Source organism: Ceratosolen solmsi, unplaced genomic scaffold, assembly GCF_000503995.2.
Source record: "Ceratosolen solmsi marchali unplaced genomic scaffold, CerSol_1.0 scaffold10, whole genome shotgun sequence".
NCBI lineage: Eukaryota > Metazoa > Arthropoda > Insecta > Hymenoptera > Agaonidae > Ceratosolen > Ceratosolen solmsi.
This window is the reverse complement of record NW_011948412.1, coordinates 16,359,996-16,504,174: the sequence shown is the minus strand read 5'-3', so window position 1 is coordinate 16,504,174 and position 144,179 is coordinate 16,359,996. Positions and strand designations below refer to the sequence as shown.

The window sequence follows — 144,179 nt, the reverse complement described above, 5'->3', positions numbered from 1 at the left end:
ATTAATAGCTGACGCTTTTTTGTCCAATAAAAATTTTTTGTATTAAGATAAGTGAATATGAGTAATGTAATATGATTAATGCTATTTTTGACAGCTTATTAACTTAACAGTTATGTTTCATCTTTTTGACATCTTATTTATAAAATTTAAAGTACTTATAATGTTATAATTAATTTATATTATGAATATATTCAATAATATTTATATAATAAATCACGATATCTAATCATGTTTTTTTACAATAATAAAAAATATAAATCAAATAGAACAGTGAAAACTGATATTTAATATTAAATCGTAAAATCAAAATATTTCATTTGTTTTTAATAAAAATGTGTAATTGTAGATTTATAAAAATATCTTTGTACGCTATTGTTACTCAATGAGATAAAAATTTTAATGAATGCATTTTGGCTTCACGGTTTTAATTTCATAATTGACAATAGAAATAAGATACTTGATTACGTACATCAATTTTCTTTGAGAAATACATAAAATTATAAAAATCCCCTATATCGATATTATCGATTTGTATCTATATTATTATAATAAATCCCTATATCAGTATTATGAAAAGGTTCGCCAAACATCTATTATGTATAAGTATCGTTATAAGATATCGTTTTTCTTTATATGTGTGCAAATCACTGTTGCAACAAAGATGCATGGTTCATTATTCTGTACATAAATTTTATATAAAGCTCATGAATTACTTTCTTTTGACTTAAAATATATATGAAATATATTAATATTTAAGTAATATCAATTTGAATTTTTTATAGTAATTTTATTATTATTTATAAGAGTTAAATACTATTTAGATATTAAATATTTTAGAGATATCAAGTTGAATTTATGTATATAAATACAGTTCTTAAATAAAAATAATATGTAAGATCAAAAATATAAGTTATAGATATATTTTTATTAATAATAGAATTATTTTTTAATTTACTATAATATTTATATAAGTTGAATTATATAAATAATTTATATAGATAATATAGTTATAAATTTTTTATATTTTGAATGATCAAAGTGTAGCAGAACCGAAATACGCATTAAAATGAATGTTTAAATGTACCAGAATAAATATTATAAAGTATAATATAGCTATAATGTTTTCTCATAATGGCATCATAATTGATTCTTCTAGATTTTTGGTGCTTTACAATAATTGATGATCAATTGTGTTTCTTTCACTTCTAACGTTCATCTTAGTTTTATTTCCAATAAGGAATATACTTATTTATTTATACATAAGTAACAATCAGTAATCTTAAAAGCGAGCTCGAATATATATATATAGACAGATTTTTAAGTGTTTTCATATCCTGATTTCAAAGGATTGAGAGTTAGAAGAAAAAGTCGTTGCTTTGCAATCGGTCTTTCAAGCATCTATCGGGAAATAATTCTCTTTCAAGGATCTTTTAACCTCGTCCCACTTAAGCTGTTCGCTCATTCCCGAGTAAAGGTTTCGATGCCAGGCTTCTGTTTTTCCGCGGTCATGTCTTTCGTAAGCGCGGTGATGCAGTTGAATCGACAATTGAAATGCTTCTTGTACTACGCTCCTATTAATAAGAGCACGCGAATAATGAAAATTGAGTTTTACAGTTCTAATGAGCACATATATCGGTATTGGTGTCTGAGAATTTGGTATCAAGAGAGTTTTTCAATAAATTTAATGTTCTATTATTCTTACAATCCGAAAATGAGCAAAAAAAATTATACAAAATTTTTTATAATTAGCATATTATAAGCATTTAGTTTTATTTGCTAACTGTATTAACAGAATTGAGATACATAAACTGTTCATTTACTGTAAGAGTTTAAGTTTACAATTTGAAATTTTATAAAATTTTTTTTAAGATTTCAGAATTAGATTTCAGAATTAGACTTAAATTTAAAAGTATTTCACATTAATAATTCATTATGGTTCAAAAATACGAATACTTACTTTTGATACTTATTTTCGTTTTTTGTATATATTTTTCTTATTATAATATATTTTTGTATATATTTCTGTACATATTTTTCATTTCATTTTTTATATATATTTCTTTATATGGTATATTTATTATGCATATATTTACATAATAAATAAATTAATTAATATATATAAATATATACACACACATACACACACAGACACAGACACATACACACACACACACACACACACACACACACACACACATATATATATATATATATATATATAAATATGCATATATTACCAAGTAAATTAAAAATAATCATTGAGCAAATAAATGTTCACATGCAGTTGTATGCCTTGTAAAAATATTCACTACTCTTTTCAAGCATAAGAATAAACAAGTATATCGCATTCAATTTTATTGACAGACACAAACCCATTAATGTAATTACATTAAATAATTTCGTTGATGAAAGACTAATTGATATAGAGAGAGCCAGTGTTTGGCTAACCTATGCACTAGTGCATCTCCTTGACTTGTTTAGAAAACTGTGCTCGAACCATGCAAACCATTTTGGTTCCAAATCATCTTTATATTCATTTTTAATAGAAACAATTTTATTTCTTTTGTTTTGGTCAAACTACATGCTTTTTATTTTTTGTAATTTTTTTTCATAATATTTTGCTGGAAAAATTATGATTTCTGTTATAATCGATATACCTAAAAATAAATATTTATTTTTTTGAGCTAATATTCGATAATAATTATAAATTATAAAAATTTATTATATTCATTGCACTAAATTGAACTTCACAGTATTATTAATCTGTAGTAATATGCACGAGTCGGTAAACGCAACGTGTGTAAGAGATGTATCAAATAGAAAGTGGATAGTAATAAAATGATTTTTTTTATGAAAATTAGTTATCTTGTTTTAAAATAAGGAAAAAGAAGACTTTAGAATTGTTCAAATAAACTTAACGATATTTGTAGTATATTAATATTATTAATTGCAAATATATAATTGTGTATTTAGCATGCAATCAGTGTGAAGATTAAAATTATGATAAATAATACTTAAAACTTTTTAATCAATTTTTTACAAATATAAGTGTTATCACTTTAATGATAAACAAAAATAAGAAAATTATTCCTAATAGATGAATGTAATGTACATATTCATAAGTTAAATTTTTAATGTGCTACTTATTTATTATCTAATCCGAGGCTTTAATTGTGAAATTTTTAAAATTGGCTAACATTTCTAACGATACTATTAATTGAAAATTAAATTTTTTATAAATATTTTATCGAATCAATTTCTGTATATTTCTTTATATATAGATTTGAAGATTATTCCAAATGTAATCATTTTTGGAATTATATTTTTAGAGCAGCCATTGAAAATAATGAAATTTCTAATTTCATATTTTTACGAAATAAGTATCATTACATTAAAAAAAATTATTTTGCAAAGATATTTCGTTCTAGAAATAAGTTGTAAGAATAAAATTTTCAAATTAAAAAGGTTTATAATGTTTGTTTGTATATCAGCTAATAAGCACATATTAATATGTGCCTGCATCTGTGAGATTGAGAAAAAGAGAGAAATAATGCAGTCAAAAAGAAAATATGAAAAGTAGAGTAGTGATATGAAAGAAATAAGACACACAGATGTTTTGCTAATGTATATTATTGAAAAAAATCAATACGTGTGTTTTAACAAGAGTCGTATCAATTCATAAACTTTTCTTAATATGCAGATATATTTATATATTTACATACACGCATATATATATATATATATATATTAAAACGTGATGAACGTTTTCATTATGACTTTATTATTATTTATTTTGTTTTATTTATATTTTATTGTTTTATAACTTAAATATTAAATAATTAGTGAACCAGATATTCTTTTGAATATATATATACAAATTTAATCCTAGCGGCCTCGTTCTAATTTATATATGAATATGTATATATTATTAAGCAACTATTGCTAGAATTTCAACACCATTTTAATTTGAAAATTTTTTTGAATAGTTAATTAGATAGTTATAAATTACTTTCTCTTATTTTATTTCTCTATTTTAAAATGAAAATTCAAATATATATATTTCACATGATAGAGTAATGAAGATTTCAGAATAACATGCGATATAATAATCGCTTAGTTAAGTGTACATATTCAATGAAATTGGCAAAATACATGTGCAGCAGTGGGGAAACAAGTCAAAGCAATGAACACGCCCCTTCCTTTTACCGAATAATGCGAATGAACAGCTTAGGAAATATATTCTGTTCTACGACAATCGCATAAAATGAATGAAGAGGGCGAATCTTTTGTCATAGCCCAAGCAATTGTTTACGCTCCGTTCGAAATTTTCTCTTTCTCTTTTGCCCGTTGCTTCTCCTCATTTATCCTTTTCTTTACTTTCTGTACGTTTAAATTTCGTATATTCTTATCTTGTTTTTTTTTCTATCCGATCAAATAATCTGTGAGTCCACTTACATATGAAGTTATCGATTTTGTATCAATATAATATTTTAAAAGAAAATTTTACAGTTTTAGTTTGATTTTTAATATTATTCGATAATTTTCCTTCTATTATTGCTTTATTTCAATTACAGTTAATTGAATTTTGTATATATTAATACCTTAAGTCATTTATATATTAAATTTATTATAAATTTAATAATTTATACAAATATTAGTTCAAATATTAGTTCTAATGCAATTTTGTTATTGTTAACAAAATATATAAGCGCAGAAAGAACTTTATTTAAATTAGAAATTTCATTTGTAACTTTAAAATTCGCGTCACTCCAAAACTGAGTCAATAGTGCGAAAGACTGAACAGACAACGGGATTAAATCTTCATCCATGATGTACTAACTAAAGGAACAGAAATGTACTTTTGCGAAAATAGAAAGAATACACAAGAAAGAAATGTCGATCGTCGCTGTTGTATAAGTAATTTGCCATGAAAGACACGTGCGAAGGTAGTATCCAAATAAAAAAAAAATGAGAACTGAGAAAATTTATCATAATACATAGAAAATTAGATAAATTAAATGAGTAAGTGTAAATTTGCTATTTGTTGGAATGTAAAGAAGACAAATAAATAAAAATGAAAAGAATATACATGCAACTTAATCATCAAGTTTTTTGGTCAATCATACTATTTTTATGATAATAAGAAATGAGCCCATTTCATGTTGAAAATCATAAACGCAAAGTTTTTTTTAATAAATCCTGTTTTTATCTTTTCTTTGATTGAATAAAACATGTATAATATTTTTATAATTTTTAGAAGTAATTATGTTAAAATGCTTTATTTTAAATTGTTCTGTAGGATAAAAAGGATTTTATTTATTTACAGTTATAGTGTTTAATAGAAAATATATTCATTTAAAAAATGTGCTCTTTATCTCGGCACATTTTTTTGTTCACTAACTCTATTCGTTTTAATATAATAACGCATACCTCATTTTTTAATAATTCACGATCGATAAAGTATGAAAGCGAGTGTAATTGTTCATTTTTGCAGGTTCGCAATCACAACAAGCAAGCAATGCAAATTTAGATGCCTTAAAGAGTTGATTATACCGTACGAGAGAGAGAAAAAGAACAACGTAACCATTGTTAATATATAACCTCTCCGAGATTACAAGCGCGATTTTAAAAATTAGGGCATGGCGATTTAAATACATTTGTATTAATCGTTGCCAAATAATAATAATATTAAATCAAATGATCCTTCAATGTTATTATTTTATTCTTTGTACATAAATATACAATTAACAAATGAAACTATAAGTTAAGTATGAATTCGTTAACTCATTCATAACCCGTTCTGATTTATAATTTATCCGAATATGTAGCTTTACAATTATCATTAATTGATTTAATAAAAAAAGACGTATGTGTGTGTGTGTGTGTGTGTGTGTGTGTGTGTGTGTGTGTGTGTGTGTGTGTGTGTGTGTGTGTGTAATGTGCCTTGCAAATATGCTCTTCAAGCTGACGTGCGTTTTTACTGCTTAGCGTATACTCTACACAAATCTATATTTTGTCTTTCATCGTTTCATAGTCGCCTCTTGCTTTATTCTTATGGCTCTTGTTTCCAGCCTTTGACATCGTACCTTAGTTCCCCAGACTATGTTCTTCATCATATTCATCAGTTTGTATTTCTGACATTTTTTCTAACAATAGAATTATAGGAATCAAGATATTATAATTATTTGCTAAATTTCTGAAAATGTTTATTATTAGCCGTTTTATTTAAAATAAGATTGTACATATAAGATATATATGAGAACTTTCTATGTAATTATATGTAACATATAATATAAAATAAAAAATTTATTTTTTAAGATCTTATAAAATAATGGATTGTTTATATTTTTGAAATTATTGTTTATTTAAAGAGTGCTATTTTCTGTTAAAATCAATAATAGATGTGTAAAGCCGATGTAATTGAATTCGAAATGACGTAAAAAAGTCAATAGAATGTATTTTAAAATTTAAAATATATAATAGAAATAATTTTATTACTTTATATTTATACAACAATTCCCTTCACGTACATTCATTAATAACGAACGACTTATTGAATTAACTCGCTTGTTTCATCATAAATCATTCGTATTATGAATAATAAAAAGAAAAAATTTTACTTTTATTGTATAGATTATAAGCATAAAGGTTCTGATTACTCAATCAGTTTTTTAGAAAATCAGGAAAATTTTATTTTTTCTTACATCATTGCTTCTGAAGATAGTACATTCTGGATGCATGTAGGAAAAAATCTATGTGTTTTCTTTGATTAATTTCATTCTCATAGTTTAAACCTCTTAAATAACAAAATGTAACTCCTAATCGATATAAAAAAATTAAAACAAGTAATGATATTAAACACATAGAAAATGTAATAGTGATATACGTTCAACTTGTAATTTTATATTTGCTTACATAACAACTAAAATTCAAAAAATAATGATATACTCTCTACAGTAGCAAAATATTAGAAAAATAGGTAAACATAAACAGAGATAAAATATAGCAAATAATACTAAACTACATAATATATCTATGTAATATAACTATATAATGTCATTTAACATATATATCAACAATTTATAGCTCAGTTACAAATGCATATAACCCCACAATATGCAATGGTTCTTCAATTCAAAGTCTCTGTCGGAGCATTGAAATTGTCACTCTGTTTTCTATGAATACATAAACATGTACAATTCATAGGCACTATGCACTACATGTATTCATGCATATATAAATACACATGATATTAACTTCTTTTAATAAAAAAGATATCAAAGGTATATATATATATATATATATATATATATAAGTAATTTAAAGGAAAATTCTGGAGAAAAAAATTAACAAAATTTATAATTTCATTTAATTATAGGTTTAACGTAACTTTAGATAAAATTTTTCGAATACATATAATCATACCCCAAAAACAACATTCTATTTTTTCATATAAATAATAAATAGAATGTAAAGAATAATGTTGTATTCTATTTTTCACTTACGTTTTTCTTCCATCTTTCGTAAATTTAAATAAATATTCATTATAAAAAATACAATATTTTGTTTTAAGCGGATCTATAATTTATATGTACTAATTGTAATTGACAATAAATCATGATTAAAGATAGGAGATAAAGTTAATTATAAACATTCTTCGAGCTGTTTTAATAATATATCCTTGTATGTATAGGTATTTGTGTTAAAGTAATGATTATCCAATATTAATTGCTGCATATAAATCGTCCATGTAATTATTTGATTTTGAAAGTATTTAATTCAAAATATAAATTTTTTCTACTGTCATGTGAAATAATATTATCAATATTACTGTTTAGCTCATTTACTGTATAATAAAATAAAAAATTAAAAATTAACTTTTCTAAAGTAAAATAAAATAATCACGATATAATATTGTATACACTCCTAATTTATTGTTGTAATTCGAATTGCTATCTTATTATCATCAAATAAAAATCATTTAAATAAAACTTCATTTTCTTTAGTATTTAAAAATAATAATAATCCCTCTCTAAAATAACATTCAATTTAATAAAAAAATTACTTTTTAGTAAATTATATAAATTATATAATTATATTTTGAAATAATTTTTCATATTAAAAAAATGTTATTCTTTTGATTTATTATAGATTTTTTATCATAGAAACACATCTGAAATTATAATGTATGTTCAATACTCATCTAATAACTCATTGGCGATTAAACAAGTCTTCAAGAAAATTTTAATTTTTTCAGGTAACAATCACTCTTTATTAAAAACAAAATCTTGAATTTAAAACTAGTAGAAAGCCTTATATTCTTATAATATATTATATTTATAATATACACTTGTTTCCTTGCAATTTATGTTCAATGTAGTTTTTATATTTGTTGTATTTCATATATTTTTCAATTTTACGTTTTATATGTATGCATAATTTTTAGTAGTAAGTTAAAGCAAAAAATTTCGAAAGACTCCATATACTAATTGTATTATTCGAAATAACAAGAAATTACTATTCTCCATTGTCAAGTTTATTAATAAAAGAAAAAAAAGAATTTGTGAAAACAATCAGAGCATTAAATACTTATTATATATATATATATATATGTTGTAACTAAATACATAACATTTATAATTAATAAATATAAATATGTTTAAGTATTGCAATTAATTTTTTAATTGCAAGTACATTGTAAATTAGCTCCAAACTTTCTTAAAAGAAAATTCTTTTTTAAAACTAAGTTATAAATAGTACATTTCCATTCTGTTTCTAAGATCATAGTATTATAATTATAATAATAATACATATTACTTGATATTATATGTACATATAAATAATCATTTTAAACTAATAAAATTTAATAAAAAATAACTATTAATACCTAAGTAATGAATTTATTATCTATTTAAATGACTTTAATGTTCTAAATTGTTTTAGCTTGTTCCTTCAAAGACATTGCAAAATAATTGCTTTAATACTACTTATTAGTGGTTATGTGCTTTTTGGAAGTAAATATTTCAAATGCCTTTAAGTTATTTTTGTATACACATTATCTGATATATATTTTTTGTATATACTTTTGTGACCAAACTTTATCAAAGAATATTAAATTTCATAATACATAATTTTATTATTGATTGGGAACTTTTCATTTTTTTATATTTCTATCGTTATCATTGATACTAAGTTAAATATATTCCTGAAGCTATTTTTTTTTTTTAATATTTTTATATTGATATTAAAACTTGAATGATTCAAAGAATGTTGTTTAATAATTATTCATTGAGTATGTTTTGCTTAATTTTAATATAGAAATTAATTTAGTTAAATATTTATCTTAACTATAAATTTTGTTAAATGTATTAAAAATACTACACTTTTACATTATTAAAATTAGTTTAAGATTAATTAATTAGTTTAATTAATCAAACTATATATAAATAATGTAGAAAATTTAGCTAAATATACCTAAACATTATATTACATAATAAAGCTTACCCGTTTAAATTAATTCAATTTATATTACTATCAGTAAAATTAATAAATCAAAATTTTACTAAATTAATTTAAAAGTTAAAAGTTTGAATTTTATTCTATGCAACTATTCTACAAACCACAAATAATGAAAGGAAGATAAAATATATTGTAAGAATCAAAATGAACTCTTTTGTTAATGAAACACTTCCGCACTTTTCATTTATATGTCAAGAAAAATACCTTGTTATATGTCATCAAATACAGTTATATTGGCTGCTTCTCTAGTTAATCACGATTTTCGCAATTAAGGTATCGTGACTCGCCTTGCACCGTATAGAGTATATATGGTATATATAGTGTATACAGCGAGTCCCCGCTAACCTTGCTCAAGTATATTATTCTTTTATTACATTTTTATACCACAAGAGTTCACTCATTTATTCGTTAATATAAGCATATGGATAATGATTTGTTTTCTCACTCGTGTTACTCGTATATTCCTTGACACGTATCACACTTATTAAAACAAGTAATAATTAAATTATCGTTTCATTATTTTTATTAAGAATTTGCCACGCATGAAAAACAATAACAAATTAATAGCTTCAATTCATATGTTTTACTATTATCAGTAGGAAAAGTCAGAATGGTAAATAAGAATTTAAAAAAAAAAAAAATTAAAATCCAAAACACTTTCTTGATAATAGAATGCGAAAGTAAAATAAATGAAGAGTAAAATAAAGAGTGAATTATTCAAAATTATTAGATCTAATAACAATTACGATCAATACATTGAAATCAATATGGCATCTAAAAAATATTTTATATTTTAGTTATAATACAAGTGATGTAATTTATTATGATTAATAAATCTTAATTAAAAAAAAAATTAATTTTGTTATTCAATAATTAATATTCTGTTATTTATATAAATATTTATTCAATTAAATATATTGTCTTTATATATTTAGTAGTTTATTAATAGGATGAATTCTGTTTTAAATTATTTAAAAAAAATTCTTTCCGTTGTATTTCGAAAATTGTAGATCGTATATCATAATTCATAGATATAGTAACATATATATGTGATAAAATAGAATTGTCAATATATTGAACAAATATAAACAAATATAAAAAAATCATTAAATGAATCTTTATGTCTTGGGACGAATAAGAACATGGTTAAATTAAGAAAATATTTTTTTAACTAATATAGAGAAAGTTAAGAAACACAAGACCATGATACAGATTTTCATATTTTCAACGACCATAAACATGATGTATGTCATATGTATTATCTTTTATGAAATAAAACTGTATTATTGTTAGTCTTTTAATGAGGAATACACTTTGTACTTGGGCTTACAATTAAATTTCACTACAAGCAAAAAAATACTTTTAATATGATCAACAAATTGTATTCTACTTCAAAATATCGCTATACTTTCTAAATTGAGGCTCAATCTTTATATAAATTTTCTAAAACAGAAAAAGTTTAGATTTTATATTAATCAAAGATTTTATATTACTTCAGATGAAATTTAAATATGTAAATTATACTTTTTAGTATTAGTTATGAGATTGTTGTTTGTTGGCTTTAGTTAATCAGATAAGTTCGCCACTAACACAAAAACTTATTGTCAAATGATAAAAATACCTGAAATTAATTAATAAAGTATAAAGAAATAGAAATAATATAACTTTAGAAAGAATATTTGCATAGTAATTTAATGCTTATTATTGAATCACCATTTTGTTCGCGTGTTTTCGTCAATTATGATTTTGTTAAACAATGCCTATATTAAGCGGTTCAATAACTCATCATTTTTTAAATTAAAATATGAAATCGTATAATAAATTAAAAATCGTAATAATTAAGAGTATTCAAATATTATCCATACTTTTTATAATACTTTGGATAATATACTTTCATTAAAAATGCATAAAACAATGCAGCCTACAACAAAAAAGCATTCCAATTTAAATGAATAAAACATAATCGAAATATTTTACGGACTCCCATCTCATCTGAAAAGAAAATCCATATAATAGAAGGGGAAATCTTAACAAAAGAGAAAGATGCATCGATCCTGGTGCATAAGCTCCGTAAACTTCCCAGCCGATTTGCCTGGAGTTGGCGCTCGCGCGAACCAACACGCGCGCGCGTATGCATGCTCAAACCGCCGCCACATGGTCCATACAAACTCACGCATACATAAACACATGCAAAGAGAAAATCTGGGATATAGTGCGGCTTTGGCGCAGATAGTGTTGAAATGGCTCACCAGCAAATGGCAGAAGGATCCCACTCGCACTCGCAACGATGAGTATCGATTGCACGACCTTCATCTTCTTTCCTGCCTTCTTGCTTTGGTTTTTGTCTTCTGGCCACTGTATCTGCGGTTACGCTCAGCGTAAACGAGTTAAAGGGAACTACACCAACCAGGACTAATGATGTTCCTGAAGTCGAGGGAGTTTAAACACCAGATTAGATAAGAGCTGGTCGAAATTGAATCTTAAGGATAATAATGTTGAAAAGAATTTATAATTGTTATAAAATTTACAGCATCGAGTGGCGAATCTGACAGTGGAGTACAGTACAATCATCAACTATGTGTGAGCGTGTGTATGCGTGCGTACTCGTGCGTTTGCATATGTGCGAGAGAAGTTAAAGATAAGCTAATGTATTATTGTAGGTTAAAATTGTAAGTCAAATATGAATAGCTAACAGAAATGATATTTCTCAATTATACAAGCGCTGAGTAATAGTATTTATCCTTTTCTCAGTAATAAATAAGATCGAAAAGACGAAAAATTTCTTTTTAAATAGAGAAGTATAAGCTAAGAGGTACCACAGATAATAAGTAAATAAAAAGGGCAGAAATGAAAGTAGGCATAAGGTGTGGGGAGTTCAAACGTATGAGCGATTCTCGTGGTCGGAGACGCTGGAGCGTTGGTACCTCGTGATCATCGTCTATTAGTTGGGAGTACGCGCGAAACTCTCACGCGCACTCTCGCATTAAAAGGAAAACAAGGCGTAGTCACACGTGTTGTTCACTGGGAGAATGGATGGTGATAGGAACGCGAGAGCACGGCAAAACTTGCGGACGTCTACGCGAATCGTTACCAAGTGAAAGACTGCAGGGGCCCCGGCGCTCCTGCAGTCCAGACCCAAACTTCGACCAGTGAGAGGGAGATCGAAGAGGAGGTAGAGAGCAACGGTGATTCGTTCTTCTGCGCGAGTTTTCAGTCCCAGTAAATGAGTTAACGTGGCGCTGCTGCTTTCAGCAAAAACATTTTGGATGGTTAAAGATTCAATTGTTTGCTTGGTAATTTTTTACGATCGATCCTCATAGTTCTTCATAAATTTAAACTAACTTCGTTTTGATAATTCGTCATTGGGTTGTAATGTTATCTTTACACTTTAATAAGTTGTTCACTTAATATAACAAACGCTATGAGTATTTATTACAGTTATAGTATCTGTAGTTGTATAATTATCGATAATAACTCTTATAATAAGTCGTTATGTCACGTACATATTTTTAAGAAGATTTTATAATTTTTATTCACATTTCATTTAAACGAATTACAAGTAATAGATACTGTTCTTTTTATTTAAGAAATATAGATAACTATTATAGATTATCCTGAAATATACTTTCCAAGCTTTATTATTAGCTTTTATATTACCTGATTCGAAATGTATCTTTACATGTAATTGATTTATTTCATATCTTAAAACTGACTTTATATAATAATTTATAATAGTTTATGTATTATCAATATCACTTTTTAATTAGATCATTGTTCAATCCCTCATCTTTCTACAATGGTGAAATATATTGCATTTGCATATTTATTGGGATTGTTCAGTCAGAAGAATACGAGATCGTAGAATTGTGAGATGCGATTAAAAACTAACAATGATTTTTTAATTAAATTACATACTTCATCGAACGTTTTTACAAAAGTTGAAAAATAAATACTATATGATTAATTAAAAATTATGAATAAAAAATTCTATTATAACTGTGTAGTCTAAAGGAAAATATACATACTATTTTTGCAACTATAAATTTATTTTAAATTCATAAATATATATCAAAATATTATATTTATCATGTACTATGTTTTTTTTTGTTTTTTAAACAATTTGAATTTAAGAGAAATTCTTTTATCTAGCTCCTTATGCATCTTCGTAGTATTTTGCAAAGTGTTGAACAATAGCTTTAAATAGCTTTAACAGGAAGAATAAGTTATAGAAAAAAAAATATAATTTTAAGAAAATGTTTACAAAACGAATGATATACGCTCAATTCAAGCAAAAAAATTATTTAATGTACTTTTTCAAATTTTATTAAATTATAATTATTAAATTAAAAATTCAAATAAATGTATATGTATTAAATAAAATATAGGTTAACTTATTTTAAATTATTCATTTTATATAATTTTAAAATAATTTTTATTTTAGCTTTCATAAGATTTATATAAGAGCACAAAAGAAATAAAATTATAATTATTACAAGAAATAAAAGAAATTTTATTTTAAATTATATTATTTTAATATTAATTTAAAATTGAATCAGAATTATAAACTGTTTTAATGAAATATATCAATGATACGACAAACCGATTAATTTAATAGTTAATAATATTAATATAAGTAAACAAGTGTTATATGTATATTTTAATATAACGTATACATCTTTTACTTGATATAAATTTAATGTATATATAGTATGATATTAAGGGTTACGAAATTATAGTAAAAATAAGTTGTGTCGGATTTAGTTGTTAGTTTGTGATGAACATTATAAAATGTAAAGATATTTGTATGGATTCAATTTTTTTTTAATTTACGTAATGTTGTGAAATGTGAGCATATTTATTGTATTGATATCATATTATATTATATTATACATAGTAACATTAAAGAAGCTTTCATTCCATTAAAAGCAAACTAAAATGTGAATATATATATATATATATATATATATATTTATACATATATGTGTATAATCATACAATATACAAGATTTTATAAGCAAACAAAAATACAAAGATAATAAATCTATAGTATTTTTATTGTATTTTTAGAAATATATAGTAGAATATTTAAAAAATATATAATACAAAAATTTGATGAAAAATTATCTATTATATATATATATATATATATATATATATATATATTATGATCTCTTAAAGATATATTACATTATTGAATTACGTCATTGAAATTTTATATAATTTTGCTGATTTTATTAAATATTCATCTCCATTAAAATTATTATTATAAATGACAAAATTACGTATACTTAAAATAATACTTATATACAATATTTATATTACTATCATTTATATTTGATTTTAGGATTGAGATATACTATATACGATATAACACTTTATAATATTTAAATCATTATTCATGAACCATTTTGAAATATTAAAAATTTAAACAAATGTGAATAAATGAATGTAGAAAAGTAAATAATTCATTTCATTAAATTTTTTTAATAATAATATTGTTCATAATTCTGAAATTCTTTTTTGTTAATTATGGTGTAGTAGAATGTGAAATAACTATTGGTCGAATTAAAAATACTCTACCTCAAATTATCTTGCTGGCAGGTATGATACACTTCGTAACAAACTGCATAGATCATGGCAACGTGCATAAAGATATTAATAAATTTAGAAATATTAATGAAAATTTTGGATTATCCATAACAGCATCGATATTATACGAAAACTTAATTTACTTTGTCCTATATAATAAGATGGAAACTTAGTTTATCTTCATCTACTGCTGAGTATTCTACTACTGTAATCAGACAAATTTTTTATAGAGGTATTGATCTTCAAATATTATTAATAATAATTTATCAAATTACACAAATAAATATTTAGTTTTATAAAGACTATGAATATAAATACAAATAATATATAAATACAACACACCGATTATTAATAATATATTAATAATATAATAATAGTATTACATATATTATAAGTATTATATATAATAATTATTGATCTAATCTATATTCATCATCATCATGATTATTACACTTTTCTTGATTATATCATATCCTAATATATATTGCTTTGAATTGTTGATTTTTAGCCAATTCAATTTTCTAATAAAATTCTTTAATGAATTTTTTTCTGATTTTTGACTATTTACTTCCAATCTACTTGTTTATTTTATGATTTAATTTAATACGTTTATGTATCTTATTAAAAATGAATCGATTTTTTTTGTCTCAGCCATGTATACTGTAAAACACATTATGTTATGTTGAAACACATGTACAATATTATGTTGCACAATTACAAAATTATATACAAAGTTATTATGAAGTATTTGATAAAAATCACTTTTCTTACGAATTCTTAAAAATTTTTCTGTTTATCTAAATCATTGAATACTTTTTTTAATTCAGAGAAAAGCCCTAGTTTTTCATATGCTTTCTCTATGATTGTTTTATAAACGTTAAACATTTATGTATTTATCACAAAAATGATTTAGTATTTATTAAAATATTTACAATATATTTTTTATCACAAATTTTATCGCAAAAGTAATAAAAACTATATAAAATTTATATATTTATATCAGTACACCATTTAAAAGAACTAACTTCAGAAGATATAAATTAAAAATAAACTTAATTTTAAGAAACTTGTTTAATGAAATAATCATTTGACTATAGAAAAATTTGTTTATAAAATATCTATCTAATTAAATTTATATACATAAAAATATTCTTTATTAAAATACAATATATCTTTAGGAAAATGCGTAAATTGTTATGTAGTTATTTTTCACTTTAAATAAAGTACAGACTTGCCGTTAAAAATAATAATACCAGAACGAATATATATTGTTTGATGTAGTAAAATTTCTCGTTTTCACTTACTGATCATAAAGTTATCAATTGTTCAAACTAATGTTTGATTTATTATACTGAAATTTTTATTACTATTTTTATTAATATGAATAATAATTATTATTAGCATTATTAAAAATATAAAAAATAATTTTCTTACATATTACATATAATATAGTAGGCTTCAGTTAATTCCAACGTAATTTATGTTTAGAGATGATGGTGGATATTTATGTAGACAAGTTCGATCTGAAGAAGTCCTTGTACCGCGAGTCGAGTCTATAGCAAAAGATAAGCCACGGATCCTTTGTGATTTACGATCTTCATACTGTAACCGATATTTATTATATCTTTACATGGTTTTTGATTATTTAACTTTCTTTTTTAATTGATAATTTTACTCTATATTTATGTGAAGCCACTCTATGAATCTATTTTAATTCATTTTAACTTATTTCTTTAATCTAGTTTTATCAAATTATGTAGAATAAATTATATTTACATTAGATTTTTTTACCACATGCGGTACAAATTTTTTTGAAATCGTAATCGTAAGTGAATGAGCTTTTTTACTCGTGAACCAAGAGAAATTATATATCCCACCTCTTATCTATTACTTTTATTGATTACAATATTTGTTAATGTTATAATAGAATAATTATTGTAAATATATAAATAAATTATTAAAATTTCATAATATTTATTATAAAAAACGAAGTTAAAATATTCAATTTAAATATTAATATTTATATATGGAGAAAATTATATTTATCTATATACTAGAATATGAATATATTATCTGTTCATCAATCGTATTATGAAAAGTTTCGTACACAAAAGATGCACCAGTTAAAATATTTGAATAGTATTAGGAAAATTCTATAAATCAAAAACTAATTTTTTTATTATAAATAGTATTTCAATAAAAATTCTATTAAATATTGAAATTAATGAAATTCTATCATGTATAACTATAGACTTTAAAGTAATAATATTATTTAGTTAATATTTACCTTATCACAAATTATTGATATAATTACATAATAATTTCACCTCCTTTAGTGAGTATATCGTAAGTTAATTTAATAATAATTAAAAGAGAGTTAAAATGTTTGAAAAAAAGGAAAGTTAAAAAGTTAAGAAAATATGAAATTTTTTAATATAAATTTGTTTGTAATAAAAGATTTATCTATAAAACAGAATTATTTATAACATTTTTCAAATTAATTTAATTATAAAATGAACTATCTAAAAAGAGATAGATTATACACAAATGTGGTTTATTGAAACTTTTACAAACATAATATTATAGCTTATAATATATATATATTCATGAGGTTTCGTTACAAAATCTTAATATATTTACTATTATCTATTTTATTATTTATTATATTCAGAATGCTCAAATAAAATATTTACGATGATTTTCAGATTCCGCATTGCACATCTACATAATTATCTTCCTAAAACTAATTTAAATTGTATTATTTTTATTTGAAATTATTTTATTTAATATATTATAAATTAATTCCATATTATGAATAAATTCAATTTACCTAACAACAAGTTCATACAATAATAGGAGTTACTAGTTTTTATAGTACTTTGCATTCATTTAAAAATAAAATATATATAACGTAAAATTAAAGATTAAAATTTTTAAGATAATTGAAATTTACTAATTACAATTCATTAATTCATTAAAATATAATTGTCAAATGTATGACTTTATTATGTAAAGATAGCAAACACTTTTCAATGTATACAATTTAAAATTTTTTAGATTATTACTATTTCATAAATAGACATTAATACATAAATGTAGAATGAAAAAGTTAGTGTCCAGAAGTTATTTAATATTTAAAAAACATTTGGATAATATATTTGTTAGTATTATTCTAATAAATGAACAAATCTAAAAACAAATTGAACTAGTTACATTTGTAATAATGCCAATATTATTGCTGTTAATGTAGTTTTTAATCAGAACTCTCAATATTCGCTGAAAGTAAAAAAAAAGTAAGTTCTTTTTATTAATTAGTCATAATACAATAAATATTAATAATAGTAATACATATTATATTGAATAATCAATGGATTAAATAATATTAAATAATAAACCTTATCCTATCTTTAAACATATGGGGTTTTATATTCATATTCTTAAATTAAAGATTATATTAAATATACATAGTTAACTTCACAGTAATTGAATTTCTGTAATTCCTAATGTCAGTAAGCCATTGTATTACTGTAGATGTTTTGTTACTCAACAAAATTAAATGTCTTAATATTCATATCTTTTCCATTTAGTATTAAGAATACATTCGATTAAATATGAAATTTGAAGTACAATTTCATTTCTCTCAATATAATATTATATAAATATTGCATGGGATCACTAATTATCAACAAAATTATGCTCTAAAATTACAAGAAATTAAAATTCTCGTTTCCGAAATAAAATATATTTATTACAATGTCAGAAAGAGGTTCAGTTTATTACAACACAAGTACTCATCAATATGGCTATTTTGCTCAATATCATATGTTCTTTTAAATCAGATAATATATTGCAGTATATAAAGGTATGAAGAATAAGATGCAGAAATTTCACATGTTCTATAATTAGGATTTAATATACGAATTAAAGACCAGTTTTCTTAATACGTGTAATACAAAGCGACGATATTATTTATTGATTGAACTGCAGGCGAAATATGGTTACTGAAAACATTCAACCACTTAATCCTAAATTTATAAAATTTCAAAGAACATATTTAAAGTTAAACTATGAAGTTTAATTCACTACAGAGGATTTTATATGTGATACTAAGGATACCAACTATTATACCACATTTTTTGTAAGTTACATTTTATAATAAATTTTGGCTTTATGGTTTTTAATTGCATGTATTACGTATAATGTAAATTTATTATGTAACTAGAAGATATGTCTTCAGTATCCATTTTAAATCTTTATTCAAAATTATATGTAATTGCTTAATAGTCCTTTCGTACTAATTATAAAGTAAATTTTATAATGATTCAATACTGAGAATTTTATAATCATAAAATCATCATAAAATTTATAGATATAGACACTTATGACATAATATTTTTTGAATTTAAATTATTTAACTGACTTTCAATTTTACTTTTAATTTGAATTAAATATTTATTTATTACTTTTGACTAAATAATATTTATGTACGATTTATTATTTTCGAATCCGAATGAAAATATTTCGTTTATAGAAATTTTATTGCTAATTACGTTTATTTTTATTATTGTACTAATGACATCAATATTATTTTAAAATAAGTCATGAACGCTATCACGTAATATATGATAAGGTAGTATATACTAAAGTTCTAAATGATAGCTCATTCTTAAATTTAATTTTGTAAATATAAAAGAATTGACACGAGAATATTTTGAATCAAAATATATAAAGTATTGCTTTATTTTACCTGTTTAATTACACATAATTTTTTATTATTAATATATTTACTTTAATATATTAAGTTCAATTAGGATAATTAATTTATTAATAATATTTTTATGATAAATAACGTTAATATTTATTTTTTATGGTAAAATCTAATAATTTAAGATTTATTCAATTGTTATATAATCTAAAAAACAAATATTAAACAACTACTGATTATTATTGTTAAATATGATAGAAAACGAATGTTATTTTAGTTATTAATTTTTAAATAAAATTCAATGTTTGAAATATTTTATTCGATCTAAATATTATTTAATTATAAATACTCTAAAATACATTGTTTTGTAAAAAAATAAATAAAAGAAAAAATTTGTATACGAATTATTTATTAAACAACAGAAATGTTGATGTTTGATTTCTTGAATCTAATCGAAAAGAATCTATTGTTCGTGTTTTGGTGAATGATACATTAGTGTTACCAATAAGAGGATGTGTTTTATATAATTGGAAATTAATTTTATCTATAATAATTAAATTAGTATGTATATTATAATTATATTAAGTAAAAGTGAAGTTATTATACAACTTTATTAAAAATGAAGTCCATGAATTATGTATTAAAATAATAAATTACAACTATAGTTTTTATTAGGAAAATAGTGAGCAATCTCGTAAAAATGTTATTTGACTTAATATGAAATTTCATTATGAGATCATATTTTGCATTATAAAAATATGAAATAATATAAAACCAAAAATATTACCACTTTTGAAAAAAAATATAATTTATATTGAAAAATCATTGAAATGTATGAAGTTATTTAAAATAATATTAAAATTATAAATTTACTTATGAAAAACTAAATATCAATTGGAAAATTTGACATATATATATAAGCACATCCAAATTTATTTCTTTATTTTATTCTCTTTCAATCTAAAATAAAATGTGAGGATAATTTTATTTTAAATGCAGTATTTTCAATAAGCAACAAATGAGATGATCGCCTTTTCATGTCATTTACCAATAAGAATTATAATAAAAAAAAATAAGATAGAAATAATTTTATACAAAAACCATTATGGGAAACTATAAGATATATATAGATAAAAGTATTATATTTTAATAAAATTATTGATAAAAAATTGAATAATAATGTAGATTATACGACAGAAATGATAGAATCAATTGCAGTTCTATTCATTGTTTTAAGAAACGTGAACTTTGAGCCATCAATGTCTTTGGATATATCATATAATTGTAAATTGAACAATGAAATTTTTCAGGATATTATGATGTGTTAAATTGAAACATTAAATCTGAGTATACATTTGTAGAATTCTAGACATATAATTTTAAAGAATGCCTTGTAATATTATTACTTGTCCTTAGGTTGTCCTTTTTATATGCACAGATTATGATACTTTGTTTATAGGAGAATTAATGATAAAAAAAGATGTTTAGCACAAATTGGTGTACTAAGAAATATATATATATATATATATTTTATGTATTATTTTAATTGTAGTACTTACTATTAAAAATTATTTTATTATGATACCTATTATGTTACTTTTTTATAAAGATATAATCTATATTAGACAAATACCATATAATTATACAGTTCCTATAGTACTAATTTAAATTATGATATATTAAACATAAAAATTTTAAATAAAAAAAGAATAATTTAAAAGATAATATAAAATATAAGTTATAAGAAATATGAAAATGTCTAAAATTTTAATAGAATAAATGTTTTGAATAATAAATTCATGTCCATTACTTTTATATTTTATATTTACTGATGTTTCTGTTTATTTATAAGATTAATTACTAGCTGGTAAACTAAATTAAATATATGTACATATAAAGTAAATAAAATTTTATATTTAAAATATAATTAATTTTTAAATTTTATTATTAATTTTTATTAATTTATTATATTCATTTAGGCAATAATAAATATAATTTCAATCGTATAAATTTTACTTTTATTATTTAATAAATCAATAAAATTACTTCAGGTTTCTTTTTCAATTAAATAGATTTAATAATTTTTAATTTTTTAATAATTTTTCATATTTTCAAAACTATAAATGAAAATGTATACATATTAAAAAAATATCTTAATTTATACAATTAATTTTTTTTCTCTTAGTTTGAAAATTTTTTTAAGCACTTGATGAAAAATGTAAAACAATAATTTTAATGCTAAACTTCTTATAATTTAGAAGAATTTTAAGTATTTAGAATCGTGTAACATGTTACTAATACAAAGTATAATCTCATATTGAAAATAATAGAACTCTCATAAGTGTTAAATATAGAATTAAATATAGAAAAATATTTGAATTTTATTTGATGTTTATTCCAGATTTTTTTATATTATTATCGTTCTCAATTAATATAAAAAAATTTTCATGGTTAAAAACATTTGAATTATAATTATAATATATAATGTTTTATAAAAATTGAACTGACCGTTCATATGTGTAAATATTTGTAGAAATTATAAACATTGGAAATACAGCTTTTAATAAAACCTAACCATTATATCAATATTGACAAAATTTATCAATCTATATAGTATTTTCATTTACCAGTCCAATATTTTCAGAATACGTAACCATGCGTGGTTGTATATAACCTGGATGAGTGTTAATTTTTGTTGTTTTTTTTTAATATAAATGTTGTTCCTGGACGACATAAGGAACTACATAATACATTCATCAATCAGTTCAAATCAGTAAAAATTTATGGTTATCATAAAGATGGTAGGTTTGAAACGATTTAAGGTTTAAAAAGTAATAAATATATAAATATTATATTTTAAGAAAAGTATACTGAGTAGTTGTTTGATAAATTATTAATATCATAATTCCCTTAAGAGTCAAATGTTTGCGTTATTCTTAATTTAAAAAGTTTCTTTATCATAAACTTTCTATATAATTTTAATACTATTTGTTAGAAGTTTCTATATATTGTATATATTGATTACAATTATATATTCTGTGAACTTAATTAGAATAGATTTTATTATAATATTCTCTATTATAATTTTTCAATAAACAAAATTTAAGCGAATAAAAATTCAATATTTCAAAAAATGCAAATTTTCAAAACAAGTTCCTCTGATAATTATTTTTCGTTAATGATCTATTTTAAAATTCATATAAAACAAACAAAATATGAATGAAAACAATTGACTTACACTTTCTTCTTATATGAAAATAGATATTATTAGAAATATTTTATTCATAATTGGAACAAGTATTTGCTTAAACCTAATTATTCAGTTGACAAATTAGTATGAATTTTAATTATTAACTCAATCACATGCTTTCAAGCAAAAAAAAAATTCGCATAAATAATATACGCGCATAAAGACAAATATAACTATGTTTTAATTCAATGACATATAATTGAATTAGTATTGAATTTTATTTTATAATATACATTATTTATATTCTATAATAATTTATTACTCGAACAAAGTTTCATTTGTACTTATGTCAATTATATGAAATGAATACTTATGTCAAAATATATGAACATATATCAATTTTCTTAATTTTTTCGATACTATTTAAAAATATTAAATACATGTACAATGTTTACGTATTTACTTACAGGTATAACGACGGATTTACTCACAAATATTTTCCCGAATATAAGTTTATGTAGCCAGTATTATCGCTGATATTGTTTATTTAGAAAAGAGAATAGTGGAATTGTTATTCATTGACTAGACATGAAATTCATTATTAAAAGATATATTTTCAATATTACATATACTGGATAAATATTTTCAGAGTATTTAATTTTTTTTTATTTTAATAAGAATAGCCTTATTATTAAATTAAAAAAAAAAAACTTTGTTTATTAACAGAATTAAAATTCCATATATGATTCCATTCTCGATATTTCCCACTGGAGTAGTACATATTATTGTTTTGCTGTAACTAAATCAAGTACTATAATTTCGAAACTACACAAATTCTTCCTATAATACGTTTATAAAATTTATTGTGTACAAACAGATTTCACAATATAATTCATATGTAAGTTTAATTTTGATTTCGTTTAATTTCAAAATGTTTGATTTGAAAAATAAATATAAATAATTAAATATATAATTAATTAATATTATCTTGTTATGATAATGCAGCTTTATAATTACAATAAGGTTTTATTAGATATATTAGATATACTGTCTGTAATAATAAATTAATTTAAAATTCTTTCAAGTCTTTTGCGATCAACAGTTCTGGAAATGCGACCTTTGTTGATTTTACTATAACATGACTTGTAATATTAAGGCACATCTATCCACATAAATCTAGTATATGTATTATTATTTGTTGTAATACATGTTAATAAAATATGCGGTTTATACAATAAATTTATTGAATTACAATTAATTTGAAAATAATTTAAAAATTACCTATAATATTACAAATATTTTAATAGATACTTCTTAGCTTTTAACCCGATGAAAGATTAAAATAGTAATAATTTGTTCTTAATTCAAGGTAGGTTAATTAAACTCAAGAATGTAAGAAAATTAAGGAAAAATTTTGTATACTAAAAAATTGCTAATATCACCATATAGAATGTTAAGTAAACAGTAGATGAGTAGTATTCTTTTTTTCTAGTGTGTATATAAGCGATGATACGCCTTTACGAAATAAGATGTAGTTTAACAAATTAAAACCTTTGTACAAATCGTACTATGCTTCATTACATACCACAGTAGCGATCAGTACAAAGATTCCATATTTGATAAAATTGTGTCATTTTCGGAACTTCATACTGTAATCCATTGTAAAATACATTCAAATAATTTATCTCTATTATTCTAATTTATAATATTTAAAATATATTATTAAGTAATATGAAGTGTATAATAAGTATTCATAGTAAAATATTATTTTGTAATAAACGTCATTTAATCGAAAAATATAAATATATATACTCTCATAAATTTATCACTTAAATATGTCACGAATGATAGATAAAAATATATCATTATAAAAGAACATTGAAATTCAGTTTTAAATATATTATTTTAAATATTTACATTATTTATAATATTATTATTATAATTAATACTGTGTTCAAGTCGTATTAATTTTAAACTTCGATATAATTAAGAATTAAAATAATTAATAAATAAAATTTAATTTAAATTATATTATATTACTTGCAAGATGTAAAAATATATTAAAATTTTGGATAGAAATCTATCAAATAATCCTTTAATGTGAAATGAGGTATAAAAATACTTATATATCAATGATTAAATTAATATATATATATATATATATTATATATATAAATATATATATATATATATATATATATATATATATATATATATATATACACATAAATATTTGTATATACTTACAAAAATACGTACCAAAGTAAGTTATCAAAATTTTAATTCTGCTGGTTGTCATCACATAAGTGTTAGAATTGAAACTGATAGTAAATGTTGTCGAAACGGCAGCTTTTATAATGCTTGAATCTCTGAAATTTCCTTGGAAAAGTAAAGTATATGTGTAAAGGTACTCTAGAAAAGTATTATTGATATCATTCTAAGAATAAACATTAGTCTGCATCACGCAAGCAAATTTTAATAATAGTATAACGGCAATATTTAAATTGAAAAATTTTAATTAAATTAATTTCAATGGTACAATAAAAAAACTGTGTAGATATAATATAATATTTTCAATGTTAATTAATATATTATGATACATTCCAATTAAATTATTAATTTCCGATTAAATTATTTTAGAAGTAATTTATAATAAAAGTATGTAAAAAATAGAATAATAATGAACTATCTAATATACTTTTGGTAATAATATATTTCATATTATAGTATGCATATTAAATATTATTATCTAATTTTTCTAAAAATATGATATCCAATTGAAATAGATAATTAAGTTCTCTAAATAATTATAGAATTTACTGTATACTATACTATATTAGACTATATAATTGGTAAAAATTCATTCAATTTGTAGTATAATATTTGGCATTCCAATAATTTCAAGAAAAATATCTAGATTGAAATTTAAATTCAATTAGATAAACAAGGGAATTATATTAAAAATTTCATTTGCATTATTTTAAAAACTATATTCTACTAAAACTTATATTATATACTATATGTCATGAAGTCCATTTTTCTACTTTTATAAATTCTGATATTGTTATTAATGAGAATTTCGTTGTATTAATTTTTCATTACGTTGTATTAAATTCAAAGTATAATTTAACTTTATGCAACAACTAGAGATTTATTAATAAATTTGCTTATGCTTATTTATCTTTTCTTTTTCTTTTATTTATATATAAATTTATAAAAATAGTATACCTTAAAGAAAGCTACCAAATTAAAAATCACATGATTAATATTAAATATATGGTTAAATTACATTATATTAAGTCAATTATATTAAATATTTCTTTATAATTGTCAAATTATATAAATTAATGTTCAATTACAATTAATTCTCTATTGATAAATTTGTTTTTATAAGGTCTTTATAATGCTATTACGTTGATCATTTCTTTCGATACCACCTGTAATCACTTAAGTAAATATTATGAATTTTCTTTTGTACAAACGTTACATTCAATAGTATTTTTCTGTTTTACTTAGGATTGTTTCCTCTTTTAACTTCTAATTACGAAGGTTTTCTTTAAAAAAAGTTTATAGATAGATATATTATTATCATGTTATTAATTATTATTAATTTAAATTAAAAAATAAATTTTAATTGTAATATCAGGTTTTTAGTCTTTAAATTTCGCAAATGTATTAATCTTAAAAATGTTTTTTTCTTTGCTGTTTCTATGCAAACATTGATATTACTAATAGTAACTAGCCTTATCCATATATAATATTTACATATTATAAAATACTTCCGTTCTAGTATGATTTTATTAATTTTGATTAATGATCCCAATTTAATAATCGATTATCAGTTCTGTTTGATTTATAATTTGAGTTATAATTTTTCGCTATTATAGTTTGCTTTCATAATAATATTTCTTTTCTAAATTGTTTATATTTGATCAGATACCATGTCTAATTTCTGAGATAAATAAATGATCGATTGATAATTTTAGATATTCAATACGTTCAAATTTTATTTGTTTTCGATATTACATCTATTAATAATTTAATAAGTATTAATTTACAGCATTAAGGAATGAGACTAATTTAAATTAATTGTATCGATTAAAATAATTCGAACAAAATAAGTTTATATTATGCATTTTTATTAAATTAACCTCTTTTTTCTTATTGTTTATTTAAAAATTTTATCAAACAACATAAAAACTCAAACATGAAACATTATAAATAATAATATCAAAAATTAATTTAATAAAATTATTAATTATAAATAAGTAATTATTATTTATAATTAATAGTAATTAATTATACTTAAGTAATTAATTATAAATAAGTAATTATTATTTATAATTAATAGTAATAAATAAATAATAAGTAATAACAAACAAATAAATAATAATTATAAAATTTATAACAATGTTATTATTATGATAATGATATATTTGATTCTTATATTTGATAATGATATAAGCTTTATTATGTTTCAAATCTAAATCTAAAAATATTTTTTAAAATATCCATAAATGTGTTCTAATTGTATTAGAACTTTGTGCTTAATAACTATGAATTTTATTTGGAGTTCTCTTTACAATTATTTAACTTATTTACAATTAATTATATAATTAGTCATATAAATGTAAAATTGTATAAAATATTTAAAATAATTTTGTAATATTATTGTAATCTATCTGTAGAATCATAAATTTATTTGACATTATAGCTATAAAAGGTTATTGTTACTGTAACCTTTAACCAAATGTTTTTTACATATCATTCAATTTCCATCAATATTCGGGCATCTTGAACATGGATTTCAAGAATATATGTTTTCTAATAATCATAAATATTTATTTAATTCTATTAATTATTAAAACTTTAATGTTAGCTTTATAATTGCCAAATTATTCAATATTCAGAATTTCTTATATATAATGATACAGTTGCATACTAAAATTATTTTTATTTATTTTTATTTATTTGTATAATTTAGGGAGCAATTACATTTTATAATTGTGGTTAGAATGATATATATATATATATATATATATATATATATATATATATAAATTTTCATTTAAATATAAAAATAGTAATATAATACTACAGTTTAAATATAAAATAAAATAATTTAGTAAATATTGAAATAAATATAAAGACAATAATCGAAATATATATTTAGTTTAAAATAGACTGTCAATATGAATACTCAGTATTCTTATTTACAAGCTGTATAGCTGAAAAATATCAATTTATATGTAATTTATCTAATATTTAATTAATTCGTGTTTAAAATCTTATTAAAAAATATATAAAAAGTTTAACGATATATTTATTTTTCAAATTCTTGTTGATAAATTAAGTTCTGGGGTATATATTCGATGTAAATCATAGAAAAATTATATTCAATTTATCAATTCATCAATGTTGCTAAACCTGTACAAATTTTATTTCGGTACTGGAAGTTAAATAGTATATGCATATAATTAATAACATATAAAATTTTAAAATACAATTTTGATTTTGTCTAATACATATGTCGCTAATTATGACAAAGAAATGATATTTTACATACTTTTTTTAAAACGATAACATAAATAATAAATTCTTATTTGAAGCATGTATAAAGACTTAAAGTAATAAACTATATTATAGCGCACTGATTAATTAAGATAAAGTAAAACGTCGATCAAATTAATCAAATTATCATTGCATTAACGTTGTGTACTTTTTGCAATTTGTTCTTTGAGTACTAGAATACTTTGTCGTTGCTCAGGTGGTAACATAGCTATTTGTTCATCAGACAGTTGTAACACTTGCATGATTAGAGCAGCCTAGAATAGAATTAGTGTAATATTAGAAAATATTTATTTGAGTGTAATTTATATGTATATTACATACAAACTGTCATTATAAAATATATTTTACAAAATTATTAAATTTCCTATTTACTTTGTAGTAACTAATTTTGTGTAATAATCGTATTATTTTATACGTTTTACAATTTCCAGATGATTATTATTTGACTATTAATAAAATATATATTACAGATAATTAAAGTTAGTTTTCCATACCTTCTCTTGATCAGTTGCCCCACTAGGAATATTTCCAGCTGGTGACATTCCAGCCATTAATCGTGCACTACTACTTGTTATTGAAGTTCCTGTAACTGTAGTTGTACCAATTGGGGGTGGTGGTACAGCTGGTGCGGTAGGTACTGTAAATAAGGGAATATTAAAAGAGTAGTGAATCAGTAATTAATATTTTATATAATCATATGTAGAATTCATTTACGACTATAAGATATAATTAAATTAGAAAAAAATTTAAATGGGTAACAATTTAATCAGTATTAAATATATTTTACAATGTATAATTTATAAAAATTAAATATTGATTTTATCAAATTGATTTTAAAAATGATAAAAGAAGTTTGATAATATGACCCATATATAATTATATTGTAAAATTACTCAATGTATAAGATGATTGAATATTTATATTTTAAGAATTTAATAAAATATTTTTCACGTCATGAGGTACACACCATTTGGTTTAGCAGCCATTCTAGGATCAACAGGCATTCTTGGATCACGTGGATCTCTTGGATCTCTTGAAAATCGATCAGCCCTTGGATCTCGCGCAAAACTGTAAAACAAAGTTATGTAATTAATTTCAATGACCATATTTTATAATGTATATTACATAATGCATATTTTAGACAAATAATTGCAACCTGTCAATTCCCTCCATGGGTAGAGCACTATGCATGAGAAAAATGTTAATATAAGGTTAGTTGATTATTGTGTTAGAAATAGAGTAAATCCAAATAAAGCTGATGTAATACACACGTTTCGCCTAAGTTGAAAGTTTGTGGAGCTCTTGGATCAGCTGGTGTAGGAAGAATTGCTGTAACTATCGGAGGAGGTGCTACAGTTGTTTGCGGCGGTGGACCTCTCAAATCCTGATCCATTCTTGCTATTCTGGGATCAATTTGCCTCTCTAAAGTCCTTAAATCTACATCTTGATCTAAAGAATGAGAATGCTTAAACTTATAAATATAAATTACAATAATACTAATGACAAGGAATATCGATACTTACTAGCAAAGATTGGAGCAGGTGGATTTACAGGTATGGGTGGAGGAGGCCGAGATGCAACCCAAGGTTCTTCGATACGAGGAGGAGGTGCTGTTATAACCGGTGGTTTTTCTGGAGGTACAAGTACACCCGGAATAGGATTAGCTTTATGTAACATATTAACGGCTGTATGTGGATCAACAATTCTCATTACAACTTGTGCCTGAAGTAATGCATATGCCAATTGAGGATTCTGTAAAAGCATTTGTCTTGCTTCGTTAGGATTATTCTGAACGCATAATTTCATTTGTTTCATGAGTTCAAACATTTGTTCAGGAGGTAGCGAAGCTACTGCTTTACTAATAGCTTCAGGCGCTTTGTCTGCTTGAACTGCTTCACCATATGGATTTTCCGTGTTTTGACCTTGTAAAAGACTTTGCATTTCCATACGACTTTTTTCTGTACAAGCATTATCAACACGTAATGTTCTGCCTCCAATTTCATAACCATTTAGGTTTCGCATAGCACTAAGTGCTGTTTCTTGATCTTTGTATTCGCAAAAACCATATCCTTTAGGTTTTCCAGTCTCTCGATCAAAAACTAACCTAGTATAAAATACACATAAACAACTATTTCGCCAATAACTACAAGTATAAAATCCTAATATTGCCAAAGGTAATTAATTAAATAACGACGAATATAAAGTAAAAAAAAAGTTTTTTTATTTCAGTATTGAAGTTATTTGAATAACACAATAAAATAAACAACTTAAACTTACTTAAATGACAATACTGGTCCAACCTCACTGAAAATATCTTTTAAATTTTCCTCGGTAGCTTCGTACGGGATATTCCCGACTAAAAAAAAAAAACGAATTCGAAAGTAATATCAGCAAATGGATTTAAATAGTATAAAATTATTTTACGTAATGTAATTAATTTCTCACCGAAGACACTTCGCATGGATTTATCCATGAGGGATTGGTCCGAAATAGTTGAATTAGTCATTTTTATTGTTTTCCGCCTTTGTTTTGTTTATTAGAAATTCTAAAATGAGTCGCACTTCACTTCGACTTTATTGCGTGAAACAAACCTCCGTATGATTGCACAATGTAATTAGCAATTATTAAAAAGGCCCACTGTTCCGCATGCAACCTGCATATGGTAACCGCTTACACTTATGACCAATTTCTACTAGTAAAGCGCCACTGCCTTTTACGGAAAGCCATGAAATTTTATTCAAATCAATCATCAGGTCAGGGTATCATTGAAAAAAAAGGGAACAAAAATAGTTTCAAGAGAAATTCAAGAAGAGTAAGAAAATTAAATTTTTATCATAACATCAAGTCATTATCAAATTGCAAGGGAAAAAAAGATATACAATGTATGTATTACTATTTATTTGTTACGTTGATTAATGATTCTCCTCTAATTATCTCTTCCTACTGATCAATCGAGAATAATGCATTTATAAAAAGTGTCAATATAATTCATATTTAAGCCCTCTATTTTTGGGGATGCAATCATTAAAAAAAATCATTTTAAAAAATCATGCAATTATGCGAAGTCCACGCTTCTCTTTTATCTATATGGATCTACATAGACGAATAGGAATATTTTTTATCCATTCTTTAATATTTTTAAAGTTCTATATTATTTACGAAGTATTTCCGATACCCATTTATTGTACATACTTAACTGTGAAATTATGTATCCTATAAATGGTCGATTACATATATAATATGTATTTTATTATTTTAAACAATGTTGAAAAATTTTAAAAAATCATGAATTATTAAAAGAATTTAAATATTTAATTAATTGTTTGTTATTCTCTTATATTGAAATGCTAGATGAAAGCTTATTATGCTCTAAATGTAAGTCGCGCAATCAATTTATTTTTTAAATTCAGAAAAGATGAAATATTTTAAAATGAACATAGACGTTGAAGAACATTTATTATTACATCAATATTTCATGAATATTCATGAATACAGTTAAATTTTATTTAAACATTAAAGTAAGCATATGCTATTTTAGACGAATTTACAATGTACTAATATCATCAACAAAACATTCGAATAAAATGCAACTGAATGATTAAGAAGACAAAATTATTTAAAATTCATTGATAATTAAATCGTAGCACATCAATTTCTAGCATTATATAACAATATAATTAATTCAACAGTAAAATATGAAGAACACATATTTTTATACAGAGATATTACAAAATTGAACTTTTTGTACGAAGCATTCATATCATTCAAATGGACCTCTATTTATAACATAAAATTAAATATTTAATTTTATTATCTGATTCATATAAACTATATTGAAATAATAATAATATTTTTATTATATATAGATAAAAAATTTATCAATATAGATTTAATTGCATTTCGATACATTTTGTTACTATTAATTCATTATTAATTTTGTAACAAAAACTTCCAATACAAAATTTTCAAATTGGATATTGCTATATAATAAGTAATTATATCTTAACAAAAAAATGAAAATCTTTACTCGTAATCCAAATAATCTTTTTTTATTCCCTTTCATAGTATAAAAAATTCAAACAGTAATATTACTTATAATTATTATATACAATCGCACATACACGTTACAAGTGTGAACTTATTTCTTATTATTACTTTATATTAACAAAAGAATACATTGGCATTTACAATATTTATTTATTATTTTTTTAATTTATTGTTTAAATCTATTGAAATTTTTAATCTATTGAATTTTGATTAAGCACGTGTGTAAATATTATCAGACTTACAAATTAAAAATTATTTGCATACTACACAGAAATATTAATTATATAAATCGAATTTCTTTAGAAAAAATAGATATTTATATATTTAAATTGAAGAAAATTTTTATAAAACTTAAATTATTTACTCAACACCACTCATTAATATATTATATAGGCATACATCGTGATAACACAAATATACTTTATAAATTTGTTGGCGAAATCACAAATCTATTTTCACCATTATGGTAATAAGATGTATGCGCAGCATTAATGAATTTAAAATTTTTATTTGTAATTTCACAACACTTTGATACGGGATTATACAATAACTAATTTAAAATATATAAATTTCATCAGATAAATATTATTTAATATGATACTTAATAAGACACATATAAAATTTTTTTTCAAAACTTAATAAAAAAAACAATGAAATTTATTAATTTATTCTATCAATAATGTCATTCTATAATTCAAATATTGTGTTTTTATATTTAAATCTTGCGAAGGATGAAAAATATTAGGATATAGTATAATACAATATATTAAATCTGTTATAAATATGTATATATGTATGTATATATATATATATATATATATATATATATATATATATATATATAGGATATATAATTAGGATAGCACATAAATTAGATGCAAGCCATAATCAAGAAGACAATTTTCTTTCATCGTTTAATGATAAAATTCCTATTTTCATATTTTCATTTGCTATTCTAAGGCCTACCGTATTTTAAATTAATATTAAATTAATTTTAGAAATAATATTAGTAGAAACACTATTAATTTAGAAAGCATTATTTTCAATATATATGAGATACTTAGAAAAATATTTTAAAATTCTGTATTTATAATGATCTTCCTAAATTGTTTATTAAATATTGTAGTTTTTAAACGATTGATACATTCATACTACATAAACTAATAAAAACTAATAAATAAATAAAACTACTAAAAAAAACTACTAAATAAACTAATAAAAAAATTTACTATTTTTAGAATGTAATTATTAAAATAGATTCAATTAACTTGAACTGGAATTTAACTTTTTAACTATTTTAGTGAATAAGATGACATTAAAATTAAGTTTTGTCTCGAAAAGTAATGTGCAATTCCATTAGCTTTTAACCGTTTGTTTAGACCGAAATGCGCGTATTTGCATGAGGAGTCAATAAACTAATACATTAAGTGCGCATGCCACAAATGGATGCCCTATCTACTCGGTCTATTATCTCTGCCTTTATTATTAGAAGTTGTTAATAAATATTACCATTTCTTAAGCGATTGATAATTCGTTGCACCGATGTATATAAATGGACATTTATACGAACGTACACTCTGATTCTATTATATTTTAAAATTATATTAATATTTAAGAGTTAAATCTATACATCATTAGCCGACTTTCAGTAATGTAAAGGTTATTCAGGTTAGTCAGACAAAATGCTGATTGATGTTTCGATTCTTTAAATTGGGCATCGAAGCTAATTCTAAAATAAATTATGAATATTTGAAAATTAAATACGTGATTTATCCTTTCAGAATTATCATCCATACTGACAACAATTATTTTATAATATATGAATATTTTGAGCAAAATTTTTTATAATTGCCGTCATTTAAAAAGAATATGTATATCTTTTGTATTTATACTTTCATAGAGATATTCTTTCTTTGTTAATGCTCGAATCAACCTTTAAGCAACTAATTAAGAAATGACCTCTAACACCTCAAAACAATTAACTTTATTCGAAAGTGTCATATGGGGTACATCGAAACAAGTACAACACATACTGGATCAACGTGATTTGACTTTTGATGATAGATGGACCGATTATGCACTTTTAATTACTGCACTACGGAAAAAGCGTAAAGAAATAGCAAAAATACTTCTAAAGAAAGGTTGCAGAATACAAAAAGTACCAAGAACTGATACCGCTGATACACCTCTTCATTATGCAGTAAAAATGGGTGATAATGAAATTGCTAATATTTTATTAAGCAAAGAAGCATCGATTAATGTCGTGGATCAAAATGGAGAGACACCACTCTGCCTTGCTATGAAACGGAAAAATTATGAAATGGTTGATTTAATTTTGTCTTCGAGTAATATTGGAGTTATTAATAGCACGGATACGGATGAATTTTCTCATTTTCATATCTCATGTATTCGAAATAATGTAAAAGTAGTTGAAAATTTTTTAAATCATGGAATTGATATGAATGGTCGTGTTAATTTTCTAGCAAAACAATGGCCTGGTTATACACCTTTACATTTTGCAGTTTATTATCACAACTTAAACGTACTCAAATTACTTTTAAAGTATAATGCAGACGTTACTATTAAGAATGCAGAAGGACTGACTCCTCTTCATTTAGCATTAAGGATGCATGATGATATAATTATAGATTTCATTTTATCTTCAGACAATCATAAAAATAGTAATCCCATTGATGAGAATGGACTTACACATTTTCATATTGCTTGTATGAAAAATCATTTGAAAGCAGTCGAAAACTTTTTAAAATATGATGTTGAAATTAATCAAGCTACCCTCTCATATTCAGCCTTATGGCCCAGATACACTCCATTGCACTTCGCAGTTAATGGTAAATTACAATCAGAATATTTAAAAATGTTTTGAAATATTTCTTTACTATTAATATTTAATATTGAATTGTTAATAACTTAGAGGATTTTCAACATTCTAAATATTTATTAAACCTGACATTATGAATTTATTATGAATAGCATCAATCAATAATTTATTTTTTATTTTTGTCTGCTTTCAGGTAATGGAACTTGTGAAATTAATGAATAAATAAAATATTAATATGCTCAGTTCGCAATATATAATAACTATATTATTTTTAGATTTCTCTCTAAGCAATAAGATGCAAATATCTGTGATTGAATTACTTCTACGCAATGGAGCAGATGTAAATATACGAAACTTACAAGGCGAAACACCTTTACATTTGGCGTGTCTACAAAACCAAAATAAAATTTCAAAATTATTAGAAGATATTTATTTGTTAGAGGATGATCTCAAAACAAATAAACTTCTTTTACGCGATAGGATATCTGAAATTATTAGCCAAATTGACCAAATTCAAATAATTCAAATGCTTTTGACTTATAAAAGTGATGTAAATGCAAAAAATATATGCAATGAAACACCTTTATTTTATTTGTTTAAAAATGATTTTGAAATTCGTACAAATAAAGTGAAAAGTGATGATATATTTAAAAACGTCATACAGCAATTTTATATGAAACGTAAAAAAATTTTAAATATTTTTCTTGACTTCAATGTTGACTTAACTGCTCGCAATCATATGGATGAAACAATATTGCATCTAATAGCGAATACTAATATGGAAGTTGACGATAACCAAAAGGAAGAAGTATCAGAATTAATTTTAAACAGGGGAGTCGATGTTAATGCTAGAAGTAAAAGTGGCTTATCACCACTACATCTGGCTGCTGAAAATGGACATGTAGATCTCATAAAAATTTTCTTAAAGTATAATGCAGATGTTAATGCTATTGAAACTTTACAAGAATGTACACCACTTCATTTTGCTACATCAAATCGAAATGTCAAAACTATAAATTTGCTTCTGGATAATGGAGCAGATGTAACTGCTGTAGAAAATAATAGAACAAACGTTCTTCATATTATGGCTCTTCTAAATCCTGAAAGTTCAAAGAAATCAGAGTTTGTAGATTCTTATGATCAAATGATTAAAAAATTTTTAAAATATGGTTGCGATATCAATGCTCAAGATATTAATGGAAAAACACCATTGCATTTAGCTGCTTTATATCGTAATACAGAAGCTACTTGGTGTTTTTTGCAACATTTTGCTGATATAAATATTTCAGACATCCATGGAGAAACTGCATTAAATTTTGCAATAAATAATACTGATTCTGTTGACATAGATAACATGTTTATGGATTATATAAATATGTTGCGAATGGCTGGATTGCACATTACCAAAAAGACAAATAGCGACTACTTAAAGTTATATGGAAGAAATCACCCTGATCCAAAAGATGATTTCCTAGTCCAATGTAAAGAAGAAATTGAGAAAATGAAAAGTCTAAAAATTAATAATTATTGCTCACTATACGATATCATATTTAAAAATTCTACTCAAATGGAATTATATGCTGGTCATAAATTGTTTCAAAATATTTTAAATTCAGATGATTTTGAAAAGAATTTTAATATTTATGGTAATTTATTAAAGTCACAATATCAAAAAGGCTTAAAACAGAAAATATTGTTAATAAATACGAAAAATTCATTAGAATTTATATTAGGTTTCAGACTTCCAGAGCCTTGTTTCAATTTGATATTTCAATATTTAAATAATAAGGATTTAAGTAATGTAATTAAAGCAAAAGCTTTAATAATGTCTGACAAAAAAAAATAAAAAAATAAAATTTTCGAAATTTGAATTATTGAACATCTATAGCATTTTTTTTTCAAATTTTCGTAGCCTTTGATATCAAAAATGGAGAACCCTATATGATTAAATAATATGTCACGATGATTAATGTTCTTAAATGATTAAATATTTAAATATACAACTGCATTATTCAATGAGCTGCAGACCCCAGATTCGTCATTGTGTTATAATCATTTAAAATGTTCCAGAATTTATTTTGAATAAATATAGTTTGTCGGAATACTGTAATAACAACAGAGTATACTATAATAAAGGAGCTCGTCTTTAATAGAATAATGTCATTTTTCATTTTGGTACGATGTATTTAGAATAATGAAAAATCTAAATAATCGATTCAACATATTCAATTTCTTAAAAATATAAATATTTGTTTGAATACCTGAATTCAACTACTTAATTGATGTATTTCAATACCTGATTTATTGTTTATGTTGTAAATGTAATAATTAAGCAAATTTAATGTGAAAACAAAAAGTAAACAATAGATCAGCAACTGCAACAAATGACCTCTGTTTCTTATACAATTGATCATTTAATAACTTTACATGATTTATTAATTTAAACTGAATTCTATTGTTAATTATTAAAATTATTTCTAAATAATGATTATGAAATTATTATTAATAATAACTTTATAATGAATTGATATTTCATTAAATATTTTGTATATAATTATTTATATAATTTACGTTTATATCTATTTTAAACAATAAACACACATGACACATTTATATTATTTTTATATTTGATTTCATACAGTACTATTAAAGTATTTTGATCTATGGAAATCCTTTTATATTAAATATCAGCGTTACGAAGAAGAGCAAAGAATGAGAAAGCGCTTTTAATCATCTGAAAAATATTGTTAATTTTAATTTTTTTGAAAATTATTTTAAAAAATACGTATTTAAATTATATACAACGCCAAATGTCTCCATAGAAAGTTTGACAAATCCTCCAGCGGTTAATTGCATTGGTTTTTGTGCTCTCATTATTAAGAAGTGCAGTATCTTATTTATACTTTTATGATTACCAACTTGTTTTAAACTAGTACTGTATGCTGCGTTTGCAATGGCATCACTCTTAGTAAGATATACAATTTTAATTAAGTATAATTCCAATTAAGTAATATGCATATTTAAATATTTACTTCTCTTAAGAGGCCATCAGGACTCCACTGATATGTGAAAAATTGAAATACATTCAATGTCATAAGTATCATATACTTAAAAAATTGTTCATCGTGCTATTCAAAGTATATTGTTTAGTTTTCTCGATTGAAAATGTAAATCTATTAAGTTCCTATTATTATAAATTACCTGAAACATTTTTATTCCAATCATAGATATGTTGTAAATTGTTGTAAATACTCCAACGAAGGAAATAATTCGCATAAATTGTTCGATTTCCTCACAATATCTAAATATTAAATCCAGTATTTTTATTCATATTGAATAATATATAAATGTAATTTATAACTTACACCATTATATTCTGATGAAACTTAGCACATTGAAGTACATCCTTATAAATTAATTCAGTTGTTTTATTTTGATTTTCTTTATCATTTGAATTTAGTTTATCCTGGCGTTCTGCTAATGATCTTAATCTTGTTCTAACAGATCTCAAGTATCCACATGCTAGTAAAATTACATAATATCCCGTGGCTTCGGCTGCTGTATTAATTACTACTATACTGTAAGTAACAATACCTTGAAATACATATACTATTGTGAATAATGGTTCTTCCTGAATATCTGCAAAATATCTGTATTTTGAAATCATTTAATTCGTTTACAATTTTCAAGATTACATAATCATTAGGATATATTAATTAAATTCTTATTTTGGTTATTTGAATTAATTACTATATATATATATATATAATATCAACGTCGACAAAGTATCAATATTGATTGTAAATGGAGTGATTATTGATTAATCCCATAGATTATGAAGGCTCTATTACTTTAAAAAGTGTGAATCATTCTCAATATATTAAACAAGTTCTTCATTTATTTTGAAACAATTACGTTTGTTAAATTTCTATACTGCAATTATACATGCGCAGAGACAATATATTGATCCAATGAATTTTATTATATTGAGTTAAATTAACAATTATAAGCATAAGATCTAAAGATATATGATGTAATTTTGAATACAAATTGTCAAATGTTACTAACTATAAAAATTAATTTTCTTGAGCATTACTATGCCAACGAGACTGATATTTGTGATTTATTATATTAAGCCAATTTGCAGAAGCCTAAATCAGTTCAATCAAATTAATATACTTCTTTAATAAATTATTGATATAGTTCGTTAACCAAACTGACCTTTTTTATTACGTTTGACGGTAATTTTGTTCATAACAAATAATATATGATTTCAAACATGAGCGGGTGGCTAACTTAGATACTAACCTGAATGGTAAAGTTCTTAATTGGGTTCCATTCACAGTTTCTGATGGTATTGATATAAAATGGGCAGTTAAAATAAATATTGTAACTACAAAAAATACATTGATCATGATGATATTCCAAAAGTAGTAAGCCTTTCTTTCGTATCTCCTAATGATGGTAGTTTCATCTGGAGTTACGTATGTCCAAAGTTGTTTGCACATCTTTATCAACTCTACAAATTTACGACGCTTATAAAAGAATAAAGCATAACGAACGCAAATATTCTCAACAATAATCTGTTCGCTGATGTAATCAATTTCGAAGCGCTTTAAACAATACATTTAAATAATATAAGTTTTGTCGAATTTCACATAAGTCTATAAATAGGTTAATGATAAGTTATTATTATAAATTTATATTTAATATGATATAAGTTCTAATATATGTTTATTTAACAAATCGATAATAATAAAAAATTATAATAAACATTCAGAACAGAAAAAATTTTATTATTGAAAATAAATAAATAGGATCATAAAGAGCATTCAAACAATTTTGAATTAAACATTGGAAAAAGTCTACAAAAATTATTATACCTTTCTTCTTAACATTTGTATTCCATATCCAACGAACATGCTTTTATAAGATAGGACCATAAGAGACCAAAACACATTCAATAATTTCGTGCCAATAAATTCTAATGTTTTACCCTCAAAAGGAATGAAGCCAACAAGTTGGAAAAGTCTTATATGAGGCCTCGATATTTCCTCGTATGTCCAGATTTTATTTTTATTCATTATTGAGAGGTCGGAACGGTTTTTTTTGCAATCGTAAATATTCAATCGATTATTATAAACAATAGGTATATATTTAATTTTTGAATATTCATTTAAATATTTCAAATTTTTTTAAGTACAGTTTATTTGATTTATATTTGTTTTAAATGATTTCAAGATGAATTAATCAGATCTATTTATGAATATAAATGATATAAATATTATTTTCATGTAGTTGAAGACAAATGTTTGAACTGTAAAGTTTTAAGTTCTGCTAATTCTGTAAATAATTTAATAAGTATAGTATATTATTACTATTTTTAAAATTAATTTTAACTTTTAATAAATTACGCGCGCCCGTGTATGCGAGGGGATATAAAATTTGTCAATAAAGTATACAATGTATGTACAGATTTTTTATTAATAGAATGTACATACATATTTAAGCAATACCGATATATATATATAGAAAAAAAGAAGCAAATTTTTTTTTATCTCTAAACCGAGATAAATAATTGAACAAAATGAATACACAAATACGATCTTATAAGATGAGATATAAAAATAGATTTAAATAAAAAGTAAAATAACTAAAGGAAGAATTGCTAGTAAAAAAAAAAATGATAAAATATATGACAATATTATTATGAATATCTAATTATATAAAAAATAATACCTTGATTCGAAAATCAATAATGAAATCATTGAATCAGATGCGAAGTAATTTTGAAATTAACAATAATAATTTAATAATGATAAACAATACTTGCAGAGTTTTAAAGACTTGCACGATACAGTTATTTGTTGTTTTCTAGTTGTATCTTAGATATTAAATTATTTCAATTACATGGCAAAAAATTATGAAGAAAATCTTTCATTTGTAGAAAGATTAAGAGGAAAAAAATTTGTTAATATTAAAGTAACATTAAAAACTATGAACATTTAATTAGAAATAATAAAATCCAAATTTAAAATCCTTATTTGTCTACATTTGTCCATAACATTCTTTATAATGTAAGATAAAAAATCATCAACAAAAATATATTTGTAATAATAGCAAAATACTATTGAAATTTTTTTGAGAGTAACAATTCATGTCGATACAATATAAAAATTTAAATATATCTAAAATGGTATTTACGGAAAATTCTAAATTCTGAATACGAAAATTATTTATAATAGTATATTACGAATTCCTTTACTATTATTTATAATGTGATGAAATGCTTATCAATTTTTACATTAATTATATATATATATATATATATATATATTTATAGTAAAATTTAAATATTAATCAAATATTTACGAACCATTGGATTTTGTTTGGCAGGTTTTGTAGCAGTCAAAGTCACTAAGCTTACACGAAATCCTAAATTCAGTTGCTGATTTAGCAGTCAAAATTATTGAATCTAAATGTTTTTTAAATAAAACATAAGATTTATAAATTTAATGTATAAAACTTATCTGCTCGCTATTCTATACATTGACAAATATAAAGTGAGTCCTCTAACCGATTTTGAAATGAAAAGCAAAGCAAGGGGCTATTTAAAAAAGAATAATGTCATTAGAGTAAATTTCAATCAATTAGTTGAATTGGTATTATTATGTATTCTAGTTACTATAAATAAAATTCAAATACCGTGAGATTATCAGATCTTCCTATGTACGATGCTACTTTGTCCTTTAATATGTGATGAATGTATAGCCTTCGTAATGATTCATCTACACTTTACTCCGATATTTTTTGTTACTTATTTATCAGCTATTTATTACGGCATTACACTCCTCTACACCGATGTTCTTTAGTGTAAATCCGTCGCTCGAGAAATCTTATATTTTTAATTTTCTTTATAATTAAATGTAAAAGATATTTTATATTTATTTTAATTCTGCTTTCAAGGTTCCAAACTTTATTCAATATGCAACGTAAATTTGTAGTATAGTATAATATTATGTTAATAAATGAAATTCATCATCGCATAGTTATTAGATATAAATATTTCATTATTGACATCAAGTAAGTAACAAATTGAGATAAAAATATAAAGTATTATGAGGTATTGCAAAATTTGGTGTAAATTTATATAACGATTTTGTGTTTTAAAGTTTATGATCACAAGTAAGTTTAGCTTCGGTTTTATTATGTCTTGCAATCGGAAATATTCGTTAGTAATGTTGTAAAGGTGTATAAGTATCGCATAATCTTATCATACGAGTTCTAATTTTTCATTATCCTTTTAATAATGGAGTATGCGTATTGCATTAGTCATATTTTTTGTTAGTATGATTCTTACCACTCACAGATATATTTTTATGTCACAACTATTTTATATATTTTATATATTTTACATAATTAATAGATCACATACAATAAATACAATACAATATATCATAATTAATTTTGTATTTTTTAAAACACAATAATTCTGAATTTTCTAATAAATACTTTATTCGCAATTATTTGTTACTAAACCGTATTTCTTTAATGTTAATTATAAATGTAAGAATAATATGCGCTTTGTTTCACTAGTTGCTTTGTATAACATTTTTAACAAATTTGCATAAGTTATTTGGATTTAAGTATAACCATTAATCTATGTGTTTAAAGTGTATTTGTTTTCACGTTATTCATAATATGAAAATATAACATTACATGTCTTTAGTTTACATAAAAAGATTTCAAAATAATTTGAAATATTTATTATTTTATCGAAGTTATTTTATCGAAGCGTAATGAAAATAAACGATGGAATTCTAAAATTAAAAGCTTGTGTTTTTATATTCATATATTACGAAGAGTCGTATATATTATAATATAAAATCCTTATTTTATTTGATTTTCTTTTATTGTATAATGAAAACATTTTTATTTTTATTTTATGATTTACTACTAGATAGCTTTACGTACTTTAGCATTAATATTGAATTCATTTTAGAAATGATATATTTCTGTGTAATAATTGAATTATTTCTTATTAAAATTCTATTTAATGTCCAATTATAAATATATGTATTATAGATGATACAAGATATTTAGAAAAGTATTAAAAAATTATGTATTTATTTTTCTTCATAAATTGTTTTTTAAACATTATTATTTTAAAAGATTTTTATATTGATACAAATTGAAAAATAAAAATTATTTTTTATTTTACAACTTCAAATATATTATTATATAAGTAGATAGTATTTGAAATATTATCTCAAATTTATACTTCGATCCTTTTCTGTGCCAAAAATGCAAGAAAAATTCAAAGACTATGGAGGATTTGATGATTTCTTTATTTAATATTTAATTTATCGATCTCTTATTGACCATTGTTTTCATGGCAGAGTTTTTCTGTTGATAGCGCTGGCTGATTGATATTGAATTAAGTTTTAATACCTATGTTGATTTTAATTGCATACATTTAATATTATGAAGAGCTTCCCTTTAATAATGATTTCATTTAATACATTCGTCTTCCTTCAATCTTCCTCGGTGAATCTACTACTCGGATTAAATGGTACTTATTGGTTTTTGTGAATAGAATAATCTGATAACAGAAAAAAGCTGACTGGAGGTTCGTCTAATTAAGTAGATTCAATGTAACATATAATAATTATTGGACCTTTTTCCTAATGTCTATGAGATATAATTGTGTTATAATACTTTACATCGATAATGATAACATCACTTGACAATAGCTTCATTTTAATTAAACTGATTAATAGCCCCAATAAATAATATCAACAATTATTTCAGATTCTGATTAAGAGTATAAAAGATATATAAAAGAAGTATAAAACATAGGTTTAAGAGAAAGATGCGTCGACGTTGTATCACTATTTTTTCCTCGTTACGGCTATACTTACGGCTTTTTTTATAAAATAAAATGAACAAATAAAAAGCTTTGATAGAATGATCTGCAATTCATTAATCCTATAAATAGTAAGAAATAATAATATTTTTATTTTATTAGAGAAAAAAAATATAATATATTTTTTTATAAAAAGGATTATGCTGTACAAGTACAAAAAAATAAGTAATAAATAAAATAAACAGCTCTAAAATTATAATTTAACAAATTTAAATAAAATAATTACCCACATACAGACATTGTATAAAATAATGTAACTTAAATTCGAACTATACGATAGAAGCTTTATCGATAATTAATTCATGGAAAATTATATTCATAAATTTAAATACATTTACTGGTTATACTCATCTAGTAATATATACCTGTCAGTCAAATTCCACTATATTTAATATTATTATTTATTATTAAATGATTATTATTCATAGTTTTCTATATTGTTATTTCTGCTATAAATCCAACATTAATAAAAGCAAATTATATCTAAATCGGAACGTTCCACGACTTTTCCTTCATTTTTATATACTATCATTCCATCGAATAAAATTTCATCTATGGCACTGCACATGCATCGAAAAGTGCACTGATAGATACCTTCTAAATTGAGTTAATAAATGCGCCAATAAATATTCAAACAACATATTTTTAATAATATCAATAAAAAATCGTAAAGTAAATATTTATAATATAATAATATTTACAATATAAATGTTAAACAATGAGTAAATTGATAATTAATGGAAAAAGGGAATAGAAAACTTCTTCTGTAAGTGTATTACAAACATAGTACATCAACAGATTTCGATTACAATATTTTTAGAATGTAATTATTAAAATAGATTCAATTAACTTGAACTGGAATTTAACCTTTTAACTATTTTAGTGAATAAGATGACATTAAAATTAAGTTTTGTCTCGAAAAGTAATGTGCAATTCCATTAGCTTTTAACCGTTTGTTTAGACCGAAATGCGCGTATTTGCATGAGGAGTCAATAAACTAATACATTAAGTGCGCATGCCACAAATGGATGCCCTATCTACTCGGTCTATTATCTCTGCCTTTATTATTAGAAGTTGTTAATAAATATTACCATTTCTTAAGCGATTGATAATTCGTTGCACCGATGTATATAAATGGACATTTATACGAACGTACACTCTGATTCTATTATATTTTAAAATTATATTAATATTTAAGAGTTAAATCTATACATCATTAGCCGACTTTCAGTAATGTAAAGGTTATTCAGGTTAGTCAGACAAAATGCTGATTGATGTTTCGATTCTTTAAATTGGGCATCGAAGCTAATTCTAAAATAAATTATGAATATTTGAAAATTAAATACGTGATTTATCCTTTCAGAATTATCATCCATACTGACAACAATTATTTTATAATATATGAATATTTTGAGCAAAATTTTTTATAATTGCCGTCATTTAAAAAGAATATGTATATCTTTTGTATTTATACTTTCATAGAGATATTCTTTCTTTGTTAATGCTCGAATCAACCTTTAAGCAACTAATTAAGAAATGACCTCTAACACCTCAAAACAATTAACTTTATTCGAAAGTGTCATATGGGGTACATCGAAACAAGTACAACACATACTGGATCAACGTGATTTGACTTTTGATGATAGATGGACCGATTATGCACTTTTAATTACTGCACTACGGAAAAAGCGTAAAGAAATAGCAAAAATACTTAGTATACTAAGTATTAGTTACTACTAACTATAAAATGTTCCAGAATTTATTTTGTATAAATATAGTTTGTCGGAATACTGTAATAACAACAGAGTATACTATAATAAAGGAGCTCGTCTTTAATAGAATAATGTCATTTTTCATTTTGGTACGATGTATTTAGAATAATGAAAAATCTAAATAATCGATTCAACATATTCAATTTCTTAAAAATATAAATATTTGTTTGAATACCTGAATTCAACTACTTAATTGATGTATTTCAATACCTGATTTATTGTTTATGTTGTAAATGTAATAATTAAGCAAATTTAATGTGAAAACAAAAAGTAAACAATAGATCAGCAACTGCAACAAATGACCTCTGTTTCTTATACAATTGATCATTTAATAACTTTACATGATTTATTAATTTAAACTGAATTCTATTGTTAATTATTAAAATTATTTCTAAATAATGATTATGAAATTATTATTAATAATAACTTTATAATGAATTGATATTTCATTAAATATTTTGTATATAATTATTTATATAATTTACGTTTATATCTATTTTAAACAATAAACACACATGACACATTTATATTATTTTTATATTTGATTTCATACAGTACTATTAAAGTATTTTGATCTATGGAAATCCTTTTATATTAAATATCAGCGTTACGAAGAAGAGCAAAGAATGAGAAAGCGCTTTTAATCATCTGAAAAATATTGTTAATTTTAATTTTTTTGAAAATTATTTTAAAAAATACGTATTTAAATTATATACAACGCCAAATGTCTCCATAGAAAGTTTGACAAATCCTCCAGCGGTTAATTGCATTGGTTTTTGTGCTCTCATTATTAAGAAGTGCAGTATCTTATTTATACTTTTATGATTACCAACTTGTTTTAAACTAGTACTGTATGCTGCGTTTGCAATGGCATCACTCTTAGTAAGATATACAATTTTAATTAAGTATAATTCCAATTAAGTAATATGCATATTTAAATATTTACTTCTCTTAAGAGGCCATCAGGACTCCACTGATATGTGAAAAATTGAAATACATTCATTATCATAATTATCATGTATTTCAAAAATTGCCCATCGTGCTATTAAAAGTATATTGTTTAGTTTTCTCGATTGAAAATGTAAATCTATTAAGTTCATATTATTATAAATTACCTGAAACATTTTTATTCCAATCATTGATATGTTGTAAATTGTTGTAAATACACCAACGAAGGAAATATTTCGCATAAATTGTTCGATTTCCTCACAATATCTAAATATTAAATCCAGTATTTTTATTCATATTGAATAATATATAAATGTAATTTATAACTTACACCATTATATTCTGATGAAACTTAGCACATTGAAGTACATCCTTATAAATTAATTCAGTTGTTTTATTTTGATTTTCTTTATCATTTGAATTTAGTTTATCCTGGCGTTCTGCTAATGATCTTAATCTTGTTCTAACAGATCTCAAGTATCCACATGCTAGTAAAATTACATAATATCCCGTGGCTTCGGCTGCTGTATTAATTACTACTATACTGTAAGTAACAATACCTTGATATACATATACTATTGTGAATAATGGATCTTCCTGAATATCTGCAAAAAATCTACATTTTGAAATCCTTTAATTCTTCTAGAGTTTTCAATATTATATAAACATTAGAAGATACTCATTAATTATTCTTATTGGTCATTTGAATTAATTAATATATATATATATATAATATGAACGTCAACAAAGTATCAATATTGATTGTAAATGGAATGATTATTGATTAATCCCATAGATTGTGAAGTTTCTATTACTTTAAAAAGTGTGAATCATTCTCAATATATTAATCAAGTTCTTCATTTATTTTGAAACAATTACGTTTGTTAAATTTCTATAATTCATTCGAGTACATGACAAATAATTTCAACGAGACATAATTAAATCGTACAACAACCTCCGAAATTATTTTTAAAAACCACTAAAAATAATTCTATAAGAAGAGTCATATAATTTTCAGTAAATTCTATATAAATAGAAATGATGTCCAAAAATTCCTAAATAAATAACACTTTTTTTCTTTTCTGCATTAATTTGGGAAAAGTTTTCTTATAAGTCTATAAAATTAATTGATAAAGTATACATAAAGTCAATAATTTATTAACAATGTTATAAATAATACAAAATGAAAATTCTGGAAGCAATTATACAAACGCCGATACATTACATTAGTCAAGTTGATATAACAATCATAGAAAGAAGTTTGTTAAGTTATTACATATTGTTCTTTTGATTACAGTATATTGAACATTTGCATTTGAAAAATTGATTTTATTGACAATTAGTATAACCACATAACTTTTATGGTTTTTCTATTAAGGCAATTTGACGAAAGCTAATTTAAAATTAATATAATTCGATAACAAATTCTAACAATATTTGTTATAATAGCTGTAAGAGCTTCAGACGCTAATTTTTTATGAACTTGAAGGTAAGAATTTTTTATAACAAATAATATATGATTTCAAACATGAGCGGATGGCTAACTTAGATACTAACCTGAAGGGTAAAGTCTTTAATTGGGTTCCATTCATAGTTTCTGATGGTATTGATATAAAATGGGCAGTTAAAATATATATTGTAACTGCAGAAAATACATTGATCATCATTATATTCCAAATATAATAAGCTTTTCTTTCGTATCTCCTAATGATCGTAGTTTCATCTGGAGTTAGGTATGTCCAAAGTTGTTTGCACATCTTTATCAACTCTACAAATTTACGACGCTTATAAAAGAATAAAGCATAACGAACGCAAATATTCTCAACAATAATCTGTTCGCTGATGTAATCAATTTCGAAGCGCTTTAAACAATACATTTAAATAATATAAGTTTTGTCGAATTTCACATAAGTCTATAAATAGGTTAATGATAAGTTATTATTATAAATTTATATTTAATATGATATAAGTTCTAATATATGTTTATTTAACAAATCGATAATAATAAAAAATTATAATAAACATTCAGAACAGAAAAAATTTTATTATTGAAAATAAATAAATAGGATCATAAAGAGCATTCAAACAATTTTGAATTAAACATTGGAAAAAGTCTACAAAAATTATTATACCTTTCTTCTTAACATTTGTATTCCATATCCAACGAACATGCTTTTATAAGATAGGACCATAAGAGACCAAAACACATTCAATAATTTCGTGCCAATAAATTCTAATGTTTTACCCTCAAAAGGAATGAAGCCAACAAGTTGGAAAAGTCTTATATGAGGCCTCGATATTTCCTCGTATGTCCAGATTTTATTTTTATTCATTATTGAGAGGTCGGAACGGTTTTTTTTGCAATCGTAAATATTCAATCGATTATTATAAACAATAGGTATATATTTAATTTTTGAATATTCATTTAAATATTTCAAATTTTTTTAAGTACAGTTTATTTGATTTATATTTGTTTTAAATGATTTCAAGATGAATTAATCAGATCTATTTATGAATATAAATGATATAAATATTATTTTCATGTAGTTGAAGACAAATGTTTGAACTGTAAAGTTTTAAGTTCTGCTAATTCTGTAAATAATTTAATAAGTATAGTATATTATTACTATTTTTAAAATTAATTTTAACTTTTAATAAATTACGCGCGCCCGTGTATGCGAGGGGATATAAAATTTGTCAATAAAGTATACAATGTATGTACAGATTTTTTATTAATAGAATGTACATACATATTTAAGCAATACCGATATATATATATAGAAAAAAAGAAGCAAATTTTTTTTTATCTCTAAACCGAGATAAATAATTGAACAAAATGAATACACAAATACGATCTTATAAGATGAGATATAAAAATAGATTTAAATAAAAAGTAAAATAACTAAAGGAAGAATTGCTAGTAAAAAAAAAAATGATAAAATATATGACAATATTATTATGAATATCTAATTATATAAAAAATAATACCTTGATTCGAAAATCAATAATGAAATCATTGAATCAGATGCGAAGTAATTTTGAAATTAACAATAATAATTTAATAATGATAAACAATACTTGCAGAGTTTTAAAGACTTGCACGATACAGTTATTTGTTGTTTTCTAGTTGTATCTTAGATATTAAATTATTTCAATTACATGGCAAAAAATTATGAAGAAAATCTTTCATTTGTAGAAAGATTAAGAGGAAAAAAATTTGTTAATATTAAAGTAACATTAAAAACTATGAACATTTAATTAGAAATAATAAAATCCAAATTTAAAATCCTTATTTGTCTACATTTGTCCATAACATTCTTTATAATGTAAGATAAAAAATCATCAACAAAAATATATTTGTAATAATAGCAAAATACTATTGAAATTTTTTTGAGAGTAACAATTCATGTCGATACAATATAAAAATTTAAATATATCTAAAATGGTATTTACGGAAAATTCTAAATTCTGAATACGAAAATTATTTATAATAGTATATTACGAATTCCTTTACTATTATTTATAATGTGATGAAATGCTTATCAATTTTTACATTAATTATATATATATATATATATATATATATTTATAGTAAAATTTAAATATTAATCAAATATTTACGAACCATTGGATTTTGTTTGGCAGGTTTTGTAGCAGTCAAAGTCACTAAGCTTACACGAAATCCTAAATTCAGTTGCTGATTTAGCAGTCAAAATTATTGAATCTAAATGTTTTGTAAATAAAACATAAGATTTATAAATTTAATGTATAAAACTTATCTGCTCGCTATTCTATACATTGACAAATATAAAGTGAGTTCTCTAACCGATTTTGAAATGAAAAGCAAAGCAAGGGGCTATTTAAAAAAGAATAATATTATTAGCATAAATTTTAATCAGCTAGTTAAATCGCTATATATATTTATTCTGGTTACTAAAAATAAAATTCAAATACCGTGAGATTATCAGATCTTCCTATGTGCGATGCTACTTTGTCCTTTAATATGTGATGAATGTATAGCCTTCGTAATGATTCATCTACACTTTACTCCGATATTTTTTGTTACTTATTTATCAGCTATTTATTACTGCATTACACTCCTCTATACCGATATTGTTTAGTGTAAATCCGTCGCTCGAGAAATATTATATTTTTAATTTTCTGTGTAATTAAATATAATAAGATATTTTAAGTTTATTTTAGTTCTGCTTTGAAGCTTTCAAACTTTATTCAATATGCAACGTAAATTTGTAGTATAGTATAATATTATGTTAATAAATGAAATTCATCATCGCATAGTTATTAGATATAAATATTTCATTATTAAAATTTAAGTAAGTAATAAGTATATCAATTAATTAATTCAGACAATGAATATATTGTATATTTAACTCTTACTTCATTATATATCTTGTGTTCTATAGTTGTAATGCATTATACGATGAATTGAATAATGCGTTCAAAAATATGTAATAAAAAAATTGTTAAAAAAAGTTGTTGAATTACAAATTAATGAATACATTTATCTAAATTCAATTTCAGAACAATAATATAGACTTTTAAACTCTAATGTAATTCATTTTAATTTAAATAAATAAAGTTCATTTAATGTATGATTGAAACATTATTCTTAAACTATTACTGAATTCTGATGTCAAATATAATTGGAGAGTTGGAGTAGAATTAATTAACATTTTTTATAATACAGTTTAATAAACTATAAATAAGTATTAATTATTATTATAAAATAACTTACATATATCAAGTAACTTATAAGAATAATTAGCTTTATAAATTAAATGTTCAAATATTTGTATTATTCTAAGTTGTTTAAAAAATATTTTAAAAAATCATTTAAAAATTTAATTTCTTTCATACACAAAAAACTTACATGTTTTTAGGAGTTACTGATGGTTCATAAAGGTTTAACTTTTCTTTTTAAATATTAGTTTTATAATTCGAATTCATTTGTGCTATTATTACTACGAATTTTACAAATATTGCAAAATTATAAAACAGTGTAATATATATAAGTTATATAAGAAGCAAAACACAAGTTCTTATAGTTTTCTATATACAATCCAAAAATATTTTTAAAGAACCTATCAATTATTGCATTTTTGTTGTTTTGAATAATTTTTTTCCAATTCTAACATTCCCTAGGTTACATATTTCTTTAGTATAAGTCTAAAAATTACATATTTATTAATTACGTGTTCACGCATAAAACGTGTTGAATTGCACTGGAAAATTTTCAAGTAGTCATTTAGATTATTGATACGCTACTAATTTTCTTAATTATAACAGATCATAATCCATTATCTAAAATAATTTAAGAGATTTGAGCGATATGAAATATTTTTAAAGCGAGTCTTGCGTTCTCTTGATATATTGTGATATTTTAGTTATTTTCCATATTTTTAGTTTTATCATTTCAAAGAGCAAATCTTTCGAAAAGTAATAAATTTCTATTTTCGATGAAACGCAATTGTAATATTTTTCTTATCTTTTTTGAGTTTAGAAATTTATTTAAAGCCAACCGATGCCTGATCGTACATTAAAAATATCACTGCGTATGACATTAGAAATAGAAATATTCGATAAATAAAAATGCACGTATGAAAATGTATGTAAATTTTCTTTTTATGATATTTTTCATTAAATTTTTCACTTTCTTATATCTTAATAACACATTATTTGTTTATATATCTGATAGTAGAATATGTTATACAATACACACTATTTATAAATTAGTTATTTATTTAAATTATAGATATTTCATAAACTGATTATATTTTCACTTACTCCGGTATCTCTTTATACACTATTTTTCATGCTTTTGTAATTAATCAGCGTAATCAATTTAAAAAAATTTTTTAATATCGATTTTATATGTTTTTTTGCGTTAATATTTTATTTAAAAAATTTTCTTATACAAATATAATAAATGAAAGTATTTGGTTAAAGTACTGAAAATAAACTTTCTTAATTTTTGTAAATACATTGGAAGTAAAAAGGAATAATGTCATTAGCGTAAATGTCAATCAATTCAACCGAAATAAAATTGATATATCGTGAGATTATCAGATCTTCCTATGTGCGATGCTACTTTGTCCTTTAATATGTGATGAATGTAAAGGCTTCGTAAACGATCCATCTACACTTTACTCCGATATTTTTTGTTACTTATTTAACAGCTATTTATTGCGGTATTGCACTCCTCTTCACCGATGTTCTTTAGTGTAAATCCGTCGCTCGAGAAATATTATATTTTTAATTTTCTTTGTAATTAAATGTAATAATATGTTTTACGTTTATTTTAATTCTGCTTTCAAGCTTCCAAACTTTATTCAATATGTCTAAGCCATGTAAATTTGAAGTGTAGTATAATTATATGATAATAACTGAAATACCTCGTATAGTTGTTAGATATAAATATTTAATTATTGACATCAAGTTAGTAATAAGTTGAGATAAAAATATAAAGTATTATGAGGTATTGTAAAATTTGGTGTAAATTTATAGAACGATTTTTCGTTTTAAAGTTTATGATCACAAGTAAGTTTAGTTTCGGTTTTATTATGTCTTGCAGTCCGAAATATTCGTTAGTAATGTTGTAAAGGTGTATAAGTATCGCATAATCTTATCATACGAGTTCTAATTTTTCAATATCTATTGAATAACGAAGTAAGCCTGTTGTATTAGGCATATTTTTTGTTGATTTATTCAGAATTTCGGAACTTATTCACTTAAATATAATATTTAATTCATATCGCATTATTATCAAAAAAGACAAAAAAATTTATACTTATCAGCAGGTTCACCGAATTGCTCATTTAGATTCAATTGTTTTTTTTTGACGAACTTATAGAATATAATTGCTCTTATATAGTAAATTTTGAATTTTGCATGTATTAATGATACTGATCGATAATACTAATCGATACTGCAAAGAAAAGTTAAGAATAAAAACACATTTTCAACTGTTTAAAAAATTATATATTTTACAATTTCATAAATATGAGTATAAATTTTTTAAAAAACATATCCAAGTCATAGGGAGATCCAAATATTTCTATTGAATGTTTTAGGTATCAGTAATTGATTCTATTTATTTCTGTACCGTTAGTATGAAATGCAGTTTGTTATTCAATTTTTCATGGAGACAAACTTTTTTGAACATATTAAAACATGCTGCTTTTGCAAATAGTCGGATAAGTACAATAGAATAAATATTATTATATTAATCGATTTTCATGCGTATTTGCATATTATAATAAATTAAGTGAACCGAATTTTCATTTTTTTTTTTTCAATTTGATTTTAAAATTATATATTTAAATGTAAGAAAATAAAATAAAATTTATATAAAATAAAAAAAATATATTAATTTTTATTAATATATGAAGAATGACGTAGAATAAAAATAATTTTTAGTTTTCCAAAATTTATTTCTAATTTTCTTATTATTTAAATTCCTTGTTTTATATGTGTTTGGCTAAAATATACGTACAATTATATTTATTACATAAAATTGTTGAGTTTAATTTTAAGCTGTTCATTATATTGGTATTTATTTTGTAGGATTATCAATATAACATTTAGTTGTTCACAGTACAATAATTTATTAGCTTTGTATACTTTATATACAAAATTATAATTTAGTATAAAAATAGATCTTTAAATGAGAAAAGAATTATTGAATTAATAATAATTAAATATGCAACAAGTTTTTGTAATAGCTAATAAAAGTTTTTATTAAGTACTATACTTACTAAAACATGACAAAATTAAACTAAATTTAAGTCTACGCTTGAAACTGAAGTAAATATTAATGAATTTATAATTACCAAAGTATTCATAATTTAAAAATAAACATTATAAATAATAGTAATGTCTGTACTAAAATAAATACTATTTTAACTAATATGGTTTTATATTTTTTGTCATGATTTATTTATCTTATTCGATCATTTAGAATATTAGCTTTTGATTAAAAGGTATACATAGCTGTATATTTTCGAGAATTAATCAATTCTCATAATTTTGTTTTTTACGCAGATTATCCACTTATTAAAGGACATAGCAAAAGCACGGCAATAAGAATCCTAAATCGTAATATAATGATATTCGATTTAAAAAAATTTTAAATTATGATTACTTTATTGATTGTAAATTCATACTTTGGATTGATAATTTATGATATGAGCAGATTAGGTATTTTAAAAATTTGTATACAAATCATTAAGGCTTTTATGATTTTTAAAGAAGTTTAAACGCTAATGAAACAAAACTTTATATTATTTTCTGGTATTTCTGACATATTTTATACAAGATACTTTCGATTCTACAGTGAATTTTATTTCAATTAACTAAAGCTTCAAATAATGGTAATTGCATATATAAAAGCAAGTAGTGAAATTATTGAAAGTTTTTAATATTCTTAATTTTACATAACTCGTCATTCAAGTTTTTTGGATATTACTTACATTTAGAAATGAGTTTTTGTTGATAACTGTAGATACATTGACGTACTTTATAATTACATATACTGTACATATCTTTAATTATTATGTTAATATAATTAATATGTTAATATATACATATTTTGCATCTAAATTATTTAAGAATATTAAATTATTATAAAATAATACATTATTAAGTATTTAGTTCTTCTTAATTATTTCGTTGTAGATTGAAAAATTCTAAAAGATCTTGATATCTTTTGGAATTGTAAATTAACAATTCTAAAAATTTATTCTGTCAAATAAAAACGAGTCGAATTGAAAGCTTATGAAATATTGCAAACTTACCATGTATGTTATACGCCTAGAGAATTTTTTTTACCTTGAAATAAAAACGATAATGTATTTAATTTATTAATTAATTTATTTAATTTATTACATAATGTATATAATGAATTTATAATTTATATAATGAAATTAGTAACATAAAATTTTAGAATAAACTTTTTCAATGTATTGCCTTTACAATTGCCTTTTTCTATTAGATAAAATAAATTTTTATTCTGATTCTCTATATTGTATTACTCATTTAAAAGTGTTGTAGTCATTTCACAAATAATAATTTACTAGGTTATCAATAAATAAATATTTTTTAATAATATTTAATTGTAAGCGGAAGGAAAAATTAAATTTTTAGAACATAGCAATAATTAATAAATTTATTTTCTTTAATAAATATATATATTTTATTTAACTTTTCAAATATTTCTTATATATAACACTATGGATTATAATATACTAGATGTCATAAATATTTTTTTAATTGTGTTGGAGTGAAAAGAATAAATATTTATAACATATGTGGAATTAATAAATTAATTTTATTTAACGAATATTTATTTTATTTAATTTTTCAAATATATCATAAATGTGAACTATGTATTTGAATATACTAGATGTCAAATGTGCGAAGAAGAGTAAATAATGAAATGGCACTTTTAATCATCTGAAAAAAAACATGAATTTTAAAACCAATGCTATCTTTAGCATATGTATAAATATATATTTTTTCATTTAATTATATACGTTGGTAAATGTTTCCAAGGAAAGTTTTATATATCCACCAGCAGTTAATTGAATTGGTTTTTGTGCTCTCATTATTAGGAAATGAAGAATTTTATCAGATTTTCGGTGCTGCCCAATCAGTTTTGATCGTAGATGATACGCTCCATATACTATAGCTTCACTCTTTTAGCAAAACGTTAAATACAATTATTAACAATAATAATACAATTGAATAATTTAAGTACTACATACTGACTTCCGTTAAAAGATATTCAGGACTCCATTGATATGTATAAAATTGAGCAATGTTCCATATAAGAAGTATAAACCATTTGACTGATTGTTCATCAGTTTCCTGTTAAAAATAGGCATTTAAAATATTATATACATAACGAGAGGTGTTAATGTTATTTGATTTACCTTCAGTAAAGATATACCAACAAAAGATATGTTATAAATATTAGTTGCAACGCAAACAAAATATATACTTCTCATAAAATCTTCCACTTCCTCACTATACCTAAAGTAAAATATCACGTGTTTTTATAATCTAGTTAAATTTACGTATTCAATTTAATTACTTACAACATGATACTTTGATGAAACTTAGCACATTTAACTATCTCATGGTACATTAATTCAATTGTATAGGGATTTTCTTTACTATTCGTGTTAATCTCATTCTGACCTTCTGACATTAAAATTAATCTAGTTTGAAGAGATCTTAAATAACCACATGCTGTTAAGATTAAATAGAATTCAATTGGTTCCATTCCTACAGTTAGTAATGATACGTGGGATTCAAGGATAATTTGATACAACACTGCTACTATGTACCATGATCGATCGTAAATATCCACGTAAAATCTGTATTTTAAATTATTTTTTCAGATTTTAGGAAGTTATTAAAATTGATTATTGAACTTCTATTAAATTTTACAGTGCTACATTTTTATTTATTATGAAATTATATTCGTATCAGTTATGTAGATCAATTTAAGAGAGTAATAGAGTAGGAATTAATATATAGTCATCTCATTTAAAGTTAAAGTTGAATGTAAATATTTATTTTAATGATAACTTAGTCTTTTATTTGCCTCTAAATATTTATAATCATACAATAATTCAATCATTTTAAATTGTTGAAATAATTTGAATGAAGGGCTGTTCATTCTTTTGTCACCAATGCGCTTCGCAAACTGTGTTTTGTTTGCCGAAGATTAAATTATTGAATCGTAAATTAAGTAAGCATTGAAACATAATTCACTATAAGACAATTCACTAAAAGAAATTCACTATATAATAAGTAAGTGGAAAGTGATGTAAGCAAATAATTTGTAAAATAATTCCTGATGATCATTTTTGGATTTTTCAAAGTATTTTAAGATGAATATTTGAGTATATTTCGGTACTGGTAATGTCAAGTTTTCCTAACCCCGTTTCTCTCATATATATTTAAGCATGTTAATATATACATAATATATATAATATATACGTGATTCTATTAAGAGACTCGTTATTTTATTGTCTTATGATTATTATAATACCGTATATAAGAATGAATGACGAAGTGATTCCAACAAATTTTTATTTATTTGTATATTGATTTGTTTGAATGTTGTATATATTCGAGTAGATAAACTATATATTTATTCTTAAAAAAAAATATATTCATATCAGATACTAACTTAAATGGCATTGTCCTTGGTTGTGTTTCATTCATAAATATTGGTTCGTATTTTAACATTACAGAACTTAGAGTAAAGGATGAGAAAATAATAAATATTACAACTGATATTGTAGCCCAGATGTAAAAAATTATCCTTTCGAAACTCCTCATGATTACAGTTTCTGATGGTAGTATATGTGGCCAAAGTTCTCTGCACATTGTAATTATTCTAAGGAATTGTTGTCGTTTGCAGTATATTAAGATGTAGCGAATCGTAGTACTACTACCAACGAGCAATTCGCTAATATAAGATATCTCGAACCTCTTAAAAATAATTGTCGGCGTCACTCAACAAAGCATTATTAGAAAATATAATTAACATTATAAATATTACAATTATTTACTAAAATTAATAAAATATAAATATATAATATAATTGATAAAAATTATTCAAAATTTTTTTAATATATATTAGATTAAGCGTAAATTTTACAGAAAACAAAGAAGAGAACTTTCAATTCATTTTAAGGTTTTGCAATAGTGAAATATTGTTGAAAAAATTAATTGTACATATTTTTATATAATTTCGTATAATTTATTCCAGAACAAATTTTTGAAGTAATATAATATTTAGAAATAATTTGATTTCTAAATAAGTTGTTTGCTTCAGTATAAATAATTATAAATATTTTTAAAAATTGCTTATTTAATTTGTTACTACAGATTATTGTTAATAATTTTACCTTTTTAATTAACATGTTTATCCCATATGTCATAGTCATAGTATTGTGTAGTATAGAAATAATGACCCAGTAAATACTGAGAAATTTGGCGTCGATGAAATTAAATAGTTTTTTTTCAAGCGGCACTAACCCAAATATTTTGAAAAACATAATATGAGGTGATGATATTTCTTCATAGGTCCATACTTTTTCCTTTTTTTGCGACATTGTTTCTCAATTAATATTATTTCTTAACTTATTGTTATAAAAATTTTATATTCTGTAAAATAAAAGTATATTCTAATGCAAGAAATTCTTTATCGATAATTTATTGATTGATGCATATAATTTCTATTTTGCTTTATTTTTCATTCCTGAGTAATACAATTAAAAAAAATTTTAAAAACGCTGAAATATTATACATATTATATAATATTTAATTTATTAAATATTATATTTATTATATAATATTTACATTTATTTTTATAGTTTCTATAACATTTCTTTGTTAAACAAGTTGGACTTGTTCGCACATTAAACTGAATTTAAACTAAAAATACTTTTCTGAAATTTTTATTATTTAAAAAAGCCTTTTTTATTATCTACAAAGACGTTTTTTTCATTCTTAATTAATATCTTTTTGGTCCTAGTTATATAAAGTGACTTAACCACTTCAAAAGAAATTTCATGGTGTATAGTTTAGCATATTTTAAATATTAACGGATTTACATATTTATGTATCATAATTTTATTCATTCTTAAACAGTTTTGACATCAAATTATGATACAAACTTCTATCTATATACTTTATATTAAACGTACTATTAACAAATATATTGATATTCAAAAATTTTCATATCTTATTTTCAATTACAATATTATCGTACTAATTCATATTTAAATTAGATTGATAAAGAAATGTATTGCTTATAACAACTATAAGGATTTTGATGTGATTCAGCAGCTTATATGAAAAGCAGTTGTGAGTAATACGAAAGCTTTAAAAGTCGATTTCCTGTAACTTGAAAACTACGCTAAATTGTGTATCCAAAGAGGGTGCATATGTTATATTGTCATTTTGCTTGTACATAGAAATATTTGATATATCACCTGGTTTATATTAAATATAAATGCTTGAAGCAAGAACCACGTCGAAGTAAAACAATACGCTATATTATCGCACAAAGTTTTATGAATTTTCAAAAAGGCAAAACTTTCTTTATCCGCATCTAGAAAACAAGAAATAAATATTACCGAATTATGCAAGTTATAACATTTCCTTTGTTTCCTCTTTCACAATTGTTAAATTTATTATGACTATAGAGATTTCGCAATAACACTTTTTGCACCTAACTTTCCTATCTCTTTAATTTTGTATAAGCTAATGGGTGACGTACTTTTCCTTGTCTATATTGTGTATTGTGGTTTCATTATCTAAGCAACACTCAGTTCTTTCACCGAATTCATATGGGTTGTATGAAATAATAAATTTTTTTTATTCTGATATAATATTCAATTTTACAAATATTTTAATATTTGTTGTTTGATATATAATTGATAATATAATTAGAGACTTATAGAAAAACATAGCATTTCATTTAAATATGAGAATTCATTTCATTTAAGCAGTTCATACACTCTTTTATAATACAAATTGTAAAAGTAATCTATCATAATACTAAACGTAAAAGAAAATTTATATTTACTAAAATAATTTTAATTCATATAAAAATAATTAATTGTTGTTTTAATTTTATGTATATCATAGTAATATACTGTTTATACAAATAAAAATATTCCACACATGTGCCCGGGCACACACTTACATTATATATTCATTCATTATATATAATATATGTATAGAATACAATAATAAAAAATTGTATAAGAAATAGACTATTAATATTTCTAAATTCTTTACTGGATTTATATCATTATTATTGTAATAAATATTTTCAATGTATATGTTTTGACAGGTTTCTGAAATGTTTTTATAGATTATAGATTTATACAAGAAAAATATCCATCAACGAATATTTTTTTAAATAGCTATTGAATGTACGTCTGTAATGAAAAAGCTTTCGACAATAATTCAAGATAAGTAATACACAATAATTCCTTTATTACGAATATAAGTAATTTTTAAATAGAAAAGAAACAAAATTCTATTACACATAGTATTCAGTTTATATTTAGTTTCTGATAAAATCTCTTCAATTGTAATATAATTTCCACGATTTTTTATTTCTTATGAATCTTTATATTTTGGGAAGTTGCAGATAAAAACCAACACTTTTTCAACATTCATATTTGGGGTTCTATATTCTTATTATTTAATAATCTTTTAGCATTATTTATTGTCTGTTTCAATATTATTCATTCATTTTCTAGGTGTATTTTAACATAGTACTAATTTTAAATTAGTTTAATATTTTTGAAAATAATTTAGGCGTTTCATATTAAATATGAAAATTTAATTTGTATTTTATTCCACTTATAAATCAATAAAATAAAAGTTTGACACAGCTTATGAATTTTATAATTTTAATTTTTAATTACATCTAATAATGATTAATAAAAATTTAATTTATATTATACCTATAATATAGTAGATACTCATTACAAAATAATAGTAAATTTGACGAATGAATGAAATTAAATTGACTTTAACATAACTCAGGAAATCCAAGAAAAATCGAATTTAATTGTAAATGTAATCTACTGATTTTATAATACAATTAATCAATATTTAAAATGTAAATAATATAAAAAATGTTATTTAAGGCAAAAAAGGTATCATTTTTAATTTCAAGACATTTAATTTGATCAGAGCAATGTTAAAAAATATATAATCTTGGACAGTACTATTTCCCTCACAGAATTCGTATGAAATTCAGACAAATTCGTAAACAGTACAAAATCAATAGATTGACTAAAAGTATTTGTATTTATGATTTTGAGTATCATTTGTGAAGAATTTAAGAAACTATATTGACTTATTTTATTACTTCATCTGGTGTTAGTTAAAAATTATTGAACATCTTCCATTCGATAAATTAGGAAACTGTCTGCGTGTAAAATGTGCATTATTTTATAGCCTCGTTACTTTTATCTATAACTATTACAAATATATTTAAAATAAATCACAATAAAAGCAGTTTTTATCGAATTTTCCACTATATTTTATCAATCATTGGTTACTGTATATGAAGGCTGTAGTTTAATAAATAACAGCACTTGAAGATGTAAATCGCTCTTTTAATGTTGTAAATTTATATTTTTGTCCTATTAAAGAACTTTTATTTGGATATATACTAGAGTACTGGGCAATTATTTATAAATTTATGTTTATAAGAATCATCTTTACATCGTTATGCCCGACTATATAATAAAATTAGAACTATCATTATTATTAGTATAATTATAGTTCAGATTGTAAATTTTAACTACTACTAAATTAATGTTACCAATTGCGCAAATGTTTAAACAAAGATAAAAATAAATTGGTATAATAATTGAAGACCCTTTCATGAAATGATTAAGTTTATTATTTTACATTAGTGTTTTAACTACATTTTACATTTCGCTCTTTAATATTCGATTAGTTAATTTATGTTTTGCACTAATCTATAGTTTTATCTAATATAAAATTCAAATGAGAACAAAAGCGGATAATACCGACCTCGCGAATATAATCTTCACGAAACTTTTATTATAAAAAAAATTTTCTAAAGAAAATCATAGTATTATTAAATTAGATAGAATTATGAAGATTTTAATAATGTATTTGACAATATTCTATTAGAATGAATAAAATATACTTTATTATATATTTTACGTAAAATCTTATACTTTTATATTTTCTCAACTTTTCTAGTCGAATTTCATTTTCTAATATATAAGAATATTATAATTCCAGGCAAGAAAATACAGCGCATACATGTATAATTACTGCTATATAAATACATTAATGGTATTGAATTTCATCAATTATTCCGAAAATAATTACCGTGTGTGAGTGAAATTAAAAAGCTCTATCAATTTTGGCATATTCATTTTATTCTATTTTCATGAGTAATAAGCTTTTCGTATTTATTGGGAAAATACATATCTACACCTGCAAATGATATTCATACAGAAAATTCTTTTTATTATTAATTTTAAATTTTAGTTCCTTGTTCAAATTTTATTAAGCCGCTCTGTTGATTATAAAAAGTTATAAAGCCGTTTATAAGTTCCCTATAAAATTCGCTTACTTATCAAAAGAACAATTATTGTAGAAGAAGATAGATAGCACTGAAATCTTTGACAGTCTTTTGTTTTGACATGAACCGCGTATTTTGTTCTATGAACCGCGAATATCATTTATTATTGTAAAAAAATTAAATTTATTATTGTAAAAGTAACTGTACATATTTTTAATTGTCCAATAAATTTGTTTAGTCATTTTTCAGTCTTATTGAAAAAAATATTAACAAAGCAGTGTAATATATATAATATATCAATGATCACTTTTAATATATATATTTCTTTCTATTGTATTAGTCTCATTTATATTTATTACGTTTATATATATATATATATATATATATATATATATTAATGAGTTGTAATTATATTTCTTTCACATAAAGTGCGACATACGTACGATTTTAAAGGTAAACATAAAAATAATACGCCCAATTACATTATAGTCACGTTAATATCCATGGATTTAAAACGCCGTATAACATTCTACAATACTGAAATACATATATAAAAATTGTTATAAATCGATTCTTTCTTCTCATTTTCTAGATTCTACTATAGATTTGAGAATTTTATACTGAAATTCTACGCACGCTATCGTTACATTTATATAAGATTTATATAACATGTATTCAATACTTATTTTTTGATACTTCACTTAAGTTATACATTCTTTACTTTTTTAATTTTGTTTCTATCTTTTTAAAAAAATGTTATCTTTTAATTATGAAAATTCTTAATCTCCGCATATCCACGGTATGCAGCGATTGCTTATACATAATTTGTTATATAAAATTACGTTGCGTTCATATTCTTGATTCTATTTGTGATCAATTTAAATTTCAATTCAATTTTTCTAAATGATCATACATTAATAATGATTAATAATAATAATAATATCATTATCTTCATCATTTTTATAATAATCATTCGAATGATCGAAAGCAAATTATTTTACACAAATATATATGATAATCAAAATACCATATTACTATAAAGACTTTCATTTCAAATTAATTTAGTAGTTATATCGAGGCAATTATATTTTAATATTCAGAAGAATACTGCATTATTAAATGAATAAATAATTAATTAATACACTTAATTTTTTTGCTATTTTTGTGCTTGACAAACTGGTAATTCGTTTAAACTTTATCTTTATTTATTACATAACAAACTTTTACAGATAAATAAATTTAAGATCAGTATCAAATAACCAAATTATATTGATTATATTATTATCAACTTCAATCGACACATTACTCTTTTTACGAATTAAAAAATGTATTTATTTTATGTAGGGTATTTATGCATTTTAAATCAGCGTTCGTCAATTGCTTTGCTAATTAATTGATATTAATTGCACTCTATAGATCAGTGGCTAAATATCGAACATTAATAATTTTACTAATGTCCACAAATTCTGATGATTCCTAATCATGAAGATCATACGAATGAGATGAATTTATTTTATATCACACAGCGCTCGAGAATTTTGCAATCGACAAGTTCACGCACACAGTACTTTGTGATGAAAAGTTCCATTATGGAAATTTTCATTAACACATAATTTTAGCACGAATAGGCACAATAATTTCGTAGTTCGTATTTTAACACTTGAGAGTCTGCTTCGCAGCTTGTTCATAAAGATTTATTCAAGCCATTGTAGCTATTCGCTAATCTCTACGTCTTCAAGTCGATATCTCACCGACTTATTCTTACATTGTCTCATTGAACTTTGTGTAGTTTTTTGTATTCGCTACGAATATCTCCCCGCTTGTTGAAGCTGGGGACGGCATTCGTGCTAGACCCAGTACTGATTTCTCCTTAGAAGAGGATTTGACGTCATTCTTTGCTGAGATGTCTGAGAGGGACAAGATATATCCGTTGTTTCGAAGCTGCTCAATTCATCAACGTCCGCTACTCCATATGGATATCTCGCTGATATATCTACCTCCGATTCAGCAATATTTTCCATGGCATTCAAAGGGATTATCTAAAAATTGAAATATTTTTATTTAATTCTTTTACTACAATTGACCATTCAAAGCCTACTTCCAATCATTTTTCATCAGATATGTAATACATATATCATAATATCTATTTTATTGTAAAACGTTTCTTTACCTTGCATTGCGGTAATGTCGAGGTTAGCGAAGGCATCATTGGAGGTAATGGTGTGCTCGAACTTAAAATATTATTATGATGTTCGTTGGTGTATCTTTTAAGATGCGGCGTTGCAGGCAGCAGATGATCGGGTGGTCTTGGAAGAGGCATCACCGAAGGTGACGAAGGCTCAATCTTGTTTTGATCGTCTTCCTCGTCTTCTTCTTCGGCATTCTTGTATCTAGATTGTCGGCATCTGATCGTCACAATCACGCAAATGCCTAGAAAAAGAACTCCTAGGAGCATGCCCAAAAGTACTGTATAGTCGTTACTCATATTAGGAGCGATGGTCATTTCTCCCTCGTGGCCTACTGGATCCATTGGTCCGTCTAGTGAGTTATTGTAATAGTCGCTAACAAGTTTTACGCGAAATTCAAAGACACCCATAGCCGGCTGAAATCGAGGCGCACTTTGAGGAACCGCTAAAATAAATTCAAAATTATCGATTACGCCTTGAATATCATCCGTGGGTACTTTCTTACACACTAGATATATTAATCCCGACAGTATTTGCGAGTGAGAGAATTTTGTGATCTCCTTCTCTTGCAAGCCTCTCTTTTCACCGGAAGACATAGTTCTGTTAATAATACGCATGACCTTAGCATATTTTGGTTTTCTAGTTATTTTGTAAGCAGGATCACTTTTTGCCAACTTGGCCAGAGGCATCGCATCAAAATACATTATGGAAAGCTTCGATCTATCACCAGCGTAGACTTCTAAATTTTGATTAATTATCATTAATGGCACTACCCGAATGGGGACACGTACATTACGAAACTCAAAGTTACTAACACGAGCTAATAGCTCAAAACTATCATTACTAACTGTCATATCTTGCTGTACGTAAACAACACTTTTTGAAAGTAAATCTGTGTGTTTAAAATTTAACATCTGTTCTCGAGCATGCAAACTTCCATACGTCGGTGGTTTTGTCACCTCATAACTAACCAAATCCCGTCGTACATTCGTGTCTAGTCTTAAGCTCTCCGTATCAATCGTTGTCGATGTTAGGCCTTGCTGAATATCAATTGGTTTAAGAATACTAATACTAAGTTTAATAGGATGTACATTAATATTAAAGATCTTATAGATGGGATTGAAACGACCATCAGATACACGAAAGTAAAAGGTTGATAATAATAAAGGTCCTTTGTGCTCATAAACCAATCGCGAAGAATCAATATCTTGCTGTGTAAATTTTTGAGCCTGGTGAATATCTGTATTAGAATTTTGATCCATAGATAAGAGAAGAAGTCTTCCGTAAGTCGGTGCATTTATTATTTCGTAAATGATATCGTTTGGATCGGTGTCTGGATCAGTTGTTAGAAGATTATCTCTGGTTATTGTCTGCGTCTGATTTTGCACAACATCAATGGCATTGACTATTTCTAATTTGAACGGCTCGTCATTTATGGGTGTTATATCGACTGGAATCGAAATATTACAGAGAATCACATGTCCAAGTGAAAAAAATATGGTAAAGTCTATTTGATCTTTCTTTGTGTCAGAGTGGTCATGGAAGTATGCTAGTTTGCCGCTTTCGATTTCATTTCGTGAGTAAGCCGTTAAATTTAAATCCGGCAGAAGCATTACATGACCATAATGTGGTTGCTTAATTAGTTTTAATGATACTTCTGGATTAGGAATGGAAACTTTTGTACGTAGAAAATTAACTATTCCACTAATATTCATTGAAAATGGTGCTGAACCACCTTCGTCGACTCTAACTGGAACTGTGGTTACGTAACGATGTAAGCCACCACTGGAGACAGATATATCTATTTTAAAAACCTAAATGGTTAAAAAATTGTGTTTATTAACTGATTGCAATTTAATTTATATGATTTAATCGTATATGTTTATAAAATAGATGAAACTTTTATTTCAATATTAATTTTAAAAAATTATTGAGCAATAAAAAAAGTGAATGAAAAATTAAACAAATTAAGAAAAAATTAAAGTTGACATACTATACCTGATTTTTTATTGGAACTGTAAAATGTGTTTCAATATCAAAGATGAAATTGTCATTTGCCGTTAGGTTATTGAATTGTTTATTATGCTCATAAGACACTTTACTATTATTAAGATCTTTCTGTGTAAATCGATCAACTTCGAGCCAAATCCCTTCACTCGTTTCCATTATAATTTTTCCCATAGTCGGTCCATTCCGTATAAAGTATTTAACGTCCCGATCGGCGTCACTGCATTTAGAAAGCAGTAATTCACCACTAATGATTTTTCTCGTTAATGGAAAAACATTTAAAGCGTAATTGCGTTTAATCATAATTTTCACAGGTTTTGTATTAAAGGAAACATGATGTGCTCCCGTAGTGTGCAAACCATCGTTTACTGTAAAATTGAATTCCGCCTCAGTTCCATCTGTCGACACCAAATACATGTTAAATTAAAAAAAAAATTATATTTTTCATTATTCAATTTAGGAAAAGAATTTATTTTATTTATCTTTAAGCTATTTCTTTTTAAATATTTAGGTTGCATTTATAAAAATTTGATTCATTTAATATGTACGTTTTGTTAATATTCATTATTATTTTTAAATAAAATATTAAAGAAATAGCTAATTTTTTTAAATCCCTAAATTGTCCTTACTTGTGTGTGTGAACATTATTTTAAATGCATTGATCATCTCTTGGGTAAAATTAGAAATTGCCATCCTTGGTGTACCAGATAAAGAAAAATATCCATTAATTACATTATTAATATTATAAACCAGGTCAGTTGCTAATGTATCGTTATCCATAGTTCCTAATTGCTGATTCGTAACAATTATTGAACCACCTTGCCAAATACGAAATTTCGTCATATTTAAGACAACTGGTATTTCATCATTAATAGGTAAAATGTTGATCCATACATAGAAAGGTTCGCTAATTTTTTCTCCAGCTATAGCAAGCATTCTGAAAGAGTCAGTAGGCAATTCATCCCCATTATTTTTGTAAATAATTTCTTTAGCGCCTAATTGCGTTTGAGAAAATTTTCTCGTAGGGTTATTTTTCATATCTATTATATTTCCATGCTCGGGCTTTTCGATCAGTCTGTAATCTGTGATCCTGCCAGCAAAATAGGGCGTTACTGTATAAAAATCCGAATCACGTAAAATCATACTTTTACCTTCAAGTACTGTTAAATTTTTGGCGCTAACATACATTTTATTGGGAATTATTACAATATTCACAGTTAAATTGCGAAGCCATGTAATACCATTTGTTACATCAACCACAAATTGATCATGAGTTTTATTTGGCGTTGTTTGTACGTAATATACACGCCCTTCTATTACCAGATTTTGTTCAAAATGCTTAACTAAATGTGTACCGAATTCGTCTTCCTCTTCATCTATGTTATCTTCATGTGACTGTACCTCCAAATATCCGTTTTTCGGCCATTCTTTCAGATGATAAGTTATTCTACTAGCAGGAATATCCGCATGACTAATCTCCAAACTCTTACGATTGATAATGACACTGGTAGCCTCTTCTACATAAACTGTATTATTATTTTGTACTGTTAATGGCTCCCAATAACTTTCTGGAAATACTTGGATTGGAAAAATGCCTGAATCTTCAGTTCCTCGCACTTTCACTTTCACTTTTAATTGTTCTTTCTTTAAAGTTATTCCAAAATGTTTATATATAATTGTTCTGCGCATTATATCATCTGCATTAAAAGTTGATGTTTCCTTATTGTATTTCAATAAAAATCCATACTTAGGTTTCTCTAAAATATTAAAATCAATTTCAGTAGAATTGAGGTACAAATTTGTTTCTATATCAATATCTTCCGAACTCAAAAAGATGGAACGATTGGTTTGAACAACGGCTCCATCTTGAAGTAATAATTTTACATAAGCTTGGCCAGCTTGTATTTCGAGCTCGCCGTTTGTAAATAATTCACCGTCGCTCACTGTAAAGTCAATTCTCTCGTATTTACCACCTCTATGTCTGTATACAATTTTATAAGAATCGATGTCTTGTTGCGTAAATCGTTTGATTTGATATTGTGGCTCGTTCAGCATAAATAGTTCGCCATTGCTTATCTGCTTTATCGTATAAACTAAATCACTACTCTTTGTATTTAAATCTTTATCTGTGTAAAGTAGATCAGCTTTGGTAATCAACTTTTCCGATCTCGAGACTACTTGCAATATTTTACGATTAGCTCGTGTAGGTCGATTATCATTGTTTAAATTAATTTCTACGTAAAACTTCCCAATGTACATGAAATCTACGTCGTCGGAAGATATAGCTAAGAACTCAAAGGAATCGTTTGTTGTTTCCGTATCATCGTGAGCATATAAAACAGATTGAGTTGTAAGTTCATCTGATGTAAAGTAGGTAGTTTTAATTCTAATTGGTAAAGTATCATTGTATATCATAATTGAACCATGTCGTGGTTTTTCCGTTATATTGAATGTTAATGATGTTACGCCAAAATCTCGATAGTTCGTCCGTGATATTTGTAAAGGAACTTGATGTCCTTCAATTACGTGAATGTTTCCTACAATGTCGGACAGGATAGAACTTTTTGATGGTAAATAATGAAAACTTAGCGATGCAGTTCTATCAGTGCATTGAGGAACAATAACTTTAAATACAATTGAATCATCAATGTTAGAAAAAGCATGCCTGAAATGTCTGTAACGAAGTTTGTTCCTGTCAATATCTTGTTGAGAGAAAGTTTGACCTTTTCTTAGTCTTTCATAATCTAAATAAATGTAACCGAATCTTGGTTCTTCTATCAGACTGTAAATAATCATATTAGTATCGGTAATAAGTGGATTAGTCTGAAACTTGAGTTTTCGTGACTCAATAACAACTTCGACACTGTTTGTGAAATTGATACTATTTCGATGGATTTCGATAAGCTCGAGATTAATGAAACTGATATTAAAGTCATAAGTGGTAGCAAAATAAACTTCACGAACACTGGTCTGAAATTTGAAGCCATCTTGGCGCGGGCTACCTACGTTGTGAAGATACCTGTGGAGAATGAAAATATAAAATAGTAATTAGAAAATTTATTTATTTCGTAAAATATTTTCACAAGATTCTACTGGAGAATTTCATTGGTAAGAGATTATAATAAAATAAATATAAATAAATCACTCGATAGAAATTATATTTTATATTAAATTATATTCTGATGGTACATATCATTCGCTTGTATTGTTTAAATCAAAATTCAATTTTGTTTCAAAAAACCAAGTCGTCGTTAAAATAAATGCCAAAATATCATGCTAGAACAAAAAACTATTACCTGTTTATTATTGTATAACTTAATTATTTAATGATTAAATAGTTAAAAAAAATCCGAAATGAGATCGTACCTAATAGTCTGTTGATCAAGGTCACGACTAGTAAAATAATCAGTATTGATCCACAGCTGATTAGAGTCGCGTTGTCTTTGCAAAATCCCATATTGCGGCGGTTTGACAATGTTATATCGAATTTCTAATCGAGGATCCTCAGCATTGGTCGTTGAAGAAAGATTAGTGGATGATAGATAGGCAAACGAGCGGTGAACCACAACCAATCCAGTGTTATATTTCGGCTTAATAATCAACGGATAAGTGCTGATACGCAAATACTGAGGCGGACTGTTATTTTCACCATCGCTAAGTTTCAATCCAAGAATTGCTTTGGTTTTGTCTGAAAATAGTAATTCATATTATAGTTTAATTAAAATATCATTTATGAAAATGATTAGGAATTGTAGTAAAATAATATACTGACTGGTAGATATCCGATATAATTCTAAATAATATAATTAATACATTATGAAATTGTAAAAATTATTCGCTATTTGTCATAAGTAATATATAATTTCGCTATATTATGGAATAATTTGTTCATACATGAGTAATTTCAAGATTAACAATTAAATGTTTCGTATACGTATAACGTTCGTATAACGTTTATTGAACATGTAAATGTGAATTGCTAATTTTTAAATTTTATAATTTTCTATTCCAATATTATATACGTGGTCGTTTATAGATAGAAAAAAACTAGAGAATGTACTAACATTTGGAAAGATTTTTTAAAAATTGTAAAATCATTCTGGATTTAATTAATTGGTATTACACATACATCTGTAATATTATTTTTAAAATTCTTTTAATAAATTATTTGAAAGATTCTCTCTAATTACAAATATTTAAAGCTAATACCAACTTAAGATTGAGCGTATCTTATCAACTTATTAATCCTATTTTGCTGCATTATTAAACTACGTCATAAATAATCCTAAATTTTTATATGATCCTTACACCATTCCCTTCAAATTTATAAGCGCGTTTTTACTTCGAATACGTAGGAAATAGAAAAATCTCTGCACATTTTACTTTTGCCAGTGTGTACGTAATCGATCGTCCCCCGTCCAAGCTCTGCCTGTGTGAAGGTGTGAACGATCTGACTTCCGTAGCCAGTGGCACCGATCCTCTCAATATGGCCAATATCACTGTCGTTGGGCAGGACTGTATATACGAGTGAGTCCACGGGTGTGTCAGCATCAGTTGCCCACACTAAATCCTTGGTCAATGTTTTTCGCGTTCCCTACAACAGACATAGACATAAGTTTTTGTTCCACTTCTAATTTATGAACGAATGCTACATATTATCGACAACGTCCAAATTTAGGATTTTTCAACAATGTGCTTATAAATTGGGTAAAAGAATGCTATAATTTCAAGCAATTTTCATTCCATCCAATTAATGCAACGACTTATAATCTTTACATTCACGCATTAGACTGAAAATTATGGTAACAATAATTTTATTCTATTTATTTTCTTATTCGATTTGAAATAGTAAAAAATACTATTATGTCTAAAAAATTTTCACCATTTTATCTACTGAACATTCATTCAATTAAAATTAATTTCGACAGCTTTGTTGTTACAAATTTCATGATAAATTTTTCGAATTAATAAATTATATATTACAAACAATTAAACTAATAGTTTAATACATCGTTTCGGCGTGATTTGAATATATGGAAATATTATTTTAAAAAAGTAGTTTCTTTTTTTCTATATGTATTTGTCTTAAATTAATTATAATTTTGTTTTTTATTAATTTATTAATATTATTTATATCAATAATACACTGTACTATTATATTACTCTAGTAATAAAACTTTTAGACTGTCGAGGCAGTAAGCTTTAAAGAAGCTTTTCAGTTTAATATAATTCATATATTACTTAAGCTACCGATAATATAAAATAAATAAAACGTTCATTTAAATTTTCATCATTCATTTAAGCGTATAAGTAGTTTTTATAGTTTTTAATTTTTTAATACCAAATCTCCAAATAAATATTCGAAATATTCATATGAAATTACGTTACTATAACAATTCAGTATGAATTAATCAAGTGCCTGAAGAAAACTTCTTAAAATCACAATGTTGAATAAATAAACTTACTTGAGCCAATTTCAGTATTGAATTAACTGGAATCTCCAGATGAGGTGAATCATTAACCGGAGTCACATTAACGTGCAACGTAAAACGCAGACTGTCTTGAAAATAGCTCGGAAGCGAATGTCTCGAATTGGCTTGTAGGGCTACTTTAAAGACCATACTATCTTCTATAGTCTCGCCTCCATCGTGTTGATAAAATATCTGAAATATTAATTATTATATATATTTTAAATAATCCATTTAGGAATTTTTTTAACTTTTTATATGCCATTTCCCTTTTCGGAAGTATTGTTATATCATTGGACTTTTGTAAGTATTTGTATAATATTTTTGTGTAATGTTGTGTAATATTTGTAATCTATAAACAATAGTTGAATAAATAATTTATTCTGATTTAAATTAGTAAAATTTGTATATAAAGTGCAAGATATGATTTATTTATGGTATGTAAGTGTAATAAATTTATAAATGGTTGAAAAAATTTATTTAATAAGAAATTTTGTCTATTCTTTATAAAATAAATACAATAAACGTTACTATTCATTTAATAAATTAATATAATATTCTTAATAAAGTTTTTTTAATAATAATTAGCGAAATATATATATATATATATATATATATATATATATTATCTATTTTTATTATTTTTTTTTTATATTTTTACAATTAAATTTTTTACAATAGTATAATAATGTTAAATGTAAACAAAATTATAAAATATATTTTCTTAATATCTATCGTTTATTAATTTCACAAAAATAAATCATCTTTGTTTGAACTTGAACATTTTTATCTTTGATATCGAAAATGTTTTCATCTCTTATTCTTTAATTTATTGAACGTATAAAATGATTGAAAGATGCATTAAATTTCATATCCTTATTTGCGAATCATTTGTAACAAAAACGTTAATTGTAATATTTAAATTTGATGTATTCATTACGTACTGCTTACTATTAATATTAGAATGATTTTCTCTTTTTGATTTTTGTTTTTTTTTTGTTTTTTTTTTGTTTTTTTTTTGTTTTTTTTTTTTTGAATTTTTATTTTTTTTTTTTTTTTTTTTTTTTTTGTCATATGTATTATGGATATTTACTTTCACTGAAATTTCGGTGCTAGTCATATTTAGGAAAGAAAGGCGAGCAAATCTCGATAATGTATACCGTAATGGAAATAAATAATAGAACTAAAATTTTAAGATTAATTAATGTAAGTTGTAAGATAAAATTAATCCTATCGAGCTTTTAAGAACCGAGATCGAATGAAAAAATACAGTTTTTTGTAGAATAAATCCGTTGAAAAAATAGAATTTGAAAAAATTCTTTTGAAAAAAAAATACTAGATAATTTAAAAAGTTTATTATTGAAGTAATGTTATAAGAACCTTAACAATATTTAAAAACAATTCAGAATTCTAACCTCAATACATATAAAACTAAAATTATTAAGTAGCCGATCTAAATAAGTAAAATAGAAAGAAAATTTATGGATATGAAAATACCGTATGGTAAATTCTTGTGTAAGGAAATAAAAAGAACATTGCATAAATTAGAACAAGAACAAAGAGATAGCCTTGAAGATAATCTGAATCTACGCCTATATAGTCGCGAATAATTTCTCGTTTCAAGAGCTAGAGAGAAAAAAGAACGGGTAATGAGCGGTAAAGTAGTCAACATTTACTTATAAATAGAAGTAGTTTCTTGTGCATTAGGAGCGCGGGAGGCGTACTTCTAAAGTTAGAAATATCATCTTCCTTTCGTCTTGCAATATACGTTACATCTGTATTGCAAGTGACATCGTGTATTTTTGGAGGCGGAGGAGGCGTCCCGCTGGTTTCAGAACAAGTTTTTAGAAAATGGTAAATCTTTTTGGCAGCTGACTTTTGGGACTAATGCAGAAAGTAAACGTGTACTATTCCAAGAAAATAAATCCTAGTTTTAGATAAACAAGTAAGGAAATGATAATTAATTCGGTCAATAAGTTTTTTTTTTAAATATTGCTATAACCAAAGTAGATTTATGTAAACTAAGATAACTTAGTTGCACTCATCGATAACGTTGGACAACTTAAAGAAAATTATTTATAATTTATAATTACAATATATAATTAGTATCGAGATGTTTAGATATAGTAATGTTAATAGTGGGATAAGTAAATAATCCTAAAATAGGTTCTTGTTATCGAAATCGATGCGTCATTAGAAGCATATTATTATTAATTTACTATATTTTATTTAAGATCACAATAAATGTAGTTTTTTAATTTAAATAAAATTAATAAGCTCAGAAAATTTTAATCTTTATCAATATAATTTGTTACACAATAATCATACTTTATAATTTCTTAAAAATTTGAAATATTTGTTTGAAATTTAATAAAACTAGAATAAAATTTTACTTTCATAAGTATAATTCACATTCATAATTAATATTATATGTTGGAAAATAAGAAACATAAATTTTCGATAAGAAAAGTTGAACATTTATCGTGAAATATCTTGAATATACAAAATTGACAAGTGATGAATGGAACATGTACCGACAATTTATCATCCGATACACATTGACGATCAAGACGTTACTTCTTGCATCGCGTTGAAAAAGTGGCCAAAGGAGAAAAACAAAATTAGTTAATTTATGTTGGATAATACAAAATCGTGTCTAAAGTTTTTTCTATAATATATTACAAATTTATCAATTATGCCATTATGTAATTTATGAATTGCATGTAATGTAAATTATAACTGAAATGTGATTATATTATTGAAGAATAAAGCAATAGAACTTTTTCTATTATTTAAAACATATTCTTCTTAATTATCATTACATAATTTATATTAACATAATCATAAAAAACAGAATTTTTTTATAATAAAAGAAAATCTATTTTTAAAAGTACATTTTACGATAATTTTACTAAGTAAAAATATTTTAATATTTTAAGCAATATTCTACCGAGATATCATGTAAATCAGTTACAAATAAAATTTTGAATATAAATGAAAATATTTGTATACACACTAAACACGTAAACAGTAATCTTATTGTTCATTCTTATAGATAATAAGTTTATGATTTTACTATACAGAATGCTTTAAACGTACATGAAAAATTTGATGTAAATACTATTATTCTAAATAATACATTATATCATAAATTTTTTATGTAAATCATTTAAATCTATATGTTGTTCGGGTGCAAAATATGCTTTGTAGAATCTGAAATATTTTGTACTGTCATCTGTAGTTAATTTTGCATAAAAACAAGTTTTATGTTTACGTTTATATTTATTTAATATCTTATAATTTATTCAAATCTTACTAACTATAAGCTATAGCAGCTTATAAGAATTTATTCGAATGAAATAAATTACTAAATTTTTTTAATATTTTTCAAGGTAATTCTAAAGTCATTGCGTTTCCTATATTTTTTATTTTGGATAACAATTAGAATTTGAAAACTTTTTAATTAAGAAAATATTTTTAATTAATCTTTTATTTTAAATAAATATTTTAGATACAACAAAAAGTATATATTTAGAATTAGTAGCACGATGTAAATATAAATGATGTTTAGAACATTCGCGGATAATTATATATTTATTTTGTAATGAGTAAAATATCTATTTATAAATATATATTAATATCCTGTAAAATGTGATCCTACGTTTTATTTTATACTATACACCGAATAAATTGATTAATTAATTTAATTATATTAAATTAACTTTTTTAAGTTAGCATATAATTTTTTTAAACGCTATTTGTTAATTATTTGTAGTTTATTATTATTAATATTTTTTTTAAATATTGCTACAAGCTTTTATAAAATTCGTCCTAATAATTCATTACATATTTTTTTACATATTTGACTCGACATATACAAATTTGTTTATGTTGTATCGTTAGGCTTCAGAGTCACTTAATAATCTCAAGGTTTTTAGTCACATTAAAGGTAAAGATATATCTTACTTAATCATCTGGAAATAGATTGATTCGAATAAATTTAAAATCAAATAAATCAATTTCTCTTATTTTCTAGAAATTAGTGAAAGGAGCTTGTAAATTTTGGCTTCTAACCTTTTGTTGATTTAGGTCGTAAAGGCTGAAGGGCATTTTGACAGCAAGCAATGATCTGTCCAAATGCAAAGAGCCGTAAGCAGGTGGTGTCAATAACACGAACACAAAAAAAGATTCATTCAAACCAAATTTGGCAATATCCAATGTCACAGCAATATTATGTTCATTAATAGTTACTCGTCTACCCTCCGCTACACTCACTGGTTTAACCGATAGCATCTCCAAGCTCACTGGCAAATTTGTGTTATACTGAAACGACAAAAAAAGAGATCATAAGGTAATTCAAATTTAGTTAGTCGGTTTAAAACAATAAGGTAATTTGAGCTTTCTTTAATTAATGAATAAAATTGTTTTATTTAAAAAATACATTATGTTATGTATTATATATTATATTAATAATCGCCGATTTCTTAAAATTAATTTGATAGTAAACAAGATCATAATAATAAAACATTTTAAATATTTATTTCGAATTTATTATTGATTTTATTTTATTAATAATGATATCTAAATTAGATTATTTAGATAATTAAAATACAATTAAAATATTAAATAATTCTTAAATGAATGGTTAAAGTTTTTATTAATTCTTATAGTAGTTATAATAATAGAATAATTGTATACATAATAGAACTTATAATAGTTCAAAAACTTCATTTTGTTAATAAATTAGCGATAATTTTTAAGTGTCTGTATTAAAACGTATAATTCTAATAATAAGCATAAAAATACTTTTTCCATTACAAGATTACATATTTTTCTTTATATGTAACTGCATATAATTTATAAAAATATTTGCTTGTTAGATAGTTCAATTAATAACAATAGTAAATTATTAACAATATACATAAATCAAGCAATACTAATAAAATTGGTACAATAAAATTTCTATAAAAAAAACTACAATATTAGAAGTTACGAAAATGGGAAACGTATCTTAGCGTTTTTAATATCTTACCTTGTATTCATCTGTGAAATTCGATTTGATGCAAAGACTTTGATCGCAAGTACACTTGAAGGATCTAACACCCAGCTGAGAACACATTGCTCCAGGTACGCAAGGTTCGGCTTCGGCACACGGAAAACCCCAGATGCAATTAACTACCAGACCCTGGCTCACCTTCACATGCGGCAATCCAAGTTCTTTACCATCCAGCATCATGTTCCTTAGGCATCCCTTATAACTAACGTCACCAGACTTGATACCTTTGGCAAGCGCTTTGGCGCGTTTATTAAGTTCGGTGCCACCGATATAAAGTGTATCAGCTAAGTCGAGGTATCGGTTGCCCGTTGGTAATGACATGTTAGACGACTGCCCATCGATAATAATATCCACGAAATTTGGATTAAAGTCTAATTGAATCTGATGCCAAACTCCATCAGAAATTGGTCGATTATGTAGTAATTCAGTTGGACCATTACCCTTGTTCATCAGAAGGCGAATTTTGCCATCGATGACTTCGATACCCAGAAAGTCTGCGTGCGATGATTGGCCGGCATTAAACAATAGGAGTCCATTTGTCGCTGCAGTTTTCATTTCCAATTCCCATCTACATAATTTGATTATTAACTATCAACATAACCATAAAAATTTTTTTTTTCGTTAAAAAATATGAGCAATGATTCTCATTTATTAAGTAATATTATTAACGTCTTTCTACAAAGTCGTAGTTTTATCCGTGAATAAAACAAGAGACTAAATTATTGCTATTAATCAATAAAATAATTTATTTTTGTATAATAATTTTATATACATATATTAAATATATTTCCATTAACCTATATATATAACCTGTAGAATGATATATATTTTAATATGGAAAACTTCAAGTATTTATTTTGAGGCTTCAATCGTATCAATATTCTCATAAACTTCTGAATAAATTACAATAATGCTTCTATTATCACATTTTATTAAAAAATATTCATGTATATAATCAAGAAATATAATCTACTTAATTATTTATTAAATGATATAAGATATAAATAAAATATAAATTGATTTGAATTTTTCTTCAGAGATTCTTATGGTATATATAACGTTACTGACTAATTATTATAATGTTCTATCATTATAAAATATCTGTCATCATAATTATTACAAAATTAGTAATTATAATAATTTGTTAGTATAAGGAGTGTACGTGCACACAATGGGCATATAAATATGTAAGAATCACAAGTACGTGTATATATTTGTGTATGAATAAAGCTAAACAATGACTTTCTACATTATTTAAAAAGAAATGGTATTAGTTTTTAGAATATTTGACTAAATTTGCTCATTTAAATTACATATTTTAACTTTTATTTGAAAATTAATTGCATAATTTCAAATTTCATTTATATATTGATTTATATACCCATTCGTTATTCTCTACGGAATAATAATTTTTCATATTCAATCACAGTTTAATTGACAATAAAAATATACAACGTGTAAAGTTTTTATGAAAATAAAATACAATATAAATTCAAAATATATCTCTGAAAATTATATACGATCGACAATTTTAAACACTAGTTAGTTTCTAATGATCTATTACTAATTAAAAAAATTAAATTCTTCCAATAATCTTATTTATAGAATTTAAAGGATATTAATTTTAATTTAAAATATAGATAGAAATTTATAAAATAGCTTTGAAGTAATTTAACATTTAGTCAAAAACATACGGATGCCAATTTAATTTATTATAACTAAATTATTATTTTGCTTTACGTATTCCAAATCATCTTAAGTTATGCATTTTATGTTTTAAAAAATTACTTATTGTAATAATTAAAGACTAAAATTTTAAAACCTATATATTATATCATATATTTATTCTTCGAAAATGTTCTAATCTATGCTTCTAATCAAATTTAACATTTAAATTTTATTGTTCAAAGAAAAAAATTTATCAACCCATATTGTCATTACTCTACGAAAAAAATCACAAAACGATGTCAAATAGTGCGCTAACTTCAAACGATATTATAACTATATAGTTACAAAATACTAAAAAATAATAGAATAATACATGTACAATAGTTTGAATTTTCATATAAGCAAATTAAAAATATTTAAATTTAAATTAGGTTTTCAGAATAAATCTTGATTATGTTTCTCAATTCGATTTCCTTTATTTTAGATTTAGATTTATTGCGCATCGATACATCACAATTTGAAAAATGATTTCACAATTTCTGATATTATCGTAGATATTTTTTTAGCTGATAATAGGATTTGGTGTGGATATTGTACGATTCTGATATTTGTGAGGAAAAAAGAAGAGAAAATACGGAAATATGAATAGAAAAACATTTGAAAATTTTTTTATATGTATCGAGTACAAAAGTATTACAAAAAAATAATGTTTGTCAAATCTTATTTTAAGCTTTGGGCAGTGGTAGTGTCACTTTAGTGATTCAGTTACAATAATGTGGCAATAGAAATATGGTATTATCTATTCTATCTTCATGAAGTTTTTTGTATCTGTCTCGTCATAATTTTATATTCATGTTTCGGAGGAATTAGAAGTTAATTTATAAAATATTTAATTAATATTTAGATAGAGCCTTATATCTATTACTTCATAATTAATATATGCCATACTGTATCACTTCATCATTAAATTGTTTGAGTAAAAATAAATTACACGATAAAATAAAAGAAACCTAAAGTTACATTTTTAATTTGATGAGAGTTCGGTAGAAGTGCACTTTATTATTGCCAGAGTTCGTGTTTCTATACGACTTACTTTTAAAAAATTCCTACTTATTGTAATTAGTAAATTAAATTGTACAAATAATCGAATTAAGATATCATTGTGAAAAGACATGGAGTTTTTATTGACTATATGATTTTTATTTGAACTGGACACGTAAAATCTAATTAGCAAATTACTCCGATTGAGCTTGTATAACTTCATCGATTGTTTATCCTCTATTAATCTTTATGTGTCTATTTTCATTTAGAATTATATTATTATAAAATTTTTTATATAAGATTTAAGATTAAGAAAAATACTAATTAATATTATATTAGTTAATTTTTTTTATATTTTTATTTTTGAGGAACAATGCAGAAACTAATAAATGTTTGCTTGCTTGCACAAATATAATAAATATTTGTAGTCCTGGTTGGGGTAAAATTATTATTAATCATATAATAAGCCGTAGAATATATTTGTAAATATATTCTTTAATATAATGTAGATAACTATTAAGTAAATAGTCAGTAAACTAGCTATATATATGTGTATATATATATATATATATATTTACAAATTAAAAATATCAATTATTAACACTATTAATTTCTATATGCCTCTATCGTTAAGAATGTACCAATTTTTTGGAAGATTTTTGATAAATTTTTCTTGATTATAAATTGAACCTTATGTTGTAATTAATACTCATTTCTAGATATTTCCATTGCTCTTTTAAAAGACAAAAATTGTCAAGCGTATTTATTAAAATTGCGAACAAAAACAACATTTTGTTTAAAATGTGTTTAATAATAGATTGTGTTGATTAAATAATCCTTTTAATAAATACAAGCTTTTGTATAATAATTTATTACAATAATATTATAAATATCTTTAGTACAATATCTAAGAATAACTTTAGTAAATCAAGTTATATAGAAGATTGTAGCTAACGTAATCGAGTGTTTATTACAATTGTTATTCTCGTGTCAGTTGCAAAACTTAAACTATAATTGATTAGGAACAACATTAAAACAATATAAAAAGTATAATAAAAGTGCTCTTTCTCTTAAATTAAAATAATGAAAAAATACATTATATAACTGTTTTATTCCAATCCTATCATTTTCGTTAAATATAAATTACTTGATTTTCTATAATTTTTTGTTACTTTTATATAATTCATATTTCTACGAAATATCAACTTGTATATGCAGTCGATAAGCCATAGTTGTAAATTTTTAAATAAAAATTTATTCGTTAAAAAAAAAATTTCATTTTAAAAATACATGTATTCGTATGATTAAAGAATAACAGATATAACACACGTTGTGTAGTTTTGGTGCATTGTCCGATTATTGAAGAAATTGTGAAGCTTATTAAATAAAATAATCTTAATAATATAGTTTCATTTCAAACAAATGAATTTTGAGATTTATGCGACTCAAGTACTATTCTTTATGGTTTATATGAATGAAATTACAATCAATAAAATATGAGAAATGTTAAATTAAAGAATTGTACTCAAGTACTTTTAAATTATAAGCATATAATTAAAAATTAAATCTAATTTGTGTAATACATTAAAATTATATCATCACTTATTTAAACAAAAAACTTTTAAATTATGATAAATTATTCTTCTGTATTGATGTACATTCTCGAAATTACGTTAGAAGTAATTGAAAGTGGATTTATTATAGTTGGAGATTTTACCAGAAAGCCGTAAAAATTTAACATACTAAAAATTTAAGAACTAAGCTTAATTAATCGTTAAATTAATTGGATGAATAAGTATATTTGTTACGAATAAGTATATACTATAGGTATAAATAAAATTTGAATTTATAAATAGCGAATTTTACGTAAATATAGATTAAATTTATTTTAATGAATTTAAAATATCATGATTTATATTCAAATTAAAATATATGACATAAATTGTGAGACATCCAACCAAGTAAACCAAATACATTGAAATAGAAAAAAATTTAATCTATTCAAATTTTCGGTATTCAATTCAAATAAAATAAGGTACTATCATGAATCTTGAAATTTTGGTTTTCAAATAAAATATTATCTTTAAACATAAAAATATTAAGTATGTTAGTTTAACTGATGATAAAGGACTGAAAATAAAATATTTTTATGTAATTTAAAATTATAATATTTAAAATAATAATATTATGTTTAATCTTTAAATATATCGAGCATATTTGTTAAGATTTTTAAAAAAAGTTTCTGCCCCAGCATAAGTATACAAATCTATAGATGAAAAGTAGACTGTTTGAATAAAATGTTCCTATTGATATATATTGTGTTAAATATAGCTTATAATATTAATAAATTTGATACATAATTATTTGATTAATTACATTATTAATTATATCATCAATTTTTCCTATAAATCTCGATGTTTATAAAGTAATTTACATTTTTCACAAATATTACATACGAAAGGCACTTAATTCTTCTTTCTTACTACATATTGTGTATTTGAATGTTTAAGTAAATATGATTAAGATATTAAATTTCAAGAATGTCGTTAGTGTGATGTACTCGAATTACTATTTAATATGTTGATACAAAATTTTATACATGCAGACTATATCACTTATGGGAGTCGTATAATCAATAAACTTCACGCGTAAAAGATGTTATTGGTTTTAGATTTTTCGATATTAAAAATTGCATAGGGTTGTGAGCCAATACAATAAATAACATTTTAGTTTTTATCTTTAAACACAGTCAATATATTATTGTGAGATTTTTACTGCATGAAGTGTCAAATATGACTATAGTTCGAAAAAGTGAAAATTGATAATAACAATACAAGTGATCAATATTGTAATTATATTTTTAGACACTTAGTGTGAGTTTTCGTAATTTAAACGTTAACAAAAAATTATAAAATAAATTATAAAAAAGTTTAATGAATAAATCATTTTAAGTTAATAAAATAATAATTAGAATTTTATTGTTTTGAACGATGAAATATTTAAAAACTTAAAAATATGAAGTATCCATTACTTCAATTTTCTGAACATTTTTGCATATGGATACAAAGTTTTTATTAGCTTTAATGAGTTTTTAATCTATTGTAAATATCTTAAAGGATTTTCCGAGAAAAAAAGAGTATAATGTGAAATAGTCATAAAATAAAGATAAATTAAAAAAATTTATATTAAATAAATTTATGTTCAAAATTTCATAAAAAATATCTTAATTAGCAAATATGTATAAATGCGTGAGTGTGCGTGCGCGCGCACGCGCGCGTATGTGGATAATATTGTTTATATATGTCAGTGAAAAATGAAACTATTATAATTTACTATAAATAAAGAATCACCAAAAAATGTATCTATTAGTTTCATTTATCTAATTAATTTCATTTAAGATTTTCATTTCATCAATTGATCAATATCTAATTAGTTTCATTTAAGATTTTCAACTACAAAAAATTTAAATTTCATGGCTTCAAGGATATAAGAAATTTTGTAACAGTGGTTATTCAAATAAAATGTGCGAACACCTATTATTCTAAATTTTAACATTCTTTCATCCAAACAATGGACAAAATTTTGTTTACAATTTCGAGTGCCATCGAGATAAGTTTGGTCGCTTAAAAACTACCTAGAACAAGGCTAAATTGAAATATAAAATAAATGAACATTACCTCGTTCCTGAGCGAGGAATAGCACGTGGTATAGCAGCAAAGGCGCCGTCCTCGACGAAGCTGATATCTGTCCTTGTGGTAGCTTCAAATTCTGCAGAACAGCTCCAGCTAACGGAGGTGGCTTCAGTAGAATTTTTACGACTGCGCGCATGTTCAATTACATATATCCCATTGTAAACAATGTCGGCCATGCAGCCGCGTAGATACTCCGTATGACCTGCGGCAAAATTCTCACTGTTATATGGATTTCAGCTAACAAGTGGAATACGCTTAAAAGTGAGAGAAAGCCCATCTAATAAGAGGATATAATATTCTATTCCTCCTCAAGTCCTTTATAATTTTTTCTTCTATATTAGTATTCAGTTATACTCATTGAGTTTTATAACACATGAGTTTGTGTAGATGAAAATAAAATTAAAAAATTTCATAATATAATATGCTAATAAAGCAATTTTTGAATTTTTAATCATATGCACGCATTGACATATAAAAAATATATCAAAATAATCTTTTAAAATATTTACAATAGGATAAATTATGATTTAAAATATTAAATCGATTTCCTTCGTAATAGATAATTATTTTTATTACCGTTTTAATATTTAAGTAAAATAAATGTTATCTTTTATATAAAAATTATACATATAACGAGTATGCATACGATATTACACAATGGATATATGACAATCAAAGTTTCGTAAAAATCTCTAATAAAAAAAATTCGATATGAGCCATTTCTAGATGATGAAATTTTTCAAACTGATATTGGCAGACGCAGAGGACATTGACAACTTAATAGAACCGGCGTTAAGATTAATCTAAGAATATTCCTATACAAAAATCAACTTACAATCAGGATGACGTACTTAAATTGTTATTTAATTTTTCTTTGATCTTTTTTTCAAGCTTAAATATATCCTGATCGATTTTTTTCTTCAAACAACCGTAATAATTTAAATGCACAATTAAAAAAAATGTTTTATTTCTAAGATAGGATATTGTAGATGTAAAATTTTTTATAAAATTTTCAAACTCATTTTCGATTAGAAATACATATTTAAGTAATAAACATTATCATCAGAACAGAATATATTTAGCCAAATAACGAATATAATAATTTTTACATTTTTTTATACAGCAGTATTGAAAATAAAATATTAACAAATAAGTCTGTAAATATTATAATTAATGATTTTAAATGAATAAGAATAATTTATAATTAATAACTTTAAATGAAATAAAGTATCAAATATATAATAGTACCAATGGAATATATAGTACTATTATAATAAGCAGTGAGACCTTATAATTATTATTTTTTCTATATTTACAACTCGTTAAAAATATATTTAAAACTCTCTGTCTCTCTCCCTCTCAATATACACATATGTATTTTTACGCGTACTTATAGAATATAATAATTTAAAAACAAATTAATAATTAATTTTATATTTTGCTTACGGTTAATAGGTTAATAGGAATAAGTTTTATTTTATTTAGTGTGTTCGATGTTACTACCATATAACTTGAATATATACCAGATTTTGTACAATGAGCGTAGCACAATATGTTGTATAGTTGCAAATATACTTACAAAAGTTTTTTTTCAGACAAAGTGTATATATCAGAATAATTTTCAAAATTCTGATACAAATAAACATTATACCTCAGTTGTAAATGTGGAAGGATTCCCAGTAAATTAGCTTATGACAGGAATAAATATATATATATATATATATATATATATATATATATATATATATACAAAAGTAAATGTGAGCACATAACACATAAAGAATTGTGTAAAATGTACAAATACTGAGCTTCCGCGATGCAAACTAATCTTGTGTAGAATTACAATGGTAGCTTGCATATATTATAAATTTGGCTACGAAAAATATTCATTATTATACTTTATTAAATAATAATATAATGTAAATTAATACGTCTTAACTTCGTTTTACGTTTTAAATATTTAATTATGTAAACAATTACATTTCAGATAGCAAATTCGAAAATCTTCTATCAAGTAAATTTGGGTGAATATTTTTTGCTTCTTTAGAATGTAAAATCTCGCTTTTTGTTTAATAAGACCCGGATATATGTAAAGCAAACAAGATATATAGAGGTACAAAATGAATTTGCATTTAATGAATATGCAAATGGAGAATTTTCAGCCATGACGTGTGAATATGGATTCTATCTCGTTTATGTCGATTGCATTGAATTCTCAGTAGGGAGATGAGAAAACGAAGATTTAATTAATAATTATTATATAATACATAAAATATAACTATGATTAGAAATTCTGTATATTAATATTTGGAAATAGGAAGAATAAGAAATAATTTAAAGTACAATAAAGTACAATAAAGTACAATAATGTTTTTATAAAAGATGTAAACAGCTATCAAGATAATAGCAATCTCGACTATATTGTAAAGTATGATAAAATTGTTAAAAAAAACAAGTTATAATTATTTTGCTATTGAGTTACTTTTGAATATTCTCTATTCATTTGATTTAATAAATTTACTTGAAATAAAGAAATGTTTTTATCAGTTTTGTAGATAGCATTGTTCTATAAATTGGTTAATATTTGTCTGGAACCTATTATAAATAATTATAAATAATAAGATACAATGATCCAAAGGATTTAAAGTGAAATCCTACAGAGAAACTTTTATTAAATAACTAAACTTACATATGTTAATAAATAAATAAAGTTGATTCAAAGTATATGAAAAAAATTGATTAAGTAATGATTTTAAATCACTTCTTAATTCATTGTTGGAAAAATCATAATTCAGTATTTGAGGTCTAGATAAATATTTATTATTTCTAAAAAATTGTATTATGTAGCGAAGTAGAAAAATGAAGCCGAACACTAAAAGCGCAATGGGGCTTTAGGATAAAATAATATTAAACCCAAATATTTACATATTTATTTAAAAACACCGTCTTTTAATATTTATTTTAATTTGAAATAAAATACATTTTTACCTCTTTCCTTGTTCATAAGTTTGTTTTATGCACTTGTAAGTCAGTGTCATTAAATACAACTACGTAGATAAAATTTCATTAGTGTATAAATGCATAAAACAAAAGCAAAAATCACATTCTGATATATTTAATTGAATTCTTCTGTTAGAGAACCCTCATATAAGCCATATGACCTCATGAGAATAGTATTATAATATTTAAAATGAGCTTGCATCATATAATTAGAAACAGAATAATTGTACAGTGAAATTTACAGTTACAGCAGAGTATTAATTTAGCTTGCGATAAACTTATCTATAAATTCTTATTAAAAAAAATAAATAAATAAATTTGGTCATAATGGGATAAATAATAAATAAAATTACATATTGCTAATCAATTATTTTATACTCACTATGTATATAATAAACAATAAATGTCAGACATCTAAGTAGGTTATTGTCGCATACTATATTTAATTTTTATATAGAAGTATATTAATTTAATGCATTTATATCATTTATCTAATTTATAAAATTTAATTTATAAATTTTAAAATACTTTTCAAAATATGTAGAAATCAAAACAAATAATCAGGAACAAGTTTTTAATTGAATAATATGAATTATGTAACAATTATTGTTATATAACTGCTTAATAGTTCCGTTTACTTAACTTTCAGCTTATTTATTTATATTTATTTATTTATAATTTAATATACAAAAATCAATCATATATTTTGTACTTCTTTATTATTTTATAGATATAGCTAGAAAAGGGTATAATCAATGCTACAAACCATTGTTGGTATTCAACACAGTTTGTCTACTAATTCTGTCACCCGATATTCCAAAACAAAAACTTTAAAAAATACAATATAATACATAATTAATCTTTATGCCACATAGTAATTATATTATTAATCAAATAATAATGTGTATAATCAGACATGTACTAGACTAGTTTAATAACAGATAATTAATCAAAATCACATTAACTCCTGTTCGACTTTTCTATATAACAAAAAAATGTATTAACAGAGCTTTTTAATAATAGCTTATATTACATCTTACATTCTTCCCGAAAAATGTTGATTAGTATTTAATAAATAGAATTCTGTATTATATGAATTCAAATTACTTATCCATAATGTATTTTTCGGGAAACATAGTATTTATAAATTATTGAACTCATATTCTATCATGCTCATGTTATCGTTGTTTACATATTATTTACATATTTTCATTGCTTACATTATTTATATGATATTAATATTTCACAAATGATCTTTTTATCTTGTTGTAAGATAACATTTTATATTGATTAATATAATATGCTTCTAAGTTTCAAATTTTGTACTTACAAAATTAAATCAATTGTAAATGATTTTCTAATGCTATTAAATTGTATTTTTCGATAATTATCGGTTACATTATATTATTGTAATATCATATTATTGGATTATTTGATCCAATCGTGATAAATTTAGAATGAAGGTAATGATGAACCACTTGAATTATTATTCCTTCACACTTTTCACATAATTATGGTCGTACTGTCCCTGAGGAATTATTCCTTAATAAATTTTTGTTCAAACATAAAATTAAATTGTAAATATGTACATTTACTAACAAATGCCTACAAAAGTACACTTTTTAAATTTACTTTATTCATCTATTTATGAAAATCTATGAGTTTCATAAGACATTTGAGTTTATTATTTTTTTGTCAACATTATAATTCTATCAGCATTGTATGTAATTGATTTATTAAAAATAACAATAATTGTTTATAAAATAACTGTAAAAATGTCATTATACACTAGAAAGCGAAATATTTTAACAATATATTTTTTCTAGGTATCAAAATATTAGTTAAATAATAAATAGTTTATAAAAAAGCTTATCAAAAAATATTTTATCTATTTTTTTGAGAACAGTAAATTAAAAAATGCAAGATACTTTATTGCTTTATTAGATATGCGGAAACATAATTTTATTACATATTCAATAGTTCAAAAATAACAGAATGATAAAATAGTATAAATTATCAACATAGAATCACTAATTATATTCCTTCAATTAGAATATCTAATGTAATTGTATTTATTCTCTAAAACATTTTTTAGGTGATAATAACTTCTTTTGTATTATTAATAATAATTTTTTTGCGCATACAAAATTCAAATTAATAATATTTTCACTACCAATATTTTCTTTTTAAATTCGATTGATCGAAAATGTTTTTGAAAGTCTTATTTAATTAATTTACATTAAAAATTACATGTATTATATGTACCTCTATTCATTGGTACACTAAATTTAATTCTATATAGTTATTTTGTATTAAATTTTTATTTATATTTATATTTTATATATATTTTATTTATTTATTAATTTTCTATATATTTTTAAATAAAATTCTTTTTATAATGTTATTACTTTTTGACATGAACTTTATGAATTGTACAAAAAGAAGTTGATTAAAGGCACTAAAAAACTTTCTTTTTTACCATTTTTAATTGACATATTATCATATGAATGGGGCAAAATAAAATAACTATAAAAATAATAATGTTAGTTTCGATATTTAAGTTCACTGAATTTATCTAAATTTTGATAATGTTTGTCATCATTTCTAATAAAAAGTATTGATATTTTAATCTGTAAAATAAAATTTATTTGTCACGAAGAAGGCAAAAAAATTTGATTACTATATGAAAAAACATACTAAGTACTAATGAAAATATTCCATGTGTTCCATTGTACTGAGGTCCTGTGATTCCTGGAGTTTAAGAAATCCAAGCGAGACAACGCATAATTAGAAAAGAAATTTAATGTTGATTTCCCTTCTGCTTAATCAAATTTTGCAAATCCAAATTTGTTTTGGCATTTTATTATGGCCAAAGTATAACTGTTAAAAGTCTCTAAGCAAATTGTTTTAAAAATAAAAACTTCTAATTCGCGCTCTCTCGCTGTTTCTGCTTGTTCAAAAAAATTAAATTATAAAACAATTCATTTAGTTTATTTTATATAATATACTTCTTTGATAATTATATTACTTAAAAATTTTTAAATATTATTGATTTGATTTATCTTATGATAATAATTGAAGTAATGTAAAATTTAATTAAAACATAATAACTTATTAATTGAATAATAATCGAAAACTAATATTTAATAATTTTGATGAAAGAGCTTAGAAGTCCAAGTACAAGCTATTAATTAATATTTATTTAGACGCATATTTTGCTGCAGAAAACTGTCGCAGATCAAACGTGCACGATTAAACATACCGATCTTGCTTTTCATGCAACGAGAAAATGTAATTTAGTGAAGAGATTTGGAATAAAAACTTACCTAAAAAAAGCTCATTAAAGCCTCCTTGTCCACCTATGTACACACCAAAGTTGATATTGAGTTCAAAAAAGCGACCTGGCAGTACGTCGGTCATACTGTGAATCACGTCAATCCTGAGAGTTATGTTAGCGTCGCGTCTTGTTAGATTGACCTCGTGCCAACTGAGGTCATTGAGCGTTAACTCGCGGGTACTTGCTAATTCCTTCTCGCCTGCACCCAAATTTATATGCACCTTTAAGAAAAAATAAGCATATTTACATTCTTTATTATTTAATTTGACATCTGAGCGTAGAAGGTTGATATAATTTAAATTTGAGTGATTCTTATTTCGTACATTCATTTTTTATGAATATTATGCCAGAAATATATTATATTATATATATTATCAGAAACAAAATAGTACATTAGAAGAGTATAACAATCTTACTTGTTTTTACTATTACGTTTTAGTCTCATGTACTATTATAAGATTTTATAAATGTTTCTAGTCTACATTTTACATAACTCATCAGCTTTGCAGCTGTATTATTATATTATATTAACATTATGACATTTACTTTTGTAAAATCAAAATAATAATGATATTTTTAGTTCTTTTTAAATTATTAAAATTATTATTTTATTCTTTTGACTAATGAATCAGCAATTTTTGCAGATTATATCAGTTATTTTAAATTTTTTTTTAAATTTTAAATTTTTATGCATCATTATATCAGTTATTTTAAACATTTTAAATAAGCAAAAAAATATTATATTAAATATATGCATTTACACACAAAAATTTCGATTTCATAGTAGAAATTAGTACGATAATTTTAGTAATTATTATTAAATTTCGTATATTTTATTATAATTTACACAATAGGGTTTGTTAAATTTTTCATTGCTATATATTTTCACCAATTAATCTCATTTGTTTGAAAATTAATATTTTATTTTAATTATACTTATTAAAATCTAATGATGATCTAATTTATGAATCCAAATATATTTGTTAACAGTTAGTTATTTTAGTTTACTAATATTAATAAAAAATTTCTTTATAATACTTGAATACATAATTTTTTAAACTATGTGATTTACAAAAAATTTATTTAACATAGGCATTATTATTATAAAGGTAAAAATTATATTAATCTGAATTAAATTAAGCTACATACAAATTTAATCTAAAAGAATTGGATGACTATTTTCTACAAAGTGTAATGAAATATCTTTTTGAAATATTGAAAAATAATTAGGTTACTAAAATAAGTACGATTCCGAGAAAAGAGCTGTATCATTCAACTAATCATTTAATTTTATATATTAAATTAATAATTTATGGTATTTAATTAAAATAATTAAAAGTTTTATATTTTATTGGAATAATGAATGCATTATTTTCGTTACTGATTTTAGTAAACTAGAAAAATCAATATTAAAAATAAAAATATATATTTCAAAATGAATATATTTATTCAATAACTTTTAACAAGTTTGGATTTAAGCAATTGAAGTGACCGAATAATGTCTAATTACATTGATATAAAAATTTTAAGATTTGTCGCTATAAAATTGATTATTCGTATCAAATAATATATAATCTAGTAGTAATGTATTAAAAGGAGTATTAAATGTAAATCCAAGAAATGAAATCAAATTGAAAAGCTTCAACAAGCATAAAATTTCGATTTTACAAGAATTTTTATACAACTATGTTGATAAATTTATCTTGATGTTCTTTAATGCCAAAATTATTATTATTTTACATATTGTTTATTATTGTATTGTTATTTTACATAGAATCTAAGATATTCCTTAATAATGATAAAATATAGGTAATCATTTATCTTTCAACAAATACTTTTATTTTTATTACTTTTATTACTACTATTACTTTTATTCAACAATTGCTTTTAGATTCAAACTTTGTGCCTTCACAAAGGTACATAAAATAATCATAAAATAATTAATTGAAAAGTGACTCGTATGAAATTTCTACAAACGAATGTGAATATATAACATTTCGAAATTATAAACTACTTTGAATAATATGCTTATATATGCAAATATTTTATTATATATTATATGGATTTATTATGTTCAGTAAGGATTTTATATATTTTATTTTATTCACGTAAATTTTACACCAATCAACTTATGCATCAGTAATAAATTAAAAAATAGTACAATTGATTGCTTTTTAATTTAAAAACAGTTATTATTCACGAATAAACTCAATCTATTTTATTTTCAATTTTTATAAATTTTAATATGTTGAATCAAATTTCCTAGTTCGTTTAATAATTTTCTATAACTTAAAATCAATCTCATGATAATATTTAGTCATTTGAGGAATTTAAGTTAATTAAGTGAGTTAATTAAGAAATGTCTATTATATCTAATTTTTTATTAAAATTGAAATAATTTAATAATTGAAATAATTGAAATAATATTTTTTTAATGAATTGATCAATTTAGATGTGTATAATTGTGCAAAATAAAAATTATTTTTTTACAAATAAAATTTAATCATTCATCACTATGCAAAAGTAACAAATGCATATTTACAAATTTCATTAAATTCAATAGTATATTTACTATCAGTTCTAATTTTAAATTTATAAATAAAAATAATACTTATTAATCAATTTTAATTTTATTAAGAATTATGTTTCAAATAATAAAGGAAATATTGTAGATTTAAAAGTGTTTTAATATAATATTCTTATATTAATTAAATTTCTTTGAATTTAAAATGTCTCGCTTTGTATCTCACAATTTATTAAGGACAGAAATAGTCTGTTGCACAAATTTCTTAAATCAGAAATTAATACAGATTGGAATAAAAGGCTGTTATATGATAGAATTGTATTTGTAAAAGTAATTGAAAATAATTAGAAGTTAGTTTGAATCCATAATTTATAATTAAATTCCTACGATAAAAATTCATTTTGGCTTAAATTACATAAATTATTTGTATCAATAAATTAATAAAATTATATAAGTAAAATTTAGAATTTGCATATAGAAGTACATATTGACGAATAAAAGTTTTACGAAGTTTTTGGTCATCATAAAACGTTATTTAAATTTCATTCAGTTATAATATATATCTATTTAAACTATATATGTAATTTTAAAGTTTATATCTTCTTGATTTAATACTAATACGTTACTATACATATTTTTTGCAATATATTCCTTTTATATATTTTAAATTCTATAGGTTATCATGCCGGTAAAACTATGTCTTTTACATTTTCAACTATATTTATTATATGATTCATAACAATTTTGGTATAGAAATATTAAAGAACTGAAAATTGCATGACATATATGAATTAAAAAATTAATAAAATACAGTTGTAGTGAATTATAATATAATATTATCATACAGAATTGCATATGGAAGCAAATACAATTAATTCTCAATTCTAATTTGAAAATTATATCAAGAATAATTAGTAATTAAATGAAATAATAAAGTAATGAAAAATTAAAAATTTAACAAAATTTTTTATTAATATATGCAATCTCATAATTTGAATACATAGCTTTTATGCGAATATTTAATAAATTTTTAATTTTCAATAATCGTGTTCTTTTTAATAATAAAAAATACAGTACTCCAAATTACTATGTAGGCTTTCATTGTGTTTCTGGTATTACAGTAAATATAGTTATAGTAAATATACTTTTTCGTGAAATATGTATGCAAAAATTAATTTATTTTTCATAATATTTTGTTTTGAAACTGTTACAGAATTGACATATAATTTTTAAATTAGAATTGAGAATTCATTGTATTTGCTTCCATATGCAATTGTGTATGATAATATTATATTATAATTCACTAAAACTATATTTTATTAATTTTTTAATTCAATTATGTCATGCAATTTTCAGTTCTTTAATATTTCTATAACAAAATTGTTATGAATCATATAATATTTTAAGAAATGTGTGTTAATTTAAGAAATTAACATTAATAATTGATTGATTTTAAATGATTTTTAAAATTATCTAAAACCTTTATGCATTGCTTATGTTTTCTGATGAAATACAGAGTTCAACTTAATCTACAAATTCATGCTAATAAATGATACTACATGTTGTGTATTCAATAAAATAATATATGTGGTCATATTTTAGTTAATTGTAACGCTTTCAATATTCTAAGCTGTTCAGTTTGCATGTAATTTTTTTTTTTTTGTACATTTGCTTACAATTGTATTGCAATGTTGTCTTTTGCCGTTGATCTGTTTTAAATTAATTCGATACGTATTACGTGCAAATACAATTTTCATATTAAAAAATCTTTGCGTTGTCACTGAAACCGTCAATCTTACCAACCGAAGATTTCCGATTTTTAATTTCGTTCAACTATTCATCAAAGATAAATTCAAGTTTCCCAATGAAATTGAAATGGTCCCAGGATTATTAATGACCGATCACTCGTCTTTCACAGAGTATTTTTATCGAATTAAATAAGAAAGTTAAAATTAAAATATAAATGCAAGCTATACTATGCATGTACCATTTATATATTGAAAAAAAAAATCAAAAATTGACTCAATATGCAATTTAAACAATAAAATATGTAATTCATTAAAGAATTATATTAATGTGAATATATAATAAAATTATATGGACATACAATAAATATTGCATGAGAAAATATCATATAATATGAAAATATAATATTTATAAAAAAAAAAAATTTAACTTATATTATTCAATCTAACTATATGAAAGCTCTTAAGTTTAATATACACTTTTTCTAAAAATAATGCTTGAATAATGTCGAATTGTGCTTTGATCGGATATCGAATGATTCTACTAGCATTTATTCTTTAAAACAGTTTATTTACGATAATTACATAGATTTATCTTGATAATAAATTTGAATGAATTCGTTGAAAATGTAATCAAACAATGAAAATATAAGCATGAAGAATAGAACAACAATCCAATGAATTTTAAATAAACGAATAAAATTTATATGTTTATTATAAAATATTTTGACAATCTTTAACAATTTGATTAATAAGTAAAGTAATAAATAATAAATTTATGTTGAATATTAAATTGTTTTTATTCAAAACGGGTTTTTATGAAATGGGAATAAAAGTTGAAATTTATTGTTCTTTAATATTTTGTTTTTGCTATATACGTATAAACAAAGATATAGTTCACAGAGAATGGCAATTCAACCAATACATCAATTTTCTAAGAACAATAAATCTTATACATTTATCTTAGTAAATACACATTCATTTTACTTCGTAGGTTTGTCTCAAGGCAAACCTTATATTTGCTCTTGTTCTTCATTGAAACTTTAAGAATAAAAAGTAATTGTAATAACTCTTAAGGCTCTTCCAACATAGTAGTGAAAATATAGTATTTAATTTAATGAAAATGGAAAATTAATTTGTACTAACATTGAAATGATTGGTATAATCATATTTTATAATTGTTAAACTGTTATTACTGCATATTACTGCATCATCATATTTAAAATTTTTCACGTAAAACAATATCTTATAATATTTATATATTCTAATATTTATAGAAATTATAAACATATTTATAGAATTATAAAAAAAAAATTTTTTTTTTTTTTATTTAATAGAAATAATCAAATAATCTATTTTAAATTATATCCTATCAAGATTAATGATTCTTAAAATTTTAAATATTTATTATGAATTCTATAAGTAAATATTCATTTACCACTATTTTTGTTCGACTAAAAGGAATTCTTTGATAGTAGGTTAGAATCAATATGGAGTGGAAACATAAAAATATAAATATTTTTTTAATTAGTTTATAGAAATACTATCAATTCTAAAAAAGGTTAAAATTCATAAATAAAAAAAAGCTGTTAAAACTACGCTGTGCCTATATATGTTATAGCTAAGGATTTCTGTTCAGACAACAAGATACAAATTTCACTTGAAACAAAGCAGTTTATCCGACATCTTTCATCTCACGATTGCGTCTTACTATCGAAACTGTTCGAATCTAAGAGCCCATAGAGGGGCGAAAAAGCTCACACTCTACTGTAAAGTTTGTAAATTGAAAAATTATATATATGAAATTGTTTATTTATATATATATATATAATTTTTAGAATATGTAGCTAATTAGTAGCTATTCTTATAAATCACATAAATATATAATTCGATTTTTATTAGTAACATTTAAATTTGTAGTAAAATATAAATTAATTATTCTGAATTATTTATAAATACTTTATAAATTAAATTCAGTTAAGTACATATATAATTCTTAAAAGTATTACTAAATTGTTTATATGTAAACGATTTAAAATTACTATATATTTAGTGGAGAGAAATATTTATTTTAATCGTCTTATAACATACCTTCTTTCTATTTAGATGTTAATTTTTTTTTATTTACATCGATCATACAATACGCGTTACATTGTTAGATAACTTTTTTTTCTGATTTTATTTTTATTAGTAGATCCAACGTATATTTTTAAATACATATTAATTTTTATAAATAGATACTTATAATATTTAATCTTTATAGAGTAATGCAATATTTATACAAGGTCTAATAGGCATTTTATCAAGACATTTTATTATTCATAATTCTTTTATGACATTAAGTCTTAGATAAATAACTGTTTGATGTAAAAATTTCATTTTACATCATATATCATTATTACATTAAATTTTATTTTATGCATTTTATTTTATTGCATATTATTTTTTTATATTACCTAACATTTTAGTACTTAATAAAATGTCTTCTATTTATCATTATTTTCTTTTATTTGCATCACATTAGATATTTTACTACCAATATCTATTTTGAATTTATTTTTCAAATTTTGTTAATGTGAAATTAGGAGTTTAAGCAAGAAATTTAATAGTCAGAAAAGAATATAAATCCTGCATCCAATTGTTCGAACTATTCGAAAGTTTCTGTAAGATAATAATGCTTTATATTTATTATGTTGATACGTTAAAGTTTACAAAATACTATTTATTTTCATATTATTTTTAAAATATTGAAAGGCTATTTATGTATTTAATCATTTTTAATTACTATCGTAGTTAAAGTTACATATATATATATAGTAAAAAAAAAATATATATATATGTATACCCTCAATGTTATTTTCATAAAAAATTAAATATTAAAATTTTTAATATTCAATCTACTTGAGCAATGGAAATATTTGATAAGCAATATATGACTATTCTTTCAGAGTCAAAAAATTTTTTTCACCAATAAGGTGTACATTAATCCTTAAGTATTCATTTAATTGTTCTAAAGTACAAATAAACATTAAAAAAATATACAAATAATACAAAAATATAACAATTAATAATTTAATTTATCTTGGAATTAAAAATGTGTTGGTAATTAGTAATTTAATTTTGATCTTGATTTTAATTGATCGTATTATTTACTTAGTTATATTTGGCGATATTAGGAACATGTATATTAGTAGTAAAATTAGATAAAAATTTAATTATTTAGACTTTATTTAGATGTAGATTTTACAAAGACAAAAAACATAAGACATTTATATAATTGAAAAAGAATATTTAAGTAAAGACTAAACTATAATAAAATTGATAACGTATATTAATTAACTAAAAACAAAATGTATAACAAAAAATTGTATTTCTATGGTTAATATATCGATTATTTGAACAATATTTATGATACTACAATTCGATTTCTTAGATTCATTAAGTAAAACTGATAGAAAATAAGGACTGCAATAACCTTCGTGAGAAGATTATGAAATCATTTTTTTTAGTACGCCGACATAGAGTTGATCTATTTATGAAACTGCATTTGAGTTATAAATTCAACAAACGATTGTTACTTCTAGTACTAAACGCTTACTATAATTTTATAAAATGCTTGATGAACAAAATAATAAACTAATAAAACTAAAAAACATGTAAATTTTAAAATACATATACTTGTAGACAATTATAAGTTATATCAATAAATATTTCAGATTTAATATTATTTTTAAATGTATAAATTGTATGACATATTAAAGAATGTAAAAAAATTAAATAAATAAGCTAAGACAAGTACTTTATAAATGTTTATAAATGTTCGTAATATAAGGTTGAAGTATTATATAGAATTTATAAAATTCAATATCATACAGTTGCAAAGAATATTACATAATTCATTCCTTTTTACCTGAATACATAATAAATTTTATCTATTCATCAATTATATTGGCTATACATAAATTAATATGAATAATTACAAAAAAGTTATTAAATTATTTATGTAATTGAAGTTCATATTAAAGTTTTTATTAAAAAATTAAAGTTTAAGCCTAACAATATAATATTATTTTTTTATTAATTAAGGCTTTCATCATCTGTTTCTTATCATTTCGGTACCGTTGCATATTTAAGCATTAATATTCTGATATTAATATCTTAGTATTTATTATTGAATAAATACTGATTTATTTATATTGCTGTTTGAATTCAACCATATACATTCAATATAATACATTTAAGAATATATTTTATTAAATATTGAAATTAATACATTATTCCAGAAAATACTTTTATTATTATTACTCAAAAACTGATTTACATGAAATAAATAAATGTATTTTTTGAATTATAACAAGTATTAAAACATAATTGATGTAATATTAAATTATTGTTAAATATTGTTAAATATTGAAACGATTGAATTACGTCCTGATAAAAATACGAAAATTCATTTATTTACAATTATTTCTTTCAAATTTATGTATAAAAATATCTAAAGTACTTAAGCGCACTTTCTTACTATTTTTATAATAATAAATTAATACAAAATTTAATAAACAGGTTATAATAATTCAATTATAGTAAAAATTCATAATAATCTTGATCACTTTCATAATGTTTTAATGAAATTATAATTTCTAAAAAAATTTTATATTATATAGTTTTTGGTATACAAAAGCATAATAAATTAAAAATAAATTTTTGAAACCTATCTCATGATACGGTTTAATACTATAATAATTATTACAAAAAAAAAAGAGTTTAATGATAAATACTAAATAATTTGATATATTTTTCATGCTAAATTAAAAATTGTGTAATTAAATAATGTTTAAAATGCATAAAATAATTGAAATAATTGGTGATAATCTGAAATATAGGAATATGACCAAAGGTTTATAAGCAGAATTCAGTTTAAAATTCTTTTTTATTTTAAATTCAATTAGAGTGAGTAAAATACTACATTATTAATATAAAATGACTTTCAAATAATGTTTACATTTTGTATTAAAATACAATTTATCAACATCATTTGATGCTATTGTAAATCTGTAGACCAACTAATACTAGCAAGTTGTATATATAAACATTCAAAATTGGTCTAAATTTTATCATTTACAATTTTTATTACATCAAAAGTATTTATTTTTTTTTTTGTCTATACTTCATCAAACGAATAGTGTAATATATCTTCGACCATTTTCACATTAGGCATCTATAAAATATATGTTTAGAATGAAAAAATATTTTATGAAATATTTGATTTTAAACAATTACTATATTTCATTTGAATTTCTATTAAAATTGATTTTCATTTCATTTGACCTTTAATTTAAAAGGTGTAACCTATATTAATGAACATGTTAGCTATTATAAAATATATAAAATATAATTCGTATTATTTTCTATAGAAATATTAAAAAAATAAAAAATATTAAATTTTTGAAATATAGAATTTAGAAATTTTCGCTTTCTAAAAGAAAAAGTGAGATAATTACCATAATTTTTTTTTATTCTATAGTAAATTTATACATTAACTCGAACGATCATATTTTATGTAATTTAATATCAAAGCTAATTGATATTTATTTTAATATAATTGTATGACATAAATTATTATCATTTAGCAGTTTCGTATTGCAATAATTACAATATTTTAAAAGAAAGGTAATTATTGTGATATGTAAAATTATCATATTATTACAATATAGATGCGTTACTTTATTTTAAATTATATAACTATTTATATCTTTTTGAACTTGTAGAAAACATTAAATTATAGTAAAAAATTCATTGGGTTATTTTTAATAAGAGAAATGGAAATTTATTTTATATTAAAATAATAAATTTGCATTTTCTGCAATAGTTCAAGTAATCTGAAGTAAATAAAAAAAATTAACATATTTCATCTATTAAAAATAAATAGTTATAGTATTTCCGAGATTAAAGAGTTTTAAAATAAATTCAGCAGTGATAAAATTTACTTATTACACACATATATATATATATATATATATATTATAAAATATAATTGACAATTCTACGTTATATTTAATTCTATAATATTATTTAATTTTATAAAATATGTTATAAAATATAAACTAATATATTTAAATTAATTTTGATAAATACTTATTTTTAAAATCTGATGATACATTATATTTTATTTTGAATATTTATTCTTTCTTTTAAAAATAAAAACGAAAATAATTTAAAAAATTTTTAATATGGTATTCATTTTTGTAAATTTTATATCTCTATGAATTAAAATTTATACTTAAAGTAAAAAATGTTTGGGAGATTGATCCTCTTATAAATATATTTTTAAGAACTTTTTTACAAATAATCCCTACAAAAATAATTCAGACTAATTATTTTCTAAGATCTTTGAAAAAATAAATATAATAAATCCACTTAAGTAGTAATAGATATAGAATGTTGGTGTAACCCGAATATGTAATTTTGTATAATCAATTTTAATTTTTCCAAATACAAAATACAATAAGCTTATAATTTGAATGTAATTACCTTTAACTAAAGTAAATGCCTTCTGTTTTTTAATTATACTAACCACTTACAAAACTAACAGCTATTATTTTTGAAGAATAATCAATGAAAAGTTATCACAAAAAGACGGTTAAACATAGTAACACATGAATTCAAACACCACTCTTTGACTTTTTGACCTGACCCGCAAGACGTTCATACGCTACAGCAAAAGTCTGGAGTGCAGACGATATTCTTAACTTAAGGTGAAAGTAAATGTAAATCGCTGAAGAAAAGCTCGGCGATAAAATTTTTTTCTTGCAGAGACTCTTTACACTCTAACTTCCATTTTAGAATCTTTATCTTCCTACTTTCAGAAAAAAAAACTGGCAGAAGGGGAAGTAAGAGTGCAGTGTAGTAGAAAAAAGGAATATAAAATTTCTTCAAAATCATACTATGAGTAACATTATACTATAGTTTAAAGATGATCGAATTTAAGAAAACAAGAACATGAATAATAACGAATTTCTTTTTTTATACAAATTATACAATTGTTAAACGAACGTAGGATATGCTTATTAACTCATTACCTCACATGTTTCCGTAATATGTATAATATATATATATGTATAATTTATATATGTATATATTATATTATGAATTTATTTTACTAGTGAATTTGAAAATAAATGCATATAAATGCTTATATGTAAATACTGTATTTATGATTTATCTTTATAATTCTTTTGTTTTAAAAACTGCGATCCATTTCTTCACTTTAATAAATTTATTTTATATCTACGACAATGAATATTTGATCTTATTTTATAATAAAATATATGCAGTTATTTCCAAATACACTAATAAATTAAATTCATAATCCTAAATGTAAACCACAAATTTGGATACGGGAGATTTAAATAAGAGATAGTCAATGGAGTTATTAAAATTCTTAAAATATCTGATATAATCAATGATGTTTCAGTTTCAGATAAAAAAATTCTGAAGTTATATTTTAAATCCAATATTAAAAAAGTTTTATATTTAAAGCATATACACTTTAGTTTTTGGTATATAATCAAAACTTAATGTTCTTTGTAAAATATTTATAAGTCAAATTTCATAAAACGTGTTCCGCATAAGTTTTTTACGAACCTCAAATTCCATTGGAAAAAGTTATAAAAGAATAATGAATTAAAAATGTTACAAATTTTTCTAGTTTTTTTATTTTTATTTTTAATGTAATATAATTAATATTCTCTTAAATAACATAATTTTTAAAGTTTCATATTCATATATGAAATCTCAGTTCTTCATTTAACACAATATTAAAATTATAAATTATTTTTCTAAAAATATTTGATAATCTTTGTAATTATTATCAATTATTGTAACAGAATATTTTAATTATTTTTTTATTATTATATAAAGTACTTTATAACTATATTTAATATGAAAAGATTATGTAAACATTATATTCAAAATGAAATATGAAATAATCGTCTATCTATCAAAGTTACATGTGAAAGTTGAACGATCTTAGAATGTAAAGAAAAAACACAAACAGTATAGCAAAACTAAGAATTGTGACTTCTATTTTGCTTTATACAAAATTGCATTTGGACAAATTAATGAAATTTAACTTCTTAGTATTAAAACTAAGTAATTGAGATTGAATTTTACGAATATAATATTTTTTTTAATAACATTCCCGATGTGAATCGCTATATACACATTATGTAATATTTTCAAAAAGTCAAAAGTGAAAAGGTGAACTTTTTGTTCTGTTTTTCTTGGTAGTATCAAGCGCAGTACCAAGTTTTATTTCAAGGACGGGAAACAACTCTAAGTAGAGGAAGAGAGAGAGAGAGAGAGAGAGAGAGAGAGAAAAGGCTGCTGCTTGGCTTCAAGATTTTTCGTAGTTCTGGGCGCTTGAAGAGTTCTTTTCTTGGTTCAGATTAAAAGAAATATATATAGAAATAGGCAATGAATGAACATTTCTACATATTTCAAGTGATTTTTTTCTACTTATTCAGAGTGGCGTATTTAAAAAGTACCGAAAAAACCTTATTAGTTCTATACTGGTATACTTATATAAGAAAATCATTATTTAAATAAATTTTAATATATTAAACTATCTGATATCTAATATAAAAACTATTCGTAAACAGTGTTGATAAATACTTTTAAACAATTTATGTATTAACAAAATTAAGTTTTATTATTAACAATTATATTATATTCATAGTTTTCAAATTTTTTGGAAAGATGTAAAGTAATGTTTTCAAATTTAAATAAATTTGAATTATATATATCAATAAACTTGATTTTTTTCAATTAAATAAATTGAGTACATTCTAATTCTAGTTATTAAAAAGAATATCATATTTTAATGATCTGAATTATTCTTTTCATTTTCATGTGATTTTTGAATTTAATAAAATTTCAATTGCACATATTTATTAAAAATATTTTTTAAAAAAGGCAAAATACATTGCAAGAAAAACGCACCTTTAGTCTTCCAGACTCTAGTTTTATTAGGCAGTAATCTGTCCTTCCAGCAGCTAATAGTAACATCGCGTCAGCAAGATGAGTGCGAAATCGAAAACTGATGTCAGTTGCACTTTTCGCCTCCTGGATCGAAAGATGAATGTAACTGGCTCCATAAAATGAAACTGCAAAATAATAATGATCGTACTATTATTATATTATATTAAATTGTTTTCTAACATGATTTAAATTTATATTTAAATATAATTTCGGATTAATAGTAATTCTACCACAAACTTAGAGACCCGTAAAGTATTAAAAAATATCTTTGTTTATAGAACAAAGATATAAAAAATAGATGTGAGTAAAACAAAATGTTATAGGTATAATTGATATATTTATATATAATAATTTAAATATTCGATTATTTGACAAATATAATAAAAATTCGAATTTTTTGGGGACCCATTAATATACATGGAAAAATATTACATCTCTTAATTAATTAGAAATTTGTGTACGATAAAATATTTAAAAGAATATTCAACTTTCCCTTTAATTGATAAATATTTTTAGTAAGCAATAGATGAATATGAACATTATATTGCCACCATAAGTAAAACATACTAAAATGAATATTGTATTTATAATAATAATTTACATAACAATTTAATATATAATAAGTACTTATTTTTAGTTCTATAGAACTAGTCAATTTCCTATAATATTAAGTTTTCGTTGAATTTTTCAAGTAACAATTTTTTAGGGTGTAATATCATTCATTTTATATCTACATTTTTTAAATTATTTCTATGTCGGAATATGATAAACCTTTGCATAAATTGTTATTTTAAAAAATTTTTTTAGACGGTAAAATGTCGGAAATAGAAATTTACTCGATCAATTTAAAAATAAATAAAGTATTTCACATTTATCAATATAAAAAAGTTACATTCTGACTTTTTAAATTGAATTATTTAAACACAATTCGATGATTTTTCTTTTATATATATTAATGAAAGTTTATTAATATTATATATATATTAATTTTATAGTTTTATATAAATAATAAATGGATAAAAATATTATTTTTAAGAAGGAGAACAATGTGCGTGTATATCTTCTTTATAATTAACTATAAATAAAATATTTTTTATCGAAAACGGTTGGCTAATTTTACTAAATGTAGTATATTTATTGTAATTATTTAAAAACTTTCGTAAGAATAATGGTAAAGTATTCTATAAAATTTCAATTTAAATGTTATCTTAGAAAATAGATTAACAAGAATTTAATGAACGATCGAAATATAACCAGGTCTGCATTATTAGATAACAATTAAATTTAATAGATTTGCTGATAAATTAAATTAAATACTAAATATTCATTTTTATCAAGCAAATATTGAGAAAAATGATTTATTTTAATCAAATTCAGCTTACACCCACATACGATTTGAAATTAATCTTATATCGCGTTAATAAATGTGTCCATTAGGAAGAAAGTCGACGGCCGTAGATGATTCATCGTAAAATTTCATAAAGTCATTTATCTACCGTGTGAAAAGAGAAGGATGATAAGATCGAGCAAAAAATTTTATAATATACAATTTTTTATTATTACAATATGTTTACACTTTTTTTCTGTTCTTGTCCAATAATATACAGAAAAAAATGAATATGGTCCTTTATTTCATTGTATATTCATATTGTAGATTTATTTTAAAAAAAATTGTACATAAATAAATAATACCTAAATAAATGTTTAAAACTTGTTTTTGGAGTTTAATATTTATTAAATATTTATATTATTTGTTAGTCATTCTATTTTTAAAGCATGAGAATACTAATATTAAAAAATGTTTTGAATATTACATGGGAAACAGTTTAACATATAAACAAGGACTTAATAATTGAGTTTATTGTTTTCTATTAATTTTATTTACTCAAGAAAAGGATTTATCTATAATATGTACTTCCTGTAAGTATTACTTTAAATTTCTTTTAAAAAAAAACGTTAAAAAATTGAAGTAAATCTAATATTTCTTAAATTATCAATATAATTTATAAAAATAAATAAATAAGCATCAATAATATTAAACAATATCAATAATATTAATAGTGTTTTAATTAATTTTAATTTCGATAGCGAAAATTAAAACTCCATTAAAAATAACATTTTAATTATTCTAATAATCCCATTATAAATTTTATGTAAGTTATTATCACAAATTAATTGACTGAAACTTATCATCAAGAAAAAATAATAAATAATATTTAATATATTACAATCAAAATAAAAACTTTTTTTTTAAATAAAATTTAATTGTTCAAGTAAATAATAAGAATATTCTATTTTGAATGAAATAATTGGTTAAATTTATAATTTAAAACAATTATATAGAATGTTGCCTTAAATTTATTTAAATATGTGATAAAACCTTCTTTTCCTTCTTTAATAATAAAATATTCACTGTGAACTATATAAAAATCTTGAAATAACTATTTTTTTTTTAATTTAATTTAAAATAGTTTCTCTTTAGTTAGTTTCATTTAGAAGTTACAAAAATTGTATTCATTATAAATATATAGTTATTAGTTTTTTATCTGACTATATCACTATTTTGAGATATATGATTAATTAATTTCACATATCTTGTATTAATTAATTTCAATTTTACTCGTGACACAACACACACGTTATAATTTAATCGCGCTTCCAATTAAATCAATTTGTATCGCTTTGTTTAATAGATTATTTTATCTTTGGGTTCTTTCATTTTGTAGTATCATCACTAAATATGGATTTATACATGAATGACAGGTAAAATACCCTAGTAAAAGGATTCGTACATGAAAGCAAATCTCAGAAATCTGATATTTTTTATGGATTATATTTGTATGATGATTATTCATAAAGAAAATTGAATTTGTTCAAATGGATGGAGAATTGAAAAATATCCAGTCAATATTAGTGAAATGTATCTATCACAAATTTATATTCACACAAACATATACTATTCCTTTTGTAAAATCAATTATTTTAAACAAATAAGAACAAAACTTGAAGAAATAATTTATAAAATTAAAAAATCGAACCCCAACTTACGGAAACTCACCTATAAGAAAATACATTCTGTAAATTTACATATTGAATTGTTATCTCGATTCTTTTAACTTCAATACTTTTTTAATTTGTTCCGAATTATTTAAAAAATATTTTAAAAACATTTATATAAATTTCTGTGAGCTATTATAAATTTTTGGATAAAATAATTAACATTTATCATAAGTTAATATTTATGTTATGATCATATTTGTTAATTCCATTAATAAATAACACTTATAAATAAATAATTAATCTATTGAAGAATTTGTTGAACCAATCATTGCGTATAATATTCAAATACATTACAAATAATTATTACATATTACTGGCATATATCAAAATACAAGTTTATTAATAATGATTGTTGTGTCACTTTATTAATTAATATTACTGTATAAGTAATTTTAAATAGTCTTAAAATGCGGAGAAGCTATTATTGTCTTAAATTATATTTTATAAAGAACTATTGTTCTACTATATAAATACTATTATATAAATACTAGTATATAAATAAAGTAGTTATTCAATAATCTAATTTCAAATTCAATTCCATTTGTCGGAAATTGAAAATTCAACTACATCGTAAGATCGTCTTATATTCCAATGTACTTTTATTTTTTAGCTTTAATTTTGTCATAGTAAGTTACGAATAATTAAAATTTAGACATATGTTTGTCATCGATTTATATTACATACACATAGTACACACATATAGTATGCATACATATAATACATACATATGGATTTGTAAGAGTACTTTAATATTAAATCAAATTTATAATTATTTAGCTTGTTTAAATAAAACATACAAATAGATAAAATATAAATATAATGAATTATAAAAATATTATATAAGGTAAAATAACTTAAGTATTACGTGAAAATAAATTATATTTCAAATATCAATTATGATTTCATTATTTGTAATTTTATAAATAAAATTTTACGTTTGTATATATAATTTTGTGTACTTACAGAAGCATAGTTTTATATACATATATCATAAAAGTTTTTTTTTAATGCCAACATTAAAAATTTTTATATTATTTATGGTCTGATAAATAAAAAATATTACAGTTTTCAAATTTGAGTATTATTGCAATTGATTTATGAACATTTTAAATTATTATTATTATTGCTATTTTATAATTTACTCTTTATTGTACTTGCGTTTTATTAAGTATGTTAAGTTCTATAAATAAGTATCAGTTTTCAAAGGGTTTTTAAAAATTCTTACCATTCTTATTATGATTAATCAGTATTAATATAGTTAATAGTAATTTAAAATGTATATACTACAAAATATAATTAATTAAAATTAAATGTGACTTTTATGAATAAAAAACTTTGTAGTTTTAATATAAAGTTGTTAATATAAAAATAAGGCTACACAACTTCTTCATTATCCCTGGAACAAGAGTATAAAAAAGGGCGCAAAACAAAATTCAACGACGTACTTAAAAAGATTATAACATATAAAATTTTTATAAACATTAATGTATTAAAATAGTCGTTTCCTTAAAATTTCATAAAATGTAGCCAAAAGTGTTCTATACATACATACACATGTACGTCTATATATCAGCAGTTTCGGAAATTGTGTATTTAGTATATTTATTCCAAAATATTTAAAGTATTTAAATAAATATAAATATAATATACATCCCTTATCAAATTTCTGAATAATAATATATAAAATAATAAGATCTATAAAATTATTTCACGTTTGCAAATATTGCCAACACATCCAAGTACGTAATAAAAATCAAATAAAAGAGTATATATAATTACGGTACTTTTAAATTTAAATGAATAAAGATATGGTTCCGACTATTTTACTATGTCCCATTCTATTGTCTATCCATGTAACTCTTAAATTAACATCATCAAGCAGAAAATGATGAGCTACAAACCTAAAACATTTCCCAGTAAGAAAAGGTATCGCATAAAGTGTTAATTACAAATATATTTAATTTGTGTTATAAATGTGCTAGAAACTATTAATATCATATTCAGTAGGACTCTTAAAACGCGTTACAGCGTTTTTCTTGCCGCCCAGTTTATTTCCATTCTGTAAGTGATCCAAGTAGCAGACTATTCAAATCCAAGAGTGTATGGTTTCGTGCGGACCATTAAATCCTGAAGGATCTCATTCCATTCTTTCTCATTCTCTTTTTCCTTCTCTTTCTTCAGTAGACCCTTTACTTTACTCACTTTGCTTTCTTTCATTTTATCCCTTTTGCGTTCTCTTTCTCACGATGTCGTTTTAAGTTACACTGTTTTTTCCGAGACCTAAGCGCCTTCAAGACTGGTTCCGCGCTATTGTCGCATAATTTAAGCGTTGCAATATACCTTTAACTTTTAATGCTTTTTTACTATTCACGTTTTAAAAGAAATTTTTATTTCGTATTTGAGCCCATGCATTAACAAAAATTTTATCTTTAACTCGTACTAATTTACTTATTTTATTGTTATTTACAACATAATCAATTGAAAATTAATAACCGCAACCGCAAGATTATATTTTTCATTCATTTTTAATTTTTCAAATAAATTGTTCTTCTTCGAATTTTTCTTTAAATTTTTATTTATTAAAAAATATAAATCATAAATATTTCATTATTTCATGTATTATTTTCATAAAAATATTGTTAGATAATTTTAAAAATTATAATATGTACAATATATTGTAGCTCATTTAAATAAATAAATAAATGAATAAATAAATATTTATGGCAGCGACATTAATTATTAATTTTTCAAATTATTTATTAAAATGAGATATATATATGGAATAAAAAATATAAGTTGTAATAATTTATTGATCGTTATAATAGTATTTTGAAAAAATTTCTCGAGAAAAAATCCAAATATCTATGAATATAATATCATTCTAGTATGATAATATTTGAGACAATTTAGAATATTTTTCGATTCTAAAAGCCGATTGGCTACTATAAACAATAATATAAATGACCCTAATTAAATTTATAAACATTTATTAATTGAATAAACACTTATGTGAATGTTAATACAACCACAATCATCGTTATGCATAATTCAATTAATGTACCCACGTAATTATTCCATTGTCTCTATAACATAAATCAATTATGCTTCGATCATTAAATCGCGGTTAAACTATTTTACACCTTCAATACATTACAAAAATATCTAGTGAATGACAAAAACAAATATTATAAAACTTTCGATTCTGTAAACAAGTAGAAACCAAAATTTGTAGAAAAATTTCAACCAAAAAGTAAAATATCTTTTGAATAATAATTTTTAGAATGAATAAAATCAACAAAATAAAATATATTATAAATATGATGCTTCTTTAATTTTTATAATAAAATTAGACATACTACTTTGATATAATAGGCTCTTTAAATATAGTTATTTAACATTAATTTTTATACATAAATTTAAATATTTATAAAAATACACAAACATATTTATTAAGACTAAATTAATTATTAATGAATTATATGTATTCAATCTGAATTCGGATAATAATGATTCAGTATCTCTTAATACATAATAAACTTATGCTCTTTCACACAGATATATAGAATAATTTCATAGCATACGATTTCAGGTCACATTAATATTTTATTTAAACATTAAATTATATGAGATATTTTCCGTTAAAAGAATGACAACACAATTTTAATTTTTTTCGACACCCTTGCTATAATCACATGAAAAGTTGATTAAACACAGCAAGAAAGGATAATGTTTGTCTTTGATATAATTCTTATGTTGATTTTACTACAGAATTCGTGATTCAAACAACAAAATATTAATTTAAAATTTTATAATCATTAATTCAACTAATCGTGTAATGATAATTCAAGGAATTTTCTTATTTATTAAAATTGAATAAATTCAATTATAACTGAAAATTATTAATAAGTTTCATTAATATAAAAAAACTATTTTAAATATATATTATATATAGATATATAAGTATATATATATTTTATTGTAATTTATCTATAACTTTTCAAATATATTAAAAATTTAATTATTTGTTTACAAATTTAATTACATGTATCCGTGCATGCATATGCGCATATTTATATATATATATACATTTAAATTAATATTTATAATATATTAATAATTATGGAAGATAAATAATAGATTTTTATTAAATAATGAAATGTATTAAAATAGAAGATATATGAAATGAGTTATAATTTTGTAGTATTAGAAGAATTTTATTGATGAAACAAATTTATATTTCAATTACGTAAAAAAAATGTAAAAATTTTCATTGCCTTACTTATTGAACATTCTTGTGTAGAAAAATTGATGTTATAAAAGTATGAAATGAGTTATGAATCTATTATTGAACTTATAATACCGAAGTAATATTTTCATATATTTAAGGAAAAGTCGATTTGAAAGTTTGATTTATTCTATTCATTTCAAACATCTGTATACTTATATATCATATAAATACATATTGTAGTTTATCTGTAAATATTGTATTCGTTAATTACTTCGAGTTTCCAAATCGCTTTTTTGGAAAACAACATATTTCTTCATAAGGTATAATTTCACGATTAGATATTTGTTGGCATAGCAAATAATACTATTTATGTTCTAAAAATCCTTGTTCGTAAATTCGATCTCTCTCTCTCTCTCTCTCTCTCTCTTTATCTCTTTCTCTCAAATTTATGAGAATATAAAGCATTCAACACCATAAACAAGATAATTAAAACAGTGTCCGTCGTCAAATGCATTCTATTTTTCAAGAACAAAGCAACGACACGACCTTCTCTTTTCAAATTCACCATAATATATTTACTAAAATTACGATTTTCGGAATGTTTTTTTATCGTCTTAAATAATTTAAATATAATTATATATAATAATCAATAAAAATAACTAATAATTATATCTATTATGAATAATATAATCATAATTTATACCTTCAAATAAATGTTCTAAATTATTAAGTTATAAGCATACAAACGAAATAGAATTTCTTCAAATTTGGCTAATTTATCATATTTATTATATATAAAGACTGTAATTAGATAAAATTAAGTAGGAACAAATGATCCAGCATTCAAAATTGAAAACGTGAAAATTACAAGAGCTCTGTTTTCATAAAAGAGCGAGCAAGACGGAAGAAGAGTGAGTGGAGGTACTTTCAAAGTAAACTCGAGGGAGTCGCGCATCTCCAGAGACGGCAATCTAAAATCTAAAATTAGAAAGAAAAAGTCTCTTATTTGTCTCTTTGGCCCACCGTCAGACTTCTTGCCGACGAGTCGGAAGAGGGAAGATCGACGCGATGACTTAACTTTTTTCCTTGCGTTTTTGTTTACTGCAAACTTCTCTTCTGTAGATAGACAAGAAAGAACTCATTTTTGCTTTCCCCTTATAATATAATACCTTAGTATAAGATGTCTCTAAAATAAATAAAATTGAAAAGTGAAAAAAATTTCTGTTACTGTTCTTCAAAAAAAAACTCTAACTTTGGATTTCTAATATTGAATTAAATTACTCATTAACCATCAAATTCAAATATACTTATATATATCTTCTAATTAGATATAATTATAAATATGTTAATGACCTATGAAACTGAAAATCGAAGTTTTGGTTTTTTTAAATTACAAGAAAAATATTTTTTTTAATAAAAATTAATATCATTCATTAGCCTGCAATATTTTTGTTTTATAACTATATATATATATATACATATATATACATATATATACATATATACATATATGTATATATATATATATATATATATATATATATATATATCAATTGCATTGTCTTTTATTTGTACAAATTGTCTTTAACTTACGAATTAAAATAAATGGTAAAATTTGTATTAATAAAGACAGGAATTTGATATTAGATTTTTTGATATTTCATAATTTTAATATTGATATTTATTACTTAACTTACTGCTTCAACGATATAAATTAAAAATATCTTAATTATAATAAACGCGATGAATAATATTTGTATTAAAATATATTTAATTTCATTTAATTATAAAATTTACATGAATATTTAATGTAAATAATTTTAGAATAATAGATTTTTTATAATGCGTGTTGTATTTCTCATTGAAACATTTTATCAAAATATAGTAGATTATTAAATGAAAAACAAAAATATTTAAAATTGTCTGAATAACATTCACGAATACAATAGAAAATATTTTTTTTAATTGCATTAATACTATATAAATTAAAAATCTAAAATCATAGATTTTAATAATTAATTAATTAATTACTTTAATAATAATTAATTATAAAGGTTAATTTAAGAAGTACGTGTAATTTAAATAATATATATATATATATATACATAGTGGCAAACAGTAAATTATATTCTATTGTTATTTTACATGGAATAATTAGTTACTTATTAAACTGAAGTTTAACCAATTTGAAAGTTTATTTATAAATATAATATTTCAAATTAGACTAGTTATTAATTAAAACAATTATATCATTTTCAATTGGTAATATAATATATTCTTAACAATATTTATTAAATATTTCAATAAATTAATGGGATAAAGTCAGTCATAAATCGCATTCACACTATTTTTCACTCGCGCATCACTGATTTCAACCTTTCCAATTCTCGCTTCTTCTCTTTGTCTTCGCCTGCGAGTTCCATTTTACACAAACAATTCTAAACTTTAAAGTTTCTTACCCCCTTTCACACGTATCGATCGTATTTTACTTTTTTAAGAGTCTCTATATCCGTAATACTAAATAATGCCATTACAATTTTCACTGCTGAAAATTGCTATATCAAAACATTTAAAGGTAGTGTAGCATCATACATAATTCATTCAAAATAAAATAATTTTAATTATTCACTGGACTATGGATATATTTTTTATAAATTTTTATAAGGAATAAATAAATTACTGAGGCTGATCTGTATGTATGCTATGATAAAAGAAAATAAGTTTTGTTTTAATAAACCATCGGAAAATTAAATTTTTCAATTTAGAAAATTAGAAATATATAATAATTTCGAAAACTGCTTATTTGTCAAAATATGAAAATTAAAATATAAAATGCTATATGTTAATGCAAATGTAATAAAAAAATTTATTGACAAATTATATATCGAATATACATCTTACATATCCATGAAATAAAGTACTTCGATGAATCTAAATAAAATCTTACTAGGATACTGAAACACACTATAATTAATAATATGTCTTCCCATTATATAAATAATTGAAAAAATTATTGAAAATTTATACATAAAATTTATGTAGATAAAAATTTGTTTATATATTAGTTAGTCATTACGGAATTCCGTCTTATAATTGAAAAAATGTTGTTCTTCATACCTTCAAATTTATGATTATAAATCTTTTAAATAATCTTGATAAATACAATATTTTTATTTTAAAAAGGTAAAAAAGTAATAAAGTGTGTAGACTAAAAAGTATATTTTAATTAAAAATGTAAATTTCGCAAGGTTCAAACGTTATAAAATTTAATAATTTTCAGATAACTAATTGGAAGAATTTAATTAAAATCAAACTTTGACATATTTCTTACAGTTATATATAATATAATCAACCTTATAATTTTTAAAATTATATTGATATTATTTCAGTACTACTTATAATTTATTATATTACATAAGTTATTATATTTAGCCTGTTATTTATTTTTTTAGTTGGAAAATAAATTTTTATAAACAAAGAATATGAGTAAATGATAAATACTATAAAGTAGACTTTGTGTTCAGAATTTTTTTCTTCATTACCATTATTTTGTGCGTCTCGATAATTTTTTCATCCTAAAAAAATTATATTCTTCCACAGTTATTTGTTAAGCAACATGCAGAAAACTCATGCTAGTAGCCAGTAATTTACAAAAATTAGTATCAAATTCTTGCGAAAGACTGAAGCTGTAGAAAATCTTTTACAATGACAAACAAATACATAATACATATATATATTTGGATATGAGCGGTATATTTGTATATATTTTTATATGGGCGCAAGTGAATGAAACCTAACAGTTCGTTTTTAATAAGAACATTAAGCGGGCACTTGCGTATCGTGCTTCAATAAGAAGGGCGATCCGAATGTCGGCACAATAAATTGGAATCAATGCCCCTTTCTTACCTTTCTCATCGGTCTGGCAGCCGTCCAAGAGTAGGCCAGCAGTTAGCGCTATAAGCATCACCGATACCGCAGTCGCTGGGCGCGCCATCTCGTCGGGTCCTCTCAGATCGATCGAGTCACTTCGCCCTCTCCCCCAAGCCTCGCTCGAACGCACCACCAGGGACTGGCACCAGGCTCCTTATCCTCTTGCGTACTTCAATCCCTCTTCTCGCATGTTTCGGGAACGGTGGCTTTATCGCTCGGCATCGCTTGTCACCTGTTCATCGCTCGGGAGCGTCCGGGCGCAAAGCTGCCGTTCAACTCCTGACCCCCGGCGCCATTCCCTCGCTACTGAACTGATGCTCCAACCAAGCTATTTTCAGCTCCTACGCTCCTCTCGCTTCTCTGCAATGGGAAAAATAAAGAGACGATATTTTATACAAGATACAAGCGCTTATTAATCCAAAACGCCTGACAAATATCGGCTTTATAAACTATTTCAGAGCTTTCTTCCTACTTTCGTTTTTGCCATTTGTTGTTTTTGAAATCGCGATTGTTAATGAATGCACAGCTGTGATTTTTATTTTGCCTGTTCTTGGAAAGGATTCTCTAGCTGATTTGCTTGAGTTTTTATATTTATTTGTTAATGATATTTATTAGCGATATTTGGTTGTGTTAAATCAATATTTTAGCTTCGTGTGCCATGTTGACTTACTGTAATTACATTAAACTTTACGAACGCTCAATGATTCTGCCACTTTAATGTCTAAACATCTTCCATTTACAGACTCAGTGAAATAAGTTAATTTTCCCGATTTTACAATACCCTTTATTATCTCAAGTTTAACGATTGTCATGTACTCGTTAAAATACAAACATTGAAAAGGTGCACGCAAAAACAGAGTCTAAATTGCTTTTACCGAGATAAACAACTATATTATATTTTAAATATATAATCATTTAAAAAAAAAAAGATATTTATAATCAATATTAAAATATTCCGTATATTCTGTTATAATTGGCAGTATAATTAATTATCTTTTCATAATCAAATATCACATATTTTCTTAAATAACAAGAAATCATTAAGTTTCATCTGCTCTGCTTTCTACTTGTATGCATATTGTATGGATGGAGCAGTTAAAGCGTCTACCGCCTAGGGAAGAAAAAAGAATTTGAAAATTCATCGTACTCAAGCGTCATGAAACATTCGAACGGGCGTTATTCAAATACTCTCTTCGGTATTCTGGTGATAAATTTACAGGGTTTCAGTGTCCGATGTCACGTACTTTTTGTACATAGAGCATCTAGATAGAGAATATCTATGTATGGATTATTGATGAGATGCAAAGCTGAGATGACTCGACTATAATTATCGTACTTATAAGATAAAAAAAATTCACACTGAAAAAGCATTAATCATACGGATCTTGAACATTACCAAGGATATGCTAACAAATGGATTAGAATAGATTTATTCTAAATTAAATAAAAGGAAAAACGATAGCTTCATTTCGCTTGGTGATTTTTATTAAATTCTCGTTATTAGTTCCGTTACTTGCGTACTTCCTTTGTATAGTAACTATTAAATTAGCATTTCTATATAATTGACTATCGATTAATTTTTCATATTTTTTTTAGATTTATGAACATGCAAGATATATTAAATTGTACAGATTTAAAAATGAATTTGTATATGATAATTTCGGTCTTTTTAATATGAAAAATTGAAATGACAAATATATGAACAATTAATAATTTTATTCTATAATTTATTTTATCAACTCTAATGATCTTTCAAAATACAATACTCTTAAGTTTTATCATAAAATCTTTTTAAAAATTGAAAAATAAAACTAGAAAACATTAGATTTAAAAACTAATGAAATTGAGCATTCGAATCCATAAATACTACACTATATATTTTAAAATTAGAAAATAAATAGTTTACTCGAATATATTTAGCTATAATAAATTGTAAATGATAACAATTAGTAAACGAACTATTAACAAATATGAATTAACGTTATTGTTTATAATTTTCTTTTATTATAATAAAAGATATTATAATGCTCATAAGAGCTATAAATCAATTTCAACAACATTCTAATTCAATACTTAGTCTTTAATTGAGTAATAATATTCATTCCTGTATATAAACTACCTAAAATGAATATTAATTATACAAACGTAAAGATTATGGGTAAAAAAAAATATAAAATTTAATATTTTATTTTATTATTTGGTGAATCCAGAATAAATAAAAAAAAAGATTTTAACATTAGTATTAATTATAACAAAATAAGTTAACACTTATGATAAAATAATATTGTATAGACACTTACATAAACATAAATATTCTGCTACACAATCATTAAGCAATCAATAATATTAAAATTATCTGTGTTAATTTTTTATAAAAAATGGTTTATTGGACATATAATAACTTTATAGAATATTACAGTTATAAATCAAATATTTAATATATAGCATATAATATATATTTCTCAACTATTAAAAAATTACATTAGTTAGAATTTCTAGTAATTTATAGAATTTTGTAATAATAAAAAAGAATTATAACAACATTTCTCAATAAATTTCTTTCTATATTTTTAAGAAATTTACACGAGTTTATACTGGGTACTTTAATACTGTTGATCTTTTTTTTTCCTTGTGCAGATTAAGTTTTATGATATTGTTTTATGCATGCCGATACATCAATGTAAAACAGATAAGGGATAAGTTGAGAAAATTTTATAGATTATAAATTTATGTATAATATTACCGTATATACAAGTTCATATATTTTGTAATAATACGTATAAGAAACTACAAGTGAAATCGAATAATTAATCATCTATTATATAAAAGTAAGAATGTGTCCGATTTATACGCCATACTGACATTTTATGTTAGGAAAAATTTTTGATTTATGAATGTATATAAGTAAGAAACTTGTTAAAATTTAAGTTTTATTTTGATTTTAATTTTTGTTTTCAATTTTTCATTTAACTTCAATTTTATAAATAATTTTTATAATAATAAAAAAATTAATTAAATTATTAGTGGATCTTATTTTAAAGCCATATATTATTCTTTATAATTATTTACTCAAAATACATAAATAACATAAAAATTGAAAATATATAAATATCGGAATAACTAAAATAAAAATGATTGAAAGCTGTTAAGTTAAATAAACAAAATTAAAAATATGGGATGATACAAACAGAAAATAAACTTTATAAGAAGAGGAAAAATAAAATACAAACATACTTCTATAAAACAACATTAAAAATTAAAAAAAAGTAATATCATAATTTAAATAAGTTAAATCGATCTTCCAAATAGAAATTTTTCTTTTTCATCAATGAAAATATAAAATTGTTTATAGTCAGTAAAAATACTAATATTAACTCTTCCTATAATAAAATATATTAATTACTAAACTAAAATTTTTAATTATTTTCAAATGATTCGTAAAAAGGTTTGTTTAAAAAATTGAGCTTTAAAACATTTTAGATATAGAATAAATTTTTAAAAACATTTATTTCTTAATTATCTATTGGCTTACAAGGTTGAAAAAGATATTTTAATTTATACATATAAAATTTAACACTAAAGTAATAGAAACTGATAATTAAATAAATAATAATTAATCTGTTTACTAAAAAGGTTGATTTCTTTTATTTAACTTTTCTATTTTTAAAATTTCGATAAGTAATATCAATTCTCGTCATATTTGAAATAATTTAGTTTCTGTATAGGACTTTTTTGAAGATTTTTACAATTTCACCGTTTTCATTAGTCTCAGCACTGATTATTGGCTGACAAATGTTTGTTAAACTTAAGTTTTAGATGCACAATATTAAAAACTAAATGTATTTTTAATAACATTAATTAGCGTATTAGAAATGGTATTTTAAAAAGTCAGCTTTACAAAGATGTTAACATTCGTCTTTTACCCTTTATTTCAAACATGGTTTTTGGAGTTTTAATAACTATTGATAAATTTATTTTCTACTTTTTTCTTCTAATAGGATTATGTTCACTGTTATCTCGATACCTACATGCACAATATGAAGTTATGAATTAGAAATTTACGTTCACCTGTTTTTCAACTTTTTATATTTTCTATTTCTAATCATATTTTATATGATTAATATTTTAACTTTCAACAGATATGATCAATTTGATAAGACTTGTAATATTATTTTATTAACAAAGGAAAAATTTATTAATAGAGAAAAATAATTTGGAATTAAACTAGAAATATAATATATTACTATAAAAATATAATTTGTTTTCATTATTATATACTTTTCCTTAAAATATTGCTTATAAAGCACATTCTAACGTAAATCATTTTTTAAAATAATTTCTAAATAAATTTAAATAAATTATTTATTATAATAAATTATAATAAAATTAAATTATATATTATAATAAATAAATTCTCATTACCATTATATTTATTACACGTATATGATTGATAAGTAAATCCTTTAACATATCATTATACGTAATCATATCATTATTCATAAATGAAGATATTATGGACGCGCCTGTCAAAAATAAATAGTTGCATACGCTCGAACCGAAAACTTTCTCCTCAATAATAGAACATCACTCTTTCTTTCTACGCGTATGCATGCATTTACATTTATAAATTTATGCGCTCTTTGTATCATAAAGAATAGACTGAAGGCGCATGCAGGAAACGATGTGGGAACAGCAAAAGCGTAACAAGCGGAGCGTTCCTAAGAGGAATGAGGTTCTTTGTTACCAGGTTTGTTTTTCTCTTCTCTCTCTCTCTCTCTCTCTCTCTCTCTCTCTCTCTCTCTCTCTCTCTCTCTCATTCTCTTCCTCTCTTCCTCAAAGTTTTATATTCACTAACGTTACTTGGTCCAGCTACTTTTGAACCAGTGCATAAACTATGGGTAATCTTAAATCAAAGGGAACAAGCAAGTGTATGTTTCTATAGAACTCATTACAAAAATGCTACTAAGCTCTCAATCTTTTACTTCTTACAATCAATTTTATAAACTTGTTCACGATCCTCAGTACGTCGTATAGACAGTAAGAAAAGTAATTATAAGTCATTAAATTAAACGTTATTAATTAAAAATATTTTTTATCAACTTAATTCCTTGAAATAAAATTAATTTCCACCTCACATATTTTTCTTCGAAATACAATTTTCAATGCATTTATCAATTATCATTTATCTTTTATATTCTCCTTTACAACAATTATTATTTTTATTTATTAATTAACAATTAATTATATTCTAGCGTTTGAAATATTCTTCTTATTTTATTTATTCAATGAATAAAATGAATTATAAAATAATTAAATACGAAACCAAGTTTGCTGTAGGTATCGCATTCATTGTTATTATAATGCATATTTATGACATTTTGGGCTCTGATAATTAATAAATCTGAAATAAGTTTGGAAAATTATAATATAATATTATTATTATTTATTACATAAAATATATTTTAAAACTATTAAATGCTTATATTTACATATTCACGTAATTGGCTTTCAGAATTACACAAATTACTTATTTTCACAAATTACAAAAAATTTTCTTTCTTGTTTTATCAAACCTATTATATAATAAAACAATGGCATTAATAAAACAGTTAATATTTATGGACTTAAATTATTACAATAGCCGATTAAAGAAAATGAATGAACTATTGACAACTATAAAATAATGAATTTTTTAAATAAAAAAGTGAGAATATTGCAATAAAAATAAACATATTATTTACTTATAATCGATCATTTTAATTGTCTAAAATAATTTTTAGAATAAAGTAGTTTAAAAATGTCTAATTGTAAAAAATTATGAAACAATTACAATCAATTTTGAAAGAGTAGAAAATTTAATTCGTCCGATTACATTAATAAAAGGAAATACGTAATTATATTTGTTGTATAATGTAAAAATCAGCATAATGGAAGAAGTCTTAATGAGTTTGTAATATATTTATATTAACAAATATATTAAAAAGAATTATTGAAGTATACTTAATTAATAATTATAATACATTTTACACAAATTTTACAATATTTTTCATTATCTTATTAGTGTATTAATAATAGATCATGAAATTTCGTTTAAAAACCGTTTAAAATAATTGTAGTTACAACAATATTGCTTTCTTTTATCGTAGTAACATTAATAATTATTAGACTCCGAATATAGAAAAAAATGTAATAAATTTAAATATTGTTTTAAAATTAAAATTTTTCTACATAGTTTTACATAAATAAATCAAATACTTGGAAAAAGGCAAATTTTCATTTTCCGCATCAAAAAATATTATAAGGTAACAAAACTGTTCACTTTATCATGATATTGTTCGTTACTTGATAGTTAATATTATTTATTGTAAATAATTCAAAAGTTCATTCTAATTTGTATCAATATATATATCAATTATTTTTTAATTGCTTTTTGTTCTGAAAATGAATAATATTGTTGAAAATATACTCCATTATATTAAATACAATCAGTAATTATACATCAGTATAATTACATTAGTTTTTCAATAAGAATAAAAATTATACTGTAATATGGTACATATGTAGATTCGTAACTGCAATATTGTAAATCACAGAATAAAATACAGTAAATTGAATATTCCAATAATCTATTTTTTTTATTTATATAAAAATTCTTGTTATAAAATATTTTTCTTCGCTCATTCTTTTTTGGGTATATTCTTCAAAATTAAATTTATTACAGTAGTTTGTATAATACAGGATATATCGATAAAAGTGAAATATCTATTCAATTTATCAATGGTATTGTAAATTACAATTACAGTTTACTGATTTTTTAACAAGATTAAATAAAATATTATTATTAATTTTTACAATTTAAAGATCTTACATACTTTATAGCTTAAAATATTATTTCTAATTAAAAATAAGTAAAAACTAAAGTAATATATAATGTGAAACAATAAAATAGTCTACTGACAAAGTTATACCATCAAGAAACTGTGCCAAATAAGAAGTTTAACGTTAATAAGGATGAATATTCTTTTCGATTAGATGTACATCTCTTCGAGATTCCTTTAAAGTAAAAATGAAAAGTTAATAAGAAGAAAAGTCATTTTAGGTAACAATGCATTATCTTCCCTTGCAGCATTATGGAAGGGCTTGTATTTCGACAGAAATTAGAAAGTAACGGAAATGTAAAGGAAAATAAATTTTTTATAGAAAATATATTAGTGGGTTTATTATTTTTTATTTTTTTTTTTTTTTTATGGAGTTATTGCAATAATATAACTGCGTTGAAATCATAATAAAAACTATTATTTGATAAACAGGCAAGCACATCTATACTTTTTATTATTTTGTTAAATAAAAATGTATTATGTAAATCAATTGTCTTCTGATATATGTCTTCATCTTCTTAATATTAAATTATTTATATGAAATAGTAATTTTATACTGTTTTATGTAAATTATTGATAATGAGAAAATAGAAAGTTTTCGAATTATGAGCTTAAATGAAAACCAGCAAATGTAATTACTCAAACAAAAGTATTTCATCGGCTTATTACTTTCGGTTGTACAAGAATATAATATGCCTTATATATGGTTAGCAGTGTTAACATTATGATTTGTCCTTTTGCATTCAAAGTTTTGAAGAGCTAAGGAAAATTCTTTATATTTACAATCATTAAGTGTGCTTCTATATATAAATGTACATATTGTTATATCGAAACAAATCATAATTTTTAGATTATTCGATAATACAGAATGTTTTTATTGACTTTCAAAACAGTCAATATTAAAAGGATTTTTATATAGTTTTTTGTTTGACTTCATTTTATAAATGATTTAATATTGAATCAAATATAAATCTTAAATACTAGTTAGATACTTAATTAAATTATTCAATAAATGTTTAAACGGTTATAATCATAATTGTAGTTGATTAATTAATTCCGTACAAATTTGTATTAAACCCATTATTATTATATAAATAATAAATCAATAGTAATATTAAAAATTTGTGCTATCTAGTTTCGTTATTTTTATGATATGATCACGACTTTAAATAAGATTATTATTAATTTTGTATGTTTTGATTATAATATATTTCAAGTCTTTCTAATGATTATTAATTTTATTTACTACATAATGATCATAGTGTTTAACAGAAATAGTGGGTATAATATTTTTAAGTAGGTATAATATGTTTAAGTAGGTATAATATTTTTAAACACTCTTATATATCTTTTTTAAGATTTATAATAGGAATTATTTTATATATCAACATAAACATTTAAAAGGGACACAAATTTTTAATATAATTATTTATTCTTAATATATTAATCGACTTACGATATATTTAACTAGTATATCAACCAGTTACGCTACACTCTTGTAGATGAATATTCAAATGCAACTTGCTGAAAATGTACATAATGACAAACCTTATGGTATATATAAATCATAATTAGCCATCAAATGTTATTTAATTAATATATAGAACCAATCTCAAAAATTCAATATTTGATATAGTTCAGTATTTTTTAGATTTAGTGATTCTTCATAAAGATAAGTAAATATTTATTCGGACATTAACTTAATTTGAAGAGTTCATATATGTGTTACTATTAGGTAAGCAATCTGCCACGCGGACATTTAAAGGAAGTACACCTACTCAGTTTATCAGTCATTACGCTATTCAGCAATGCTATTCGGCCAGAGTTTACGATCATAAGCTAGTCACGCAGTTACTCTTTCTCAGTGAAACCATTACAAAGAACAGATATTCAAGTCCCAAGTGCGCAACAGCACAAGCAGTCAAGGGTGCTGACCGGACTACAAGAAAATATCCGACTACAAGAAGCACAGCATCGAAGCAGTCCTTATCACGAAGGTATACCTGTAGTCTTTCTCTCAAATAATCATTCATTACATTAATAACAAAGCTATTATTGATATAGCATAAAACATACTTATATCAAGGAGTATGCGCAATCCATTGCTGATCCTTACAAAATTAGCAAAGACTATTAGCTAATAACATTTCGTTGCAACATGTTCTTTCAAAGAATGTGCGCACTCTGCTAATATTTACAACATTAGCAGAGGCCACGTCATTTACATTTCATGGGACATACACCTTACCTAGAGGTCCTTACAAGATTAGCAACATCATCATCTTCAAGGAACAACTCGCGTAGATAAACTATCCACCACAGAAGCAGATCCAAGCCACTACATCTTCGTGGTTGAACATAGCATACACCTTTCCATCGTATAAATCTAGCAAATCAATAATATAATTGTTAATAAACCATACGTTAACGAAGTCTGCACGTACTATATATTTTTACAGCCTTTCCACTTAACTCCTTCCCAAGCATCCGCTAGGGTGGGTGGCAACTTATTCCAAAACTATCGAAATATTGGCAGTTCGAGCCAGGAATCAAACATTTTCGAACATTTGGTGAGTCAAATATTCTATAAATTTGTGTACGAAATGCTACGTAATCTAAATTTTTACTATGTTTACATGGATAATACTTTGGTAGCATTATATAATGAACGTTAGTTAATAAAAAATTTTTGACAATTATTCTAATGGTTTAAAACGAAAACTTTTTATCGATTTCTTAAAATCTTTTCTACAGATGTGAATAATCGTTTTTGGACTGCTTTATAGCGCAGGATGATGCTCATTTTTACTCAAACGGTATAAAAAGCATTTACGTCCTATAATAGAAGCTTGAAAATTCATCGTTTACCATAAGCTATAAGCCGATAAAATGTACTTTCTAGTGCAGGATTACGAAGGCCTCCTAGTAGCACATTAAGTAAAGAAACAAACGTCGCAGTTGTTGCATTTTCGTGGACATCAAATTTGAAATTTATTGGATATTTTATGCTACAACCGGAGCCTTCTTCACTACTGCCTAAGAAGATTAAAATTAATCAGTCACATCATTTACATAAATAGATCCGATGATTTAATGTACTGCTTCGATTACCCTCTATAATGTGTAATCTGTAACATATAGTTAACCATAATAATTATGACAACGACTCGAATATCTATGTAATACTCGATAATAGTGCGAATACTAAAGAATGATGTAAAAAATAAGTGAACAAAAAGTAAATAAAAATAACATTAATCAGTATCAAATAAAGTTTAATTTACAAGGTACTACACTAAAGTCATAACGGAACATCGCAGGAGTTAATCTTCGGAATTAATCTAATTAGATTGTTACATTAACCATGATTATAAGTGGAAGTTCGATCGATAATGAACGATAATAATAAAATAGAAAAATACGAGAAAAATGAAACGAACTTGCATTGTAGTTTTATGTTTATAATAATCATGGTGATAGTCATTATATCGGGCGACCCTGAAATAAAACTAGTCTGCAAACCGTTTCCATGAAACTCTCATTCATCTATTTGCAAACTAGCAAAAGATTTCAGTATTGTACATTTCAAACTATAAGCTACTATTCGCAAACTAGCCAGATGATCGAACGATTTCATCAACAATTCATCATGATATCAGATCGAAAACAGCACATTAACGACACTGACAAAACAGAGAAAGACATAGTCGATTTATCATATAACGACGACTAGCAAAGAATACGAAACAATTTAGATTATATCCCATGTAACAGTATTGTGTTGCAATAATAAATATCGTAGTAAACCTGTATCATATGTAACGTCATCGACGTCTAAATTGTCTGTAATGAAGGAGATAATATAAATATAATGCAGTAATACTGACTAGGAAAGAACGAATAGAATAGATTATTTATCGATTGCTAACGTGGAAATATTGTGAAAAATGAAAGCAAAGATCCGCCAAGAATACGTATGGTTAAAGATTGCAATTCAGAGCTCCTCAACACTATTTTAGAAAAGGAAGCAAAATTACTATAATCAAACAATACAACGTTAAAGTAACAAATGTAATACAATTATATATAAATTGATTGTCAATTTCTTTTATTCTGTCCACTTGTTCAGTCTACTCTAATAAAACAAAGATTAAGATAATTTTAACTATAATTTCTGGAATATTATCTTCTAAAATTAATTAATTTGGATATTATTTATAAATAAATTATACCGTTTACGTGACTGTTAATTTTAAATTTAAAAATGAAAATTTTCATTCTCAAAAAAATAGTTAATTATAGAATGCAGTAAAATATAATCACTGGAAACTAAAATATATATAATTTGTTGAAATTCAAAATAATTATTAATAACAAAATTAATAACTAAATTAAAAATTAAATTAAAATTATTATAATTGATATTAATTTAAATTTTTGTCTTCCTGTATTTATTATATTAAAACCAAAATATTCCAAGTATTTTTACTATACAATAATCAAAAAGTTATGTAACTAAATATAAAACAAACAAAAATTAATAAGTATAAAATAACAATTGAAATATTAAAATACACTATTGTTACAATTTTATAAAAAAATATTACATTATAATTGCCTTGAAAATTTGCCAATACTTCTGAATAAGGAATCTTTAATCTGTAATTTAAACATTTTTTATTTAAACTATCTTTCTTATTATTACCTTTAATTTAAACTAATTCTTATATCTCTAATTATATATATATATAGTATAAATATAATACGTTAACGGTAATATAGGATAACAAAAACATTGATAAGAATTAGTAGGAAATGTTTCGGTTGAATAAAATAATGAAATTAAAAGTTCTATTTAATATAATATATTTATTTATGTAAAATTTCAACGTAGTGATAATTAACAAAAATTTAAAATCACACCATAATCATTACAATGATTCATAAAATATAGTAATTAAAAAATTTCGTCTTATGATTTTATAAAAGAAAAAGACGATTTTACAACTTCTTGGTTATGTTTCATATAGAATTAATACTTTTTAATGAATTAGATTTTACTAGGATACTACTAGATGATTAAATTAAATTGAATATTATTTATAATTTTATTCTTTTTATGATCGTTGTCAGATTATCAATAACAAAAATATTTTAAAGCCATAGATTGCAAAAAAAAGTTTGTTAAAAATTTTATAATTTATAAAATGGTAACTTGTTATGTAAAAGAAATCCATAATATTATTATTCGAATATTATATAAAAATAAAAGTTATGTGAAACAAAAATGATGCAAATTGAAGAGTTTGTAAAATAATTTTAACATGATAATATTGTTGGATTAAAATTAATGAAAGTTTTGAAATATTAGTATTTTTATGTATTGAATATATTAGTATATGTTGGTATTATTAAAATAATAATTTATAAGATTGAAAAATATCATAAATCGAAGATACAAAAATATTTTGTTTAATGTCATCGTTAGAAAGTAAGTTGATTAAAATAATAAATACCATAAGAATTTTTTATTGTTTTTATTGTTATATAATTTGTATTATTTAGTTTATTATTACACATTTATAGTAAAATTTGGATTATTATAATACAAAAATATAAAAATACATAGTATTTATTCAATATTAAAACTCAGATTTATATTTTATATTTTATATATTCACTTTTCGAATTATTTATTACAAGGACTTTTGAAATCGTACATAAATTTCATTGATTTTGAATTTCATTGATTTTCATTGATTGAATTATCGATTTGGAATATTTATGAAAGCTATTTTTCAATTTAAACGAAATACATCTGATGAATTTAATCATTCATTAAAATCGAAAATTGCTAATCTGATCGAATTAGATTGATACTCAAAGACTAAACAATAAATAAAAAATTAAGAGATGTTAATTGAACATTAGTCTTCAAATATAATTAAAAATATGTGTTCGATGCAATTATTCAAATTAAACATAAAGTTGTAAATATAAAGTAAATATTATTGTTTCATTTTTTATGGCGTAATTAAACTTAATTTTAAATTAATTTACAAATATAAAGAGTAATGAAGTCATAAAATATGTAAAATTAAAAAGTATTATTAATAAATTGCTATCATAAAAGCAAACATTTAAATGTAAATGCTTTGCTGCAAATTCACCACTTTTATCCTTTTCCTTCATTCCACCGTGTCGTATGTCCCTATAATTCTCTTTCAAGAGATAGAGTGACTTCACATACATGAATATACGGTAATACATTGAATCCAAAGAAAACTTATGTATAATGGTCTTTAGATACTTTATTTTTTATAAAATTAAACGTATATCTATCATTAATTAATTTTCCTATTTTTGTAGATATTATCAAGAATGTATGGTTTAATTAAAATCTTGAGACATAAAATAACTATTTTTATTATAAATTTACTATTTCGTCGCTTGTTTTATAGAATGCCACATGAAAAAGTTGTTTATATAAGATATAGATAAATAAAAAAATTAGTTAATTATATTATGATAACGTTATTTATTATTCCTAACTTTTGATGTCATTGGTTAAATGTACAGAATAAAACATTCACTATAAAAGTTATTCTACTGCGTTAAATTCATTAAAGTTTATTTATAATATTAAAAATTCTAGAGTAAAGTAATTTAAAAAATGCAGAAAATAAACAAAATTAAATAAACTCTACTTTTAAAACAAATTTCTTTGATACTTTTACTCGTATAGTCTTTTGATAATTAAAATAATTTCAGAAGTTTATAAAATAGGTTCAACGTAAGGAATAGATTATTTTCTTGTACACTCATATATTACTTTATTCAAAATTCTTTTCTGAAAAATAACACACTTATACGAATAAAAATAACTAGCACTAATTATGAATAAAATTATTAGAATTATTTTGAAATACATAATTAAAAATTATATAATATTTGAATTAATAAATTGATTTCATATATTCAAAATAAATATTAGTACAATATTAATGTTTATTGAAAAATATATAATCAAAAAGAAATATAATAGTGATAGAGTAGTTAATAGCGATAAAATAAAAATGAACTTGTAAAAACTTGTATTTTTAACTTATAATAGTATTTATATCTTATTTAAATATTTTATTCAACTATTCAAGAAAGAATTTAAGTATGTATTATAGCTAATATATAAAATATATAAAGCAATTTATTTAGTTCTAATAATTAACAATCCTTGCTCGTCTATACTGATTCAAACTTACTCAATTTTCATTTTTAATTCTATAAATATAGTTGAAATTCAGAAGGAAATATTACAAATTTTCAATTATATCAAAACATGATACTTCAAAACTTTAATTATCATTAATAATTAGAAAGACAAAATAAATTAAATACATGCATATTATTTAATTAGTTTCCAAATTTATACAGCTCTGATTCGAAAAAATAATTGTAAGCCAAACTTCAGCTTAAAACTTACATTTATGTTTGAATTTATGTTAAAACAAAATATGTTAACATTTGAATTTATGTTAAAACAAAATTTAATTAATGTAAATAAAAAATGGTGTATAAATAATATCTTTTTCGTTACTACAGATTTTTTTAAATATAAAACGTAGAAAATATTATAATAAAATAGTACTGGAATATTCATTGCATATACATATCTGAAAATTATTGATTTAAATTGTTTCTATATTCTTATTTCAACGCAATATTTTTTGAAAATTTTAAAAAGAAATGCATTTTCAAAAAATTCAAATTAGCAGCAAATAATTAATTTAAATTTCAAAAATAAATGTATCTTTAATATATAATATTATGATCAAATTACATTATCAAGTAACTATTATTTATATGTGTAACGAAATATTGATTCTACCCGGTACAGATATTATATAAAAATGTATGTAAAAATATAATACATAATATAGTATGTATTTCAAAATATATAATGAAATATACATGATTAAATAATGATAAAACATATTACAAGATATTAAGTATTCCAAATATTGAAACAATACGAATATATTATACAACTCAGAAACTCAAGTCATATGTTAAAAATGTATCTCTCTATTTGGCTCAATTTATATTGAATTATACATAAGTTCAAATGAATTAGAATAGATCGTATTTCCTATGGTTGACTAAAAGGGCATTAAAACTAATAATACAAAATAAAAAATAATAATAATAATAATAAATCAAAATATTTATCAATAGTAAGGTAAATGAAATAAAAAGAAGCTTTTTAAATCAGCTTAGATGCTATGAAAAGAAATTACTACTACTTATAATATTACGTATTAATTATCCATGAAAAATATAGAAAACTATCAGTTGTTAGATATGACGTCAATGGCGATGAAAATAATTAAACAAATGTAGGGTACTCTGTATAATTATCTTAAAAATTAAAGTTTTTAATAAAAAATTATTCATATTATATTACAATTACAAATATTTGCAAATATAAACAAATTTTTAATGTATTTACAAATTATTATTTAAAAAAATTAACTTACTATAAAGAATTAAAATTCAATCCCTTACGATTTTATAATACTATACATTAATGTTATTAAGTAATAGATGATAAAATAATGGAGAAGTATAAAGCAGTGAAAGTAAAAAATATTATGTTTAATTATTTTATATATAGAATTCGAGGAATAAAACTAAAATATTATCAAATTTGTGTTATAGTTTCAGCACATCTTAAGGATACTTATTTAATTAAAAAATACAAAATCACTTGTCATTTTAATACTGGAAATTCTTTTTATGACGAATTGTAGGTATGAAATCTATTCCAGAATAATTCAGCAGTATACATCTGCTTTTCTATTAATATTAAATATAAACATTTACTTTTATTCTATAAAAATTTGTAATTATAATATATTTTCTTCTTTATCTTAAAGTAATATGTTCAAAAAATCAGATTCATGCTAATGAATTATTTATTTAGTGCGTTTTATAGTTTTTCTACATTTAGAATTAGAATTAAAATTCTTTAGGTTATATAAAAGAAGGAAAAAATTAAGCATAAAATATATATATATATATATATATATATATAATGAAAAAATTTTAAAAAATATTATGGTTGTTTGTGAAATAAATTGAAGTCAAATATTTCTATAAAAAATGAGTGAAGTATTATAATTATCTTGACATATTAAGTATAAAGTATTTTCATACAGTATTATAATTAATATAAGTTCTTATTTGAATATTAATTGTAAATAAAGTTGTATCTGCCTCACAAAACGTAAAGTTATAACTTAAAAGGTTCGTTTGCCAAGTCGCATATGTTTTATGTGCCTTATAGATCATTCAACGAACATATCATTACTTTCAAATTTAAAAACTCCTCGAATGATAAAATTCCGTATCCACAAGTCTGTATGCAACGACTGGAGTCAATTCTCACGGGTGTGATCGTTTTCGTGTAAATCGTAGGCCTGCCGACATCTGAAACGGTAGCCTCTAATGGATAATACCGGGCTCCCAAATAAAATACAACCAATCGCATCACTTTATTGCGTGCAATTTGCGCGCGCCGATCGATCGACTCAATTTACCTAATATAACTAGAGGGTTGAACCTGACACGTCGGAGTCTGAGATTAACTGGCTAGTATATTCATTGCCTCCGGATTTTATCCTCTGATCTTTTTCCTCAATGTTTTAAAATCCTTGGTGTCGTTATTTTTTCCAGAAAATGTTAAATTGGATCATAAATTTTTAGCACGTTGGATAAAAGACCTAATTTATATTGAATGCTAGAGTTATTGAGATTAAAAGCTTAGAGTATTAAAGTTTTTGACACTCCTATACTCACTCGAAATAATATACCTTGACAGCACGAATTTCTCCTTCGATACGTTTATAATATCTATATTCAACTGAAATGTGAATTTTGGTTATTGCTTATCCACTTCAATATATTTTGACAGTATAAAAATTTGTTTACTTGTCAAAAAGCAAATCCTATAAGAAGTTAGGCAATATATTTATGAATCTGTTATAAAACTTTAAATTTTATCGATTTGAACTTTGCAGGCAAAGAAAAGTTTTAGGATTCAAAAAAAAGTTTTACAATATGCATATTCAAAGCTTTAATATTCAAGATAAATGATATATTTAATCGCTTACAGATTTCTTAAAATTTCTTAGTTTTCAAAATAATTATCTGATACCATTATATATTATTTTTACACATAAAATATACAATAATTATTGAGAATATTATTTTATGAATAATGTTACTATACATAGTCATAAAGCTTATATGTATATATATTTATATTGTAAGCAACTTTAAAAGCTTTAAATTTATAGCTTTAAAGCTTTATAGTTATATTGTTCATAAAATAATACTCTCAATAATTATTGAATATTTTTATGCGTAACAAAACTATATATATATATATACTTTATACCAAATCAATTTCTACAGCAACTTGTATTTGGAACCATCATCCATTTCAAAAATTTAACTTTCATGATTTGTATTCATACTGATACATAAATTTATAAATATCTTTAAATTTGCAGAGTACAAATGTTTATTTTATTTACCTCCATTAACAATGTGCAATGTATAAATAATATTATGTTTATAAAATTTTAGTTTTATAATCTAAAAATTTATTTAATATAAGAAAAATTTTAATTTTAAGTTTAATTTTATATATGCATATATAAATTTTAAAAAAGAGGTTATAAAAAATTTTGAAATAAAAAATTTTAACTAATATTTTAACTTTATATTGTATATAAATACAATGATAGTCACGGTATAAAATTATTATTCTGTAGTTTACTGTAATTATATTTCAATTTTACTTAAATTTGTTAAGAATGTTATTTAAATTGAAATTACAATTGAAAACTTGTTTTATTTAAAATATGATTATATTTAAATTTAATAATGATTTATAATAGTTTGACCATATACATGTAAGAAGTATATAAAATAATTATGTTAAATAGTTTAGTTTCAGTGTATTGATACGTATATTTATATACATTATAAATAACTTTTTAATGTGTATGTGCATATGCGCATGTAAATGAATAAATGGAAACAAAATTATTTTCATTTTTCTCATATTGTAAGGAAAAATAAAAGTTTTAAACAGTTAACTTATGAATAGTTTATTAATCGAAGAACAAAATTCATGATAAATAATATAATTTTAAACTTTAATTATATGTACATGAATTTATACGTAGATATAAGTCAATATAGAGGCATGTGTACATAAGGATATGCATGTATACGCTTGAATAGTTTTATTGTTCATGTGTTGCAAACCTACACACCACTGAGTAAATGAATAAGAAACCCGAGTGGATATGTCTGGCGAAAGAAGTTTATTTGTATGTTCGTCTTTTTATATGTAAAAATTTAATCAGACCATAAATTTCCTGAAGTTAAATTTAATTTTTACTTAACATTAGTCTTTTGCAAAAGAAATAGATTCTATCTTATATTAAGACAATACAATTGGCCTTTTTTTGGGTTTAAATAATAACAAAGTAAAAATAAATTAAAATAAATAATACATATACATCATAAAGAAATACAAAGAAGGTTTTTTCACCTTATTTCTCTGAATTACAAAAATTAAATTTAAACAATAAAATATATTATAAAAATATGTAATGATTTAACTGAAAAATGTATACATACGAATTTCGATTACGAATATAAAGACTATAATACAATCTTATATTTATTTAAAACGTATTTAAATTATTACATTATTTATATAAAACTATATTTTTTAAATTTAAATTTAAATTCCTTTTATACTAGCTTGAACAATTTTAATAAATAATCGAATATATAAATATTGAAAGTATTGTATGAAGTTAAATAAAGTACAATGTATATATATATGTATATATATATATATATTATTTATTTATTTAAGGCAATTATTAAAATAAAATCTTAATAAACTGATTAAAGTAAAGTAATTTGTAACTTTTATACAAAATAAATAATAAATATAATACACGATTCATTAGTTCAAAAAAGAAAGATATAGTATTTTCAGCATGAAATTGATTAATTATTGAATAAAATTAATAAATTACAAATTTTTAAACTGTGATAATATATTGATAAAATATTTCCAAAGCAATATTTTGATTTTTCTAATTATCTTTATTTTAAATAAAATGATTATACAAGAGCTTTATCTTATATATTATTTTCAATTTTTCAATTATTAGAATTATGTTACTTATTATATTGCAACGATTAAGTTCTGTACAATTTTTTTTTTATTTTGTTTGTGTTGCAATTATATTTTACTTATACATATCTCTATATGTATTTATTCCACCTCCAATATTTAATAATTTAACATAAAATATTAAATATTTTGTAAAAATATTTTGTATTTGCAAATTATTAAATTTTTATACTGCATTTAAAATAAAAGTAATTTTATTTTAATTGAACTTGTTAAGGCTACAAATCCATTTTATAGGTAAAGAAAAATATTTAGACTCAATGAAATCTGAACAGTTATATTTGAATTTTTAAAAACATTGTAAAAAAATAATTTCTGAATACACACTGTTAATAATAGTAAATATTTAAATATAATATCGATATATTAGAAAATAGTTTATATTTTAAGTTTTTTAATTTAATCTAATTTCTAGTTCACACATATATATATATATATATATATATATATTATATATATATATATATGTATTTTGTGTATGTGATATATAATTGTAAATACATTAATTTCTCGCCGACTATGATTAGGTATATTTATAGATACGTAAAATCCAGTTTGAAAATAGGTTGTGAAAAATCTACGTTTTAATTTCAAATAAAATAATATAAGCATTTATATTATAATTATCAGAAAATCTTTTCATTAAAAAAGGGATTAACATTATTCCCATTATGTTTTGATCACTGATCACATTTCTTTGTAATTACTTATAATATTTATAAGACGTTATTATTTTTTCAATAAGTATTCTTGTTTAAATAATTTGAAAACTCTTAAATTGATATAAAATGTATAAAATATAAATGAATATAATATAAAATATTTAATATTGATATCCCTGACAATTGAAAAATAAATTAAATTTTTTAAAGCAATAAGTACCGAAGCTCGCCACATGATTGAAGCTTTACATCCGAGTTGGATACACTCGAAAATATCCGGAAGGTCAGTGTCTACTAAAGATATAAATTCAATGTTTATATATAAATTTGCAAAATCTGTGTATGAACATGCAGGAAAAAATCGACATGTCAAAATTTAGGCATCGTGACGGCATCGACAATAGTGCATACATCTGCTCTCTTATTCATGTGAACATACACGTACCGGCGAGCGCCGGACGAGGCCCTTGTTTAAAGTAAACCCCCCCCCCCCTCAATATATGAATACACACGCGCGCATGTACGCAAGCATTCACACATCCGTAACTGTGTACACACGTACGCATATACATTCCTATACATATGCATTCTTAGATACAAACGTACAAACATGCCTTCATAAATTCACCCTCTTGTGCACTCACACTCTAAGTACACACACAGCCACAAAAACCCCCCCCCCCCCTCAATATATGAATACACACGCGCGCATGTACGCAAGCATTCACACATCCGTAACTGTGTACACACGTACGCATATACATTCCTATACATATGCATTCTTAGATACAAACGTACAAACATGCCTTCATAAATTCACACTCTTGTGCACTCACACTCTAAGTACACACACAGCCACACAATAGTGCACACAGATATAGGAGCATGTAAATTACTAGCAAGACGAAAAATCCTTATAAACTAGATTACCACCCCTGACATCACCTTGGCTCGGTGAGAAATGTCCTCTCGTCCCTTTTCTCAGCACACACCGGATAAACCCGCACTTTAGCACACACGCAACGGCGGTTATGAAGCGAAGGATGGAGGCCTAGAGCTTGAGGATTGGGGAACGTCGGATGTTAATTCTCAGTCGCGGCAGCACCGCTACTAAAATCGTTCCCGGTGCGAAAGCTTCGCGCAGGACCCGACGAAGAATCTCGAAAAGACGCGCGTGCGTGCGAGGGAGCCAGTGACGCGTATCTCACCGTCGGATACGATGACCTGGAGGCTGCAACGGAAGCGAAGACCACGTATATTAAATCCAAAAGGATCGAACCTTTTAGGCAACGGGGGTCATAAAATTATTATTCGATACGATATTGATTGAGTGATAGGAATTTACATGACATAAAGGTAAATAAATATTTAAATTGAATAAATATTTAAATATTTAAAAGTTATAGTTCTATAAGTGGATAATAATTAAAAATAAATATGAACCTTTAGATGGTCTTCAAAATTAATTAACCATTAAATAAATTTCCTATAAAGCTCGTTGTACCTTATTAAAATTATATTGGAATTTCAAAAATGTATACGTTTTAAGCTTACAAGTAAGTGATTCGGTACTAAATCAACGGCATCATCCGTCAAATTGATCCTGCCCATTTAATGTTTTGCTGTTTGTTCTATCCTCACTTTCGATAAAAATATAACTGTCTATCATAAGAAAATGCTACATAATAAAGCGTATAAGTGATAAATCATTCGTTCGTGTGTGTGTGTGTGTGTGTGTGCGCGCGCGCGCGCGTGTGCGTGTTCGTACGTGTGTTTGAATGTATGTTCATAAAGCTTTACTTAATTTAATCTAATTTTATCAAATTTATATTCAAAAAGTAAATTTATCGAAGGAGTTATATCAACAAAGTAAAAAGTAATAAAAATTATTTATGCGCAACAGTTTGAAATAAAATTTTTATTGCACAATTAAAAACATAAAACGATCCGCGTATGCTAGTTGCGTCTGTTTCTTCAATGACTAGTATAATTATATGGCGCTATTGCCTCATTGAACATCAAATTATTTTTAACATTTTGATATAAAGAATTAACATTCGATAATCTTACCCAACGATCACATATTATATAAGTATTTAAAATATTTCACGTGATCTTCACTATCATTTTCCACCCCGTTTGTAGACTAACTTATATTATCTCCCCATCTGTCTCGTTACTCTGATTTATTGCTTCTTACTGACTCTTATTATTTCAATATGCTCAATTTTTCTTTGTCTAGTAATTCGTCACTCCTACCGCTAATATTTCAAAAAGTTTATACCACACGCATCCAGGACTGATAAAAATTGCTTGACCACACTCTTTTAGATTCTACTGCATATAAACAACATGCAAAATTCCTACCCATAAATCAAATCCTACCATAAATAACGATTTTACCTTTCTCCCTCGTCTATTCTTTTGCTTTTTATCGTTATTTTCTTATTATTTTCTTAATATTTTTCCATATATCACTATCTGTATGTCCCTTTTTATACAAGTGATCATTAAAGTCGTCCCGCATCCATTGTCTGAGGTACTTACCCTCTGTTATTGTCTTTCGTTCACTTGCACTCGACTTGCAAGCAATTTCATTTGTTTCCTTTCTTTTATTTTGACATATTTTTAATCTATTATATCTCATTTCCACCTTCGCATCCAATATTCGTTTCTTGTCTTGGAGATGTTTCTTTGTTGAACTCTTGATTCAATTCCATACTTACATGAGCAGCTTCCATTTCCAATGTGCTCGCCGTTTTTTATATGTGTATTATCATATATTAACTCGTACCTTTCATCTTATATTTTATATTGTTTTCATTTTTCGTATACACTAATGTTCCATGATGAATGAACTAATTTATCATCAAAATAAACTTCATAATAACACTTTTATAATATAATTATTAAGACACGAAAAAAAACTACTATTCAAAAAGTAGACTTTTGGATTTAAGGGTAAAAATTCGATATTTCAATATACATTCAATATCTTTATAACAATATTATTTAAAATTTGGATATTAAAAATATTATATGTTTAAATTACATTATTTTAAAAAATTGCGATTAACAACTATTACTAAAATAAAATTGTACATACTAATGTAAAATTGTACATAAACTTAATCATTTTTTAAATAAAATATAGTTTTTTTTTAAACTATATAAATCCAAAAGTAATACTTAACAATTATAATAATCAATTTTTCATTATAAATATTTTCTCAGATTCTTAATTAAATATATCTAATAAAATGACTGATTTTATATAATTAATATTTTTAAAAATTACGATTTTTTTTTAATTATTTAATTTTTATACTCAAATTATTAATCATATACTTTTGTTAATTACATTTTATTTTATTGTAAAATTATGTTAAAATATATTCAAGAACATTTTTAACAATAATGTAAATGTTCCTTACTTATACATGAGATAGATAATACAATAGAACGCACAGTTCTTAAAATGTTTACTTATTACATCAAACATTTCTAATAAACTTTAGTTTTATATAAAATATGTAACTAATGTATTATATTGTCATATATCTTGTAAGTATGTATATATAGAGAGTAAAAAAGCGTTTATCAAAATAACTTCGTAATATATTGGATATTTTATTTTTGAAAAATACTTCATTTCTAATTCTATATATAATATAGTATGTTATATAAATATAGTTTCATAATAATTTGGAAACTCAAGTTAATGAGGATACTTTTATTTCATTAGATTTTTTAACAATTATATCTTCTATTATTAATTAATGTTATTGTAAAAAAGATTGTAACTGTTATTGCAATGATTAATTTTATTTATTAATGCATATTTCCATAATATTTTGTATTTGCACAATATTATAAATAAATTCTATTTTACGAAAATAAAGTTTCACCTCCACTGTACATTACAATTTCTATTTTATCATAACCATATTACTGAATATTTCAAAAATTCATTTATAAATCATTATGAATACTTAACTAAATTTGTTTTCATACTATTTAACAGCAATTGTTTATCATTTTGAAAATAATAAAGTGACTCTATTTTCAGTATATAATATTATATATACATATATTAATACATATAATACATATAATATTCATAGGTCATTTGAACTCAAGTATATCCACTCAAAGAAAAGGTTTAGATGAGCAATATGAGTACATAGTAAAACCGTCTCTATTAATAACTACGAAACACCGCCGATAAATAGTGAAAGTACATTACATGTACATTGATCGAAATTGGCCTGATAAGAATATTCATAGAACCATTGTAAAGCCATAATGTCATTCTATAGCATAAAGCTAATTTGCAATTGAAATATTTATTAACTATCAAGTTTATAGATAATTAATTAAAAATTTATTTTAATGAATGAGTATCTTACAAGGATATGAATATTCATTTTATCCAATTGCTGAATGAACATTATCAAAGACGATCAAAGAGATCGAAAATAAATTATGATCAATTTTCAGAAATACGACTTTTCAGGTAGATCAATTTCTCTATCACCAACTTCACAATGCAACTGCTAATCTGCAACATATCATCAATACATGCAGAACATCTTTAACAATATAAAATATCTACATAACTTTTTCGCAATATTTACGATCTGTTACCACGAAACCATTTTCAACAAAGTGTTAATACCTCTACATTCGACTTAAATGTATAAAACCTAGTTGAGCTTGGTTATTTTTTCAATGGCGTTTCAATGAGACTTCAATCTGATTAGCGCGATCCAACAATATGGCATCCTAATACCTCATTCCCAAGGTAGTGTTACGAACAGAATAATTCTCATTCATCTACAGAATCAAATATATAGAACTAGGAAACATTCAATATACCAGCATACAGTAGAGTATTTTTATGGCCACGAACATATATATCTACACATGGAGCTTTTTAGGTTTGCTTAGTATTTATTTTTCTTTCCTTGATATCGAAGCAAAGAACTTCAGAACAACAACAGAGTGTAAGATAAAATAATATCAAATAGAAAATATTAATTTCTTAAATCTTGCTTCATTAATACCAAGGATATTTAAATTATTAATTGTATTACTAAAAATTTATATTTCAAAATAATTTATTAACAATATTATATAATCTATTATCTATTCTACACGTAACTGTAATATAATTAGTAATTTTTGTAAAAGGTAAAGTATATAATGTTTTATTTGTATACACCAATGTAATTAAAAGAGTTCGAGCAATATCAAATAGCGATTTCAAGTTGCTCAAAAAATCAAAATAAATAAAAACAAACCAAGTATTTCCTTTCAAATTTTTTCTTTATCTTTTCTTACGACATTTAAGCTCTGATTGTATACCTCTATTTACTTTATACTTTTGCACTTTCATATGCTTAGGCCTTTGAAAGGGTATTGCAAAACTTCAGTTGATGCAAGCTTTCACTGCTTCGCAAAGAAAAAGCATTTATAAATATTTCTAAGACTCAACCTTTTGCCGTTTGACATGTTGAAATCCATTATCACGAAAATATAGTACACTTCAGCCTCTGCTCTTTTCCACCACTCTCTCTCTCTCTCTCTCTCTCTCTCTCTCTCTCTTTCTCTCACACCCTGTCTCTCTTTTTCGAATATTTTTAATAGTTTGTCGATAATCTATCATTTAAACTTTATAACTGCAAATTAATTTTTTTTATCTTTTATTGTCCATATTTTACAACTGATTATTTAATAAAATCAATAAATCAAATAAATTGACAGAAGAAATCAATATTTTTAATATGTTGTATAACACTTTTTAAATATAAAAATTTAAAATACAAATTTAAAAGTAATAAAAATATTTTGTCTACTTCCTGAAATACAAAAAATAAACTATTTTATCAAATATTAAATAATATACAACTAGATATAATAATCGCATGTACGATTTTTTGATATGTAAGTTAAAAAAATTAATATAAAATACTTAATCTATCTTTAGTAAATTTGGTAATATATTGGTTTATATTTTATATAAATTGATTTTTTTTTAAATAATAATCGAGGAACCTAAACGAAAAATATCATTTTTAAAAACAATACAATTATAGTCGATTGAGTATTATTATGTCCATTATTGATATATGATTTAAAACTTCAACTGAAATAATTTATTACATAAAATAAAAATATAATAAGCATATCTATTAAATACATCATTTTATATATGTTTATTTTATTATTTCCTTTAAAATTAATTAGCCATTTATAAAGTAATAAAAATATTGAATCAATTTTGAAAACATTATTTCTGACTATTAAGTACGTATTTTAATTTTAAATATATTTGAGTATAAAATATGAAACAATCGAAATTTGATATAATAATGGGAAAATAAAATCGTATAAGGCATATAATGTAAAAGTAATCAAATACAGTCAGATGAAAATATAATTCCTCCACTTCTACAAAGACTACTGCTTACCCGTTCCTGATTCATAATTTAAAAAGTTTACTCATATTGCACGTAATATCTGTAGCTTTGTACAATCATAAAACTTGCATAAATTTATGAACACATTAATCAGTACAAATCTTGTATATAATTGAAATTGATTCATGAATATTGTATTCTTTTAATTAAACTTTAAATTAAAAAAATAAGTAACCGTTAAAAAAAATTTAAACGGTAAAACAAAAAGTTAACGTAGAAAGTTTTTTTAAATAAAATGTAAATAGAAAATAGAAAATTAGTTCAACTGCAATCCATTTAATAAGAAGAAAACTAATTTCAAAACTCAATGTATCATCAAACTAAATTTATAAATAAATTTGTCTTTTGAATAGCTAAATGTACAACTTCTATTGTAACATTGATGAATTTTATACATCTTTTAAATCAAATTGAAATGAAATTAATTATTTATTGTATTTTTTAATATATTACTTTAGGTACATTATAAAATTTTTAAATTCAAACAAATTCTCAATACTTTACTGAATACTTTAATGATTTACTAAATTGGTATTATAAATATATAAAAATTTTCATGTATTTATTGTTTAATTAAATTTGCTACATAAAATTAATTTATATCAATAATATTTCGTGAATGTAAATATAATTATTTAATTATTTTTAAATTATATGATTTCTATAAAATGAACAAGCAGCCTTTAAAAATCATCAATTGTTTCACAAAAGTGTCTACATTATTACATATAGAAACTAAAATATTATAAATGTGAGATAATGTATTGAAAATTCTTTTAATCTAAGCTTTCCTTAGAGATCGATACAAATAATCAAATATGTACAAACAGTAATATCGATTTTCAAAACATGAAAAATATAAAAATTCGCTTATTCTCAAAATTTTTAATTTTTTTATTTATGTACAAACTCATTGTTTAAAATGTTCACACAGATTCACAGCAATTTTATAAGTACTTATATATATATATATATATATATATATATATATATTATTTAAATATTGTTTTATATTCGCTAACTCTTTAGCACTTCATTTATATAAAAATTAACTTTCTATCCCATAATATAACTTTCTAAATTCAGTTTTAATTTTCCATGATAAAATTTTCAGGTTATAAATATATAACCTTTATTATAAAATTACTGTTATTGCAAAAATTGCAAAAAAAAACTTAGGACACGAAGGGTCATACATGTCAGGACCGATCTCTCTTGCATATATCCCAATATCAAAAAAGTATTTATTGGAGACATTGAAGAATTAAAGAAGCAGCTCAATTGCTCTCGTAAGGGTGCAAAATGTATTTACGTTAAAATTGCAGAATATATTCCCATTTTGATTCACTAGAGTTCGCTCAGTGCTAAATTAATTTCAAAATTTTTTGAAAATAACTTATTTTTTTATTGTCAATCAAGTTGTGAATTTAGTTCTATTAAATTTTGTATTAATACTTTCATATCTCATTAAAATAACACATGAAAGAATTAATATAATTTTTTTTTCGAAACATATGGCTACTTGATTGTTTGGTGACTAATATGTAGAAATTTCTTTCTATATAAATTCCATTTTAAATTATATAAATTTATTTTATTTATATTTATTAAAAATGCAATATTAAGATGAATCAAACACCCATAAATTAGATGGTGTAATACTTATTTTCTTATTAATTTGATTCTGACGATTAAAACAACGATTTTATATTATTAATTTTATATTATGTACTTATATTTAATTATTTAAAATTTTAATGTATGTATTGATTTAATTATTATAAAAAACAAAATTATAAATATTTTGACTTAAACATTACTGACTTAAATATTTTATATGATCAATATATCTTATATTGTATTTTATGTTTGAAAATGCATATCTGTAAATTAAATTTGAATATAAAAAGATTGCATAAAATATTTAGTAAAATTTCATTATTGCTCATTGCGATAAAATAAGCTATTTCAAACAAAAATTAATTTTAATCTCAATCCAGTTATGAATTTAATTAATTCCTACAATATTGCGAAAAATTTAAACTACAAATGCTGATTAACAATATACAGGTTACCAAAGTGATTAAAACTTTCTTATTTATTTTAATTCTATAATCTGCTCTAAAGCTGTAAATGCATTCAACAATTTTATATGTACAAGTTATCTTTCGAAAATATGTATTAAAAATATTACATTCTATCTTAAAACTTAGTAACTTTTTAAATCTTTTTTCAAATTTAAATGACATAATTTTACTTTTAATATTTTTTAGAAAGTTCTTAAAGGTAAATCTTGATTTAAGTTCTATATTTTCTTTACAATAATTATTTTGAAAATAATGAAATCATTATCCAGTTTATTTTTAATATTTAAGCAATATAAAATCTAACCAATATATTAATAACTCATTCATAAAACTATAACTTTAGTCATTTCAATCATTGTTCTATTTATGAAATAATTAAGTCATACAATTTTGTCAGTTTTAATCTAATTTTTCTACTTGATAATAACTTTTTAATAATGATATACGTTTAAAAATTACGGTTTACTAAAAAATAAATTGAATTTATATAATATAAGATGTATTTTTGTTCAATCAATGCCTTAATTATTAACTTTTCTGAATAGATGTACACGTTCGGAAAAATGTCTTCGTT

The 144,179-nt window shown here is 23.1% G+C and overlaps 6 protein-coding genes across 8 annotated transcripts; 1 reads left to right on the top strand and 5 right to left on the bottom strand.

Moving 5' to 3' along the window:
* Positions 1-28,702: 28,702 nt before the first annotated feature.
* On the bottom strand, positions 28,703-31,277 carry CstF64 (cleavage stimulation factor subunit 2 CstF64). 3 transcript variants are annotated; one of them, XM_011497975.1, is made up of 8 exons: positions 31,020-31,277; positions 30,852-30,930; positions 30,098-30,678; positions 29,846-30,017; positions 29,731-29,757; positions 29,542-29,642; positions 29,069-29,211; positions 28,703-28,828 (listed from the first exon to the last, which is right to left on the bottom strand). In XM_011497975.1, exons 1-8 carry the CDS (start codon positions 31,078-31,080, stop codon positions 28,709-28,711), a joined length of 1,284 nt encoding a protein of 427 aa, XP_011496277.1. In that variant the 5' UTR covers positions 31,081-31,277; the 3' UTR covers positions 28,703-28,708. The 3 variants fall into 3 exon arrangements, with proteins under 3 accessions (XP_011496277.1, XP_011496268.1, XP_011496286.1); XM_011497966.1 differs by having other exon boundaries at positions 29,846-30,023; positions 31,020-31,276; XM_011497984.1 differs by lacking the exon at positions 29,731-29,757 and having other exon boundaries at positions 29,846-30,023; positions 31,020-31,276.
* Positions 31,278-34,062: 2,785 nt separating this feature from the next.
* Positions 34,063-37,294, top strand: LOC105360926 (ankyrin-1-like; the record flags this gene model as incomplete). Its single annotated transcript, XM_011497954.1, has 3 exons — positions 34,063-34,289; positions 34,403-35,470; positions 35,736-37,294. Coding segments are annotated over exons 2-3 (2,454 nt in total), but the record flags the coding sequence as incomplete, so codon positions are not given.
* Positions 37,295-38,103: 809 nt separating this feature from the next.
* Positions 38,104-40,544, bottom strand: LOC105365391 (odorant receptor Or2-like). Its single transcript, XM_011503537.1, has 7 exons — positions 40,457-40,544; positions 39,769-39,808; positions 38,826-39,110; positions 38,662-38,761; positions 38,493-38,567; positions 38,263-38,424; positions 38,104-38,194 (listed from the first exon to the last, which is right to left on the bottom strand). Exons 1-7 carry the CDS (start codon positions 40,542-40,544, stop codon positions 38,141-38,143), a joined length of 804 nt encoding a protein of 267 aa, XP_011501839.1. The 3' UTR covers positions 38,104-38,140.
* A 6,171-nt stretch (positions 40,545-46,715) lies between these two features.
* Positions 46,716-49,439, bottom strand: LOC105365380 (odorant receptor Or2-like). Its single transcript, XM_011503526.1, has 7 exons — positions 49,239-49,439; positions 48,664-48,890; positions 47,438-47,722; positions 47,274-47,373; positions 47,105-47,200; positions 46,875-47,036; positions 46,716-46,806 (listed from the first exon to the last, which is right to left on the bottom strand). Exons 1-7 carry the CDS (start codon positions 49,437-49,439, stop codon positions 46,753-46,755), a joined length of 1,125 nt encoding a protein of 374 aa, XP_011501828.1. The 3' UTR covers positions 46,716-46,752.
* Positions 49,440-56,523: 7,084 nt separating this feature from the next.
* On the bottom strand, positions 56,524-59,255 carry LOC105365369 (odorant receptor 13a-like). Its single transcript, XM_011503515.1, has 6 exons — positions 59,126-59,255; positions 57,222-57,411; positions 57,057-57,156; positions 56,893-56,991; positions 56,658-56,819; positions 56,524-56,577 (listed from the first exon to the last, which is right to left on the bottom strand). Exons 1-6 carry the CDS (start codon positions 59,253-59,255, stop codon positions 56,524-56,526), a joined length of 735 nt encoding a protein of 244 aa, XP_011501817.1.
* Positions 59,256-64,700: 5,445 nt separating this feature from the next.
* On the bottom strand, positions 64,701-136,220 carry kon (chondroitin sulfate proteoglycan 4-like protein). The gene is made up of 14 exons (XM_011497942.1): positions 135,982-136,220; positions 115,190-115,573; positions 103,957-104,120; positions 90,677-90,908; positions 84,336-84,552; positions 77,926-78,517; positions 76,968-77,216; positions 72,891-73,088; positions 71,809-72,019; positions 70,792-71,113; positions 68,055-70,444; positions 67,417-67,823; positions 65,403-67,232; positions 64,701-65,271 (listed from the first exon to the last, which is right to left on the bottom strand). The coding sequence occupies exons 2-14, from the start codon at positions 115,275-115,277 to the stop codon at positions 65,080-65,082; spliced, it is 7,092 nt and encodes a 2,363-aa protein (XP_011496244.1). The 5' UTR covers positions 115,278-115,573; positions 135,982-136,220; the 3' UTR covers positions 64,701-65,079.
* Positions 136,221-144,179: the final 7,959 nt, after the last annotated feature.

Excerpts from the sequence above, each read along its gene's own strand:
- CstF64 (XM_011497966.1), bottom strand. The coding sequence starts at position 31,080 with ATGACTAATTCAACTATTTCGGACCAATCCCTCATGGATAAATCCATG. Across the intron at positions 30,024-30,097 it reads ACCTGCTCCAATCTTTGCTA|ATCAAGATGTAGATTTAAGG; the intron begins GTAAGTATCGAT and ends CTCATTCTTTAG. Across the intron at positions 28,829-29,068 it reads GGGCAACTGATCAAGAGAAG|GCTGCTCTAATCATGCAAGT; the intron begins GTATGGAAAACT and ends ATTCTATTCTAG.
- LOC105365391 (XM_011503537.1), bottom strand. The coding sequence starts at position 40,544 with ATGAATAAAAATAAAATCTGGACATACGAGGAAATATCGAGGCCTCAT. Across the intron at positions 38,425-38,492 it reads CTGATGGCCTCTTAAGAGAA|AGTGATGCCATTGCAAACGC; the intron begins GTAAATATTTAA and ends TATCTTACTAAG. Across the intron at positions 38,195-38,262 it reads CTATGGAGACATTTGGCGTT|ATGATTAAAAGCGCTTTCTC; the intron begins GTATATAATTTA and ends AATATTTTTCAG.
- LOC105365380 (XM_011503526.1), bottom strand. The coding sequence starts at position 49,439 with ATGAATAAAAATAAAATCTGGACATACGAGGAAATATCGAGGCCTCAT. Across the intron at positions 48,891-49,238 it reads TACAAATGTTAAGAAGAAAG|CGTCGTAAATTTGTAGAGTT; the intron begins GTATAATAATTT and ends TTCTTTTATAAG. Across the intron at positions 47,374-47,437 it reads TTTCATCAGAATATAATGGT|ATATTGTGAGGAAATCGAAC; the intron begins GTAAGTTATAAA and ends TTTAATATTTAG.
- LOC105365369 (XM_011503515.1), bottom strand. The coding sequence starts at position 59,255 with ATGTCGCAAAAAAAGGAAAAAGTATGGACCTATGAAGAAATATCATCA. Across the intron at positions 56,992-57,056 it reads TTGGTATATCTTTACTGAAG|GAAACTGATGAACAATCAGT; the intron begins GTAAATCAAATA and ends TATTTTTAACAG. Across the intron at positions 56,820-56,892 it reads CTGAATATCTTTTAACGGAA|AGTGAAGCTATAGTATATGG; the intron begins GTCAGTATGTAG and ends TTTTGCTAAAAG.
- kon (XM_011497942.1), bottom strand. The coding sequence starts at position 115,277 with ATGGCGCGCCCAGCGACTGCGGTATCGGTGATGCTTATAGCGCTAACT. Across the intron at positions 84,553-90,676 it reads CTTTAATGAGCTTTTTTTAG|GTCATACGGAGTATCTACGC; the intron begins GTAAGTTTTTAT and ends ATTTTGCCGCAG. Across the intron at positions 70,445-70,791 it reads CTTGATCAACAGACTATTAG|GTATCTTCACAACGTAGGTA; the intron begins GTACGATCTCAT and ends CATTCTCCACAG.